At 42.4% G+C, this 142571-nt stretch overlaps 8 protein-coding genes and 1 long non-coding RNA gene across 20 annotated transcripts in view; 5 read left to right on the forward strand and 4 right to left on the reverse strand.

Annotated features, from left to right (window-relative positions):
- The first annotated feature begins 9448 nt into the window (after positions 1–9448).
- On the forward strand, positions 9449–12686 carry NDUFA3 (NADH:ubiquinone oxidoreductase subunit A3). Its single transcript, XM_075605492.1, has 4 exons — positions 9449–9534; positions 11171–11245; positions 11829–11906; positions 12425–12686. Exons 1-4 carry the CDS (start codon positions 9519–9521, stop codon positions 12514–12516), a joined length of 261 nt encoding a protein of 86 aa, XP_075461607.1. The 5' UTR covers positions 9449–9518; the 3' UTR covers positions 12517–12686.
- Positions 12687–13095: 409 nt separating this feature from the next.
- TFPT (TCF3 fusion partner) lies at positions 13096–22627 on the reverse strand. 3 transcript variants are annotated; one of them, XM_075605490.1, is made up of 7 exons: positions 22481–22627; positions 20625–20674; positions 18637–18930; positions 17391–17461; positions 16558–16627; positions 14393–14632; positions 13096–13562 (listed from the first exon to the last, which is right to left on the reverse strand). In XM_075605490.1, the coding sequence occupies exons 3-7, from the start codon at positions 18919–18921 to the stop codon at positions 13428–13430; spliced, it is 801 nt and encodes a 266-aa protein (XP_075461605.1). In that variant the 5' UTR covers positions 18922–18930; positions 20625–20674; positions 22481–22627; the 3' UTR covers positions 13096–13427. The 3 variants fall into 3 exon arrangements, with proteins under 3 accessions (XP_075461605.1, XP_075461606.1, XP_075461604.1); XM_075605491.1 differs by having other exon boundaries at positions 18682–18930; positions 20625–20693; positions 22481–22618; XM_075605489.1 differs by having other exon boundaries at positions 20625–20693; positions 22481–22618.
- A 65-nt stretch (positions 22628–22692) lies between these two features.
- Positions 22693–33685, forward strand: PRPF31 (pre-mRNA processing factor 31). 2 transcript variants are annotated; one of them, XM_075605487.1, is made up of 14 exons: positions 22693–22850; positions 24369–24542; positions 25214–25274; positions 25670–25753; positions 26111–26208; positions 26582–26688; positions 26861–27030; positions 28396–28553; positions 28646–28750; positions 28851–28978; positions 29195–29267; positions 29702–29830; positions 32233–32331; positions 32990–33685. In XM_075605487.1, exons 2-14 carry the CDS (start codon positions 24378–24380, stop codon positions 33113–33115), a joined length of 1503 nt encoding a protein of 500 aa, XP_075461602.1. In that variant the 5' UTR covers positions 22693–22850; positions 24369–24377; the 3' UTR covers positions 33116–33685. The 2 variants fall into 2 exon arrangements, with proteins under 2 accessions (XP_075461602.1, XP_075461603.1); XM_075605488.1 differs by having other exon boundaries at positions 28646–28735.
- Positions 33686–35772: 2087 nt separating this feature from the next.
- On the forward strand, positions 35773–69166 carry CNOT3 (CCR4-NOT transcription complex subunit 3). 7 transcript variants are annotated; one of them, XM_075605493.1, is made up of 21 exons: positions 35773–36086; positions 36903–37001; positions 40385–40447; positions 41100–41176; positions 41818–41891; positions 43138–43205; positions 57304–57378; positions 57481–57570; positions 57855–57983; positions 58256–58351; positions 58837–59059; positions 59479–59612; positions 59868–59927; positions 61203–61536; positions 63064–63169; positions 64238–64418; positions 64562–64661; positions 64965–65169; positions 65609–65741; positions 66137–66262; positions 68339–69166. In XM_075605493.1, exons 2-21 carry the CDS (start codon positions 36948–36950, stop codon positions 68435–68437), a joined length of 2427 nt encoding a protein of 808 aa, XP_075461608.1. In that variant the 5' UTR covers positions 35773–36086; positions 36903–36947; the 3' UTR covers positions 68438–69166. The 7 variants fall into 7 exon arrangements, with proteins under 7 accessions (XP_075461608.1, XP_075461613.1, XP_075461614.1 ...); XM_075605498.1 differs by lacking the exon at positions 36903–37001 and adding an exon at positions 40929–40959; XM_075605499.1 differs by lacking the exon at positions 36903–37001 and adding an exon at positions 40929–40959 and having other exon boundaries at positions 40389–40447.
- A 1574-nt stretch (positions 69167–70740) lies between these two features.
- Positions 70741–75570, reverse strand: LENG1 (leukocyte receptor cluster member 1). The gene is given in 5 exon segments (XM_075605502.1): positions 70741–71627; positions 71629–71806; positions 73194–73465; positions 74074–74259; positions 75199–75570. Coding segments are annotated over 5 exon segments (795 nt in total). The 5' UTR covers positions 75331–75570; the 3' UTR covers positions 70741–71600.
- Positions 75571–78483: 2913 nt separating this feature from the next.
- On the reverse strand, positions 78484–106637 carry TMC4 (transmembrane channel like 4). The gene is made up of 16 exons (XM_075605501.1): positions 106339–106637; positions 102253–102472; positions 101766–101914; positions 100945–101106; positions 99060–99151; positions 95672–95817; positions 93226–93373; positions 92336–92509; positions 90870–91027; positions 90117–90243; positions 89433–89530; positions 88837–89020; positions 87433–87563; positions 83222–83377; positions 83024–83102; positions 78484–80828 (listed from the first exon to the last, which is right to left on the reverse strand). Exons 1-16 carry the CDS (start codon positions 106391–106393, stop codon positions 80766–80768), a joined length of 2142 nt encoding a protein of 713 aa, XP_075461616.1. The 5' UTR covers positions 106394–106637; the 3' UTR covers positions 78484–80765.
- LOC142497550 (uncharacterized) lies at positions 88433–93713 on the forward strand. Its single transcript, XR_012802270.1, has 3 exons — positions 88433–88532; positions 90181–90350; positions 92504–93713. It is a non-coding gene; the product is annotated as an uncharacterized LOC142497550 (long non-coding RNA).
- Positions 106638–112526: 5889 nt separating the features above from the next.
- MBOAT7 (membrane bound acylglycerophosphatidylinositol O-acyltransferase MBOAT7) lies at positions 112527–127821 on the reverse strand. 2 transcript variants are annotated; one of them, XM_075605504.1, is made up of 8 exons: positions 127690–127821; positions 125771–125876; positions 123097–123226; positions 119208–119334; positions 117777–117933; positions 116537–116897; positions 115710–115892; positions 112527–115557 (listed from the first exon to the last, which is right to left on the reverse strand). In XM_075605504.1, exons 2-8 carry the CDS (start codon positions 125844–125846, stop codon positions 115173–115175), a joined length of 1419 nt encoding a protein of 472 aa, XP_075461619.1. In that variant the 5' UTR covers positions 125847–125876; positions 127690–127821; the 3' UTR covers positions 112527–115172. The 2 variants fall into 2 exon arrangements, with proteins under 2 accessions (XP_075461619.1, XP_075461620.1); XM_075605505.1 differs by having other exon boundaries at positions 127672–127809.
- A 10038-nt stretch (positions 127822–137859) lies between these two features.
- Positions 137860–142571, forward strand: part of RPS9 (ribosomal protein S9) — a 5302-nt gene continuing 590 nt past the window's right edge. Inside the window, exons 1-4 of one of the 2 annotated variants that reach the window (XM_075605506.1) lie at positions 137860–137884; positions 139315–139425; positions 139534–139656; positions 141451–141637. In XM_075605506.1, the coding sequence (XP_075461621.1) occupies positions 139329–139425; positions 139534–139656; positions 141451–141637 (407 nt within the window). In that variant the 5' untranslated portion in view covers positions 137860–137884; positions 139315–139328. Of the gene's footprint in view, positions 137885–137966; positions 137992–139314; positions 139426–139533; positions 139657–141450; positions 141638–142571 lie in introns of those variants that run through there. The other variant, XM_075605507.1, reaches the window with a different exon arrangement.

Consider the following 142571-nt stretch of genomic DNA (forward strand, 5'->3'; position numbering starts at 1 on the left):
ATATATATGTTGTGATTATTTTGGGGGTTCAATATGAGCTTGTAGGTGTCCTGTATTTTTTACAATTCTTGTTCAGCTGGTCTTAGCTGATTGGAGGGTGGCAACCTCCTACCTAATTGAAGCTCACCCCCTCCCACATTTAAATGGTTAAAAGCTCACTCCATAGCATCTCCCACTCTCAGGGGAACTTGCTTGCTTGCAGTATGATTGTGACAAATCTAATACAGAGTGCTTTTCCGGGTAATGTACAGGTTAATAAAAGCTTCAATCAGACTTAGAACTATGCAACTAATTTTGACAGATTTATTATAAATCATTCTTCCTGGTAATGCACAGGTTATTAAGAATTTATATTAGTGTTAAGGACCCTTGAGATGTGGTCTGCCGTGTAGTGGCTCAGGGGCTTACAACACTTTGGCCAAAATGTTAAACTAAAAGACCATTTTATTTAATAGATATCTATACATATATATTTAGGCACTGTACCGTGTATAAGTTTCACTGGATGTGCACTGAGCTCTGTCTGTGTTTCATGTTCTGTCTCTGGTTTTAAATATATATTGCCATGCTCAGTAGCACTCCTCTGTGACACTTATATGCTTATATATATGTTGTGGTTATTTTGGGGGTTCAATATGAACTTGTAGGTGTCCTGTATGTTTTACAATTCTTGTTCAGCTGGTCTTAGCTGATTGGAGGGTGGCAACCTCCTACCTAATTGAAGCTGACCCCCTCCCACATTTAAATGGTTAAAAGCTCACTCCATAGCATCTCCCACTCTCAGGGGAACTTGCTTGCTTGCAGTATGATTGTGACAAATCTAATACACAGTGTTTTTCCTGGTAATGTACGGGTTAATAAAAGCTTCAATCAGACTTAGAACTATGCAACTAATTTTGATAGATTTATTATAAATCATTCTTCCTGGTAATGCACAGGTTATTAAGAATTTATATTAGTGTTATGGACCCTTGAGATGTGGTCTGCCGTGTAGTGGCTCAGGGGCTTACAACACTTTGGCCAAAATGTTAAACTAAAAGACCATTTTATTTAATAGATATCTATACATATATATTTAGGCACTGTACCGTGTATAAGTTTCACTGGATGTGCACTGAGCTCTGTCTGTGTTTCATGTTCTGTCTCTGGTTTTATATATATATTGCCATGCTCAGTAGCACTCCTCTGTGACACTTATATGCTTATATATATGTTGTGGTTATTTTGGGGGTTCAATATGAACTTGTAGGTGTCCTGTATGTTTTACAATTCTTGTTCAGCTGGTCTTAGCTGATTGGAGGGTGGCAACCTCCTACTGTACCTAATTGAAGCTGACCCCCTCCCACATTTAAATGGTTAAAAGCTCACTCCATAGCATCTCCCACTCTCAGGGGAACTTGCTTGCTTGCAGTATGATTGTGACAAATCTAATACACAGTGTTTTTCCTGGTAATGTACGGGTTAATAAAAGCTTCAATCAGACTTAGAACTATGCAACTAATTTTGATAGATTTATTATAAATCATTCTTCCTGGTAATGCACAGGTTATTAAGAATTTATATTAGTGTTATGGACCCTTGAGATGTGGTCTGCCGTGTAGTGGCTCAGGGGCTTACAACACTTTGGCCAAAATGTTAAACTAAAAGACCATTTTATTTAATAGATATCTATACATATATATTTAGGCACTGTACCGTGTATAAGTTTCACTGGATGTGCACTGAGCTCTGTCTGTGTTTCATGTTCTGTCTCTGGTTTTAAATATATATTGCCATGCTCAGTAGCACTCCTCTGTGACACTTATATGCTTATATATATGTTGTGGTTATTTTGGGGGTTCAATATGAACTTGTAGGTGTCCTGTATGTTTTACAATTCTTGTTCAGCTGGTCTTAGCTGATTGGAGGGTGGCAACCTCCTACCTAATTGAAGCTGACCCCCTCCCACATTTAAATGGTTAAAAGCTCACTCCATAGCATCTCCTACTCTCAGGGGAACTTGCTTGCTTGCAGTATGATTGTGACAAATCTAATACACAGTGCTTTTCCTGGTAATGTACGGGTTAATAAAAGCTTCAATCAGACTTAGAACTATGCAACTAATTTTGATAGATTTATTATAAATCATTCTTCCTGGTAATGCACAGGTTATTAAGAATTTATATTAGTGTTAGGGACCCTTGAGATGTGGTCTGCCGTGTAGTGGCTCAGGGGCTTACAACACTTTGGCCAAAATGTTAAACTAAAAGACCATTTTATTTAATAGATATCTATACATATATATTTAGGCACTGTACCGTGTATAAGTTTCACTGGATGTGCACTGAGCTCTGTCTGTGTTTCATGTTCTGTCTCTGGTTTTAAATATATATTGCCATGCTCAGTAGCACTCCTCTGTGACACTTATATGCTTATATATATGTTGTGGTTATTTTGGGGGTTCAATATGAACTTGTAGGTGTCCTGTATGTTTTACAATTCTTGTTCAGCTGGTCTTAGCTGATTGGAGGGTGGCAACCTCCTACCTAATTGAAGCTGACCCCCTCCCACATTTAAATGGTTAAAAGCTCACTCCATAGCATCTCCCACTCTCAGGGGAACTTGCTTGCTTGCAGTATGATTGTGACAAATCTAATACACAGTGCTTTTCCTGGTAATGTACGGGTTAATAAAAGCTTCAATCAGACTTAGAACTATGCAACTAATTTTGATAGATTTATTATAAATCATTCTTCCTGGTAATGCACAGGTTATTAAGAATTTATATTAGTGTTAGGGACCCTTGAGATGTGGTCTGCCGTGTAGTGGCTCAGGGGCTTACAACACTTTGGCCAAAATGTTAAACTAAAAGACCATTTTATTTAATAGATATCTATACATATATATTTAGGCACTGTACCGTGTATAAGTTTCACTGGATGTGCACTGAGCTCTGTCTGTGTTTCATGTTCTGTCTCTGGTTTTATATATATATTGCCATGCTCAGTAGCACTCCTCTGTGACACTTATATGCTTATATATATGTTGTGGTTATTTTGGGGGTTCAATATGAACTTGTAGGTGTCCTGTATGTTTTACAATTCTTGTTCAGCTGGTCTTAGCTGATTGGAGGGTGGCAACCTCCTACCTAATTGAAGCTGACCCCCTCCCACATTTAAATGGTTAAAAGCTCACTCCATAGCATCTCCCACTCTCAGGGGAACTTTCTTGCTTGCAGTATGATTGTGACAAATCTAATACACAGTGCTTTTCCTGGTAATGTACGGGTTAATAAAAGCTTCAATCAGACTTAGAACTATGCAACTAATTTTGATAGATTTATTATAAATCATTCTTCCTGGTAATGCACAGGTTATTAAGAATTTATATTAGTGTTAGGGACCCTTGAGATGTGGTCTGCCGTGTAGTGGCTCAGGGGCTTACAACACTTTGGCCAAAATGTTAAACTAAAAGACCATTTTATTTAATAGATATCTATACATATATATTTAGGCACTGTACCGTGTATAAGTTTCACTGGATGTGCACTGAGCTCTGTCTGTGTTTCATGTTCTGTCTCTGGTTTTATATATATATTGCCATGCTCAGTAGCACTCCTCTGTGACACTTATATGCTTATATATATGTTGTGGTTATTTTGGGGGTTCAATATGAGCTTATAGGTGTCCTGTATGTTTTACAATTCTTGTTCAGCTGGTCTTAGCTGATTGGAGGGTGGCAACCTCCTACCTAATTGAAGCTCACCCCCTCCCACATTTAAATGGTTAAAAGCTCACTCCATAGTATCTCCCACTCTCAGGGGAACTTGCTTGCTTGCAGTATGATTGTGACAAATCTAATACACAGTGCTTTTCCTGGTAATGTACAGGTTAATAAAAGCTTCAATCAGACTTAGAACTATGCAACTAATTTTGACAGATTTATTATAATTCATTCTTCCTGGTAATGCACAGGTTATTAAGAATTTATATTAGTGTTAAGGACCCTTGAGATGTGGTCTGCCGTGTAGTGGCTCAGGGGCTTACAACACTTTGGCCAAAATGTTAAACTAAAAGACCATTTTATTTAATAGATATCTATACATATATATTTAGGCACTGTACCGTGTATAAGTTTCACTGGATGTGCACTGTCTGTGTTTCATGTTCTGTCTCTGGTTTTAAGTGTTCCAAACCAGTCATCTATCTGGGAAGCCCACAAGGCTGTCCTAAGAGGCAAACTAATTGGAATAGCGGCAAACAGAAAAAAGGCGAGTCACGCTAAAATAGACAAGTTGAACGCAATAATTACAAAGATAGAGCAATCTCACAAAAACAACCCTTCCAAAAAACTTTTGAGGGAGCTGACGATCCGCAGAAGGGAACTTAATACTTGCATGTCTGAGGCGGCAGAAAGAACGATGACGTGGACAAAACAAAGATATTTTGAGAAGGCTAACAAGCCTGACTCTATGCTGGCATATCGCCATAGACATAAACAACCCCAGTCAAATATCCACAAAATTCGAACCAACTTGGGGAACCTAACGTCTAACCCGGTTAAAATTGCAAAAGAGTTCCACTCTTTCTATAGTAAGCTATACCATGGTAAAAAAGCTACTAAATCCCAGAACAATGGAAAGGAACTGGAAAAATATCTATCCGAGTCATGGCTACCCACTATTCCTGAGCACAAGCAAGATAACCTAAACAAATTACTTACGCCAGAAGAGATAGCAAAGGTGATTAGCTCCCTGAAGCCAAACAAATCCCCAGGCCCAGATGGGTTTTCAAATTTATATTTTAAAAAATGTGCCTGTCTTCTTATTCCCCATCTACAAAAGCTATTTAACTCCATACTAGACGGTGCAGATTTCCCGAATACGATGTTACAAGCTCATATATGCCTCATTCCTAAGGCTAAGGCCCCGCTCCCTCCGTCAGCGCTCCCGCACTGCAGACAGGCGGGGCGCTGACAGACACAGACCGCGATATGCAGTCTGTAGGGAGCGGGAGCCGGAGCGGGAGGTAGGCGGGAGTGGGAGGCTTGAGCGGGAGGGGGGGGCGTGGCTTGAGCGGAGGGACCCGCTACTCTCCCCCCCCCTCCCTCCACCCCTCTCCCTCCCTCCACCCCCCTCCCTCCCTCCACCCCCCTCCCTCCCTCTACGGCTCGGGCTGGAGCTGCTGATTGAAGGTACAGTAAATAAAGCAACACACACACAGGCACTCATACACACACACACACGCAGGCACTCATACACACACACGCAGGCACTCATACATACACACACACACGCAGGCACTCATACACACACACGCAGGCACTCATACACACACACACACACGCAGGCACTCATACACACACACGCAGGCACTCATACATACACACACACACACACAGGTACACACATACACAAACACAGACAGGCACACACATACACAAACACAGATAGGCACTCAGACACACATACACACACACAGACAGGCACTCACGCACACACATACACAAACAGACAGGCACTCACGCACACACATAAACACACACAGAAAGGCACTCACGCACACACATACACACACAGACAGGCACTCACGCACACACATATACACACACAGACAGTCACTCACGCTGCTTTCACTCCACACTCCTCCCTGCTCCCCAAAGCCTCTCCTCCTCCCGAAGCCTGCCCTCCTCATTGGCTCACAGCCACACCACGTGACGCGTCGAAGCTAGGGATCACAATTCTCTTGTATCCACTAGCGGCTGACGCGTCACAGCGTGTAGTGAGCTGTGCAGCCAGGGGGGACCGGGACCGGCTCGGGAGGATTCCCCTGCTGGTGGGGAACGCCCGTGCAGCCGCCCGTGCCGCCGGGCGCAGCGGGTCCCAGCCCTAAGGCAGGGAAAGACCCCGCGTGCTTCGCCAGCTACAGGCCAATATTACTGATAAATGTAGATTTGAAGATCTAATCAAAAATTCTTGCCAACCACCTCAATAAAGTATTGCCCGGTCTGGTCCACCTGGACCAAGTAGGTTTTGTCCCGGGAGACAGGCGGCTGACAATACAAGGAGAACGATCGACCTGATGGCTCACGCCAAACAAACAAATATTCAATTTCTGGTACTATCTTTAGACGCGGAGAAGGCATTTGATCGTCTGGACTGGAAATATATGGGAGGCACTTTAAAAAAAAAAATTGGTTTCAGGGACCAGTTTCTCCGATCCATTATGGCTCTTTATACGTCTCCTTCGGCCAGGGTATTATGCTCAGGAATAGCTTCAGAGGTATTTTCAATCAAAGGAGGCACTAGACAAGGATGCCCACTATCCCTCTGCTGTTCGCCCTCGAACCGATGGCTAACCATATCAGAAACAATCCTAAAATAGAGGGTATCAAAGCTTAGGGCAAACAATACAAAATAGTTCTGTTCGCGGATGACGCACTTATGACACTGGCCAAGCCACTTATATCGCTCCCGTGTCTGTTCCAAGAACTTGGGATCTTTAGTAGACTCTCAGGTTTTAAAATTCATGGCTATAAATCCGAGGCACTAAACATAAATCTGCCTAAAACAGTCAAATTCATCTCAGTAAACTTTGATTTTAAATGATGCAGTAAAGCTCTGAAGTTTCTAGGTATTTTCCTAACAAATGATTATTTATTTCTGTATAACGCTAATTTTCAAGGCCACCTCAAGTCTCTCAAAAATGACCTGGCTCGATGGTCCAAACATAATATTTCCTGGATTGGTAGAATTAACTCAAATAAGATGAATCTTCTCCCTAGAATTTTATATCTGTTCCTCACTCTCCCCATCCCGGTCCCACCACAAGAACTTCAAGATTTACAATACCATATAAAGTCCTTTATTTAGAATATTAAGGGCCCTAGAGTGGCCAGGACCATTCTCAGCCAGTCCAGACTGAAAGGAGGGCTAGCTTTACCATGCCTACTGTCAGGGTCTCCTAGACATCCTACTCCTAGCCATAGTTCCTTTCCTTGTCCAACGGGTGTGCTGCTGCTTTCTGTCTGCTCTGGGGTTTGTCTGTCTGTCACCTCTTGTTGCTCCTGTTCTCTGTCCTTATTGTATTGTATTGTATGTCTTTATTTATATAGCGCCATTAATGTACATAGCGCTTCACAGTAGTAATACATGTGGTAATCGAATAAATAACAGATAATATAAATAACAGATCATGGGAATAAGTGCTTTAGACATAAACATAACATTAAGGAAGAGGAGTCCCTGCCCCGAGGAGCTTACAATCTAATTGGTAGGTAGGGAGAACGTACAGAGACAGTAGGAGGGAGTTCTGGTAAGTGCGTCTGCAGGGGACCAAGCTTTATGTATCATGTGTTCAGAATATTCACTGTGCTATTCGTATGCTTCTTTAATCAAGTGTGTCTGAGGGGAAGGGCATTCCAGAGGTGTGGGGCAATCAGTGAAAAAGGTTTAAGGCGGGAGAGGGCTTTAGATACAAAGGGGGTAGAAAGAAGACATCCTTGAGCAGAACGCAAGAGTCGGGATGGTGCATAGCGAGAAATTAGGGCTGAGATGTAAGGAGGGGCAGAAGAGTGTAAAGCTTTAAAAGTGAGGGGAAGAATGGAGCGTGATATGCGGGATTTGATTGGAAGCCAGGAGAGGGATTTCAGGAGGGGAGATGCTGAGACAGATCTAGGAAAGAGTAGAGTGATTCTGGCAGCAGCATTTAGGATAGATTATAGTCCCTGCTTCCTGTTTGGCCTTTGCCTTTGTTTGTGTCAGACTCCTATGCCCATGCTTCTGTCTTTGATCCTGATCTGTTCCTGTACCAGGCCTGTTCTGTATTTAAGTTCTGTTCACAGTAAAGGCCCTTGCTGGTAATCTGGCTTGTCCCTGTTTGTTCCCTAGTCTCAGTCCTTGCTCCCTGTTCCCAGACCTGTCCCTGTTCCCCTGCCCGGTTCCTGCTCCCTTGTCCTGCTCCTGCCTTCCTGTTGCCGAACCTCTGCGTGTTGCCCATGACGATCCTGCTTGCTGCCTGCCACAGACCCCTGCTTGCCCACGCGATCCTGCTTGCTGCCTGCCACCGACCCTTGCTTGCCCACGACGATCCGACTTGCTGCTTGCTACCGACCTCACCCCGTGACCCCAGCAATCTTTGCCTGCTCCCGCTGTTCCGGCCACCGAGGTCCTACCCGCTACAGAAGTCTCCCTCGTGACACCTACTCTCCTTCTATAAAGCAGCTCAATTTAGCCAGATACTAGCCTGGCACTCAGATATAGGAGGTAAGAGATGGGTGGAACTGGAGGTGGATCTGCTGCCCCCCTTGGAATTAAGATCAATTCTGTGGTCCCCTAATATTTCCCAAAAAAAAGCAAGTTGCTGTTTACCCTCGATACACAATCTGAGTTTGTGGAACAGAAAGGGTTGGGGTGGGGGGGGTTGGGGGCTGGGGGGGTGCGGGATTTACAGAGCCCCCGCGTGCTTCCCGAAGGCACTTAAATTAAGTGCCGGGGGAGCTGCGATCGGTGTTTGCCGTTCGCTTATGTGCATGCGTGATTGGCACTTGTCAACCGTGCATGAGCGATTGGCGTTTGCCGGGCGCTCATGTGTGATCAGAGCTTGTCGATTGCCCATGCACATGAGCAGCTGGAAAGTGCCGAACACGCATGAGCAGCTGGCAGGTGCCGATTGCACGTGCGCAGTTGCCGACTGCGCATGCGTGGCCAACGGGATAGAAAACCGGTACAGCACCCCAAAAAGATGATGCCTAAAAAACGTCTTGTCACCATATGGACATAGAAAGCAGATGCTATATGAGCACAAGTGCAGGAATTGCTGAACTGGACATTATACAGCTCAGCTTCTGCCCCTCTAAACTTTCCATCTCAACAAATACACCTATTTATTATGTAAGGTAAGTGAGAGTGGCGCTCACAGGGTTACAAATGCTGATCTCAAGAAAAAATTTAAAAGCAAGAATCAAAAAGTGCCGTTTGTCAGTGGGTGCTACGGAAGTACTACTAAGTAACTGCCTAGGTCCCTAAATGAACATAAAAGAATAGGTGGGGAAAAAAATGCAGCAGCACTCCTGAGTATATAACAGAATTAATGTGTTACACACATAATACATGTAATAAATGCTAAGTTTCAATAACTCTCTCGGGGTCTTCCTCAGTAAATTAAATGTATGTATTACTAATATAATAAATGCAACGTTTTGACCCCTCTCGCAGGGTCACAATGTTGCATGTATTATGTCAGTAATACATTCATTTAGTAATTGACTATATTTGGAGTGCTGCTGCATTTTTTTCTTTCCCTACACCTCTTTATTATGGCATGATCTGGAAACGTATTGTAGGTGGTAGTTGTTTAATGTGTATAATTAGGAGGGGGGGAAACATTATCTCACTGCACTCACTATTTGTATTATGAGTACTTTCACCCCACCCATCACTGCCCCGCCCCCTGCTCCCTGCACTGCTCTATGCCAGGACTACAACTCCCGGCATTCACAGCGACGCGGCTTTCCGCTTCCGGGAGGAGTCCGGCTGCAAGATGTCTGCCTTTATCAGTAAGCGAGAGTCAAGGAGACTGTGGTGTCGCCCTCGTTGTGTAGGGTGTCTGTCTGCGCGACTGCATTCCCCCTCTGTGTGCCTGGGAAGCGATATGTGCCGCAGTGTCTGGGTCATGCAGAGAGAGCCTGGATCTGTCCCTCTGTAGGGTGGCCTCTGTTTTTGGGGGTCAATGCTGTGATATGTGTATCCTCCTCCATACAGAGCTACAGTGACAGATCTAAGTGTGGTATCTCTGTATGTTCAGCTGACATGCTTTTAACGGGGAGACCGTAGGAAATCCTATATTTTCCGGCTAGACGACTGGTTTTCTTAACATAAATGTGTAGGGGGCGATGGATATTTATTTCTCTTTCTCTGAAATGCAGCATAATTGGAAGCAGTTAAACTGGGCATGGGGGGTTGTTTAGAGCAGAATTGCAATTGTCGCTTACAAAAGTGAAATCTATAATACAACAAACGATTAAAAGATTGGAATCCATAATTGGTTTAATACATTTTTCACAACCTGTAAAATAATGGATGTTAATAAAAAATCCAGACTACCTGCCCCAACTGCTGCACTCTTTCCATTTTTTCTAATTGTGTACGGCACAGTTGCTGAGAGACGTCCTATTATATCAAGCAAAATCCAACATACACAGACGTTTGGCAGATGCTTAGGCTTATAACCTCCCTAACAGGAAATAAATTTTATATATATATATATATATATAATTTATGTGTATGTATGTTCCTTACCGAGTAGATCCAGGATCACAAGGCAAGAAGGAGACAGCACACTCAAAGGTACAAAAAACAGCGTGTATTCAGTAGAAAAACCGGCACATAAACCCGACGTTTCGGTCCTTGACACAGGACCTTTCTCAAGGGAGTGGTGTGTCAAGGACCGAAACGTCGGGTTTATGTGCCGGTTTTTCTACTGAATACACGCTGTTTTTTGTACCTTTGAGTGTGCTGTCTCCTTCTTGCCTCGTGATCTTGGGATCCTGGATCTACTCGGTAAGGAACCTATCTATACATTACCTGTATGGAACAAACACCTTTTTACCACATGTGTGTGCCATGTGTTTATTTTTATTATATATATATATATATAATTTTTTTAGAGGTATCTGTACCGTGCTAGCTGAGCTTAATAATCAAAAATTAATAGATGATACCCATATATGTTCCAGCACTCACTGACTCTAGAAGAAATATAATATAACCAGGGAATAAGCCAAACTGAAAATAATTTGATATAAACATAAGATAACAGTAACTTGGAGAGCTGTCTCACACTGGGTAGTAGAGCTCTAGGAGGGTATATGTGGTATAGGGAAATAACTCTGGGTAAGGGAGTGAGAGAGACAAAAGGACAAGGTGTGGGGGAAACAAATAAAATGGGGGGAGGGTAAATTAGTGGGGCCCCCTATATATATCGGAAATAGCCGTGTTAGTCCATTTGCGATAGTGCAGAATAAAGTATTACACACACACCTTCTTAGCACTACTTATTAAATATGGGCCAGATGTGTTATCTACATTTTTGTATAGGCTGCAATGCTTAATTAAAATGTTTGCAAACCTGCATTCAACCTTATCAGTTTTAGGAGCGTTCAAAATGTATAATTTCTTTGATGTTTGTTGCAGAAATTGGTGCATTCCTGAAAGAATCCTGGGCTAAACAACCAGTCATCACTGTTTCTATATCAATTGGAATTATGGGTAAGCTCTTCGCTGTTTTGCCATAGCTGCGTGTTCTGAATTCACTAGGTGTACGGGAGGTATTGTCCATTCCAATTAACAAACATGGGTGCCCTTTGTTTTTGGAAAGACACTTGTATGGTTTTTAGGTGTGTGACCGTTTTCAGTCACTAGTTTATTGAAGGTTTGTTGTAGATTGAGATACTTTTATAAAAGGAGTTAAAGAAAATTATTTGTAGGTGAAATTACAGTGTACAGCTCTTTCGAGGTCTTACAGGTCTCTTCTTCATTTCTACTGTCAGCTGTCGCTACTTATGAAGAGATTTTTGAATGAGCAAGACAATGACTAATACTATATGGTATGATCCACCTATTAAAGCTGTTGAAGCATGGAATATTGACATTGAGGGAGAAACAATCAGCATTTCTCACTTGTTGCTGCTTGACATTGCTGTTCAATGTTTTTGCCTGTGTAGTTTTCCCCGATTACTATCTGCAACACGTTTACTCAAGCTGTTACCTCCGCCGGAGAATAGGTGAAATCCTAACTTGTAATACTATTCTCATGTGCACAGTATAAGGTAATTTTGTGTTTGTTTCTCAGCTGTTATCCTTCCGTTTGTCAGTCCATACACAAAATATTCGGGAATGTGGAATAGAGCTATACCGTACAATTATCCAGGTAAGATTACATATTATATTCATCTTATCTACCTGTATAGCCTATCTGAGAATGATATTGGTAAAAATGCACACTTTCACATTGGAGAAAGCTGTGGGTGCTAATAATAATTGCCTATTTAATATCAATACCTACAATATTGGGGAAATACAGTGAAACAAAAATCCAATACCTACAATATTGGGGAAATAGTGAAACAAAAATATATAGAAACCAGTTACCTGCCTAAGTTTTCTCCCCCTAACTCAAGCATATAGAGTTAATTGACTCTGATTCTATAAGAATGAACATTTTAAACCACAATAATACATTAAAATGTAGTATTTATTGAACATGTAAATGTAGTTGTTGATTTAACTTGAGAATGAAGAAAAAGCTTGGGATAACAAGCCATGACTGGTTAGCATTATTCCAGTGAATATTGTGCTTCCGGTATATAAACCTCAGGGCTGCACGGATTGCAGATCCCAGCTTAACTCCTAATGCTGAAAGGCCACTTTAACGGAAATTTTTATTAGTTCCAGTTCGAGATGATGGAAATATGCCAGACGTCCCCAGTCACCCCGCTGATAACGTTGGGCCCAACTTGGATTGGATGAAGAAGCTGTAATTATATGGACCACATGACCACTGCTGCATATTTCAAAGAGATACTAACGTGTTCCTTCCTGCTGCTCTATTCACACCTGTATAATGTTCCATATACTGTACATATATGTACTGTCAACCTGGTTATGACCATTATATTGTACAAAGGCAATAAATTATGTTAAATGATGACTTCCAATGTATTCATTATCCAAAAGTGCCCATTATGAAATATTGTTCTTAAGAGAAGCTAATGCAGGGGTGGCCAACTGCAGTCATCAAGGGCCACCAACAGGTCAGGTTTTCAGGCTATTCCTGCTTCAGCACAAGTGTCTGTCATTGACGGTGCTGAAGCAGGGATAGCCTGAAAACTTGACCTGTTGGTGGCCCTTGAGGACTAAAGTTGGCCACTCCTGAGCTAAGGCATATCCAGCCTCCCCTTATAAGTCTTGCAATATACCGTCAATATTTATTCACGTGTATTTGTTTTTTTGTATAGCCATTTGGGAAAATGCACACTCCTGAGAAAATGCACCATCAGTAAGAAGTGGTTTGAATTATTTGACACATTTAGTAAAAACATTATACACTTAGTGAAATGTTTACTTTACTTAAATACTTTAATATTGCAGACCATGGGATATACAACTAGATTTATTAGATGCCAAGGTGTTGGCAAAACTGTGTCGTGTCCTCAGCTGCAAAAATCCTTCCACACAGTCTGAGGTTTAAGGTGAAAATAGTCTCTTTTGCAAACTAAACTGCTAAAAATATATTCACATCTTTTAGAAGAAATGTTAAGATGTAATTTCATCAGCAGATGCTTCTTAATAGTCTAATGTTAACATCCAGCACATTTCTGGTAGATTATTGTTGCCTGTCCTCTTCAAATTATTCTCCCTTTTGAAGACACAATGATGAACAAGAGGATCATTAATCAAAATCTGAGCAGTGTCCAGGGCTAGAGAACTTTGGGTAATGAAGCATCTTATCTCGTGGGCTTAGGGGCTGCCAGCTGAGAGGCAGCTCCTCATCTCCCTCACACAGATAATCCTCTTCAATCTTGACCTAGCAGGAGGAAAAATGATTAGATTTACTGGGAAAGGTACACAAGCTGTGCAACTGGTAAGTGTGTGTGTGTGTGTGTGTGTGTGTGTGTGTGTGGTGTCATGCATTCATTTTAATAATGTAAGGATGCACAAGTCAACAGGACTTAAATGATACCACTATGCCAGTGATTCCCGACAGGGGGGATGCGGGAGTTCGTTTTGTCCTCAAGGGGTTTGCCAAATAAAATATGTAATGGGAATCCCAAGCAGTATAGTGGGTTCCTCAGCCCGTGTGGGGACTGTGCACTTGGCAAGACCCTAACCTGCACTTTAGCATGGGAGGTAAAGCTGTCAACTACAGCTGGAGCTTCCAAAGTCACTCCCCAGAATGCTTTGCATCCACAGCAACATGGCACTGTGAGGCGTGACTTTGGAAGCTCTGGCAGTAATTGACAGCTGTATCACCCATGCTGCCTTCACACACGGAGGTGCAGTTTGGGGCCATATACTGCCTGGGTTCAGTTCAAAGAGTTGTGTTAGCAATAATCGATTTTTTCATTGGGGGTACTTGGAACAAATATTTTATAGCAGGCAGTGCAGTGTACAAAAGGTTGAGAACCCCTGTGCTATGCTGTACCAGTGATGAGCAATTCTGTATAACATGATCTGACTTTCCCACCCTGGAGCAGCAAGGATTAACCCAGGGATACAGGACTAAAGTTGGACATTGAAGCAATGCCTAATAAAACTTGTGCCTGGTGTTCAGAAGAATAAATCGTAAAATAAACTTTCTTGGCAGTAGAACGGAGTGTAATGTGGGGGCACAGGTTATCAGTGCTGGCAGTATACCTGAGCCAGAAGTGGTCCTGCTGGAAGGATAGGTGGGGTCATCTTTTTTCCTACATGATCTTTCTCCTCCCTGTGCTTTTTTCTCTTCTTGGCTGGGGGGCCTTCTGCCAGAGGACTGTCTGGGCTGGTAGTTTCCGGTCCAAGAGGTGGTCCTGATAAGCACCTCTGAGCATCATTATCTGGGGGCTCATTTTCAGTGTTCCCAAGGGTTGATGTGTTGGGTGGATGGGTTCCTTCATCCTGCAAAACAATTCATTTCACCTCATGTGTACGTGACTTGAGGCTTAAACACCACTATAACTTGGGAAAACGGAAAGTAGCTGCTTACGATAAGGACTCTACATCAGGAGACTTATGGAATAGCACCACTTAGTAAACATAAGACAATTAATCTCCAATAAAAATGCAACTTTGTATTATATTTAGCCTGCGCCACTCTAGTTTTCTTTGCCTATGGTTTGAACATTTTGCATGTTCCATTTTAAATGATTTGCATTTTTTTTTTTGTTCTATGCTACCTCTTCCACATGTACCTTCACTGTGACGGGTAATGTCCATGAGTACTGATACTTCTACATCTGTCGGTCTGCAACACACCTCGTTTGTGAAGCGTATTGACATTAACTTGTGGAAATGATCTCTTATATAAACCTATATTTCTCGCTTGTGGGTTGTGTAGAAAACAATCCGGCATTTCACTGCAGAATGTAAATAAATAGGTTTCTTGTCAAGTTCAGCAGCGCTCCAATTGTTATTAAAAAAAATTGAAAATACTAAGTGTGGAGGTAGAGCGGCAATGGCAGATATTTATGTAGATAAACTTTAGCTACTGTATCTATAATATTGCATTATGTTGTAAAGCAACCTGTGTGTTTTGAAAAAGTGCAGTAGCCTATCTTTCATTGTAGTGTAGGTCCTGCTCTGTGCCAAGTTGTTTCATGGTTATGCTTGAATTTACTTCAATAACTAATCCAAATCACTGAAAGCCACAAATTATGGGAAAAAGACAAAGTAGGATCTTTGGGAGATAACAAAAAGCTGTTGGTAGACAGAACGGGAAACTGGTCTAACATACAGTAACCGGAATGGTATGATGGGCTGGGCCCAAATCGCCATCGGTGCTCTGCCGCCAGGACAAATTGCCGCCGGTCACCACCCTGCCATTTTTAAATGTGCTCAGAGGGTCACCCCATCTTTTTGGCCCCAGCCGCAGATCTCCCCATCGCCACCAGTATGTCACCGCAGCCGCAGATCTCATCTCCCCAGCCACTCCGCTGGCATTTGTGAGTGTGCCTGTGCCAGGGATATCCGTTTGACTGAGCCACTGATTGAGTCACATGTGCTGAAGCAGGGATATCCTGAACGCCTGACCTGTTGGTAGCTCAGCCCAGCCAGGACACATTTTAAAATTTCCCACTGGAATTTCCAAGTCCGAGGACATTTAAAAATGTCGGATGGCGGCAATGTGACCGGCGGCGAGTTGTCCTGGTGGCGATTTGGTCGTGGCTAAGTGCCTGGCCAAACGTCCTATTCCATAATGTTGCTGGCAGGCCATTTGGTATAGATTATTTTACTGAAAGTTTGCATAGAGCAGGTGGCACTGCCGCTAACAAACCACTTGATTTAGGCCAGGGGCGGCCAACTCGAGTCCTCAAGAGCTACCAACAGGTCAGGCTTTCAAGATATCCCTGCTTCAGCACAGGTAACTCAGTCGAAGACAGATATCCCTGTGTTGAATCAGGAATATTCTGAAAACCTGACCTGTTGGTAGCTCTTGAGGACTAGTGGGCCACCCCTGATTTAGGTAATATAATGAGCCACTGAATCTGGACGAATGACTTTGGATTTAACCTAAAAGCAGCAGCCCACGCTAATTGATTTTTTTTTTTTAACACTTTAATAAGTATCTTAGTACCTGGTGAAACACATCTTATTTTTTAAATTTGATTTAGGGGAGATGGGGTGTGTGTGTGTGGACGGACACACACACACACACACACACACTATAACATATTTACTGTGCACGATTCCACCTTTTAAAAAAAAAAGTGCACAGCGAATTACAAAACACTCAGGGAGTTATTGTTCGGAAGGGCTGGATTTGGTTGCTGTAATTGTACTGTGGGACCTTCACATGACAGCCAATACTACTGGGCTATTCGTACCTCAAGCAAAATGGTCAGGTGGCTCTTCCTGTAATCATCTCCATAGCCATCCAAGACTTTCATTAGGCACCTAAGGAAAAAATAACATGCATCTAATGCTAATTCCTGCAGTTGGAAAAGCAGAAATAAAAACATCACTGAATAATAATACATAACAATACAGCACTGACAGTGTACATAGTGGAGCACATAAAATGTTGTGCAGGCAGAAATACTCCCAAAAGAAAAAAAAGAAGAGTGCCTATCCTGAAGAGCTTACAATCTAATTATTGGTGCCGGAGGCACAGGAAGATGGCGTCTTGGCCAAGATCCCATGGAGACCTAGCACTGGGGTTGGAACCGGGTTCAAAGGCAGTAACTTCCCCAGTGAGATGCCACTCCAGCCCGAAAGGCTGATTCATGAATGAGAATTGTTATGACCACTTAGTGTAACTGGAAGAATCCACAGCACCACTGGGTGTTTAAAGAAAATGTATATTTAAATAGGAGTGCAAAAAAACATTAAAAAATTTTTTTTTAAAGTGAGATCGTTGACAGCAGAGGACAGACACAAAACATGCTGCAAAGGTTAATATGCTATTAACCCTTTTGCCGCCAGTTGGGACTTCAATGCAAAACTGCAGATCATTTATCCAAAGCTGAAGAGTGGATTAAGAAGTGGATACCAGCTCGAGATGACACCGCAGCAGGAATGTCCGAAAGTGTCAGAGATAAACTTTTGTTAATATAATAGGATTCCTTTTTGGGAGTTAAAAATGGCGATTGTTTCCCCAGTGTTGTAAACATGCCCTATTTGTTCTGAGGTTCATCGTATCAGGAGATTGGGGCCGTACCTTCTTTCTTGCTTCAGCCTTCGCGTTATCTTTTGAACTTGGTGGAGTCTGTTGAGGACCCGCTCGTTCACCTGGGAATACAATTGAATATTACAGTAAGTTCAGCGAACACATTTTTAGAGCGTATTTAATTGTGAAACATTCCAGCAGCATCGCAACTGAAAGTGTCAACAGGAAGAATTGTAGGCGATTGGGATCAATACCTGGCCTGAATATATTTCCCAGGACATACTTGAAAACGAGCGATAACTCTCAATGTATTACTTCCTGGTAACACATTTTATAAATAAATAAATAAATAAATACCAGAGGTGCAAGCAACGTAATGCAAAGCCAATCTATCTGAATGCGATTGGGGAAATAATTCTATATTTCTGCTCATTTGCAGAGTGCTGATTACACTAGCAGTTACTGTGACATTAACTCCTTGGTTCCCAGGGTGTACTGTCACACTTACAATTTGTTACAGGCCATTGTAGCAGCGAAATGCTGAAAAGGTGCAGTAATTCCTCAAAACAGAAAACAAGATTTAAAAGGTGCAGCAATCACCTCCAGGACACTCTACCAGTTGAGTTATCAGTGGTACTGCTGCTTTAAGCCGCTTCCCTCCCAGAAACATGTTGCTCAGGACACTAGTTCTATTAAATATGCAGTTACTTTTTCCAAAAACCCTTCTGAAAAATCATATAAAGCACATTGATGCAATTCTGAGGGAAAACAATTGCACCAGATGTATGAAAGATAAATCCCGTTGCTTTCAGTAGGTTTTTATTCAGTGGTGTGTTTTTTTGGCGCCAGAATCTCACCCCATTTGCGTTGATCCATAAAATCCTATTCATTGGTCACGAAAATCTAAACAGATATTTCTTCAGCTCTACGACATTATCCCTTTCGCCGACAGAAAGGCCAACAACGCCGCTGACCCCTCTGCGAACGAGAGGTCAAACTGAGGAAAATGTGCACAGTAGACCGTAAAACATTTAGAATAAAGCAACAAGATGTTTATATTTTTCTAGTGTCACAAACGGAACGCATAAGCCCAAAACATCTGTATTTATTAAATATGGAAAATCTGCACTCGTGTAAATTTGATGCATAAGGTATTTATTCAGGAATCAACATTTTTCGGTCCAAATCAGACCTCCATCATCTTGATAAATGATGATTCCCAAAGAAAGTGTGCTTTAAATTCACGTAAGGTTCCATTTTCCATATTGAATATATACTGCTGGATCATGTCGAGCACCTGTGGGGAAGAGTGAACGTATAGTGCGTGCCCCAGCTCTGTAACCTGTTCAATTTCTTTGCAGCGCCGACTCAGCGCAAGAAACTTCCTCCTGTGCAGCTCTCTCTGCCGCTGCAGCGCTTCCTCCTCTTCCTCGTCTTGTAGGTTGTCTCCGCTCAGACCTCCGTCCACAAACTCGACCTCTGTTTCTAGCTCGCTCTCCAAGATGTTTCCCCCGAAGAGTGGGGGGAGAGCAAGCTCGGAACCGGGAGGAACGGAGAACTCTTCAAAGCTCACTGCAGCCATGGCAAAAATCTACGGCACAAACACATTTCAGGTTTGTGGTAAGATCAACACTCTTCAAAGAGGCAACATTGTATTTTCTTTTTAATACAACCAACTTATTATTGCAACCGGCTTCCTTAGAAAGATTACATTTTCCTAAAACAGTGATTTCCAGCCTTTTTTTTGTTAAAAAAACCCTCTCTAGTAGCGCGTCTGAGATCAGATGCATTGTAAGGAACCCCAACCCTCTCTAATAGCGAGTCTGAGATCAGATGCATTGTAAGGAACCCAAACCCTCTCTAGTAGCGCGTCTGAGATCAGATGCATTGTAAGGAACCCCAACCCTCTCTAATAGCGCGTCTGAGATCAGATGCATTGTAAATTCTTCTGTATTTGGTACAATTTTCAAATTACCTGAAAATTGCAGGGAACCCTTTAGGGGATGCACGCGGAACTCGGGATTGAAAAAAACACTGCCCTAAAGTAACATTTTCAATACATTGCCCCTCTGCCAGCAAAACAGTTAAACATTAAAGTTTCCCTTCTTCTATTAGTAGAGAACACCCAATCCCTCCTCCCAATGTTCCAGATCTCTTTGTACACAATGAACCGAGCAACTCTGAAACCAGCCACAAGAAAGTCCCATTACATAAATTGAATATACAAACACAATTGATTATACACAGAATTTATGAGAGGGCGACATTGGTTTTAAGAGACTGAAGCAATTTCAATCTATGTGAAAAGGAGTGTAATCCTGTCACTTGTAAAAGGTATATAATGCTAGTTCATCCCAAATTTCCCTTGTAATCAAGCACATTTATCCCCAAAATTATCTTTTTTCCTCTCTTCTCCCACGCATAAAGAGCTACGTCAGTGTGACTTCGCTAGCATGTCCTGATAATTTATAGGTACTGTGTATGTGTATATATGTATTCACACACTCAACATACACACAAGATTGAACCTGCATTATAGTATGAATTGTATGTTTCCTGTATTGTATTGCAGTTGTATTCTTGGTTCACTGTGGAATGATTTAGTGTTATAGGAAACCAATTATTTCTATACACTTTGCCATTGCCGCCGGCGCCTATAGCCCCGCCGGTGCCTCTAGCCCATCCCTTGAGGTGCCTTTGCCATTAAAGTCATATATAATGACACAAAAGAATAATGATAGAAACCTTTTGACTCTGGAGACTCCAGTGCTGAATAGGAGATTGCAGTGAATTCGTAGCAGGTTTAGAGTACATACTAATAGTTTGGAGCTCTAATGAAATGGATTTGTTCAGATTCGTCATTTAATAGATTAACCACTTGAATGCCAGGTCCCAGCAGAACCCTCTGACACTCAAGGTCTTATAGTGCAGTAGCAAATCAGACACAGTAATGAGTAATCATCTCATTTATTTCATGATATATGGATATATGATACAAGAACATCCCAAGTCTCCCTTGTAATCAAAGTGACTGACATTTACTAAAAATAATACATATGTTGCCCTCCTCTCTCCCAGTATCACACACACCACAAGACATTAAGAGATATTTCTCTCATTATCAAATAACAGACGCTTTAAATGTCTTAGGTTGTGTGCGATACTCTACATTTACCGTAGGCTTTGTAACCTTTCATTGGACAAATGAGATGTGGCAGTGTGTGCAGAGCTATCACAGGTCTCAATGTATTTCATTAAAAGGCGCTAGAAACACAAGTTACTCACTCAAATATTTTCCGCTACCAGGTGTTGAATTGCTGCATCCTGGAGGGGTCCTGCACCAGGAATGGAAACCTTAGTAAACAACATTTGACAAATACTTTACTACGAAAAATTAACAGCTTTTCTTAATGATAATTAAATCGTTTTTAGAAGTGTGGGACCCATGGCTCAAAAATATAGGAGGGCCTAACTACGATAGAAATAAACACACTCTATAGTGACTTTGACCTGGTACAGTATCATTCTAGGAGAGCATCATTCGGTTTTCCCTATCTCCAGAAGGTAAACATGTGAAGTGCAACTTGGAATGGAGACGTGATGGTCTTCTAGAACTATGAATATGCTAATCAGTCCCTTGACAGACAGGGATTGTGATGTAATAAGCTATTCTATGTGTCTCATTGTTAAAGGAGCAATCCATGCAGGTTTTTTTATTTTTTATTAAATCAGTTCTGTAGTATTAGATAATACTTACGTTTTTTTTTTATTAGTCAACTTTTTAAGTTCAACTCCAAATGCCATTTGTAATGAGTTTTAATATAATGCGCATCCTTTGATTTCTATAGCGGGTTTTGACACTCTTCCCCAGCAGTGCAAGATCTTTGTAACACATTCCTGTTTGTGATAATGAATTGATCAGCAGCTTAGATAATTAATTTTCCATAAAGGTAATCAAAGCCTGCATGTATTAAAACAAAAAATGTAAGTGCCGCTTGGATTGCTTCCTTAAAATGTACATTCTGTGTTCTACTCCCTCCCCTTTCCTTTTTATTTCCTGCACCCAAAGTTGCCCTTTCGATTATGAAAATGATAATAAAACGTAAGTTTAAAAAAGGTGTCACACGTTACCACAGATCTACACTCCTCCGAGGCCAACCTTACAGCACTCAGCCTGTGATGAGAAGCCTTCCTCAGACAGGCAGTGAGCCGGAGTATTCCTTATCACTGGAGGTATAAGTCATCTGCAGTCCTCTCAGCACCTTACTGTACCTTCCTTTACCATTACCTGCAGTCCTCCCAGCACCTTACTGTACCTTCCCTTACCATTACCTGCAGTCCTCTCAGCACCTTACTGTACCTTCCTTTACCATTACCTGCAGTCCTCCCAGCACCTTACTGTACCTTCCCTTACCATTACCTGCAGTCCTCCCAGCACCTTACTGTACCTTCCCTTACCATTACCTGCAGTCCTCCCAGCACCTTAATGTACCTTCCCCTACCATTACCTGCAGTCCTCCCAGCACCTTACTGTACCTTACCATTACCTGCAGTCCTCCCAGCACCTTACTGTACCTTACCATTACCTGCAGTCCTCCCAGCACCTTACTGTACCTTCCCTTACCATTACCTGCAGTCCTCCCAGCACCTTACTGTACCTTCCCTTACCATTACCTGCAGTCCTCCCAGCACCTTACTGTACCTTCCCTTACCATTACCTGCAGTCCTCCCAGCACCTTACTGTACCTTACCATTACCTGCAACCCTCCCAGGGCCTTACTGTACCTTCCCTTACCATTACCTGCAGTCCTCCCAGCACCTTACTGTACCTTACCATTACCTGCAGTCCTCCCAGCACCTTACTGTACCTTACCATTACCTGCAGTCCTCCCAGCACCTTACTGTACCTTCCCTTACCATTACCTGCAGTCCTCCCAGCACCTTACTGTACCTTCCCTTACCATTACCTGCAGTCCTCCCAGCACCTTACTGTACCTTCCCTTACCATTACCTGCAGTCCTCCCAGCACCTTACTGTACCTTACCATTACCTGCAACCCTCCCAGGGCCTTACTGTACCTTCCCTTACCATTACCTGCAGTCCTCCCAGTACCTTACTGCTGTATCTTACATTACCATTACCTGCAGTCACACCATAACCAAAGGCTGCTTGGGGCCAATACATCGGATGTGCGGCTGCAAAACAATTTACCCGTGAGACTAATAAAGTTTATTGAACGTTTAAAAAAAAAAACAAAAAAAAACGTGATCAATCTCTGCACCCTGCCACCAGCAGCTCACAACTTCCGGGTTCAGCGCATCCCTTTTGTGATTGACACGGGCTAGGACCAATGGGATAAAAGTAGGCTGGGGAAACATGAGGATGTGATGTGGTCGCGGTGTTGTTGTTTGGGAAGTGACATCATCTCTGTGCGCTGCTGCTCGATCTGGCGCAGTGTGAGGAGGGTGCTGTTGTTTCTTGGTTTCGGTCCCTGTATCTGCTCTGTTTAATGTGAGGTTTTAATTCTCCGCACTGCGGGATGGGATGGGGGGTGTTAGTGTCAGAGCAGAAAGGGGGGGGGGTGTTAGTGTCAGAGCAGAAAGGGGGGGGTGTTAGTGTCAGGGCAGAAAGGGGGGGGGGTGTTAGTGTCAGAGCAGAAAGGGGGGGGTGTTAGTGTCAGAGCAGAAAGGGGGGGGGGGGGGTGTCAGAGTAGAAAGGCGGAGGGAGAGGGGCTCTGTCTTATAGTAATGTGTGCAGAGTTAAACCTCGGGCAGTGTAACATGAAGGGGCCTGTGAGGTCCCCACCGCTCTGTGTGCGGTAATGTGATCTACGAGGAATTGGGTTATAATACTTTCACAGGGCAACCAATCACAAATCTAAACTTGTTCTACAGCAAACTACGTCTATACCTGTGTGCTATGTCAGTGAGGGCTACATATGATCACCACGTATCAAGGACTTGGTTAGTGCAGGGGTGCCTAACTCCAGGCCTCAAGCCTCCCAACAGGCCAGGTTTTCAGGATATGCCTGCTTCTGCACAGCTGGTTCAATCAGCGGCTCAATCAGCGGCTCAGTTGAAGACAGAGCCACCTGTGCTGAGCAGGGACATCCTGAAAACCTGGCCTGTAAAGGGGGGGGGGGGGTATTGAGGATTGGAGTTGAGCACCCTTGGGTTAGTGTGTCCCTGATCATTTATATGTAGTTTTATTGATTCTCTGATCTCATGCATTATAGTATGAATTGTATGTTCCCGGTATTGCAGTTGTGTTGGACCACTATGGGATGATTTAGTGTGATAGGTAACCAATTCTTTCTGTCCATGAATGCTATTTCAGATGGTATTTATAACCCACCCCATGATGTGGGAATAGGAGATTAATGTAATCTATTAACCCCTTGAGAGGGAGTGGCTCAGTGAGTAAAACACACTGAGTGACACTGAGAGTTTGTAGCAGGGGAGCCTGGTTCAATTCCCGGTGTCGGCTCATTGTGACCTTGGGCAAGTCACTTTATCTCCCTGTGCCTCAGGCACCAAAACATAGATTGTAAGCTCCACGGGGCGGGGACCTGTGCCTGCAAAATGTCTCTGTAAAGCGCTATACAAAACATGCTTTTATTATTATTATTGAGTCCAGGACTCTGGCATTCAAGTGCTTATAGTACAATGGCATATCAGAGACATTCTACCATTTTACACCCATATATTCTGCATATCAAAGTATTGGTGATAAAATGGCTTTGCATTTTAATTTGTAATGAAAAAATTTAAATAATAATGTGGATGAGCCCCCTCCATGTCCTCCTATTCAGAAGTGCTTAAGGAATGTAGGTGAATCTGTTCCCTTAGTTGGTATAATGTTTAAATTAGTAAATGTAAACCTTGCCTTCATGGGTGAATATCTGTTCCTAATAATTCACTGTGTTGTACTTTCTTGGCTTATGATATTGCTACAGTAACAAAATGAAGATGCTAATGTCTGTTATCTCCACAAGTTTGTCATGGTTCTATAATCCACCCTCTTATTCAGCCTTGAAAAATGTCTTTGGCGGATGAGTTGCTGGCTGACCTGGAGGAGGCAGCGGAAGAGAACTTCATAGATGAAGATGATTTGGAGACCATTGAAGAAGTGCAGGAGGAGATGCAAGTGGATCTGAATGCAGAATCTGTGAAAAGTATTGCTAAGCTTTGGGACAGTAAAATTGTGAGTCTAGGTTATGGGTCCGTTATACTAGTAATCACTAGACAGATGCCGCCTCGAGCTGTAAATATGCCGTATTCAGAAAACGTAATAGAGATTAAGTTGAACCTTCTTATCATTATTTATTTTTCTCCCCTCAATCTCTTATTTTATCCCTGCCAAGTTTTGGCTCTGCCACCTTTCTCCTGCTAAGAATCAATTGTGTTTTTAATCGCTTATGTTTGGGGCTATTAATATAGGCATTTTGGAATGCTAAACGTTAACCTTCCTGCCATGAAAATGAACATTGTGCACTGTATAATTGTGTTGAATATCTGTACACTGCCCGTGTTCCACCGTTTCTTTAAAATAAAATGTATTTATACCATTTGTTTTGTTCACCCATCCAACCAGCAATAACAAAAGGGGAAAGGTCTTCATTTCACTTCTGTGTTTCTATTAATGTTGTGAAGAGAATTAGAAGGCACCTGTAAGGTTTTTGGGGTCTCAATCCTGTAATGGTGAGTTGAGGCACGTGATGCATGTGCAGTCATAGTCTGCTGCTTTTATATTACATTTACGTACGTGCTGCAAACCTTTTTAGTACTGATCAGCCTGTGCTTTAGCCTCCTTTTTGGAATACTAGATCTCTCCAGAAAGTCAATGACTTATCAGTTTGTTTTGTGTCTTTTAAGTTTGCAGAAATCCTGGAGAAGATTGAAGAATATGTCAAAAAGCAGCCAAAGGCATCTGAAGGTATATAACTTCTTATTGTGTTTTTTTTTTTAAAGGATAGGGAGGAAATCATGAGCCATCATCTAATGGTGTCTGAAGCCGCAATAGAGAGAATCATGGTGCCTGCGCTGTATACGGACATTTTGCAGATGGGCTAAGAAGGGAAAATAAATTGAAAGGGGAGTTACACGTTTTGAGTATTGTCTGTTCCATGTAACATACTAAAGAACAGGAAGGGAAAAACATACCCTTTAAATAAAATGGAAGCTTGAGTGTATTTTAGAGGTAGAATGTAGGTCATGAATAAGTTGCAGTGTCGTCAAATCTTACTTGTGAGAGGGATGCGAATGGGTTGTGCATTTTCCTTACTAACATTACTTTCATTTTTTTTTTGTTTTCTCCTAAACAATCCCCAGTGATGGGCCCTGTGGAAGCTGCCCCAGAGTACAAGGTTATTGTTGATGCAAACAATTTGACTGTGGAGATTGAAAATGAGCTAAGTACGTACCTTACTTTGTTGATACCGTAACCATACCATTGGCAACATATAAGCTTGTTGTATATGAACCTGGAGTGTCCTTTTTTTTTATTTATTTTTTATTAAATTGATATTCCATAGGGCTGGAGAAGCCCAGCATCTGCCAAGTGATTTGTTAAATATAACTCTCCAATCGTTTTTGTTTAAATAATGAACTAGGGCACTGCTTCTCAAACTTCTCCTCTAGCTAAACAAGATATTAGTAATGACCACTGGTGAATGCACCGTCTTCACATAGGAATAGAATGTTGGTCGCAAAAGTAATTCTGACTCGGTCTGAGATGCACTGAAATTAGAAACTCTATCTTCATTCCTTCAGATATCATTCACAAGTTTATCCGGGATAAATACTCAAAGAGATTTCCAGAGTTGGAGTCCCTCGTTCCAAATGCATTGGATTATATTCGAACAGTGAAGGTAGGTGATTATTATGCATCGGAGTATTGTTCTTGGTCAGTACATGTACATTCACGGACAGATACATTAAGGACAAGTCCCATCAATGACCATATTCTATTTGCTAATGTAAAATATTAAGATCTTTATGAAATGACAAGCTATGCAACCATAAGACTGAGCCTTTTATATAATTCACTTGCCTGAAATGTTGTTTATCTCAAGATCATTTTACAGTCTTGGAGCGGTTCCCCCGCCATATTGATTGATTTCCTTCAGCTGCTGAAGACACCTGTATTATTTTGCGCCCTTTGACCAGAACCTCTTGTGATGCTGTGCAGTTCTCTGCAGATGTAATAAGAGTAACATTGATACCGTCTTTTCTGTGTTCTAGGAGCTGGGAAATAGCCTAGATAAATGCAAAAACAACGAGAACCTTCAGCAAATCCTGACTAATGCAACTATAATGGTTGTGAGTGTGACTGCTTCCACCACCCAGGGGTAGGTCCGCATATCTGAAATATACTTTGTTCCAGTGCTTTTACTTATTCTTTCCACTCAGATCCTGTCCTGTTCACCCTGCCCCCCATCTGATATCTGATCTCAGCAGCATGTAATCTCACCAATAAGATCTTTTTTATTATTGGCCTCCATCTTTTCTTTGCCTGGGCAGACAGCAACTGACTGATGATGAGTTGGCGCGTATTGAGGAAGCCTGTGATATGGCACTAGAGCTGAATCAGTCCAAGCACAGAATCTACGAGTACGTGGAGTCCCGCATGTCCTTCATTGCTCCCAACCTCTCCATCATTGTGGGGGCCTCTACAGCGGCCAAGATCATGGGTAAGGGATAATCGTTTTATACTCTAGTCTGTTTTTTAAAGTCCACTCTGGCCTGGGCACCCAAAATGTGGACCCTGTGTTGCAGCGCTCACTGACCTGTCAGTCAACGCTGCGGCTGGCAACAGTACGCCTGATCCTGCGTTCCTAGCACGGCATCAAAGCAGGATGAAGTGTGCTGCGATCGGCCATGGCAGTGAGTGACTGTCACTGCTGCACCGCTTCGGATGGGGTGATGGGAAGGATGTATCGGAGAGTGGGCTGGGGGAAGGAGCAAGGTGGAGGGCTCCAGGACTCTGCTTTCAATTAAGCCAGCTAGAACCTGCCACTTAACAACTCTGGCTCCTAAAAATTCTAGGATAGACACTCGATCCTTCAAGAGTAGGGTCTAAACAAAGCAATAGCAAATATAGTTATATAGTAGATGAGCTTGAAGAGACATATGTCCATTAACTTCAACCTATGCTAAATTTAGACTACCGATACTTATCCTATGTTTTGTATTTACAGTATTTTGATCCAGAGGAAAGCCACCAAAAACCCCAGTGAAACAGTATTTATGAATGTATAAAATCTTTTTAATACGCCGCACAACAAAGTTAAACATATCTCTCACAAGATGCTGACTGCTCTCGCACTAGCTAGGATGTATATAGCACTTTCTCCCTACTATTCGAATCCGTGGTTTATAGCAGACATGGAACAAAATTAGTTCCTCAATGCTCCACGGGTTTGGAGCAAGGTAGTTGTATGGTACGAACATCCTGATCTCTCTGCCACTCACATCTTAATTAGATGTCACACGTGTGTGTGTGTGTGTGTGTGTGTGTGTATAAAGGATACTGTGGGTCCCATGTATTCACCTGACGAAGGGAGGTTTCTCTTCCCCTGAAATGTAGTGCTTGTTTTTGTTTTCTGCATGATCTAAAACCGTGCGGTTTGTGCAGATTTGGACACCATTACCATCGTGCTGCTACTCCATTGCCTGAACCAATAGTTAGCCTGAACCAATAACAAATAGTTTGCCTGAACCAATAGTTAAATAGGAACTAGAAGTTTTGCATTATGAGACACTACTTCTGAATCCTACTGTTTTCAGTCCACCAGGCTTTTTGTGGTATCTGCTGTTAAACTATTTTAATAGATGAAGGAAAACTTTATTCCGACTCTTCCATGTTCTCTACGTAACATAAGTAGATACAGATATAGATTTTTATTTTTCAAACTCTAAAAACATAAGTAATTTTTCTTCACATTTCTTTCCTAGAATATTTTGTTTTTGCCTAACGTGCTGTTAGTAGTGTTTCCATAGTGGATGCTAACCATTTTCAGTGATGTAACAGCTGGCTGACTTTGTTTTCCTAACAGGGGTTGCCGGCGGCCTCACAAACCTCTCAAAGATGCCGGCTTGTAATGTCATGCTCTTGGGAGCTCAGAGAAAAACATTATCTGGTTTCTCCAGCACCTCCGTGCTGCCTCACACAGGCTACATCTATTACAGCGACATAGTCCAAACCTTGCCATCAGTAAGTCTGAGGATCGCTTTGCTTGATACATTTTTATTTTTAAACCTTCTGTTGATACCGATCAGTCCCGAAACTGCTTTGTTCCCCTCTAGGACTTGCATCGAAAGGCAGCACGACTGGTCTCTGCAAAATGCACTTTGGCCGCGCGCGTGGATAGTTTTCACGAGAGTGTGGAAGGAAAGGTCCGTCTTGCAGCAGTAATGGTTTTATACTTTCCTTCTCAATATACATGTATATAAACTGGTGTTCGCTTTTAAAGGCCACTGCTATGATTTCTGCTTTTGTTTCACCCCACAGGTTGGTTATGACCTGAAAGAGGAGATTGAAAGAAAGTTTGACAAGTGGCAGGAACCCCCTCCAGTCAAACAAGTGAAGCCACTTCCTGCTCCGCTTGATGGGCAGAGGAAGAAACGTGGAGGACGCAGGTGAGGGCACAAACTAGTTACTGCCACAATGTACTTGGGACTATTTGCGCAAACTGGTGGTTACTTATTACCTTTTGGATCTGCGCATGTTTGTCCTTATTTGTACAACGCTGTTTGTGTAATGATCAAATCTCTGTACCCCCATTGTACTGCGCTGCAGAATATGTTGGCGCCTTACAAATAAGCGATAATGGTGTCCTGCTTTGCCTTCTGCAGGTACCGAAAAATGAAGGAGCGCCTTGGGCTAACAGAGATCCGCAAGCAGGCCAACCGGATGAGCTTCGGCGAGGTTTGTTTTCAGAACATTTTGCGTGGGATATCCAAGCTTGATCCACCGTTAACGCTATTCAAGTCCCTTTCATTATCTGCCAGGGACGAGTTCCAATACCAGTATCCGATCTTGGTAAACCCTAGTGTTGACGTCCAAATGAGCTAGAGGTTGAGGAAGAGATACATTGGATTATAACAGCCGCTCCCGCCGATTACCATCACATGCTGGTGCCGATTCTGGTTACTTAAAAGCAACTTCCTACATGAGATGCTTGTTGTCTCAATGTCGTCACAAATATCTTACTCCGAGGACGGAGAGACATGTGACCCAAGGAAGTAGTTGCTGTAAGCCATAGACTAGGAGCGCCATGTGACCGAGAAGTGGTCAATGGAAGCTACGGAGAAGAAAACTGAAGCTTCTGTGTTTCTAGAATATTTTCTCTTTCCCTTCAGATTGAAGAAGATGCGTATCAGGAAGATTTGGGCTTCAGCTTGGGGCATCTCGGGAAGTCTGGAAGTGGCCGAATCCGGCAAGCTCAAGTCAATGAAGCTACCAAGGCCCGGATCTCCAAAACGTTACAGGTAAAACAGTTCGGGCACCCTGTAGAAAAGCATAAACTAAATAGGAAAAAAAGCATCTCCAGTCCAAAAGCCATCCGTTTACTCAACCAATTCTCTGCTATTTATTGGGGGTGTATGTTGCAGTTCTGTTTCTGGCCTCACAAGTGTGTGTGTGTGTTGCATAAAAGACAAGGTGACGGTGCCAGAGGATAGGGAGGGCTTAACGATATGGGGATGAGAATAGGAGCAAAAGATCTTGTGAGGGAATGTGCTCGAAACGGAAAGTTGTAGAGGGAGAAGTGCAGCTTGGAAACGTTCAATTTTGTAACCGGGGAGGTTCGGGTATAAGCAGAGTCAAGGAAGGGACACAAGTGATCTTTGGATAGCATCCACATTGCTGTTTTTAAGGTGGTCAGGAAAGGCTGAGGGGGGGGGGGGGGGGGAAGTGAAATGGGAGGTGATACAGAGAAGACAATGTAAACTGGATTTGTGAGTAATTAGTAGGAAGAAATGTATGGTCTATTAAACCAGCATGAGTACGATTGTGTCTTCCAGAGGCATTCCAAGAATAGTGCAAAGAAAGCGTGTTCGTTAATTTAGCTAAGGCCATTGGTTAAAGGGACAGGTGTGACAGATGAAAAGGGGCAGATTGGTCAAGGGAGGAGTGTAAAGTTGTAATATTTGAGAAAATCATCCGGTTGAGGAAGAAGTGAAGCAGTTAGAATTCATGGCAGAGGTCTGTAAAACTAAGGTCCTTGGGGTAACTAGGAGAAGTGAGAGTGGATGCTCAAAGTGGAAGAGGTGAGCTAGATAAATCAGAAGGGGAACAGTTTTTTGGAAAAACCATGTATGGAATGAGTCCAACAGCCTCAGGGATTACCATTATTTATTGAGTCTAAAATGAGGTTAGAATAAGGAGGAATGTCCAGGAGACTGAGGGATGGTCAATGTGACACTTGAGGTTCCATACTAAAAGATTGGGGAAAGCAATAATTTCATGCCTGAAAAAGAAGGTATAGGTAGGCGGTTGGTAGATGACAGCCACATTCGGAGAAGGCAAAGAAAAGCTGGACAGCATGAACCTCAAAGAAAGAGCATTAAACTGATGGGGACAGAGGAGCTGATAGCGGCAATAAGAACTGAGGAGATCTACCCAACCACCCCCGGGCATTGTGGTGAGACCACCGTGGCAGACCGCCTCCACGGCAGTCATGTTGTGAGAGCCAGGTTTCAGTTACAGTAAAGAGAGATGAAAAGTGCAAGAGCAGAATGGGTAGTACAGAGCAAGAGCACTGTTAGTCTGACATTTCAGAGGGCACAGGGGGAAGGCAGGGAATGGATATTAAGCAGGGTTATCGCCCTTAATAATGCATTGTCGATGTCGTCTGCGCTTATAGTGCACGCGGCGCGACCAAGCGACCTCACTACCAAAAATCTGGTAGTCACTGTTTGTTTTTTTGTTTGGTTTTTGGCGACCGTCTCTTTGTGGCCAATCGGAGAGCTTCTCTGTCCCTCTGCCTTCCCCTTTTATGACATCACTGGCCTTGTAGCCAGTGACGTCGCCTAAACTTGAATTACAACTATCGTAATGGCGGGGAGTGTGGGAGTGTGGGAGTGTGGGAGTGTGGGAGTGTGGGAGTGTGGGAGTGTGGGAGTGTGGGAGTGTGGGAGTGTTCATTCGAGGAAAGCGATCACCAGGTGCAAGAAGAAATAGTGAGAGGAGGTAGGAAGAATATTTGCGAATGTCTTTTATTGAGGGGTATGGAGATAGTGATGCAATGTATGGGCAAATGTTTAGGGGAGAAGAGTTATGGGGAAGGTGAAAATAACTTGCAAAGCAACTGCAAACAAAAAGTAATGGGGAGGGCGTAGTGGAACACAGGAAATATGGTTAAAAGTAGGTTAAAGTATTTAATGGACAAAAAAATAGGTGCGAACATTTTTCCTCAAACTTGGACAGTGCTTTTTTTTTTTTTTTTTTTTTTTTTAAACAAATACTTTCTGCATATGCAGTAACACAGTTGTATGTGTCTGAACTATAACTTTAAGACAAGGGGGGAGGAATTGTTGAAGCTCTGATGGGTGTCATAGCTTCATCGGCATTAACTGCCATAACTCCAATACCGTTTGATCTTTGTGATCTCTATTATATTGGTAAAATAAAATGTAGACCAATATTCTAGAATGTTTACCACCAGCGCAGTGTAACGTCTTGCATAGCTTTTAACAAGGGAAATGGAGAGCTGTGAATAACTATTCAGCTTCTTTATCATGCCTAGTTTTTAAATCCTTGTTCAGTAATATCCAAAGTTCTTTTTTTAATTTTTAGAGATCTGTCAGGTGACCATACGATTAGTGTGTCACCATACTAGTACAAAAAAGCTTGTGTTCATCTCCAATTGTTTTGCCACTTATTCCTACAGCGCACACTGCAAAAACAAAGTGTGGTGTATGGAGGGAAATCCACTGTTCGAGATCGCACTTCTGGTACTGCATCCAGCGTTGCCTTCACTCCTCTTCAGGTGAGATTTAGACGTTCAGCAGCCCAATAGATGTACATTTGGATGAGGCCTTTAGTCAAATATGTTGTAATGGTCATTGAGGGACTGACGTTGACTGTCTATTTGCTACTCTGTATTAGACGAGCAGTGTAGTTTCGTTTCCATTTTACTGCTGTTTTCAAGATCAACTAGGGATGGAAGAAAATGTTTAACTGGCACGTCACCGCACTAAAAATAGCAGCCAGATTCTGCAAATCAGAACTGTTTTAATTTGGATTTCTTTTATTGAGATTACCATAATTTGACACTATATATTGTAAATGAAGTACTACAGGCTTTCAAATGTTCTATACAGTATCAATACCCTGTAGAACGTAAATAAATAGAAGGTTAAATGAAGGGCTGGGAGCGCTGACAACGCTGTAGCATGTAAAGGTGCTCAAAGAATCCTGCTGTTTGTAGGAGATTACCATGTGTCAGACAGGGAAGAGGAAAGGGTTGAGACATTTTGGTTTTTCAATTAGCAATAAAATATCAATCATGATATCTAATATTATTATCGCCTAACAGTGTGCATATAGGCCACAGAAGTTCTTACAAATTGGGCAGAACAATCTGATTTGTCGCTTTAGGATGCGTGCGCACACACTAAAAAGATCATTGTAATGTTTGTTCATAGGGTCTGGAGATTGTTAATCCACATGCTGCAGAAAAGAAAGTGGGTGAAGCGAACCAGAAATATTTTTCCAGCATGGCAGAATTTCTCAAAGTGAAGAGTGAGAAAAGCGGGACCATGACTCAGTGATGCAAAGTTTCATCTCGTCCAACTATTGACTATACGGCCTGGTTCCCATTCAGCAAGATGGTACAATTAAATATGCATATTAGAGATACCGCTGGAAAATTTGAAAACGGACACACTGTAAACCAGAGAGTGATGTGGAAACCAAGGAAAGATTTGGTCATGAAAGTGGCGTAAAAAAAATAAATAATGGACTCCAAGATGAACACAATTTTCTCCGCTGCTGTGTAGTTCTGACCCTCTTGCATGTCTGTGGGGGGAGATATGACTACTGTGACCATGTGAATTTAAGCCCTAAGGAACTGCCAAACGCCTTGGTTTTTGTAAACGCCTACCAGAGAGTAAGCATGTGGTTAGGAATCTTTAAACCAGGACCACATCAGTAGTTCTTTACGTCTTGGCATCCAGTGGGACGACTCAATATTATCTTTTATATATGAGACAGTGTGAATGCACTTTAGTTTTTAGTGGGTTGAGACTGTTCTCATTTTGGGCACTGATGTATATGTATATTTTAGATTTGTTTGTACAAACAAACATGGAACATGCTGATTAAAAGTGTTTTTTGTGAAATATGCAGCAGTGTATTAATTGCAATTAAATGTAGCACTTGCTACACAATTAATGTAATAACATATCAGTTATCAGCTTGGTATAAATATACCATCATGAAAAATAGTTTATCCCATTTTTCTTTGTCACAAATGATGTACTTACTGCAGACTAGAAATACAGGACATTTATGCAAACATCTCATTTATTTTCAAGGGATCAGACTGCACCTTTTTCACATTAAAACACAACTATTACTTTCCCATAATGTAATTCAGAAATAATAACATTGCCACTGAGAATGGATGGAATATTTGCTTGCAAAAAGCATCGGAGTGATCAGGCATAGATCTTTCTTACAAACAAAATCAAACTAAAAACTGAAAGTTCAATGACCAGTCCCAAATAGCAGGCAACATGTTTTAGCAACTCCTACGAATGTAGTTGACCATTAGGTGCAATAAATATATACATTACATCAAGTGTTGAAAAAAAATAAATGAAGACCTTTTTTCTATTTTCTTTGAGACTTTTTAATTCAGACTTTAAATCATGGTTGGGGGTGTGTGTGGAGGGTTCTTTTTATTTTTTTTCTTCTTCCCCCTTCTCTCCCTTGACTGACTAATGGCAGTACAATTTATTTAGACCAAGGATAAATAGGCTGGATTAGAGGTATGTATGTAATTTATTTTAAGTAAACTAAGATGACAGCATATGTTTGGTTAATCCCATAACATCACTCTAGGATTGACTGAGAAGACCTGCTAATCACAGGTATAAAAAGTGTCTCACAATGTAACCCAAACACATCAGTGCCAGAGATGTCAAAATCCGAGGCCCAACAATCAACAGTTAGAGGTTCTGCGCCCCCCCCCCCCCCCACCTCCCCCCAAAAAATAGCAATTACTGGAAACAAAGTACTGTCACTTTATCCGAGACCCTGTTAAAGTGTAAGGCCGCGCTTATAGCGATGGTGACGTCAGGCTGCGTTTGCTGGAAAAATCAAATTGAGAACTTTCAGCGATTGCGACCAAGCCGTCACACCGCGCCGCGCTTACTATAAGCGCACGTGACGGCGGCAATGCATTTGTTTTGACGCAACGTCGCTGTCACTATAAGGGTGATCACTTACTCATGGTTTGTCTGTCCCTGTGTTTTCACTTGGAATCTGGCTCTGGTTCGTCTCTTTCCCAAACGACCCCTCGAACCTGACAATCTTTACATGCCAATCTTCAGCTAAAGCTCAGTGCCCGAGCGGTGACAGGGCAGCAGTGCCTGCTAATTGCTGCAATTAATAGCGTCACATTTCTTAAAGCAAAGTCTGCTGTGCCTGTGAGAGACTGCTAATAACACCCCGTGAGACAGCCAGTAGCTGCATATTTGTTTTTATCTATTGCTCAAGTGCAATAGTGCTGACCCTTCACTGCCACAATTATCTACAGCACTGAAAAGGTTAACAGAAGGCGGGATTGTGCTACTCATGTCACCTGTCCACCAATCAGTTGCCCCGAGAGCTGTATAGTGGCAGGTATCCCGCCAATGAACATGACATCCCAATGTCTGCCTTTCCTTGCACGGAATGTTTTGTATCAGTAGGTAAACCCCGGTGTGCCCAATAGCAGCGCGACGTGTGTGATTGACTTTCATCTTCGGCCTATCCGTGCTCATGTCCCGCCCTTCCTATGATGCTGTCTACTCTCAACAGGCGCCTTTTCACCTCGGTATCCCCGGTGATGGCTGTATCCCCGCCCCGCCAATCACATTGCGCTTCCTTCTCGTGTACACTGCGATTGACGTGTGCGTTATCAAATCCCCTGCGCTTTCCGCTCCCCTCTTTCGTGGATTGACGGCAGCTTTACCCAATAGCTAGGTAAATTGACCTTTGCAAGTCCCGCCTATCTCACGCTCTCTTTAACCATTACTTTGATTGGCACTTTGTTGTCCAACGGCGCACGCCTTCAACCGCGAGCATTCATCCAATAGAAAATTACAAGAAGGGGAGCTTTAGTGACTGACTTCGGTGCTGACCAATCCGCGCGCGGTGTCAGATTGATTGACGTTTTAGCCGGCCAGTAGCGGCGCGGAGCACGTGTGGAGGGGGCGTGCCTCGGTGCCTCCGCGGAGGAGACTGAAAGACAGGGAAAGAGAGCAAGAGAGAGAGAGAGAGAGAGAGGGGGAGGCCGAGCCCGCCGCCATTTTGGATCCCACCGAGCTGTGGACGGAGAGCGAAAGAGGCAATAAACAAGCCCCCCCCAAAAGCCTATGCAACGAAACAACCCGTTACCTCGCCCCTCCTCTGGAGACGAGCGCTCAGAATATCCCTGGTCAAAAAAACAAACAATAACGTTGGAAAAATAAATACCAAACAACCCTCAAACCGGAAGCGGCTTCCCCCCCACCTTTCTCCATCGTTCTGGGGGCGGTGAGAGCTTCTTCTTTGCCTCTTTCTCTCTGAGCCGGACCATGTCTGCCTGCTGTGATGAAGGGGAGGGGGTGGCTGTGGAGGCTGGCGGGTGTTGCACAGCTATGCAAGCCCCCCCGGCATATGGAGAGGGTGCTATGGGTGCTGAGAGGGGTCTCCAAGTGGGGATGGGAGGGTGTGATGAGGGGTGGTGGGGAGAGAGTCAGTCTGAGCATGGTTAAAATGCAGGGAGAAGTCATAGTATGCATCAATATCATGCAGTGGCAGTGAGGGGTGTGTATGGAAATTCTCTTCATCTTCTACATAGGAATGTTTTGTTTTTTTACTACATTGTATTCCCCCCCCCCCCCCCCCTGTGTTTTAGTAAGTGCTAAAATTCACGTTAAGTGTAGATTTTTACTTCTTTTTCACTTGTTCTGTTCTCAGGTGTAGGAGAAATGGTCCTCCAAGGCTTATAGGTTTCATATGTTCATAATGGCAAGTGTAGTGATGCTGGCTCCAGATGTAATATCCCATGGTGAGAATTGGCATTATAGAGAGTGTCTTGAAAGTCCCATGTGCGGAGATGGGATGGAGCAGGCCTTTTTGTGTTTACCTCGCTGTAACGGCAAAAAATGTAAACCTAAGGTAAATCGAAAGGGAAGCACTATATACCATAATTACCTGTATTTGTGGTAGTCAAAGCAATTGTCTCCATTGGTGGATTTCGCATATGTGCTATTTGTACATGGGCTGGTGCACATTTAAGATAAGCGTAGTAGCGATGCTGTCATTTGTTGAGGTTTGTGTTCTATGTTGTGCTCTTTTTTTCCATAGTTGGTCGATTTTCATGTCTGGCTGGCGCTGACCATCACTTGAAAGATGTGTTGTTTTCTACCACACACGTTCCTATGTGTCTATCGCATATACATTGAGGTAAACTGAGGATGCAGACATCTCTGTTGCTTATTGCTATTCTTGCACGAGAAAGGTATGCAGGTGCAGCTGATGTGTTGTATAGTTAACAGGTGACGTTTTTTTTGATGAGGTTCAGCAGGCGCTCGTATTGTGTTGCCAATATAATGGTTACGTTACAAACATTCAGGTGTGCCAGTTTAAGTAATAAAATATGGTTGCCTACAAAATATGATATAGTTGTTAGCCTGGTAATCTTTCATAAGGATAGATGAGGTCAGAGTACAGTATAAGTAGGTGGGTATCGAAGGTAATCCTTTTGGAATGGTGCGTGGATTAGGATGTTCCCTGCAGAAAGACCTGTCACAACATTGCCTTTTCATTTCCATATGTTGAAGGTGCTATAAGCAATGATGATATTTATGGTTTTAGGTGGTTTTGTCTCCAATTTTTAAATCTGAGTGTACCAGCAAAATATTTGACGGCAGTTTGTTACAAGTCTCTTTGAATATAAATTGAAGTTGGGTAAACATTGTCAGTTTAGTTTTAGTTTTCACTAGATGTTTGCCAAATACGCTCTCTCCTTATTGATATGATTTGGGGAAGAAATATACTTGTTAGAATATTACTACTTTAATCTGATGGGTAAAGGTTCTTCTAGAATAAAGGGCAGCACCGTCTGCATCTTCTATGCTATCAGTAGTATGATTGTCTTTACAGTTCAAGTACAGTTTGAGATGGTGAGATACTGTCTTGCTGTTTCTTTTATTTGTAAACATGTTTCCAGAAGGTAGCAGCATCTTGTGAAAGGGATTTCTTGCATTGATGCAACCACCAGAAAGTGTAACCCTTGGGAACAACATGTAAATGCCTACCCTTTTTATTTATAAGATCTGAATTGATGTTATGGTACTTAAACATAAATTCCTTATTGCACCGCAAACCAAAATGTATGTGACAGATTTTAACCCTGGTCACAGTCCAAATCAGATTTGCATTGTGACACCAATCCATGAGCCCATTGTGTATCTCGATTACCACAAAGGTTTAGGCAGCAGTTATATTTATTCTGATGGTATGCATTATTTGGACATTTTTTTGTTGTTGTTGAAATGTACAGTAACAGATCTTGGTTATAATCAGTAATTAATTGGAAAGGATAATAGGGCCATAGGTGGTGTGGATCCTCTCACAAATTGTCACGCACCAAGATGTGCATTTTCTCTGTTTAATAATATTGCACCTCTGATTTGGTTATTGTGGTATTGATGCATGTTTTAAGCATGTATGCGCCTTTGTCAGCCTTGCTAAATGATGTCTTCAGAAAGTTGACGTGTTGAGCTGGAATTGCAGTCCTATCATTAATGAAGTGTCTAGTGGGCACTTTGTCTGCTGGACTTTGCCTTGTGATTAGTGTTGTTGGGAAGCTGGCAGACCTTCCTTTTTTTTTCTCTCTCTCTCTCTTTAGACTGAGAATCATTTTGACCAACTGTTCCAATGTTTGGGGAGCAGGCCAGAATTTGGCTGGAATGTTTGTGCTATGCAATGGTACCTACAGTTTTTTACTGTAGATGCAGAAATGGCACAGGATTCAGCGGAAAAGACAAAATGTAGTTTTGGCACAAAGTGTCCAAGTACTGCTTTTGAGACCAAAATCTAATTTGGGAATCTTTTATTTTAACAATTCTCTTGCATTTCACTTTGCAGGTAATTTGTTGATATTTTGGTTAATGTCCCTCTTTTAAACTAAATGTAATTATATTGAAGTTAATTATGCTATTTAGCAAAATACAAGCTCTTCCTAAATTAACCTGTATATATGTTTGTGTGATATAACAAGACTCTTTTGTATGAGAAATGGTGGGGGAATTGATACATGCTAAGAAATTTATTTCCGGGATCACTGTATCTATTTTACAAGTCTTAAATAGGACCTGACAGATTCTCGTGTAGGCAAGTGAGGGACTAAGCACTTTTGTGTGTGTGTGTGTGTGTTGATTTTTTTTTTTTTTAACAGTAATGTTCCCTTCTCCGCAACCAGCCATTCCTCCCACCCCCCCAAACAAAAATAGTTTTCAAAGCTTACCTGAATCTGTGCACTGGAGCTGACATATTCTTCCCCGATGTTATGTTGGGTGACTCCGTTTCGCGAGATATGTCGTTTTTTCTGTGCCGGTCTTTGACACACAACAAACTTGGCTGCCAGGTCACCAGTAGAAAGCTTCAATGCTCTCCTCCCTCCAGACAAAAGGAGTAGTAATATCTCATGATCTAGTGGGTTCCACAGATTGCTGCTTTAATCTACCTCTATTATAGTGCTTAATATTCAGATATACTTATAACTGTACTACATGAAAAACAGTTGGACCGCAGGCAGAGTAATGAAGTGGTTATCCTATAAGTTACGCAAAATGTTTAAACCAGACGTTTGTGATTACATATTTTTTTTTTTTTTTTAGAAAAGTGGATTAAGTTACTTTAAGTAACTTTTAAAGTAATGTAAGTTGGTTTCCTCCACCTCTTGGTAAGACTTCGGTGTTTTTATGGCCAAAACTGTACTCTTCTGGCCTGTCACCTACTGTAGGTTAATCATGCGTTCTTCTCACGGTCATAGTTTTGTATTAATATTTGAAAACGCTTCAGTTGTTCACCTGCACAGTATCCTTTCCTCCACGTTGTTTTCTAGAGATTTATGCGATTACATATATTGTAGGTTTCAAGGTAGCTGTTCAACGAGGACATTGAGAGCTCTGCTGTGTAGTGTGTTCACAGAGCCACATGTCCTGCTCAGTCTTTTAGCCTTTAATCAGAGACCCAAGTTTTATACATCTTTATTATTCTTTTGTGAGCAATTGGCAGTGAATTAATTAAGACAGTTAAGACTGGCTAATAATAGAACTGCTTGCTCAGTAATTTTTGCATATGAAAAAACTTATTTAAAATATTTTTCCACGTTCCCTCTCCCAGCAACAGTAGTTGTTTAAATGGTGGTTTTGATTAGGTGACATTTTACATGGTGCAAAATCTGTTTTTGATGTGTAGTTTGCTAAAAGCTGCACATGTGCTATACCAGATTTGTTTTGATGGGGGGAAAGGGTTTGGATGTAAACACTCCAAAATATTTAATGTGATATCCAAATAGGCCCTACTAATGTGACTGCAGTTGTTCCTTTTAGTTCTCCTGTTGGGGGCCTGAATAGTGGTGGTTCAAATTCAATGTTCAGTAATAAACATTGCAGTAATGGGGTCTGTTGCATTAATCGATTAGAGAACATTCATGTTAAAATGTTGGCTTTTTCATTTCATTTTTCCCTGTCAAATAGAAATATTAAGTGCTGCTTTTGCATAACCCCTATTAGCGGTTTCTAATAATTATAGGGTTTCTCTGTTCTATTTTTGCTCAGGTAGACTGTGTACCAATGCACTTGGGAGAACTACTTTTCATGAACCTTGAGACACGACAAAAGGTGAGCAAGGTGTAACATTTCCATTTCTGCATATATTTAGTGATATGTTTTGTTTTAATGATATTCAGAAACAAATCTATTTCCGTTCTTTCATTTTTTCCAGAATAGAAAGTGTGCAGGCCTTTTACCTGCTAGAAGAGTTTGCAACTTTTTGCAGAGCAATGCGCTTTAATCCTCCTAATATTCAGAACAAATAGTTTAACTGTCAGGGGTTTTCTTTATCTTCTTGTCTGGTTGAACCAATATCTCAAGGCAATTATTTTTCTATGACGCTGAATGCAAAAAAAGCAGCAGCTATTTAAGACCTTTCGTTCTTTAGTTTGTAGTTGCCACTTTTTGCAGTTGGAGAACTAAAAATAGTATGTTTAAATACTATGTTATTTTGGCTTCAGATCACCACAATGCTGTTTCCAATAAGGGGCCAGTAACACATTGCAGAGAACACAGAATTGAGCTGATGGCTATTTTCTCTTGCTTGCAGCTTCAAGTCTAAGACCCTGTGTGCCAAGTAGGTAGGTATATCTACACTTTGTTTTTGCTTTTTGCAGCAGGTCTTTAGATTCGTCAGGCTCCCTCGTCGGTCACAAGCAAGGTCCAGTTCTTGTGGAATGTGAAGCCAAGTGGGATTATTCTCTCCCTTTTTTTTTGTTAGGCTATCATCTGGCGTTCCTCCGGTCTTAGACGTTCCATTCACTGGGTTGACTTGGCTTCTGTGAAGCGGGAGGAAAGGTAAAGGCTGAGCAGCCAAAAGAAATACAGGTTCAGTTACTAAAGCAGATTTCCGTTATTCCTCTTCAGGTGCATGACCTTATGTTTGCAGATTCCAAACCTATGCGGTATAGAGCATAGCATAACCCATCTCCTTTTAACCCTTTGTGTGCTGCTGGGGTCGTGGGGCCAAAGTACCACAGCCCCTCCAACACTTCGTCACGTGACTGCGGCCCACTTCGGGAGGAAACGGAAGAGGAGGGATCCTCCATTTTTCTCACTGGTAAGATCGCGTCCTGCGCTCGTCGGGAACGCAGGACACGAGCTAACCCGGGGGGGAAAAAAGAAACCCTTTGAGCATGACATAGTCACTGCGTCATGAGGTCCCGTAGTGACTGTCCTGGGGCACTCAAAGGGTTAAAACTGGGTAGGCGTGGCTGCTTAAGATAAAATAACAGTATGCAAATGAATCTGGACATTGCAAGTATTTAATCTCAAATTAATACATATGGACATGGGATTTATTTTCTTGTTTTGTGGCACAGTTCACACAAGTGCAATAAAACTATAGAATTAAAATTCTATCTTCAGTATACAGAGCAGTATCTGATCTTTGGTAAGGTTACAGCACTTGATAATAGGATATGTTTTCTGTTTTTCAGTATCCTGCCTTTTTTAAAGTATGAAGAGATCCCATCTCTAGAAGGAAACATGGCGGATAAAAGAAAACTACAGGGTAGGGACTCTAGGCTTTAGAGCTGCAATAACAAATTTTTATTTGTAATAGGATCTCAAAGTACCCTGTACCTTTTCAGTCATGGAAGGATCGTTTACAGGAAAGTGAACCCTCTGGTGTATTTCAGCACTGCATTGCTCCCTCTAGAGCAAGGATGGCCAACTCCAGTCCTCAAGGGCCACCAATAGGTCAGGTTTTTTACGGATATCCCTGCTTCAGCACAGGTGGCTGAGTCTTTGACTGTGCCACCTGTGCTGAAGCCGGAATATCCTTAAAAACCTGACCTATTGGTGGCCCTTGAGGACTGGAGCTGGCCCCTCCTCCTCTAGTTCATAGGAGTCTTAACTTCATATATGCTACAGTTCTCCTTTACCAGCAGCAATAAATAGCTGGAGCCTTAAAGGTGTAATCCCAAATAGCAGGACAATAATAAACCCTTTTGCAAACAATCAAATTGTCTCCCTTAAACTAACCCGACCATAGTAAAGGCAAATCTTGGGCTGCATTTGTTTCTTTGAAAAATAAGAGTAGAGAGCCAAACACCGCTATTTCCAGCTCCAGTGACCCCCTGGTTCCCGAGAAACTTAACAGTGAAGTTACTCGGTTTTTATCTCCCTCCAGGGGGAAAGAAATGGCTGCCAAATAACAGGCCAATTGGAAGAAGCAACATCATCTGTTGTGGCTTCCAATTGGTCGGCCATTTAAATCCCCTTTATAAACCAGGATGTCATACCGGTAACTTCACCAGTAAGTATGTTGCGAAAATAGCGCAATTTAGCTCTGTAGGACCACCTGATTCCAATCTTGCGTAAAAATAAATAACTGAGGGTTAGTTAGGGTGGATTGCTCCTTTAATGGCAAATTGCAAGTCTCTTGGCCTCTGAATGGGGGGAATGTTTGTCAATCAAGTGTTTCCTTTACCCTTATCCCACCCTGTCCTTAGAGAGGTAATCAGCATAAGGAGAGACGGGTCTCTGGCTGTGCAAACTCTTGTTGCCATTAGACAAAAGAGTATCCAAAGGAACGAAAACTTCTCCCAAGTCTTGGCTTGCTGTGTTTAAACTTTTAAAAAAAAAAAAAACCCCCACCTGATTTAACAACATATAGGTATTAGACTTTGGTAAAAAAATTTTTTTTAAATGTCACGGCTATTAGTACATTTTGGTCCAAGCAGGTATTGCACCGTAACATTTAAGCACTGAACTTGCTTTATCTTTAACCCATTTCATACCTGTTTCTCCCCCAGGTGAGATTGATCGGTGTTTGAAAAAAGTTTCAGAAGGTGTGGAACAGTTTGAAGACATTTGGCAGAAGGTAAACAAGTTAAATGTTTGCCTATAATATATATGGGGCACAGTATGTTAGACTAAAGTGGGTTTTGAAAACTTCTGTCCACATGTAATGGATCCTTTGTCAACATAAAAACTTTTTTTTTTTTTTTTTTTGGTTTGGGAAAACGATATAATTTTTGATAAAGTGCTAATATATTCTGCAGTGGGGAAGCGGTAGTTGCATTAAGTATAGTGTGCACTCTCAGGAGCAGGGCCTCATTACCTTCTGTATCTGTTTACACTTGTCTGTCATTACTTGTATGTCAATCAGTATATGTAATTGATGTCACTCACTTTACAAATAAACGCTGATAATAAGTAGAATGACTTGCAAATGAGAACAAACGCAAATCGCTGAGTGCCCTGCTCATGCAAGCTTACGATCACACTGTTTTGCTCTAGGAAAAGATTGCCAGAATATTTGCAACAAAACAGTGTGCTAGGTGAAGGGTAACATTTGATAGCAGAAATAATATTGGTAGAGCAAATTAGATTTGTCGTAAGATGTTATCAACATGACACCTTTTTTATATTTACATACGCACTGTCCTCGATTTATCTGCCGGAATCTGTCCCGCGGATCCAATGTTAACCCGCGGTGGTGAGCGTCGGATAATGCTTTTTAGCGAGGACCAACTATGTGTGTGTGTGTGTATCTATATATACCCTACTACTCTGCATTTTCTCATCTATTTTACATCAGTTAGTAGGAAAACAAATTATTTGTTTATCAGGTTATTTTATTAAATGTAACACATTGATGTAAAAAAAAGCAGCAAATATTTAAGACAATGCACTTTTCTTAAATAATAGCTGCTTTTTTTGCATTCAGTTTCTGTCATAGGAAAATAAATGCTTTGAGATATTTGCTAGTTGTCACTATTCTCAAGTGTCAGGAGGATTAGGGGACATAAATCTGCAATAAGTGGCAAAAGTCTTCCAGCAGTGAAGTGACCTGCGCACGTTTTTATACCAGCCCAAACCATGTCAATCTGTCATTGAAAATCAAAATCACATTTTATAAGTGGGTAAAAAAAGTGATAAACCCTCCATTATACAGTAAATACAAATATTACTTGTTAGCACATTCACATCTGACCGTTTTGCAATGTGATGCTGGAATAGATTTCAACAACACATTGATTGTGGTTTGACACCTATCCCAGCTTCATATTGCAAAGCCAGTATAACCAGCCTCACACTGAGACCCAAAAGGTTGAAACAGCTGTCTGTGAGTAGGATAACTGGCTATGCACTTTTTTAACCCAGACTGTGCTGAAAAGCTGTGTAATACAGCAGGCATAAGCTTGTAGGGGTTCATGTTAAAAAGGTCACGAAGAAAAAGGTGACACATTGTGTGCTCATTTCCATGTAATTTCCCAGAATTCCTTGCTGCAGTGGAAGCACTGGATGCTGGGAGATAATGGTGATGAGCAGGGTTGCAGACCTGTCTGAGATGTGAATGTCCTCACAAGTGATATTTACTGTTCAAAATCAAATGTTAAACTCTTCAGTGCAGTGGTTCATAGTATAGCATACTACTTAACACTGTTGGGTGCTAATATTAATACATTTGAGAATTGAAATGTATAACTATAGATGGTTAACTTGCAATTGCAGCTTATCAGTAGTGCAAATTATTTTAAGTAATACAGTGATCACTTGCTAAAATGTTACATTGTTTGAGACATTAATAAACATTGAGTGAAGGAGTATCTCAGTGGTAATATTCATCTTTTAGTATCCCAGTGCCGGCTCACGTTTAGCTCTTGGGCATCTTGCATTATTTTCTGGTCTACTCTCATGGCAGTAGACGCCTATAGGTTCATTCCATCCTCCAGCTGAAGATAGGACTGAATTTGTTTGTAAGACTGCATTTCTTTTTAAAGCTCCACCTCCGGTTGCTAGTCAGTCTTTCTGTCCTACTGAACTTGAAGATAGGTTGTGTTATTTTGTTACGGCTGGACTTGCTGGACTTGCCTGACTCCCAGTGCAGTGAATCCAGGGGGGGGTTCTTGTCGTGTCTCCCCTCTGAACTCTCTCTCTTCTTTTTTTTTTTTCCCACTCCCTTGGGGGAATGCATATCAGTAGGGGACATTTAGTGACCTGGGTTGATGGCTCTGCTTTCACACATTCGAGGCCATTGTTAGACAAGTTTTGTCCAGGTTGTTAAACAGCCCAGCGCCCCTTTTACCGACTGGTCACGTCACTGGAGGAGGTAGCATTCCCGCTTAATCGCTCACTCGCACTCCCGTTTAGCTGTGCAGACATGGCTGCCGTCACAAGGGCTTTTTTGAAGACCTACTTCCGCAAAGCAGGTTGTGACGCGCATGCGCAGACATGGGTTCTTGTTACGCAACACGTGCGTTCCGACTGTGTGTTGTCAAACTCAGAACTTCCCAGAAAACTGCAAATTTAAACTGTATGCTGTTTCCAAGCTTCTTTGGTTGCTGATATTTGCAGAACACCGGTATTCGTTTGGGCTGTTTCTTCTGCAAGCATTGCTGCTTCCATAATTGAGCAAACTGCTAGTGAATGGTCATTTGGTAAGTCCAGATAGTTTTAGTTTGTGTGTTTGGAAAAGAGGGCTTCCTGGGGACATATTGGGTTTTATTTAGTTCTGCAGACTTGCAACCAGTGGAGGGTACATTCATTTTTTTCACCCGACTTCCAGGATTGGCAGACATGTAATCGCTTTGTGCCAAATTCTGCGTAGCACAGGGTATGTCATTAGGACAGTGTAAAGATTAAAAGCTGCCATGCTGGGTCCCCAGCAGAAGAAAAAAAGTATCTAAGAAACTCTGTCTCCGCCAGCACTTAAGACTACAAAACTGAAGAATGTTTTATTAGTAGCCCTTGCAGCATGATCAAATGACGGTTTCTAAGTTGGATAAAATCTACTGTCGCGCTGTGTGTACACCGCCATATCGGAAACAATGGAAAGGCCTTAAAGGATAAATGTCCCAAAGAAGCCTAGATTAAAAGACAGATACCTCTTCCAATGATTCAGATTGACACACTTGAGGGTACAGAGAATCTACTTTGTCTCCAGAAGAAGAGCATAAAGAGGACAAATCTGTATAATGTTGAACTGGTGGAACCACTTATAAAGGCTGAGATGTTCTAGAATATATTTGTGCTGCTCAAAAGAAGGCAGAAACTATATTTTTTATTTTTTTTTAGTTTATAAAGTCATAAACAGAAATGCTATTGGCAGAATGGACACAACCAGATAATGTTTTCTCCCCAAGGTACTTTTAGAAGATGTGCTCTTGTTCTGAGCAAGTTAGATTTGAGATGTACCGCAAAGGGTGGATGACACAATTTCCAGAATTGAAAGAAAGTCTACTATGCCAGTTGGGAAAGAGATTTAGAATGTTTTCTAAGGAAACTATAGGTAGCAGCAGGTACAACATGAATGCCTGTTGCCGTGGCTTGCGTTTTAAGAGCACTCAGAATCTGGGTGACGAATATTAAAGAGACATTAGAAAGGAGTGAAAAGAACAGCAATTATTAATGCCTTGGCAGAAATCAAACTTGCAGCAAGATCTATGGCTCTAGCAGCACCCACTAGAAGGGTACTATGGCTGAGCCCTCAATTGGCAGAACATTAAAAAAATACCCTGGGGACATTACCATTTGAAGGCAACCTTTTTATTTGGAAAGCATCTGGAGGTCATCATTTTCTAAATAGTTAGGAGGCAGAAGGGTCTACACCAAAAAAACAAGCCGATTTTATAGTTCTACACTGCAGTCTGACAGAGTATGTTTTAGAGATGCTAGGGCATATAGACCTGGGAGACGTGCACAAGGCAATCTTTTGTGCCCCATAGAGTAAGTGGAGCATGTTTCGGGGTCAACTAATCCACATGATCTAAGGCGGGTTCAGCTGCTTCTAGTAGGAAGATGATTGATTTCAGAGCAGCATGGGTCCACTGAGTCCAACTGTAGGGTATTGAAGTTAATTTCCGGTGGGTTTTTTATGGAGTTCAGTGAAGTACCATGAAGAAACATATTTTTAACGTTGATAGCCAAGAAGGGTTTCAAAGAAAGTCTAAAAGGTTGCATAAAGTAATTATTGAAGGACAAAACTATATACTCTTAAGTTTGAGAGGACAATAGAACTTAGAGCTATACTACAACTCAAAAAAAAACACCAAGTTTCTAAAAAGGAAATTCATCAGTATAAGAGGGAGATTGGATATCTTCAATCGATCTAAAAGATGCTTATTTTTATATACAGCTAAACCCCCTTATAACGCTGTGCTTGGGGTCCAAATAATCACATCGTGCTATAATAGGATCGCGTTAGAAATAATGTACAATTGTATGCATTGTACAATAAAAGTATTTAAGATACTAGTAATCGTGTTTTAAAGTATTCATAAATACGAAAATTGGGTACCATGCTTGCATCGCGTTACAACGGGTTTGAGCTGTACCAATAGCTCAACAGCGTGGAAACTCAGATTTGCAATGTCAATAGGTCATTACCAATTCACAGCCATCACTTTGGGGTTTTTAAATTCAACCATACAATAGAAGCACTGTTACCTACATAAACAAGCAGGGCAGTACAAAAATAAATAAATGTTGTCAGGAAGCAAAACCTACTCTGCAGTGATCAGAGGAAAGTTTGCCCAGGACTGTGTATCTTCTGGGTAAGGACAATCGGGTAGCAGACTGCATACATTTAACCTCTTTTACTCCAGGAGAGGGTATGATTCACTTGAATATTCTTTGACTTATTCCACAAAGATGGTGAATGCCTCTAATAGATCTGAGGGTAACAGAAAAAAAAAAAGTTGGTGTTCTTAAAGTGTGCTTCATTCCCATGCGTACAAGAGACACCTTTCCCATTTTGGTGGGATTTCACTTTGGCCTACATTTTTTTCACCCATTCCATTATTCCCAAATGTTCTTGAAAAGATTAGGAGAGATGGCAGAAGTCGTAATATTCCTACCTTACTTCTGAGTAGAGCCTGTTTTTCACATCTGATGGAAATGACAAAAGACAAGCCTTGCCATCTGCCAGTGGAGCCTGGAAGACGTTTACAGTATGCTGCAAACAATCAGACCGATTTGCAGTCCCCATCAGTAGCACAACGGAGTTATCTTCAAGTAGGTTTTGATCAAGGATTAAGTCTTAGTTCTTTTACAATGTAAGTGTTCTGTTTCGGAAACTCTTTACTACACGAGCCTTTGCACAAATTATTAGTAAGGGGCCAAACACTAAAAACAATGTGTTTTTTTTTTTTTTTTTTAGTTTAACTTCAGACAAGTTGGCGAGCTTGCACTCATTATCATGCAAATACCCTTTTCCATGTTATACATAACGATAAAGTGGTACATAGATCAAAGATGCATCATTAATGGCAACATGGATTGTGTCTACAATAAAGAGACTTTGTAGCCGACACTGAGCCACTACTGGAGTGGCTTTCGACAATTTGCACCAGGGTAGTAATAACCTCATTGGAAGCACGAGCCCAAGCTTCGGCAGAAGTGTTATGAAAGGTGGCAGTGTTTAGGTGCATGCCTCAGCTGATGCAAGTTTCGGATGTAAAGTTTTCAAAACTGTAGGTGATGTTTGTTTTTGTTTTTTGTTTTTTTCCCCATAGATTCTTTGTTATTAATAAACTTATTTTTTTTGGCAAAATCTTGTCTCGCCCTTTCTTTTTTTGGCAACTGTTTTTTGTTGTATGCCTTTTGTGTCTACTGCCACGAGTACCAGGAAAAGAGAAAATTGTTTAGCAACCTAAAATCTTTTTTTTTTTTTTTTTTTTTTTATATGTATTCCCCCCCCGCCCCCCTCTTGTCTTCTCATGGCAATATGCACCAATTCCCTCCTATATTATTGGATAAGTATTCAAGGGTTGGCACATGTAAAATGTATGTGTATGCATGATGGATACATATCTATGTCCACACCCATCTTCAGACCCTTGTCATTCCACTGCTGAATGAAGGCCTCCCCAATGATCTCTTTCAGGTACTGCGGTTGCAAGCCTCTTCTCTACGTTGCTCCTACAAATTTTCTGATTTAATCCTCCCATCTTACTTTTGGTAATCGTTCTGGTCTATTAATCTTCCTTTGAATTCAGTCGAGTACCATCGTTGTCCAACCATGGCCATTTCTTCTTACGATGTGTCTTGCCCACTGCCATTTTAATTTCTTACCCTTGTGATGATGTCACAGACTTTAGTTTGGTTTTGAACCCATTCATTTTCTTTCCTATCTCTTCAGGTAATACCTAGCATACATCTCTCTATAGTACTTTGAATTGTCTGAAGCTTTTGAATTATCTTCGCATTTAGGGTTCCAAGTTTCACATCCATATGTGTGAGCATGGGCAGAATACACTGGTCAAAAACTTTCCTCCTTCAGACACCGTGGTAGGTTCCCTTAAAAGATTCTTGTTTCTTCCAAATGTGCTCCATCTCGTTTTCATTCTTCTCTTGATTTTCATTCAGACGGTTCTCATCAATTGTTACTTGCTGGCCAAGGTAGACATAGTCTTCAACTTCTAATTTTATTCATTTTGATCTTTGCAGTTGATGCATTTGTTGAACATCACTTTGTTCTTGCTGAGATTCTTACAGTATGGAGGCCCACTTGCTTTGGCGAGTTCTGATTTGTTGCTAGAGCTCTTCTGGACTTATATCAAAAATAACCATGTAATTGCAAATTGTAGGTGACTCAAGTATTCACTGTTGATTGATACAACTTTCTAAAGGGTTTTGAGATAGATATATCAGTGCGAGGAAACGTGTGTTAGGACGTTGCTTTATCCTGCTGCTCAGGAATCCCACCGGTTTATGCCCGCATTGTTCGGCGCAGGGACTGTGGAACCCTCCGTGGAGATCAGCTGTTTGAGGGACTTTTAAGATCTGGACTACCTGCGCTTTCAAATACTTGCTGATCAGCCTGTTCTGAAGTTGCGGGACATAAGACTGCAACTCACACATATGTTAATGGAATACTCTTTACCTTACCTGCCACCCCCCTATATGAGGAAGACTTTCTGGTTGCAATGCTGTGGTAATAGGACAATATTTTTCCTCTTCTTACCAATACAAACCGATATTTAAAGATCAGTGAAAGAGCTTATTCACACAGTTCTCTTAGCTTTCAGTTCCAGAGTGGTAATGTTAAAAACTTAAATGTTTTTAAGATTTTACACATTGTACGTGTTTTTAAAATTTTTACCTTGATGCTTAACTTTGTAAAAAATGTAATCAATCTATGCCAGCGGTGCGCAAACTGTGGGGCGCGACACTGCCGACGGGGGGCGCGGGGTTTACAGAGGCCCCGCGCGCTTCCCGAAGGCACTTAAATTAAGTGCCGGGGGAGCTGCAGGGCCTCTGTAAACCTAACTTACCGTGGCTCCGGCGGCTTCCTCCCTGTGTTGCCATGGCAACGCGGCGTCAAAATGATGCTGCGAGGTCATGTGACGTCATTACGCCGGAGCGCGGGTAAGTTGGAGTTGGGAGGGGGGCGTGGGAGTGAGGGGACAGCCGGCAGGGGGGCGCAGGGAAAAAAGTTTGCGCCCCCCTGATCTATGCTATGGAGCATGCATGCACTTCCATATTAAAAAACAAACGCATCACTCCATTGTGTAGGGAAAAAAAGCATAATATTTAATGAATGAAGCACAGATTAAATGCACTTACGATAAGTAAAATCTTTAAGGCATGTACAGTAGAGAAAATTGTTTGTCGGCCAGTAAACGGTCCCGTGACTCTCGACCGACGAAGACGGCTCATGCTGTATTTTCACCACGTAGAAGAATTGGAGCAACTTACTGTTTTGGACTTTTTCCCTTGACATGCAGAAAATCCTAAGTGCCAGTCTATTACTGACTACAATCTTGCATTGAGTGGAGAACTGAGGGTCTTCACTTCCTCAAGCGTTTTGAGCATACATTGTTCTGTTTACTGGATGACAACCCACGGAGAATTTTCATAATTACATAATTTAACGTTTTTACTTTTCGGAACTGCATTTAATCTGCGCAATCATTATTTTTTATTTTTTTTTAAAATGTATTTATTTATGTACACATGTATGTACACACGTATATGTATATAAATAAAATACGATTTTAACTTGTGGATCTGGTATATCCCTAAAAGAAGCTGCCCAATATCTCCTTTCACTGATTATCCCATCTGTATCTCAAGAGACTCTCCTTCACTTCCACTTTGTTGGCTTTCGTTTCATTCATTGGACCACTCCCAGAAATCTCTCAAATTCCCTTTTCGGCTGGTATCATTTGTTTTATATTGTCACATACACTGTTGGCATTCACTTTCTAATCTTATGCATTTTTACTCTACAATTCTTCAGTTAGAGATTTATTTTTTCCACATTTGGGAGTTATGCTCTGTATATAGTGCACAATTGATTAGTTATATTACTATTGAATTTGAGTGTGACACACTTCACTTCTTAGATAAGTTAGCACTGATAAGAATTGTGTATATCTATATCTCTCAAAATGGCAGGCACGCAAAAATGCGATTCTCCACGTTTCTGCTCCAAACGGAGCCTTGTTTAAGAGCAAGCACACAGTGAGACCTTTATGTACATGCTAATATCACACAGATGAGGGGGGCAACTGAAAAAATGGGCATGCAAAATATGCTAATGAGTGACGACATAGGTACGACATCTGACAGTGTATATACCCTGCTGTATTGCTCAAACCGTTAAACCAAACCTATGGAAGATACAGATTATAATCAACACAAAGATGCACTACTAAAGTTGAAATAATAATGCAAACAATGTAAGGGAATAAAGTGTGAACGAGAAAAATGGTTGGTTGCTTCGCAAGATGGGATGTATCCAAAGCTAATCTAGCAAATGGGTTCTACTATCCCTGTTAACATGTAATGAAAGGTGAGGTACACATAAGTATGGTGTAAAAGTCCCTGAAATGCATCCTTAGCCGTTGTAAACTCGGCAATGATCCAGTGCCGAGCTGTGCTGCACGTATCTGGAAACATGATGTGCCGGTCGGCTATGTGGGTTCAGCGGAGACTACCGAAAAGCAGTGACACATAACGCACCTTGCAAAGACTCCAAATATTAGAGAATACCTGCAGTTCATGAAGTCCGTAAGAAGTGCAGAGCGTTCCACGTCAATAAATCTATGGTATGAACTGCAGACACGCAGCATATAGCACAAAAAGACACCACCACACTGTCACAAACATTTATTGTCCAATGGCCAACTATAGTGTATATCAAACGGAGCCGAAGAGTGTTGCATGCTACATAGCTTGCACTATGAGACACTATACAGTAGGTGTATAATCCATATCCCAGTAGCACTTGCTAGACGTAGGGCACTCAGTGGTGCCAGAAAAGTATGCTGTAGAGTGGTTACTAGCGTAGTACCTACCCACTCACTAGTATGTAACCATAGCCCCATATCAGGGTGCCAAGACTCAATGCGTACGCTAAAAGTGGGATTGTGTCACATAGGAGTTAAACATACACAGGTAAATATCCACATAGGCATAAACTCAACGTCCCCAGTAATGTAGTACACATTTTATATATTGTAAAAAGAGAAATCATCGAGCACTCAATATGTTTGTGAAATTTATGGTACACAAAACAATGATAAAAGTAAATAATAAAATGTATATATTTAAAAAAATATATAATTTCATTGTATACCCACTGATGGACCTACATAAGTAAGAAAAAAACACATTTAGAACATAATCCAGGTCCCAAAATGGCTACAATGCAATAACCAGTTTGGGTTCCAAAAATTAGAATTCAATCACAAATATAGTATGCTTGATGTGATGGAGTACTCCATTCGAAAGAATGTGTGCATTACAAGAGCTCTCGAGGATTTTTTTGGGATGTGTGATTTTGTAAATATCAGATATCATTCTCTGATTGAGTTATTGTATATATCAGGACTCTTCAACTGGTGGCCTTGATTTGGTCCTTGGAATCTGCTACTTTCTTACTTTGTACTAATCGCTTTGACAATGCTGGGCAGATTTTTTTACACAAACACTTGTAAATTAAGGTAATGTGTAGATATAGATATATGTATGTATGTATGTGTGTGTATATATATATATATATATATATATATATACGACTATTAAGCTCATGTAATGTGAGCATGAGATAAAAAGTGGCACTGTGTGCTCATTTGCATGTCATTTCCCAGAATCCCTTGCTGCAGTGGAAGTGCTGTTTGCTGGGTGATAATGGTGAAAGACAGGGTTGCAGACCTGTCTAAGACATGCAGATGAATATACAGGAATATTTACAGTTGCTTTTTATATATATATATATATATATATATACATACATACATACAGGCCGAACCCCCACACCCTGCCGAGTGATGCGCATCCACCACCTCCCCCTTTGGCACACACACTGACTGACACACACACACACACACACACACACACTCTTGCAAAAACGTTAAATACAATAAGCTTGTGGCCCTTCTATTCCTCCTTTTTTAATGTTTTCTGATCTGGCCCTTTGGTTGAACTAGTTGAAAAGCCCTGGTATATATTGGGTTTTCTGACTCGTGATGCAACTAAAATGCAAACTGGTTCCACACGAGGTTAGTGTACAAAATAAAGCAAATTGAACTCTGTAAAAATATTTGTACCTCGATTTGAAAACTGGTTGAAGGATAGAGCTTTGTTGTAAATCGAACTTTTTCAGGTTGGGCCCAAGTTGTGAGTGGAGTACCTCTAAGGATCGGTACTGGGACCCCTGCTTTTTAACTTGTTTGTTAATGACCATGAGGTTGCCAAAGAGCACAAAGTCTCCATCTTTGCTGATGATACAAAATTGTGTAAACTTGGGCAGGTAAATGGCAGATTAGGTGTAATACATATAAATATAAGGTTATTGCATTTGGGAAACAAGAATAACCAGGCAATTTACAAATTAAATGGAGAATTAAATTAGGAGAATTCTTGATGGAGAAGGATTTAGGAGTGCTTGTAGGCAGCAGGCTTAGAAATAGTGCCAAAAGTCATGCAGTAGCTGCAAAGGCAACAAGATCACCTTCCATTAAACGGGCAATGGATGGAAGGGAAGCAAACATAATTGTCACTCTATAAAGCATTAGTAAGAGCACACCTTGAATATGGAGTACAGTTGTGGGCACCACTCCGTTAAAAAAGACATTATGGAACTTGGAAAAGAGTAGAAGAGCCACCAAATTACTAAAGGGGATGGATAATCTGATTGATGAGGAAAGGCTAGCTAAATTAGATTATTTTACATTAGAAAAGAGGTGTACAAAGGACTACTACCCTAATTAACTGGGACGCAGGCCGCCCAGAAGAAGATATACCCCCCTCCCCCCCCTCCTCCTTTCTCTCCCCTCCCCCCCCCCCCCCCACCTGTTCTCCCCCTTCTTCTCTCTACTTCGGTACTATACTAAGCTTCCCCCTCTTGGGAAGTGCTCCTTATGGGCAAGTTCTTGCCTCTCTTCCACAAAACTTGAAAATGGTGTAATGTGTTGGAATGTAAATGTTGACAATTGCATATATGTAACTGTATATCTACCCAATAAAAAAGTTTGGGAAAAAAAAAGAAAAGAGGTGTCTAAGAGGGGATATGATAACTACTGTATGTACAAATATATTTTGGGACAATACACAGAGCTTTCAAAAGAACTATTCATCCCACGGGCATCTACTATGTAACTTGCTCACTTGTGTCCCACCTTGACTACTGCAACCTTCTGTTCCAACTCCAATCCATCCAAAATGCTGCTGTCAGACTCTTCTACCTCACTCACCATTTCACCTACGCGGCTCCACTATACAAATTCCCATCGCTGGCTAACCATATCCTCTAGAATCAAATGTAAAGTTCTGAACGACATCATCTCAGCCCTCATCCCAAAATATTTCCCTAAATGCCCCTAGGTTTTTTTTTTTTTCCATGACATCCACTTTTCTTCCTGCCTTATTACCACCACCTCACTCCTGTCTACATGACCTTCCATGCTGCCCCCTCTCTCTGGAATTCCCTACCACGGACTATCGGTCTCGCCCCCAGCTTTGACATTTACAAACTAACCTTCTCAAGGACGGTCTAGGAAATTTGGTCTCCACCACTGGTGCTTCGCCGCGACTCACCCAGCCGCTAAGGTAAGTGCCTTACCCTAAACCCTTGCCCTAAAAAGCCCTACCCGGTTAGCTCAACCCCCTTAAATGAACCTCCTACCCTATCAGGTAAAGCCCTTAAATTAACCCCCTTCCCTTACTGCTAAAACCTCTAAAGTTAACCCCTACCCTCGTCGGTAATAAAACTTACCTTAGAAGCGGCAGGTATTCCAGCGGCGGAGGGTCTGTCTGCAGCGAAGCAACGGCGACCATTTGGTCGCGGTGAAACGGCCACGACAAAATGGCCCATTCCGCTCTAGAAAGCCTATCTGGCATACCTCTTAACAGCCAACTCTTCCTCCACCCACTCCTACCCTATTTGGGCCAGCTGTGCTGCTAGACCAATCTCTATACTATCCCACACATCCTAACGCCCACACCCGCAAAGTTTAATGGGATCAGCTGTGTGGCTGGACCATACTCTAACCTGATGTATACTCCATCCCACTATAAGCAGACACTTTACCTTTTTTGTTTCGGCATTGTCCCTCATTCCCTCCAGATTGTAAACTCTCATGAGCAGGGCCCTCATTACCTTTCATATCTGTTCATGTTTGTCCTTGTTTCATATGTAACTCTGTTTTCCATTTACATCTCTCTAATTCCATTGTACTATGCTTTGGCATATGTTGACGCTTGACAAACAAACAATATGCTGTGTGTAAATGGCAAGAATACTTATCCACCAGGAGACACTGACGAGGATTTTCGGGGGCCTACCTTGCTTGCACTTGATTTTTCACTGTCATTTATGCAAATCCTATTTTCACTTCAGTGCAATCATGATATTTTCTTGCTGATCCCACATACAGCCTGTTTGGTTCCTGGCTAGCGGTTCGGACCCCAGCTTCTGCTCCCAACCTCAGCCATGGGCGTTTAGTGATGTTTGGTTGTACACTCCTCAATTTCACGTTGTTAGCTCAGCACATCACTGGTTATCATTATTCAGGATTCTTGCATTTCATAACCGCAAAGGAACCTTTTCATACGTATTAAACCTCCAATATGTACGTTTTCTTATGCTCTAGATCTCGACATCTGAGGCCTAATAGGGCCTATTCATAGATATGTAATGCAAACAAAAGTATTTAAACAGTGTACACTGCCACTCTGAGACTGGGCTGTAAAATTTGAATGCGTGTTTCGCAAACCAAAGGCACGGGCCTCCTTCCAGGATAGTTTAAAGGTTTTACATCCTGTTGTTTGTAACAAGCAAAATAAAAGTAGATTCATTCCAAACTCACTCAAACAGTTTCCTTAAACATTGTAATCTGATCACTGTATTGCTTAACAACCTAAAAAACATTTGGGTCTTCAATGCCATTGTCTCTCTACATTCCATTGTGACTTGTGGCACAACTAGAACGTGGAGAGAGAACTGCAAATGGCCATTTATTCATTTCCGATTGTGACTGAGGTTTAAAGGTGCCCTTGTTAAACGGAGAACAATAGAGAAGATGAGACTTAGGGGGAGATCCCTTAGATCAGGGAATGATCTTTGAAGTTATATGTATTAAAGTTTATTGTTGTGTATTTAAAGTGGAACGCACCATATTTTATATTCTAACATGGGTGAGAAACAAGGAGTCTGGAGCTGAACCGCATTAATTATGGCTCCTGGTTCCCGGGATACTTCCTAGTTCTTTAAATTCCCCTGCATCATGAGGACCAATAAGAATAGTTTTAAAATTCCATTTTGTTTTCCCTGGATGAGTGTAACTGGCAACGCGTTCCCTGGTATGTATCTCTGGAACCAAATGAGCTAAAATGAATGTGGGGCAACTCTAAAAAGACCCCCTGCTTTCCATCCATGTTAAAAAGAGCCGGGATGGGGGAAAAATAAACTATTTAAGTAAGCGGAACTGCTTTTTTTGACTCTGATGCCTCTTTCATCTGTACAGCTTCACAATGCAGCAAATGCCAACCAGAAAGAAAAATACGAAGCAGACTTAAAGAAGGAGATTAAGAAACTGCAGGTCGGTTTTTCTAAACCTTTATAGTTCTTATTTATTAATATGTATGTTGGGAGGTGTGGATAACCCTCATCCTTCTAACACACTCTTGCTCTCTTTGTACAGAGATTGCGGGACCAAATAAAGACGTGGGTGGCATCAAATGAGATCAAAGACAAAAGGCAGCTTATTGATAACCGGAAGCTGATAGAAACAGTAAGACGGCGCTCACGATGCTCTCCCCACCATTTATTTTCTATTTTCAAAAGTCTTGACATTTGCAAGGCTTCTTTTGATCAGATTCTTCCCTCCCCCGTACCTCCTTAAATCTCTTAAGAGAGACACTTTTTTTTTTGTTTTGTTTTTTATTATTGTGGGTGGGGTGAAATTATTCAGAATAGGAGGCAGTGCCTGTATTCCACTGTACACACTTATCTAGTCTTGTAGATTTATACATGTTTGAAAGGCACCTTTCAAGTAAGACATCTCCTTGCTTACAGCAAATGGAAAGGTTCAAAGTGGTAGAGCGTGAGACAAAGACAAAAGCGTACTCCAAGGAAGGGCTTGGTCTCGCCCAGAAGGTGGACCCAGCTCAGAAAGAGAAAGAAGAGGTTGGCCAATGGCTAACGGTAAGATCTACTGTTCACACTTTAGTGTGGCAGAATAAAGGAGTGTTAGAAAGCTTTATAAGGAGCTCCCCCAGCTTATTGTTTTCTTAACTTTCACCAAGTATGATGAGCATTTAATAGTTCATTAAGACGAAGACTACTTTCTGAAATGTAATTGTTTGTAAATGGATGTTTTTTATTGTTTTTTTGTTTTAGTACTTTAAAAGGTGTACAGCTGGGGTGTCATTTGTTTGTGCATGGAGGTCAAAAGTGGTATTTTATCTATTCTGCAGAACACAATTGACTCTCTGAACATGGGAGTGGATATGTTTGAAAGTGAGGTGGAGTCTTTGTCGGTACAAACAAGGAAAAAGAAAGGAGACAAAGATGTAAGTTTAATCTGGTTTTATTGTGGCATCCATGGGTCGATTTTACAAAACTTGTACCCTTCTAGTGTATTTTTTTAGATTAATGCTTGTTCCATTTGTATAGACTTAAACCTAAAAATGATTAAAAAAAATGGATCTGAAACTGAGACATAGAAATGGATTCCCTTATACTGCAAAAAGGGTCTCCTTCGTTAACTATGTCTATTACCTTGAAGGGTATGCACAATTAATGTTTGAGCATAATTTAATCGTCTGTATGCTGGTTTGTAGCTAAATATATGGACTTTTAAAAGTAGTTACAATCAAGTTAATCTATATATATATGGTTTCATTTAGTATTGTACTGACATTCACATGCATATGTCCTTCATAACGGGGTTGAGTCATGAGTTTTTCTTTGGGGAGTGACCTTTTAGAGTCCAGAGGAAAGGGGGATTTACCTCTGTGCATTTTCTTTCTTGTGTCACCTGCTGTGCCACTGACAGCAGAAGCAGGACAGGATCGAGGGGCTGAAACGGCACATAGAGAAGCATAGGTACCACATCCGAATGCTGGAGACCATTCTACGTATGTTAGATAACGACTCCATCAATGTGGATTCAATACGCAAGATTAAAGACGATGTAGAGTATTATGTGGACTCCTCCCAGGATCCGGACTTTGAGGAGAATGAGTTCCTGTATGATGACATTGATTTAGAAGACATTCGTAAGTATCTCCAGATGATTGACAACTCGGTGCTTTAGCCAGCCAGTTGCAGGAACATGCAAATTGACATGGTAACGATCACCTTCTTTAAATGGTAGCATGTAGAAGAGTTCATAACGACCGTTAACTGATTCAATCATTAGTTTTGGCATAGTTGAAGTTAAGAACTGGACACATTCTTAATCACTTGTAAAATTTGTGTAAACATTTAACATAAGCCAGCATTTTCTTTTCTTTTTTTAATGCAACAAATTTACAAAGGTCTAAAGTCCTACTTTAGCAGCGCGCGCGCGCGTGTGTGTACCGTATCTTACTAATTTAGCAATGTAAATCCTTACATTTTGTTCCAGGGCTTTAAATTTAATCTTGAGCAAAAATCTCCCATGTATTCTTATCCATATTGTTCTTATCTCTTCCAGCACAGACGCTGGCAGCTACATCCCCACCAATCCACAGTCACATGGAGGATGAGATTTTTAACCAATCGAGCAGCACTCCCACCTCCACTACGTCAAGCTCACCTATTCCACCCAGTCCTGCCAACTGTACGACGGTAAGTAATTCTGCTAAGAAAGTGATACGCCTTAATTGGAAGCGGTGTTGGTGCGGTATTCCCGCTTATATTTCTGTGGGCTCAAGGAAGAGTTCTAAGGGTATGGGCTGTTGATCATTGTAACTGAAAAGCAATTGGGAGACTCATTCATTTTCCCAGTAAACAGATTTCCGCTAAAGTTTCAATGCAATAAAAAAAAACTGTGTGTTGCTTTTGGCCATAATCTCCGTTTTATTTTAATTTTGTTTTTTTTAGGAAAATTCTGAAGATGACAAGAAAATTCGAGGTAGATCTACAGACAGTGATGTTAGTCAGGTGAGCTTTATTAATTGGCTGTGTCTAGAAATGCATCTGCTCATCTATACAATGCACCACTATTTATGGACAAAAATGTATGTGAAGTAGTTATCTTCCTCGTTCCCTATATTGGTTTTGGAAAAATAAAACCTTTTTTGCAGTATTCATCTGTGATTTATCTTTACACTTCTAGTGCAGAAAATATAACTTGATCTGTTGTAATGCAATTAATATATAATTTAAGAATTGTTTGGTTGTTTAATAACTCTTTTGAGTATACATGGTTCAACAGTTAAAGTAAAATCAACCATCAACGTATATGAGAGAGGGTGAAAGTATTGCAATTATCGTGCACAGAACAGAAGTCTATATGGACTCTCGCAGCGCCACCTGTCTAAATTCTTTCAAAACTAAAGCTGTCTCACATTTTAATCTGGTCTGTAATTGTTACATACGCCTATAATATATTATCTTTAACTGGGCATGCAATGTCTTGTATATAATGTATAACCTTGCTCACTTAATGTAACTATGTATTGTAACCATGTAGCTGCTGCCATCATAACTCTGTGCTCAGGACATACTTGAAAACGAGAGGTAACTCTCAATGTATTACTCCCTGGTAAAACATTTTATAAATAGTAGGGCATGTAGAGAAACGGAAGAGGACTCCTCTTGCGCTTCCTTAATTGGTGACATTGCGATGTGCTGGAGGGGCAGTAGTGATGCGACCCCTCCAGCACTCTAAGGCAGGGGTGCGCAAACTTTACCCCGTGCGCACCCCTGCCTGCTCTCCTCGGCGCCTCCCTCCCCCCCGCCTGAAAATCTAGCGCACCACTGCTCTAAGGCTGCGGCCATGGTAAACACTGGAGAGAGCACCAGTGTTCTCTGCTTCTCCCCGCCACCTGCAGCAGGAGAGATGTGTGTCCTGCATGCAGAGGAGACGGCGTGGCCGTGACATCACGGAGCTGGTTCGCCTCATTGGGCGAACCGCTCATGTGACCCGGTCGCCGCACATGAAAACAGATTTTTCTGTTTTCTCCTGAATCGCGAGCGCCTGTGCGCGTTGGCGCACTCTATAGACAGCTTCATAGAGGCACATCTATGTGATCACGTCGCTCGCGCACTCAATGCGCGCCGTCGCGATCACCATAGCCGCAGCCTAAGGGTTAAGTGATAATGTACGTTACAATTTTGGTTAGAATTAGACTTGCTTCTCCTCACATCACTGAATACATTACTGTCATAATGCTATCATTATAACCGATGCAACACTTTGTTTTCCTATAATAGTCGCCAGCAAAGAACGGTTCTAAAAGTGTCCATAACAACCATCACCCGCAGTCCCCCGCAGTGACTCCAAGTTACCAAATAGGAAGCAGTTCCAGCACATCGTCTTCTTTAGGGAATGGACCGGGCACAAACAGCAACGGCTCGGTATCGAACAGCAGTAGCACGAGCAGCAACAGCAGCGGCAACAACAAGAATAACCCTGCCACGGGGCACACGTCTGGCACACCCACCCCCTACGCACAGGCAGTGGCTCCCCCACCATCTAACACAAACACTTCGCAGCCTAGGCCACCAAGTGCCCAGCAAAACACAAGCAAGCAAAATGGAGCCACAAGTAAGTCTTAAATGTGAATGTCAGAATGCTGTCTGAGCAACGTGATCTTGACCGGGCCATGCACTTTAGAGAGAGACTGACAGTATAGCAGCACTAGAGCAGCCCAGACATTTGTGTTGGCTTAGTGCTCTACATTCTTCCTAACTCAATACAAATGAATGGGGATTAAGCCCCGCCCAATTGGGGGTAGGACTTAACTTTCAGCGAATCAGGTTCTATCCGCCCCTATAAGGCTCCCTGTTCTAGTGAGAGAGTTATTTTTGTCCTGTCGGCCAAGGGGGTAGGTTCTCTACTGACGGTGCTTGTTATTTCTCTGGTACATCTTGGCACAGGGCTAATTTTGGCGAACATATTGCTGGGAAGAGAAGATTTGCCTGAAGTTCCCTAATGCCACGATATGTTTGGCCAGTGGGAAGTAATCATATGTGTGCTTACCTGTGGTACTAACCAGGGTGCTAAAAAATTATTTTTATGGTGCTGCAAGTATAGCATTACCTGTGGGCCACTTCCGGGATCACAAATATGTTATCCCATAGTGACGCAAGTGGAGGTTTTTTTTGTTTGTTTTTTTTCTCACACCCCCCCGAAAGCACTCTCTGGAGAAGTTACACATATGCAGAAATTAAGAGACTGCATCAGCTAATTATCTTTATCTGATCATTAACTCCATTCCTCAATGTCAAATTTATTTCCAGTTTTATTGTGGTGCTATCTGCAGCAAGACAAATGGTTAAATGTAAAGCCTATGTTTGTTCATTTATAATACAGATGTTTAGTGTAACTTATTACTTTGACTTTTTAAATTTAATAAGTCTCCTTTCTATAAAGATTCTGGTCATTTTTCATTGGTCCAAAATGTTCTTCTACAAATATATATATATATAATTATTATTTTATTTTATATATATATATATTTCCATCTTTATCAGATACCTAATACTGTAACATTTTTCACCAGTTTGGTATGATCTTTGTCTAGGTCCTAACAAGTACTGTATTTGTGCTCTGTAGAGTTCGAATTTGGGGCTTAAATTTGAAGAGACACAGAATATAATGTATTGCAAACATTTGATAGTAGAGAGAGTTTTTGGTACTCTTCCATAATATTTTTACAAGTGAGTTGAATGTAGAGTTTCAATAAAAAGCGGTAGGTGTGGAAAGGGGAGCAAAGCTTAACAGCGCAAATGCTGAAACAATTGAGATCAATTTATCTCCAGGGTTCTTTAAACTTTGCCACTTGAATACACTATGTAGATAAAATAGTGCTTCCCCAAAAAGATTGCTATCTTTTATATCTGAGGAAAAGTTTGAGGCGATGGATTGTAGATATAAAGTTGGGAATGGGGTCTGAGGGCATTTCCTAACTTCTCTGCTTTTTATTGGCCTCTCCCGCTTGTAACAAGGTGAAAGTGCTTAACGAGCAGCACAGCTTTTAGTCGCCTTGTCTGGTTAGGATTCCAGCATGTACTAGTTTCCTCGTTAAGGGGGAAAGTATAATCTTGAATTAAGTTTATTCTGTTCTCACAGGTTACAGCTCTGTAGTAGCAGACAGCTCCACAGACTCTGTCTTAAGTAACAGCACTCAGTCACAATCAAGTCAGTCTGTGATTCACAGCCCACCAACGAGCACTGCGTGAGTACAGCTATTTTCTTCTCCTCTCATCCCAGAGTTTTCAAATGACCAAAAACCGCTTGAATGAAGAAAAAAAATCCTCTTCTCAATGAAAATAAACAAAATGCTGGGGTTGCAGGTCTTCTGTCCTGTCCTCTTTCCACCATTGTTACACATTTCTGAGGTCTGAGATTGCCGGGAGGGATAGCGGAGTGCTTGGAAACAAGGTCATTGCTAATGTTAACTCCATAAATAACCTAAAGAGTGATCCTGCAGCCCTTTCATTTTTATTGTAAGCCTTTAGGGGCAGGCTTTGGGCAAAGGACAAGTTCGTTACACTCTATAATGATCGTTTACTATCAGAAAACATAATCTGGGGCGGGTGTCCTTTTTGTAGCTATGATTTGGTCTCCACTAATAAAGGCACCACCACGTCTTGTGCAAAACATTCATTTATTTGATGTTTTCTTTTAAAGCTCTCTATTAAATTGTGTAAACTGGATACAATCCATGTAAACTGCACTTCAGAAATCCTATTTCACCTCATTGCTTTCATCTGAGCGAAAGTATATTTAAGTATTACACAATTTCAGACTAAAGATGTTCAAGAATATAGATCTACAATCTTAACCCTTTGGGTGTCAGAGGGGCCACGGCCCCTCCAGCAAACCGATCATGTGACCTCGGCGTCCTTTAACCCAGAAACTGAAGAGGTGCCCTCTAGGGGCATGGTGTAGCTACTACGTCATGGGATCTTGCTCTCCAGGTGTCCCGTAATGTAATGGCTGTGTTCTTGGGGCACCCAAAGGGTTAATATACTACTAGATAATGTAAATTTATGCAAGAAGAAAGTCAAAACTGGTTTGCTTCATAGGAAGAAATGTTCCCTGAGAGAGGTGCAGAAAGGATAGAAAAGGCACGTCCTGTACATGTAAATGGTCTGTTCCTATGTAGTTAACAGAGGCAGCAATGCATCTTTCTAAAGGCAGATCTGGTTTGAAAAACATATTACGTACGTGGTGTTTTGTTTTTGTTTTTTCTAGCCTTTTATCCTTTAATAGTTGTTTTTTGTTCCTCGGTCTCCTTTAGGAAAGAGACCAGTAGTGCCTCCCAGCCAGCCAGCAGCAACAGCACCAGCACTGGACCCAGTTTATTGTTGCCCATAAATGTAAATCCGCCTAGTTCACCGACGCCGAGCTTTAGTGAACCGAAACCAAGCCAGCCACTACTTAACGGGCCCCCCCAGTTCAACTCTACACCCGAGATCAAGGTAAAATACTTTTTTATTATGTAAACATTTTTGTTTCATATGTACTTGAGGTGGAGTAAGCAGTGTTGACTTATGCACTTAATATATTTAAAAGTTGTTACATGAATCCTACCTTCTAATCTTACACGTTTTGTGTTCTTTAGGCACCTGAGCCACTAAGCACGCTAAAATCCATGGCCGAACGAGCAGCTATTGGGTCCAGCTTAGAAGAGCCAATTCCTACTATTCACATGGCTGAACGGGGTAAGGATTGCAGCCTTCTTGTGTGTAGCACTAGTACGTAATCAAATACAAATCATTTTAGGGCAAGTCTACTTCCTTCATCATTCTAAGATTGATAACATGACAGTATGAGCATCAGATGTCCGTTTGACAGCTATTTCTATTTATACGGTTCCTCCGTTGCCTGTAAATCGGCATTAGCAGAAATAGACTCAAACATGGGCTGAATTGATATTGGTAGAAGTTAGTTTTATTAGTTACAAGTATCTGTTCTTCTCTCAAATAAGCCCACTTTTTTTTTTTATTATATATTTTTCCTTGCAGAAATTATAATCACTACTACGACAACAACAACGCAGCCCCCTGCCAGTCAGCCCCCAACGCAACTCTCTGAAGTGAACATCCCGCTATCGCTGGGTGTGTGCCCTTTGGGTCCTGTCCCCCTCACCAAGGATCAGCTTTATCAGCAAGCAATGGAAGAGGCAGCGTGGCATCATATGCCCCATCCCTCTGATTCCGAGAGGATACGGTACGCTACTTCTTCCTGTGACCCAATACACCCCCTGAGTATCAGAGGGGCCTGCAATGTGTTGCACGCACCTCCTGGCATGGAAGGGGTTAAGCTCTTGGAACAGGGGATGTTTGCGTAAAGACCAATCAATGGGGGGAAACTTTTACTTGAGGGTCATCAGTTACAGCTTCGATGCCTATGGTTTTAATGTTGGTTACTACTGTGTGCTCATTTGCATGTCATTTCCCAGAATCGCTAGCTGCAGTCTATGCTAAAAGATAATGGTGAACAGCAGGGTTGCAGACGTGAATGCGCTCACAATTGATATTTGTATTTGCTGTACATAGCTTTGAAATTTTAAAACAAAATAATTTAAATTAATTTTAGCATGTATTGAATGCACTTTTAAAATAAATTGTCAGATGCTTGGTTAAGATCTGTGTAAATCCTTCAATAGGCAATACCTCCCGCGGAATCCATGTCCCACCCCCCCATATCACCACCAGATGCCCCCACCTCACTCGGACACAGTCGAGTTCTATCAGCGGCTTTCCACAGAGACTCTGTTCTTTATCTTCTACTATCTGGAGGTATGATTGCAACATGGGCTCAAGTGTGAGCTAGGAGCATTTCTTCTTGCCATCTCCTCGCATGATCACACACGGTTCTATATCGGGAACTATTTCTTGAAATGTATTATTTTTACAAGTTTGTAGTTTTGATCATGAGTATTTGAATCAAAAACATCATCTTAACTGTACTTTTTTTTTTATTTAAAAATGTTACAGATCATTATACATTTTAATGGTATATTGTCCATCACAAAGCTTTCAGCAGGAGCTGTTTTTGGTTGGAGAATCACTACCTTGTCTAACGTATTTATCCCAATAAGTCTAGTCCAATCAAAAAAGAGCTTTGTGACCTCTTGAACTTGTTTGTACAATTATGTTGTAGTGTTAACTTGTTATCCTATTTCATTTCAAAGGGTACGAAAGCACAGTATTTAGCAGCCAAGGCGCTGAAGAAACAGTCTTGGAGGTTTCACACCAAATACATGATGTGGTTTCAGAGACATGAAGAGCCCAAGACCATAACAGATGAGTTTGAGCAGGTTTGTCTAATTTCCCTTATCCCTTTCAGTGTGGTGTTTAGAGGGTAACCTTTAAAAAGTTTAGTTCTACATAAACTTGACTGTCATTTGTGTTGGGTTAAAATCTAGGTGATTGTCTCTTTGAATTCCTAAAAGAAATTTTTCTCAATCCATTTTTTTTTTTTTTTTTAAGTTGTTGCAGAAAGGTTTGTAAACATGAGGGAATTAAACCCCCAAGCCTCACTTGACCTCCTCCTGCCTTGTATTGCTTACAGCAGGGGGGCGCAAACTTTTTTCCCTGCGCCCCCCTGCCGGCTGTCCCCTCACTCCCGCGCCCCCCCCAACTTACCCTCGCTCCGGCGTAATGACGTCACGACGTCTCATGACCTCGCAGCGTCATTTTGACGCCGCGTTGCCATGGCGACGCCGGGAGGAAGCCGCCGGAGCCACGGGTAAGTATGGTTTACAGAGGCCCTGCAGCTCCCCCGGCACTTAATTTAAGTGCCTTCGGGAAGCAGTCGTGCCTTAATTTAAGTGCCTTCGTCGTGCCTTAATTTAAGTGCCTTCGTCGGCAGTCTCGCGCCCCCCCTGGGGGTCGCGCCCCACAGTTTCAGCACCGCTGGCTTACAGCATCCTCATCCTGTTCCTCTCTATGCATCATTTTGATTACATTAAAACTGAGGGTAGAAGAAATTAGGCAAAGGATAAAGTGGCAAACATCATTTTTTTTTTTTTAACTAATCGATTTTAGTGTAGTTAACCCATGAAAGGAGCAATCCAAGACGAGAGAATATTGATGCAGAGGGTCTCCAGAGCTGAGCCCTGTTAATTTCAGCTCCGGAAAACACATTTTTTATGGGTCCATTTCCGTACAGTCTGGGATGATTGTGTGGAGAAAACAGAGCTGTAATAGCATAGCTGCCCCAGTAAGCTCTTTTGGGAATCCCTGAGCCCCCACAAAATATATATATGTATATGTGTCAAAATGGACACATGATAGGAGCATGATATTTTGGGAACTGGACACGTAAGAAAATAAATCACCTATCCAAATGATGAGAAGCCATGCTAGGGCTATATCCTGAGGTTGAAAATGTTAGTGCTTCATGCTGTAAAAAGTTTGCCCTGTTGATTTGTAAGCAGTTTGTTTCCCCTGTAGTGCAGAGTTCTGATTTGTATTGGTCTGAGCATTGCATTGTGGAGATGCCATAAATTCATTTCGAGTTCAGCATCACTGAATTATCATTGAAAAGCTTGTACCTTTTCTAATTTCCTTAAAATCGTAATCTATGTAGTAACATTTCCTTATGTGGAATATATCAAATAAAATTTCCAAGAGGGCTTCCCTTTGCTGCCAAAATGTGCACCTGTAAATCTAGCTGTGTGTTAATTGCAATGAAATTCCATTAAATAAATATTTTTTACATTGGAGCAAATTTGTTTATGCAGGCTGTCATTGTACATTGCATAACTTGTTATAGACTAGGAAGCTCCACTGAAAAAAACAGATCTCCATTTATTAGTAGTCTTCTTGTTCTTAAATGACCAGTCCCTTTCACATCTGTTCATTAGGTAAAGGTTATAGTTGGGGGTGTGCTTTAAATCAACTTTTTCATCTGAACACAAGTGAACCTTGCATGGGTTCCAACATATAGCACTTTACAAAGAACTTCTAACATTGAATATTGGCAACAGGGTAAAACTTCATCAATGGCTAATTCTTATTCCATTGACATACTAACTCACCCTGGTATTGGTGCACCAAGAAACTGGAATTGCAGTAGTGCCAGCAGGTGAAATTTTTGTCCACAATGGCATTTCAAATAGAACACTACTTTATCCCACAAACTATCTGCATTCTGTCCCACCTTTCTGACCACCTGAAGTTGTTTGCCCCAATTATATTTTTGTGTTAACTTGTTATCCTGTCTAATTTTAAAGGGTACTAAAGCACAGTATATTTAGCAGCCAAAGTGCTTAAAAAACATGAAGTTTCACACCAAATTCATGTGTTTTGAGACCTGAACCCAAGAGAATAACAGATGTTGGAGCAGGTTTGTCTAATTTCCTTGATCCTTTCTTTTCTTCTGCCCACAGGGGACATACATTTACTTTGACTATGAGAAATGGGGCCAGAGGAAGAAAGAAGGATTCACATTTGAATACCGTTATCTGGAGGATCGTGACTTACAATGACCTCTCTCCTACACACACAGCCTTCCAATTTCACGAGGAGGAACAGCAACCGGGGAAAAAGAGGGGAGGGGCGGCGGATAAGTCTTCTCTGTCCCATTCCCAAGGGGAGTTGGGAGGAGGGAAAATTCGGACACTTCAATGCATGCAGTTACAAACAAATTATATAAAAATTAAATAGGATTGAGGTAAAAAAAAAAGTGGAGAGGGGATGGGAAAAGAAACAGGAGTCAAACCACGTGGGACTCCAAAAAACCCAACTCACTCTGCAAGATTTAAAGGAAGAGAAGCGAGTCATTTTTTTTTAATGTATTTGGTTAAAAGTAAAAAAAAAAATGAACATAAGTCTTTGAAGAGGAACGAAAAGCTATTCTTCCACTCCTGGATGTTTCTGCAGGCGGGAAGTTCGTCTCTTCACCCAGATGGGGTTTCTACTGGCTGCCATTTTTTCCCCTCTTCAAACTTGTTTTTTGTTTTCTATCATTTTTGTCCTTTTTGGCAGATACTGGATCTTTTTGTTTTGATAACAAGTGCATCAAGGTATAAAAGTGTTTTATTTTTTATTATTATTTTTTTTTTTCCCTTCCCCCTCCCCTCTTCCTCGATACATGTATCTGTACCGATGGAATTAATGGTATGGAAAGCTGGTTTAAAATATTTTTCGTAACCTATTTTCATTTTGGAAAATATTTATGAATAAATAGTTTTATATGATGTCTTCTCATGCAAGAATATTAATGTGGCTCATGTTATTTCCAGGCTGCTTGTTTTACAGGTTGCACTTTAATGGCATTTATCATGTCCCTCTTTATTTATTTATAAAATATTTTACCAGGAAGTAATACATTGAGTTACCTCTCGTTTTAAAGTATGTCCTGGGCACAGAGTTAAGACAAGGATGAAACTGAACTGAGGACAGTGGCATGTTTAAAGTAGCTTATTTAAATTGGACATGTATAAAAAAAAAAATTACTTCCATGATAAAAATCTTTGTTGGGGTTTTTAGAATCCTTTAAATGTAGTGATATTAATGATCATCAAACCTACAGGTAAATTGCTTATTTTGTAATTATGCCACTATTTGTCATACAAGTAGCTGATATCCATGAATGCAACAGGCCGGAGGATAATTTCTTTTTTTCACAATACAAATATGTACAATTGTTACTTAAAGACTACCCAAGAAGGCCAGTTGCAGTAAAATAGTTTAAAGATAATAGGCCCTGCTGTGTGAATACCCTTTGAATCATTTGCAACCCCTGGTGGTGGCCCGCTTGTCACAAGGGCCATTATCTGAATAGCTGTGGTGACGTTTTCTAGACACTTCGACCTAAAATCAATGTGATCCTGTTGCATTTAGCCCCAGGTGTGCTGGAAATCTGATTATACTACCGGTCTGATGTGTGTACTAGTCTTGTAATCACGTACTTCTGGAACAGTTTGTAGCATTCTTTCAATCCCTTTTTAAATCTACAAAACAACCTCCTTGAGAAAAACACCTGCAATTGAATCACTCTTAAAAATATGCTGTATTTAAATTGTTTGAAAATCTTCCATTGAAATGATTTGAATCCTGTATTTATAGCAGCCAATCCCCTAGATCAATTTTTCCCCTTGATTTTGACCTGGGGATCCTGTGGATATTCTCCTGGACAAATATCTGAGTTTTTCATACCTACTTGGAAGTTTTGTCAGCAATATCTGATATTTTTACAGTAATTAGGCTATGTATCAAAACACATTTGGGGCCATAATAAATACACCATTTAGCCCCCCAAAAAACAAACAAATTGTTTGTTTTGTTACAGTTGGAGCAATGTTATTGCATCACTTGCCTTTATAGAAATCATCCTTTAGTCCACTAAAGCAAGAGCCAAATAATGTCACTATAAGCCTATTAAAGCTGCATTTAATTCAAAATCCTGTTTTTAAAAAAAAAAAAAGTGTAGTTTTTATAATACTTGTTGGTTTATTATTTTATTAATTATGCTTCCTTGGGCTGCTATAGCCACCATTTACAGTAGGAAGCTACACAACTTCCTCTTTTGAAACAGGATCTTCACTGATCTATAACTGGAGATCTGCTCAATCAGCAGTTCAGATAATTGCATTGCTGTAAATATAAAGAAACTGCGGCATGTATTAAACAAAAAAAATGGGCAAGAGGAAATGCTGCTTTAAAATCATTCTGACTAAATGCAATTTGTACAGTAGCAAAACAAAAACACCAGTGGAATTTGTTTTTCACATCTGGTGCAGTTTTTTGCCTGAGCATTACACCAGTTGCCTTGATGTATTGACACAAGTCAACAAAATAAATGTATCATTTTATTTAATTGTACACTTAATTACAAAGAAGGCAAATATGTTATAGCTTTGTGACGATGCCCTTTTGTCTTGGCTGCTTTAAGTTCATCACACAACCTTTTAGAAATCTTTATTAACCAATTTGCAGGCATGGGGTCAATGAAATAAGCAATCCTCCTGCAACAACCCCTCTCTGGATCTTTGTTGCCGGCAAAGGAGCTGGATATAATTTAAACAGAGTTATACACCTAAACAATGATTAAACTTGAGGGGCGGAAAATAATCTACTTTAAATGTTTAGACATTGGTTACACTGCATATGTAGGTTAATTAGTTGGGGGAAAGAAGCCTGGCAGGGGAAGGTGGTTACCAGTTTTCTGCACTTGTTGCTTGCATTTTCTGGCATGTGAATGCCCTTATTTAAGTTTTAGATTCTCTGCTGCATCTTCCACTCAGAGGAGAAATGTGAAATATCTGATACTATCTCCACCCACAAATGTAAGTTTTGCAAGCCAGAACACAACCAATAGGTCAGACTGGCTATTATGTATCACTGAGTAACACAAACAAATGAAGTCCTGCTATGTCTGTTCCTCACACGGCCTGTAATATAAATGAACTAAAGCTGGGTTAGTTATGCTACAAAATCATGCCAAATGGGTTTTGAGGTTGTGTAAAGCTGTTTGTGATCTGTTTAAAGTGCATTTGAAGGTGAGTAAGTTTACAAAGTTGTTTCCCTAACTTAACTTCCCCCTTTGAACAGGGTCCTGAAAAGCCCACCATTGCAGAACCCCTGCAGTAGCAAAGCTGTTAACCCAACTATTTCTAGCTGGTAGCTTGCATTTCTTGTCAATCCATATCACCGATGCTCTTCCCGCACTTTTGGGCTTTTTAGCTAGCTGTGGGTTGAACTGCGAATTGTACCGGCGTTTTCTATCATCCATCTCTTGTTCTGGGGCAGGCTGCTCCTTTTTACCAGATAGCAGGGCTGCTGCACGAGCCCTCTCAGCTGCCTCGCGCTTAAGACGCTCCTGTCTCAGCTGTTCGATGGACGCCTTACGGGGTCTACACAGGAAAGTGAAAACATTCATTTAGAATTCTACATAATCTGGAAGTGATTTAACATTTGCAAAGGCAAATGTAATGTACCTTTAACATTCCAACTGCTACAGTAATAGTTGTGTTGGCAGCAAGTTGTCTGATTAAACACTGAAACATTTAAAAAAATATATTTTTTTTTACCTGTTCCCGATTTTGGGGGGCCCTTGGCACTCAAGATATTTGCTTGTGTATCCACTGCACAAGAAAACTTGGCCAATGGATGGAATATTGGGGGGCTTTGTCTTGGTGACTTCCCAGCTAGATTAGGTTGTCAGAAAGACACAAAAAGTTACCAATATCTTACAGGCTGGGGCACACTGCTTAGCTCTGGGTTGCCGCTCTGAAATATCATGCAACCGTAACAAATCCTATATCAATTGATTTGTCATCTACAACAGCGGTGCGCAAACTGTGGGGCGCGACCCCCAGGGGGGGGCGCGACACTGCCGACGGGGGGCGCGGGGTTTACAGAGGCCCCGCGCGCTTCCCGAAGGCACTTAAATTAAGTGCCGGGGGAGCTGCAGGGCCTCTGTAAACCTAACTTACCGTGGCTCCGGCGGCTTCCTCCCTGCGGCGCCATGGCAACGCAGCGTCAAAATGACGCTGCGAGGTCATGTGACGTCACGTTGCTATGGCAACGTGACATCATTACGTCGGAGCGCGGGTAAGTTGGGGTTGGGGGGGGGGCGCGGGAGCGAGGGGACAGCCGTCGGGGGCGCAGGGAAAAAAGTTTGCGCCCCCCTGATCTACAAGATTGTAAGTACATGTTTAAGTCAGGGCTAAATTACCATTGAAGTATACTCAGCAGAATGTAAGTTTTCTCCTGAATTACCAACATTTTCCATTCATCCTAAATTGCAAAATTCAACTGGCCTTATACTGTGCATTTGTTTCAGTGTGCATATGTTGTCAATTTTAATATGATTTATGTTATTCTACAATTGACATGGTTGCCACAGCTTACTGCCAGAAAGACAATTTTCTGTAACGAAGTCAGGGATGCTCAAATTCAGACACAGGGCTGCCAACAGGTTTTCAATAGGGGTTCCTAGGCATCCCTGCAATTTTCAGGTCATTTGAAAATTATACTAAATACGGAAGTGTTTACAATGCATTTTATCTCAGACACATTATTAGCCTGGCTTATGGTATGTATTGCCCAGAAAACCTGATTTGGCTGTAGCTGGAGGATTGAGGTTTTTTTTTTTTAAATATCCTACGGAGCGCTAATGCAGGTTCGGCCAATGAAATTTCCAGCCTCCTAGAATAAACACTGCTCCAGATATCCAGTCTCGGTGCAGTTTTGTTTCCTCAGTAGGCGCACGCTGGTCCTCAGTCCTCCTGCACTTACCCACTTTCCCCCTCCCTGATCTCTTTAACTCTTTCTTTTTTGCGTTCCTTGCTTTCTTTGTATTTTTTCTTTTCCCCAGTCTTTTTCTGGAGGTAGATCTCCATCTCATTTATAGGATCCAGCTTTCCCTTCAACTTCTCATCCTTCGTGGTCTCATCTATCTCCTTCCTACTGCGGTGTGGGGTGTCCTGGTACCAGGGGCGGCTAGTCTGGGCATCTGATGCACTTTGTCCTAAGTATGTGAGAATCCCCAAAGCCTTCTCCTGCCGCTCCTGTGTAAATTAACATTAAAGAAGTGAATGGGCGATCTGAAAATCCACAGTGCCACATACAGTGGACAACATATGAAATCGAAAATACAGAAGACCTTCTTCTACAATACATGTTATTTGCCTTGAGATTTACAGCATACTCGCAAAACAAATGATATGCAAACATTATCATACTAGTGTTCATTAGCATAGGGTTATAATGCTACGCTATGTCTCTGCCAGACACTGCAATAGGGTTTTTGGAGGAGAGGGAAATGTAGCCAGGCTAAGTCGTACATAACCCTGTTATTAATCCCATCCACACACCTGACATGTTCCCTGTTTCAGTGTCTGGATGGGAGTGCCGCCAGGTTAGGTATGATTTAACAGAACATCATTTTATGTTGCACATTAACAGTACTTTGTGAGTAGGGGATTCTTATAGCATAGGCTGAGTATATACATTTTCCCTTCAAAAGATTACAACAATGGGTGATTGCACCGGGATGTATTTATTTTGCAGCCATGATGGCCAGCTAGCCCCTGTGGCAGGGAAATGTCATTAACACAAATTACTTAAAAAGGCATGCATATTGTCCTTAGTGTGTAAACAGTAATAGCAGTGTTACCTTCTCCTTGCGCTTCTCCTCTTCATACTCCTTGTTGCCCTTGGTAGAGCCTTTACCCTCCTGCAAGTCTTGAAAGAAGTTGACATGGACAGAATTGCTGCCCACCTCCACCACTGCTGACTCATGGTCCCTGGCGGGATCGGGCAACAAGGCGCGAGCCTTTTTACGCAGGAAGTCGGTACGTGCCTGGGACAAAGACATCTTGTAAGTACAGTTGTATATAAGGCTACGCTTCTAGTGCCGGCGACATCAGGCTACGGTCGCTGGAAAAATCAAATTGAGATGACTTCCAGCAATCATGACCAAGCCGTCGCGTCTCGCTTACTATAAACGCACGTGACGGCGGCAATGCATTTGTTTTGACGTGGCGTCACTGTCACCGGCACTTCTAGCTTCTGTAAAGAGCGACAGATGGCAAGCTTCACTCACTAAGGCTGCGGTCCCAGTAACTACTACAGCGCACGCCTCGGCGTGCACTGTGCAATCAAGCCCCGCCCCCCGTCAGGCCAGGTCTCAGTTCCTACCTTGTCGCGCACCTTTCCCCAGCGGTGCGCGACAGGTTTTCAGGCAGGCAGGGGAATTTGAGATTGGCATTTGCGACGGAGGGTGAACCAGCCGCGGGTCGTCATGGCCACGCCCCTGCCAACCCACCGCCACGCCCCCTCCCGTCGCAAAACTTTCCTCAGACCGCCGATCGCGGTGTAGCGCTGTGCACGCGTGCCACAGTGAAGACTGGGGACTCGCCCTCACTCGTGGCACTGTGCTCAGCAAGAGTTTGCACAATCAGAGCCTGCCATGCCTAATTCTCCTGCTCGTTTTTGGCTTTCGGGTAAGGACAGGGTAAATAACACACTTCATTTAGCATAGATCCCCACTAGATTGAATGTATCATTTACAACGAGCTGTAACTTTGACATTAGCACCGTTATATTTGTTGAGAGAAGTCAATTAGACGGTTATATTTTGACAAAATGTTACAAATCGGGCCGGTTCTGTGAGATTGCTCTTTTTAATATAACATTAAATCTATCTTCTAATAGGCCCCCAGCAGGGAGGTTTCGGTATGTGTTAATATGTTCCTATTCCTCCCGCCCCATTCCCGGAACAATGCAGGACACTCCTCACCTCCTGCTCCGCGAGCTCAACCCGCTTTGTCCGCGCGCGCTCCTCCTCCGCCGCCTGGGCCTCGTCCTTCCGCACGCGCGCGACGTTGTCCTTGTTGCGCACGTGCCAGCTCTTTTTGGGCAAGATGTTCATCTCTGCGCCGCGATTGGTTCACCAAACAGGCCCCGCCTCTACTGCGCTGATTGGTTTAACGGCTGCTTTCTTTCATGTTGTCCCTGCGCTACGATGGTCGCGGCTCCGATATACTGGGATTATATGTGTGGAGGAGAGGAGAGGTGTTCGTTCTCTTATCTCCGGGGAAAGAACCCCGCGTCACTCCGTGTGCGATCTCTTCATTCACCTGCGGCGTTTTGTTCTGTTGGCGGCTTCACTGATTGGTTGCTGGCGCTGTCCGATAAAGCTGAAACGTTCCGCCTCCTTGTGTCGGCTGTTTTGATTGGCTGTAGAATTGGGCAATGTCACTGATTGGCGGAAAACTCAGCGTCCGAATAGAAAGGAAGTCGATGCACGCAGACATTTTTGAAACTGGAACGGTGGCGAACAGACGAACCTAGGAATACAGATTCTTCATCAGCAATACAACGTTCAAATCTCTTCAGCGGGGTCCGGGCTCGTTTAGCAGCAGCGGGGAGACCATGTCACGAAACTTTTTTTTTAAATGGGCGAAAAAAAGCGACCTCGCCAGAAACAAAGATGGCGGCGATTGCGTCCTGTCTCGCACTGGGGTTTGCTATTTTATAGATGAGTGTTTCTAGAATGAGGGGTATTTATTACCAGGTTTGGGGGGTGCAAGGTATAACCCCGAGATTATGCTTTTAAATTGAGCTACTATTTATTGCAAAGCTAATCATCCGTGTAATATATTCCACCATATCAGACCCCCCACCATGATGTGGCCGGGGAAAATAGCACTTGGGTGTCGGTGCAGGATAGAGAAACTTCATGTAATGTAAAGGAGCGTTTGCCATTCATTATATGCAAAAATCGTATCGTATGTCTTTATATAGCGCCAAAAGTGTACTCTGCGCTTCACAAAGAATACAGTACAGGGAATTATAATAATACAGTAAGTGCAGTAAAATCAGACAATATTAAAAGAAATCCCTGCCCTGAAGAGCTTACAATCTAAGATGTTTGATGGGAGACTTACAGAGACAGCAGGTGAAGGAATAAGTGCTGTGTATGGCAGTGCTTGGCCACAATGGGTGGCTGGAGTGGCCGAGTGTGGGATAGTAACCATGAGTGCAGGCTGTTGGGATGCTTAACTTGTGGGGTGAGTTTTAAAGTTAGTGAGTATTAGATGAGAAGGTTAACACCATTTACAGGGGAAGAGATGGTATGGATGAGTTCAGGTGTGTATGTCTGTGTTCAGGCCTAGGGGAGATCCCCAGCAGCAGGAAGGAGTAGATAGAGGGTGTGAATAGAGGATTTGTGTGGGTGTTTTTTATTGAGGGGTAAAGAAGTTGTTGGGAGAGAGGTGTATAAATAATGGTGCCGTGGGGAAGTTGGAGAGAACAGAGATGTTAACAAAGGAGTGAGGAAACAGTAAACCGTAAACAGAAAAAAACAATAGGGAGGGCATTGTGAGGTGCAGGAGGAGAGACAGGCCAGGTATTGGAGGATAGGAAGAGTACAAAGAATTAGAGCATTTAGAAAATAAAGTTCTCACAGCTGCAGAGTTGTTGTTGTTGTTGTGCAGAGTCAAGATCTTCCTCAAATTATCTCCACACTTTCAATGTTACACGTTAAGATGTTACACACAGCCAAAAGAGCCTTTGATTAAAGTTCCTATTACTAATAAGGGTTTTATTTTTATTACATTGTATGTATGTATATAGATACCACACAGCAACAAAAAAAAACCAAGATTAGCAGATCAGTTTTCAATCTCCCAGATGATTTAATAAACTTCAACCACTGGCTAAAATAGATACGCCTGAATTTATTAGGTACCTGGAATGAAAAGCGGATACACTACCTGGTAAATAGGTACAATTGGAGGATATGTCATACTGGCCAACTCTCCCTAAGTATGTAAGACAATCCTTTCATTATTTGCAAAAAAAAATGTTAATTTTTTTTTATTACCTAACAAAAACAAGGGTGTGATGAGCACGCGCATTTTAAATGAAACTTCGAGTATAATTACAATTTCAGTGACAGAACACAGTCTTTCATTCAATCAAAAACATCAAAATACAATTTCAGTGACAAAACAAAGAAGTTTCACTGATTGCCACTGAATTGAGCCACCTTTGCTGAAGCAGGGATATCCTGAAGACCTGTTGGTGGCCCTTGAAGCCTGGAGTGTGCCTCCCCTGATATAGTCTTTTTTCAATTGTGGGGTAATAACATGCCAGAATAAAATATATGCTGAGCAATGAAGTGCAGCAGATAATGACATTTTAGGCTGCGATTATACAGAAGAACTGCATTGCGCGTGCACATCTGTGATGTCACATTTGCGATGTCGCAGAGCGACGTGCACAAGCACAGTATTCTGCGTGCGCGACTGCAGGGGAGACATGGCTGACATCTGTTCTTTGATTGGACGGCTGCGTCACGTGGTGCGGCTGTCGCAACCTGAAAACAAATTTGGAAAACCCTTCAACTGTCTTGCGCATTGCAGTAGCAAGCGGCGCAACAGTCGCCGTAGGTATAAGTACTTTGCGGGGATGTAGACTCTGTTTTGGTGCTGCGCAGCATCGCCCCGGGTGACGCCGCATCTGTTTTTTGGTATAATCACAGCCTAAGACACAAACCCAGCTTGATCTGAGCCATATGCTTTCCCCCTAATTACACACAAGGGGTTTCTTGTTGCTTATCAAATGAGTTTGGACCTTGTTGCCTCAGGGGGTTGCATATGTGAAATTCTGAAGTGTGTGTCCTTCCATGCTTCTGCGCAAAAGCCGGCGGTGTTATCCGCCTCTGCGCATACGCAGGAGGAGATGGCTGCCTGTGCACATGTGCGGGGGGTATTGGCTGCCTCTGTGCATGTGCTGTAGGGGCCAGCCGCCTCTGCATATGGCGATGGCCAGACGCCTCTGCACTTGCGCTGGAGGTGCCGGACACCTCTGCACATGCGTGCTGCGACGGTCCATGCGCAGGGAAGAAACTTGGAGAGGAAGGTGCTTCTGCGCATGCGCGGGGAGGAAGACGTCACTTCAGTTACAGACTTCCGTCACCATGAAGCAGATATGTCCAAGCAAAATTTTTGCAGGTGCCACTGAAGAAGTTTCATTTCAAACTCCTTCAATCTAATTCAAGTAAATGAAGTCATGTTAATTAATTAATTGATTTATTTGTTTATTTAAAAGAACTGTGCAAATTTATCAGCAAAAGCATAGATTCTTCAGACACAAAGTGCATTCATGAGTGCATAAATAGAAAATTACCTGAGAGCGTTCTGTTTACAAATTAGGATTAAATTAAGCAACGATTCCATCAGAACCTCACCCCCACTTTTTTTTTTTTTTTTTTAAATAAGATTGAAACGGGGATGGGGTATTTTTTGATCTGTAAACATGATTAACCCAGATTTAGGAGAAGTTTTATTTCCTCTGGCTACGGCCCTGTCTGATATCATTATATTCAACATGTGCTTATCCCCTCTCTCCTCACCTTATGGGCCTCATGCAGAGAGCATCGAATTTTCAAATTGGCGAATTTCATAAAAAGTAGCTTTTTTGGAGAGTTTTATTCTCCATATGCAGAAATGTTCGAATTCTGCTATGTTTAACATGGATGCGTGTGGCGAGTTTAAATGGGAAAGATGCGCGCTTCAGAAATGTGTAAACAAAAAATCGCGCATTTTTTGTCCCCTTTACTATAGGCGGCGAGCGCTATCTTCTTGCCAACTTTTCCTGGCGCGGCAAAAATGAGAAAATCGCGCCATTTTCTTGGCGCGAACAGCCGCTACATGCCGTTCGTACCTCTCTGCATTCGGAGAATTTTAAAACTGACGAGATGAAGGTTCTCGCCAGCCGCGCGGCGAGATTTTGAAATAGGAAAAAAAAAATGGCGCGTTTTCTGTAACTCGCCATTTTCTGCAGTTTTCTGCGCGAAATTCTACAAAAAATGGCGAGATTTGAAATAACGATGCTCTCTGCATGAGGCCCTATGTCTATTGCCTCTCTAAGGACAAGGTGGGAAAAGGGTAAAGAAAACATTTGATTGACAAACACTCCCTCATTCAGAGGCCCCCAGAGAATTGCAATAAATACATGGTGGCAGACCTGTTTGAGACGTGCAAATGGTATTTTTAATTACGGTAGAGGGTTTTGTCACTTTTTTTACCCAGCACAGCGTTTTTTAATGTCTGGTATTGAAGGACAAATTCTGCCTTAATTAACCCCCAATGTTTCGTTTTACAATATTGGAATCGGCTGAACCGTGCTATTTTCAGCTCCGGGGACACACACCCTGATTCCCGAGATACTTTTCCAGAGAAGTTACCAGTATTACTTCCTGTTTTTTAAAATAGGGGTTTAAATGGCAGTCAAATAGGACTGATGAGGTGGCATCCTATTGGCCTGAGATTTGGCAGCCATTATGTTTCTCCTGGAAGTAGATTTAAACCCAGTTAGTAGCAGAGGAATTGCTGCTACAATTATTACATGATAAATATCTTATACATGTTATGAGCTGGCAAATAGTCATAAAATGATGTACCTTAAATAATATTCTTGATGGCATTTGTTAAACATAATACATTCTTACAGATATGTAGAAGTTTCTTCATAAAAGTAGCTTTACAGCATATTGAAGGGCCTTAAAGAGAATACAGGCAGCCCTCGGTTATCCAACGGAATCCGTTCTGGGAGTAGCTTTGGATAGTGAACCCCTTGCAAAGTAAGTCCCATGTTAATCAGTGGCGGTGAGCGTTAGATAACGCATTCTGGCGTCGAAAAATGGCCCATCGGGTTGCATTGTAAAGCGTTGGATATGCCATTCGTTGTAAAGTGAAACGTTGGATAGCGAGGACTACCTGTACTTAATGTTACAGAAGACAAATTAATAAGGAACAAGTGTAACCAGACTAATTACATTGACTTGTGAAGCCTGTTTCCTTGTCTCCAATATACTTGCACTCATGCTTCTTGCTATCAGAACTTGTATTTCTTCCTGTACGTGCCCAGAAATCACAGCAATGTTATTCCTTTGCAGACACTCATAATCCATTTTGTCTTAAAAACAAATAAAAAATATCACTTGTGAGCTCATTCACGTCTCAGATTGATCTGCAACCCTGCTTTTCACCATTATCTCTTGGCATACAATGCTTCCACTGCTGTCAGGAATTTTGGGTAATGACATGCAAATAAGCTCAGGGTCACCTTTTGCTTTAAAATCTAAATAACTGTTTCATTCTCTCCTCCTCCAGTGCTTCGTAAATCCAGCTGAGTTTCCTGGTTTGTCGGTCTTGGTTACTAAAAAGGTCATGTTCAAATCTCAAAAATAAAAGTGAATCCAATTTGCGGTTAAGAAGAACAAAAACAATGGTGATAAAATGTCCTTTTAGTCTGACAGAAAAAGAACGCTGTCTTTGTTGAATCAGCCTGCCTGAGTTAGTTGTTCGCTTTGCTTAGTCTGGTGATCTGTTTGACTAAGAAATGCTTGTCTGTCCCTTCCTAAAACAACAAGGAAATAACATGGGGTTATACACAGGGAAATATTCTCATGTAAGCATGGAATGTAGAGCGCAGTAGTGTTATTTACAACCTGCACTGCATTGATCAGCAGCAATGGGCAAAGTAAGATAGAAAATGCCCCTTTCCTAAACTAGGGAATATTTGTAGTTTGTGTCTGTTAAACGGTTAAAAAAAAAAAATCAAGTATGTCGCCTGATTACAAACATGGCTGCATAGTCACCAATAGAAAGCTGCAAAGTAATTTCCAGATTATTTTGCTGCCTAAGGCCACGCTTATAGTGCTGGCGACGCGACCGATGATGTCACCCATCACCGTCGCTACCAGCAAAAGTTATAATTTGATTTTCAGCGACGTCACGAAAGGGGCCGGGCCGCGGTCTCCTGTTTAGAGACAGTCACGTGTGGCGACTGTCTCTAAAAAAATCAAATAGACCCGGCTTCAAAATTTGGGTCGCGACGTCGCTCCGTCGCGCTTACTATAAGCGCTTGCGACGGAGTCAATGTATATGATTCAGAGCGGCGTCGCCGTCGCAAGGCACTATAAGCGCAGCCTTGGTGCCGCAGACCGTGCATCCACACGCTGAGCGAACAGGCTCCCTTAAGTGCACGCGAAAGCGGGAGGGGGCGCGCGTTGCGCAAGACATCAGTTGAAACTGCTTTCTTGGTGCGACAGGCCGGACACGTAAGCGTTTCACCCAATGAGGGCGAACCAGCTCCGTGACGTCACTGACACGCCCACGGATGGCATGCGTACCATGGCCAGGGAAAGCACCCCGCTTTCCCTCAGCCTCCGCACGGCTGAATTTACCATGTCCGCAGCCTAAGGGCTGTTCTTTAGAGGGTGCGCTTGCTGCGCCGTGCGTGCGCGCGGCAGTTATAGTTGGCTGAGGTTAGTCAGTCTTTCTATAATGGTGCCGCACGGCAGTGAGCGTGGAACCGGCCGACGGGGGAAGATGAAGAAAATAAAGATTCTGCGCCGCTACCGCCGCTGAAATGTGTATGTATGTATAATGTTAATAAATAATTTATTAACTTATTTATTTCAGACGTATTTATAACACGCACCCACATACATACACACAGTACCTCCCTCGCTCACAGCATACACACAAAAAGTGTGCGGCACGTGCACACGCGTTCGGACAGGCACGCACGGCCGCACACACTATATTACAAGCCTAAGAGATCCCTGTCTCTGGTGGTCATTTTGGGTCTGCCAGTTTGCTTGGTGGACCCTGGCCTCGCCGCTCAGGACCACAGATGAGCTCTCGGGGTTAGGTGAGATTTAAAAAAAAAAAAAAAATTGTCGTTTAAAGAGGCAATACAAGCGGCACTTAAAACAACACATATTTTATATATGCATCCTTTGATAACCTCTTTTGAAAACGAATTACTTAAGCTGCCGATAAATTAGTTCTCATGTGATCAATCAGCAAGGATCCTGCTTCCCCGTGTTCACTAAATGGCTGCCTTCAGTTTCAATCAATCCTTCCGTTAGTGTAACTCAGCAGCTACAATGTATTCTTCTATTACTAAGGTAACATTATCTATTGTTACAGTTTGCAGCTCAAACTGCTGGGAATATTGGCAACAAATTATCACAAACAGGAAAGTGGTACAAATATCTTATCTAAACCTGCTATAGAAATCAAAGGATGGTCAGTATATTAAAATTCACTAAAAATGGCATTACGAGTTGAATAATAATCAAAATAAAAATGTAGCAAGTATTATCTAATACTGCAGAACGGATTTATTAAAAAAAAGTAGGATATTGCATGGATAGCCTCTTTAAGTGTCATGTGCATTACCCCTTATTTTATCTGCGTTGTTCCATAGATATATATATTCTGGCTATAACAGAGAGAGTTCCATCAAACAGTACTAATGACATCCTGCACTCATTGACTAAGTGTTATTTAGGCTGAGTCCCCTGTGCTGCTGACCGCACGGTGCTTGGCAAGGTTGCTTCCGACTATTTAAATGTTGATGTCCCCGCTCACACGGAGCGCTCGCGCATGGGCACGGACGCTCACCCACGCTTGGCGCTTATGTAAACAAAAATAACTATTTGAACCGTGCTCAGCTTGCCTGCAACAACACCCTCCCCCCCCCCCCCCCCCCCCCCGCGGTCAGCGGCACAGGGGACTCGGCCTTAGAGGTGTTCCACTTACCATTTGCAGCTGTTTCTTCAGCTCCTTCACTAGTTTCCCATATGAGTTCCCCAGTGCGATGAGAAAGACCATTATAACACTTGTTGTGGTAACATGAGCGGGACAGGAAACATACATTGGAAGGAGAGAAAGACAATCGGTGAGGGTCACTGGAGAAAGGCTTTAATATTTCCCGTACAGGGAGTGTGATCATCTTACCATGTGAAGCAAAAGAAAGGAACAGCGAACGCCTGTGAGCCGATGAACAGGAAGAAATCCTGGGCGACTGTAGGGAGGGTCTGGATTGTTGTTGGGATGGTACTCCAGATAGATGCTTGTCCTCGGAACGGGCCACACGCTTTTGATGGAGTAATGCTGTTTGAACGAGAAAACGTAGTGTTCAGAAAACCAGCATAGTCTTATTAGCAAAATCCAATTTATCTGAGGAAATGTAATTTTATCTGCAAAAATTCCCCAAGTGGTTGCTTTTGAATTCATTAAACACTGTGGAGGGGCTATGTATTAAGCACATTTTGGAGCAAAGAGAGTGTGGTTAGATGCATTGCACGGGGTTTCAGGAGCACATTTGCATCAAATGGAAGAAGCAGTTTGTTACATCGGCTGCTGATTTGTTAGCAGCCAGAAAGTAACTTCATCTCTAAAGTGGCAGATTTTTCTTTACGCAGATTGAAGGGACAAAAAGTGCCGCACAATGTAACACCTCATTTTATATGCGCGTCATGTAACGCCTCCTTTGGCACTCTAATTGAAAGCTGGTGCATATGGGGGGGGGGGGGGAGGGGAAGAGGAGAGCCAAGTGCGTGATACATTAATGCATAGAGACACAAGGTGAAGATGACACAGTGGGCATATATAGATTTGTTCCACAACTCTGAAGTCATACTGCAAAATGCTGTTTTTGGCGTAAAAAAACTGTTTTTCCCACTTGGTACTATATACAGTAGCGCCAGATTTGGGGGTGTTATAAAATAGGCATAAAATATTGTTTTTACTCCTAAAAGGCAAGAAGTTGCATCATGAATTTGGAAGAACAGGAGTGACCGCTGCAAATGACGTTTCGTAGTCAAAAAGCAGGTGGAGTTATGTTAAATGGCACCTTCTTAAAATTACCCAAAGTGCTACATTTATACCATGTTATGATTCTGGCACGGGAGTAAAAATTCCACATTTTCAACCCTGTTGCGGGTTTATGAAAACACCTTCACGCACAAAACCCATAAAAATGAGCCAATGATTACATTAAATGCAATAACAGAACATTTGGAAACGTCATCGTTTTGACATTTTTTTAAATTGATATATTGCAGGTCGTTATTCTTTAACTCAGCGCTGCGCAAAGTTTTTAGCTGCGGCCTCCTTCCTGGGAGCCGCAGCGTTCGCGCCCCTCTCCCCCGAAAGCGCGGCTTCAAATGACGTTGAGGGTCACATCACGTGACCCTACCTCATCATTTGACGTGCGTGCCCATGGCGACGCGTGACGTCATTTGACGCCACGTTGCCATGGCGACCCGTCCCAGAAGACCCGACTGCCAGTAGGTAAGTGAGGTTACAGAGGCCTCACGCCTCCCCCTGTAACAGCCCGCGCCCCCCCTAAAAATTCTCCTGCCCCCCCTGGGGGGCACGCCCCCCCCTGTTTGTGCACCGCTGCCTTAACTGAACATGGTACTGAAATAAATTGTGTTACACACTTGTACGTTATACCGGTAAGATAATTATTACAAATATCTAATAAAGTCCGCCTGCAAAATCTGGGCAATAAACAGCACCAGATTAATTTAAAAAAAAAATGAAAACAGGAATCGCAGAGTTCTAAATCCCATACAATTCTTTTGTTCTGTTTTTGACACCATTTTGCAGCTGAGAGATTTTGAAGTGAAAGTTCTTTCGATGCAGTGCTATCCAAAAAATCTCATAGGGGAAAAAACTGAAAATTCTCACGAGCAAAATAACGGAACAGACTTACTGCGCATGTGCAGAAGCATCACTAGTATTTCGCGCATGTGCACATCCATTCACGCTACTCGGCGCATGCACAGATAAATCTGTTGTATTCTGGTCATTAGGGCCAAGGTCCCGGTCCTCGCAGCCGGAACGTGCGGTCCTGCACGAGCACCGCGGCTTCTGACTGCCTTCCCGGTAGCCCAGTGCCTCTGACCAGTTCCCTGGGAGCTCCTGGCCGGAGTGGGAGTTGGAATAAGGGCCAAGTCCCGGCACTAGGCCTCCACATACATTCACCTTGCCACAGAAAAGTTCATCCTCCACTGTCACGTTTGCTGTTAGGAGAGGGCCAGTTGCGCAATGCTCTGCATGGTATATGTTATTGTATACGTTTGCAACGCATTGCTGGCATCGAAGGGGTTAAACTGCAATACAATCTTTCATCTCCTAGAGATAATCCAGCACCGCAAAGACCCCACACCTTGGCCCTGTTCTCTCCGCAGTGTGCTGGGACCTGAGGCAGAGTGTGTGCGGAGTTCTGATATTACACATGGACACATGCTGCTCTCTACTCACTCAGTTTATCTGCCCTCACATCCTCAGCCTGAGTAATACCCCCCCCCCACCCACTGCCCACATCCTCAGCCTGAGTAATACCCCCCCACTGCCCACATCCTCAGCCTGAGTAATACCCCCCCCCACTGCCCACATCCTCAGCCTGAGTAATACCCCCCCACTGCCCACATCCTCAGCCTGGGTAATACCCCCCCACTGCCCACATCCTCAGCCTGGGTAACACCCTCCCACTGCCCCCACCTCCTTCTCAGCCTCGGTAATAATACCCCCTCCCACTGCCCCCAAGTCCTCAGCCTGGGACACCCATGCAGTGCTATTAAGCAAGGAATCTGAGCTGTTGCAGTGTTCTGGTATATACACACACACACACATACATACATATATACACACAAAAAAAAACAGAAGTGCACAACATGCAAAGTGTGTACACATGACATACATATAAAAAAATATTATATTGCAACTTTAATGATTTTTTAAAATAAGGGGTCAAACTTCATTGTATTTTATCAATCAAATTGTACTTTGATGTTTATGATTTTTATGGAATGAAACAATTTTCAGAGTGACAAAACACACAGAAGTTTCACTTCTAACGCGTGTGCTTGGCTCACACCACATTTTTTTTTTTAGTAAATAAACGCTTGTGTTTGAATTGCCAGGGATACGTTTTTAGGAAAGAAGTATTTTCAGTTTATTTTGTCACTCACTTTTGTATCAATCAATTTGTAAGAGCTGCACCCCAGAAGTAAATTGCCCTTGCGAAGTGCAAAATAACACCAAGACAACAAATGACTGCTATCTTTGTGCTCATCTGTGGTGGAAAATTTACAATCCAGTGCATAGGGCAGGAAGTACATATTCAAACTGCAATAACGTTAAAATGTTCTTCAAATTACGGATTCGTATAACCTCCAAATCTGGCCCAGTGTGGATCAATTTTGCTCCAGAATTGCCTCGATACACAGCACCCACTCCCTCCTATTCTACAACACGTTGTAATCATTACATTTTTTCTTGGTAAAGAGGTCATATTCATATTTGAATTTCAGACATATGGAGTTCCTTTACTTTTTTAAAGGATTAGATGGTAACATGTCCTTTAGGTCTGACACAAACCTGATTACATACTCTGTAATAGCAATGATCAAGAAAACTTACAAACACGTTCACATGTCCGAGACCGGTGCACAAACCGGTTTTATCACACAGCATACAATGCTCCCACTACAGCAAATGATTCTAGGTAGTAACAAGCAAATGAGCATTCACTGTATTCTTCTTTTGCTTATTCACTTAAACATGGGTCCTTATTTCTTTAATTGATACTCTAGTATCACTTAGTCTTGGTCTTTCGGTACTTTCCTGTTTTCCGGAGCCATATTCAAAAACCATATTCCAAAACGACGAATCTACTGTACACAATAATAACTTCACTGTACTTCACAAATCTACTGTAATTTTGACAAATGGGAATGAACATCTTCAGTTTACCTCGTACCGAACAAGAAGCAGTGGCGTTCTTACAAGAGAAAGGTGTACTGACAGCTGGTCTAGTGTGTAAAAATGATCGAGGACGTATTTGAGTCACTGTTGAAAGCACTGAAACTTTTTTGGCCTCCGGAATCTCAATTATAATTGTTATAAATAAATAAGTTGTTTTTAATAATAAAAAAGTTCTTTTGAATATGGCTCCGGATAACAGGAAAGTACCGGTCTTTCATTTAAATAACTGCTGCAAACATTTCCCAGATTATTGCTTTCAGGTTTTTTTTTTTATATCAATCTGTAAGTTTATCTGCAAAAAGTTGCCAAGGCAAACGTCAAAATCCCTCTCCTAACACTGCCATAAAATACTCAGCGATGTCCTCTTAGCACCTGCAAAACATACTTACACAAATATACTGTACAGGATTGGCACCCAGGAAAGGGCGAGGCCCAGAAGCAGCACCAAGAGAAAGAAGAAGTTAGCACTCGAAGCACGAAATGTTCGGTCAGCCAGGCGGCAATTGGTCGTAAGTGTCAACTGGAAGCAGGAAATAAAATATAATTTATTAAAAGTGCAGTGCCAACGTACAGTCTTCTCAGGGTTGCACTAATTTCTTATAGTGTGAGCAGGGCTGCCGACAGGGGGAGACCTGGGATGGCTGCAGGGGGCCGGGGTCGGCTGGCTGGCCCTGGAAGTTAGGCCCGGTCAGAGGTCAGGTCGAACATCTGCGTCAGGCCGCCAGGCTCCTGGTTGCCGACGGACCCAGCTCCTACCGGGCCTGCCTCTCCCCTCTTTTGCCGGTGCACGCCCTGACTACTGGCCAGGCCAGCTTCCGGTGCGCACTGGCAAGAAAGCAGGGGCTGTGGCGAGCCAGGGCCCGACGGCCCCAGACCACTAGCAAGGTAGGGGGGGGGGGGGTGGTGTGTGTGTTCATTATTGTGGGAGGGGACAATTGAGGGAGCAGGGTTGAATGAGAGGGAGGTAATTAAGTGATAGCACAGAGAGACGGGGTGGGGGGGAGGCAGGAGAAATACATGGGGAGAGGGGAGAATAGAGGAGGTGGTGGCTCAAGAAGGTGTGAAAAGGGGGGGGGTGGGCCTCACAAGGCTGCCGACACGTGGGAGGGGCCCCGGTTAAAACTCTAGTCCCGGGACCCAGTAAATCAGCGGCCCTGAGCATGAGCTTTATTGGGTTTGAGATATATTGACCCAGCAGCACTATGCCATGAGATATCTTCTGGTACTGTATGATACATTACTGCCCATTCAAATAAATGGTCTGGAGGATGTCTTCACGTGTTGGAAGGTGTCTTGTGGAATAGCACAGCATTTAGTTAGACATTTTTGGATGTATATGTATCTATGTTTGCACCTTGCAAACAGCAACTCTCTGTATTTTGCCCGTAGGACCACGGGAAGAATGTAACTTCTTTACTGTTGGATTGCAGGTTATTGCTCTTTCAGCATTGAGGACATAAATGACAGAGGGGCCTGGTAAATTACAATGGTAAATTCTAGTTTGTCGGTTTGTAAACAATGGGGTGTCCCATCTGTCCTGGATAAACATTGAATCATACACCCTGGTGTTGGGGGATGATTCAGCACATAGAATCAGCCCCTTAATATTTCATGTATATTAAATGTCACCAGTTCTTATTCTTTGTTGGCAATACTTTAACATATCTCTGTTCCTCCTGATCAGTCTGTGTGCACCTATTAAGTTTTGATTGTGCAAGCCAATTTTATCCAAGTGCAAAAAGCATTTAATTATATGACTTTTCAAAACAAGTGTCTGTATTGTCCATCCTCACCCTCTTCATGTAGAATATAATGAAATATTTAACAGTGTTGAGAAGGGGAAGCATTGGGGAGAAGAATGTTCCAATCCAGCAGACTGTCTGTCCATAGATAATGTCCAGCACGTACTGGGGGACCAAAAATTCTTGCTGGCCCCACAAATGAATAAGCTTGCATGAACAGTGGTCAATCATCATTCTGCAACAAGGAATAGAACACATGGCATTTCATTCTCATTATAGTGCCATAGAGTCAATATAATGTGAACCTGTCTTCTTGTCAGGGATGTCCAAAGCTACATTTTTTTTGAATGGGCTTCATAACTTATTTAATAGACACATTTAGTGTGAGAGTCGCATATAGACCACAAGTGGCCCAGCTGCTACTGCTGCCAATCCCTGAGAACACAATCTAAAAAGCTGTGAAAGTCCAGATTTGTGGACAGGACTCATGTTCAAATCGTAATATATTATTTTTAGATAGTGCTAACTGTATACAGCTTAAACAGAAGAACAGAACTGCAATTACGAATTAGTGGTTGGCAGAAAAAGCAGGATTTGGTTTACAAGGTAAATAAGAAATAGTCGCAATCTAGATAAAGCATTCTTACTTTCGAGGGAAATCCACCAACAGAATAACCACCAGCACTGTCAGAAAATCAAAAATCATCAGCTTGTACATCTCCTGTCCCACTCGTGTCTCCCAGCACTGAAAGAGACCGGATCAGTCCACAACAGAGCTAGAGATTGCACAGGTGCTAAATTATAAACGCCCTTTTATTTAAAAATGACATCATATGAAGACTCAATAAAAGCAATTTCATCATTGTTACCCGTTATCTGTGTTTCTGTCTTAAAATATGACAACTACACGTTGTCAGCCCCTGAGGAGGCGTATTCGGTAGACAATGTGAGCTGCTGCACATGGTAAGATAACTAACTTCAGTCTTCTCACTGCACATGGTACAGTTACCCACACTTAGTGACAGCGGGTCTGAAGGACAGTATGTGGTGTAAGGACGACTTGTTCAATGCCTTATTTTAAATATGAAACCCTAACAATGTTTAAATATATTTTCGTGGTCATCTGTAAACGTGATGAGCTTGGGAGGCATTTTACTTTCTCTGTTCCCCTCTGTGTGATGTCTGTGTGCAGTGAGCAGGCCCTTCCTGTCCTTGCCCTGATCTCCCTTTGTATGGGTCTCTGGTGATGGTGCACGGATAGTTACAGCAATGAGAGAGAGAAAATAGTATCTCGATCTTTGTGAGATTAAAGTTACTAGTTGTTGCCTTACTTGGTACACATCAGAATTGTATCCGCAGTGTTTGCATTTGTTTTCGTCTGGATTTCCGTCACAGGTAATTTGATTCCAGAGAGAATAGAGCAGCATTCCCAGACTGGCAAAACGGAGGAACACACACCTGCGAGAAGAACGGCATCACGGAAAACTCATCAGGACCACTCCCGGGAGTCGTGCATACAGTGGGTCCGGGTAACATTACCAGCTACTAACAAGGTCTGGCATATGGTAAGGCAGCCATTTGTAATGGTCAAGCCAGGGGACATAATCCAGCAGAATTTGAAAGTATCCTTTCAAAATCAGACACCCGTGCTTGCTTTAGTACATGGGTGGCCAACTCCAGTCCTCAAGGGCCACCAACAGGTCAGGTTTTCAGAATATCCCTGCTTTAGCACAGGTGGCTCAGTCAGAATGACAGAACCACCTGGGCTGAAGCAGGGATATCCTGAAAACCTGACCTGTTGGTGGTCCTTGAGGACTGGAGTTGGCCACCCCTTCATTAGTATAAACAGAAGAACTATCCAAAGATATCTACTGTAATATGGGAATGTCATAGGAAACAAAGAAAAATAGCTATATTACAAAATATTAGAAGACAGAGGCTCTCTTGTCATCCTCTGATGTATCTTGATCATTAGCATCATCCCCGAGTGTTTAAATACTAGTAATCAGGTCTTCTGCTGGTCTCTATGCTCACAACATATACCCATACGGAATCATTTAGGCTCTATAAAGATGTCTGTAGACCTGATTAGAGTGAGCCTGATTTCCCAGCTCAGGGTGTACTTCTCCCACTTGATGAGGATGCTGAAGATTGCGGGAAGAATAAAGTTGGCGGCTGTGATGACGATGGAAGGGAGATATCCTACCAGCAGCTCCAGGAAAAAATTACCTTTCACCGTGTTCTGTAATAGCAACAAACAATGTTAACACTCTTTAGGGGTAACATGAGACGGGGTGGTCTATATGTGGTCCTCCAGCACCTCCCTGCTTAGCCCAACCATCACCAAGGTAGGTTGCTCTCTGTGTTTTGTGTCCTCCCCTTGGCAAACACCTGACGACTGCAAGATCCTCTTTTTTTTTCCCTTTAGTGTTTCTGGGTGATGGATGTTCATAAAAGAATGTGGACATTAGAGATCAGATTTTGTTTAGCGTTAAACGGTATCCGCAGTTTTCCAGGAACTTATCTTTTTTTTGTTTGTTAATGCAGCCCATAGAAATCAATGAGATGAAGCTTGAGTGATAAATACTTATTTTAGAATTTCTAATGATGACTGAATAGAGAGGGAAAAAAAAAAAAAAAAGAACAGGAAGTTGTATATTTTTCGGAGTAGATCTATATTATGTGGGAGGGGGGAGGCGGTTTACCTGCTATGTGGGACTGTCGCTTTAAACACACCTTGGAACCTTTGCAAAGAAGGCAAGCACTCAGCCATGTGAGGCCTTTGTGGTCATTTTTAACATTTTTGTTAGCAAAGGAAAATAAAAACGTGTGTGAATTTGCAAGTTTTCCCCTGGTCCCCAATACCTGCTTCACCAGAATCACGTGTAGAGTTCTTGTGCAGAGGATTGGGCTAAAGGGGTGTGCTACACGAGTAGATTAGAGACCGGGACAAAATCATCTGACAGCAGGGAAAGATAAACCAAGGAAATAACGGTTTCAGGCACATCGCCTGTGTGTCAGAGGGAACTTTGCTAGGATGTGCAGATCTCCTGATATGTGCCTTCTATGTTTGTGACAACAGATGTGAAACTGGGGGAAGACGTGCTGCAGCTGTTCTCTTTTCCTCTGGCGTAGGGATATTGGTCAAATGACCACGTCCATTTGATCCGCCAGAATAGCCACCCTACCGTATTTACTGGGACTCGCCGTTTTACGTAGACTGTTATCAAAATATGAATGAATTTCAGAAGTTGTGTGATCCAGACGATAGTGGCAAAGTAAAGTAAAGCTGCATTGCTGCTTTAATCCTTTTGAGGCCCAACAATGCATTGTCTTGCAGTGAAAGTGTTTCCCCCGTGCATATGACCTGTCCCTTTAGTGCAGGAGTGGCCATCTTCAATGATATCCCTGCTTCAGCACAGGTGGCTCAATCAGTGGCTCAGATTGAGCCACCTGTGCTGAAGCAGGGGTATCCCTAATACCAGGCCTGTTGGTGTCCCTTGAGGACAGCAGTCGGCCTGGCCACCCCTGCTTTTAGTTATTCTCTCACCTCTGTCAGCAGCTCCTGGGAGACGAGAGTGGAGAGATAGATGCAGTAGAAGGCTCCTCCGATGAGGCACAGTATAAACAAGTTGAGGAATATCCGAAGTATGTAAATGCCTGCGCGCTGTGACATGGTGCGCTCGGCGTGCTTACGCGCCATCTTCTCCTCTTCCAGATCAACCTGGAGCCGCAAGGAAGAAACTATCATAGTGAGAAGAACTGACCGCAAACAAAGACTGTCTGTACCACTTGAGAATCCTATTCAATAGGCTGGGAGGCTATCTACTGTGTGCTGGAGAGGATGCTAGCCCCATCCATTACAACAGAGCTGAACATTTCTTGAAAGAGATATCTTTATGGTATATTCCCCCTTTTTCCTTTATATTGTAAAGTGATTTTTCCGGCCACCATAGAGAATTTAGCTGCAGATCACTTTTCTGGACAAATAAACTCATATGCTAATGACTAGCAACCAGGACTCGTACAGCAAAGTTAAGAAACCCCACAAGTTATTTGCTTCGGTAAGAGAGGGGCCAGTAAGAACACGCAGAGAAATGCGTTGCTGACGCCTCTGGCAGTGGAGGTGTTAATGAGCCTTTGAGAGCTGGATTAAGGATACATGTATCGTTGGCTGAGGCACCGATTGAGCCACCTGTGCTGAAGCAGGGATATCCTTAAAATCTGACCTGTTGGTGGCTCTTGAGGACTGGTGTTGTCCGCTCCTGCTTTAGACCATAATTGATCTTCTTACTTGTATGTGTCCCCCACATATACATGTACTTTGAATTCTGCCCCCACAGTCACCTTTGCTCACACGCTTGATACGGAGAAGAGGGTATTGCTGTGGGGTGAGGGCCAACCATTCAGATGTTTATGCATCTACTATGATGCACTAACCTTGAGTTCATACCGGATGCCCTTCTGTTTCAGTTGTATGATATTCTGGTCACTCATACAGAAATCCCAGCCAGCAAACACCTTATTGCTGTAGTTGCTTAGTGAGGCGTCTTCATTCAGCAGGCTTTGCTTGAACCCTCGCACAGACCTAAAACAAAGATTTAGAGTAAATCTGAATTTGCAAAGAAGGATTTGCATAGAACAAATAATTTGCGGTTTTCAGTAGAGTTGGATTCTATTCTGTGTGTTAGAAATCCATTTAATATATTAAAAAGTATGAATGAGAACTTATATCAAGACAATTGAATGAGAATATGTTGGAAGGTTTAGAATTCAAATGTAAGCCAAAAGAGATGAATGGCCGTTAAGTTTCAATGCATAACAGATGTTTAGAGGTTGGCTTGGGATAGCATTTCAGGCCTACAGCAGTCTGAAGTGGCTAAAGTTCTTTGTTACAGGAAAACCACGAGGAGAAAGGGGGCAGAGTTAGTGATCAATAAATACAGTTTTATTCTCTAAGGCTACAACCCCAGTGGTCACGGCTGCACGCGCGCCGGAGCGTCTGGCGGCGCGCGTTCCCGTTTCAGCCGCGACCTGTGGTCTGCGGTTGAAGAGCAGGAGATCCGACGGGGTGGGGCGCGGCCATGACGTCATGCGGCTGGTTCGCCCTCATTGGCTGGACCTCGCCGTGACGTGGCCAATGCTCGGCCGCCGTGCCAAAAGACAAAAATCTGTGGCCACGGTGGTCGCACACACCGACTAGGGCCTGCCCCATAGAGGGCTGAGCTTTGTGTGCGGCGAACACGTCATCTCGTGTGCTGCCGTGGCCACTGGGGACCTAGCCTAATACTTTTTCTGTAAGGTGGGAACATCAGCAGCATATGAGAGACAAAAGGTTTTTGAAGAAGAAGAAGAAGAAGAAGAAGAATGCTATAAGAATAAACTATAATGTTGTCTACTGAACACCAATCTTCTGAAGTATTTGAATCTTTCTGAACAAGGAATAAGGGGAAATTATTCTAACACTTTGCTCTCAGCAATGCAATGAAACCAGTCCAACCCCAACTTACATTGAACTTAAACTCATTCTCTGTACGTTTTTAATGTTACAGTTTTCATGGAGGGGCACTACCAATAAGTGGTGATTTGCTTATCCACATAACATACAATGGGGCCTATTCTCGTAGCTCTGATGTTGTCTGACAAACCGCGCAGTTTGGCATATTCAGAAGTAAGGGAATGAAATGTGGGGAAAAAAACTATTCTTTATTGTACATCACTTTTTCTAAACCACTTCTATAAAAAGTGACAAACCACATGGTTTAACAGTATGGATTGTACTTGCTTTAGAAGCGAAATTACCTGAACTGGTGCTAACTATGGGATTTTCTCATCCAACCCCATATTTCAGGCTCTGGATGTAACTCACAATAACAACCTCACCACCCTTTAGAAGCGATTTACATAACAGAACCACAAGAATTGCAGTTTTTGTTTAAAAAAAAAAAATGTGCGTTGGAGACTTTTTTGACGAATTGATTGGATTGGCAAAGCCAGAGTGAAACCGCTTCTAAAAAAAAGTCTTTAATACCCGGATTGGACATGCTGAAGGCCTTACAGAAAAGCAGCGCATGCCAATCCGGCTGTAAAGTGCACTTTGGAAGCAGTTTGTCACACTTTGGGAGCTATGAGAATAGGCACCTGTCTCGATCTTTCCTCCTCACCCACCCAAGCCATTTTTGCTTATGTAATATTTGTGAGAGCGCACGTTCTTTGTACTAAGTTACACTAAAACACAGCTCGAAAGGAAAACAAGTCTTTTCATTTCTGGGATTCACTACTTTTCTTCTACACCCAAATGCAAAGATGCACTCATTAAAAATCTGTTTTTGTAGCACTCCATCCTGCATAAGGCTGCGCTTATAGTGACAGCGACGCAACGTCGCGTCAAAACAAATGCATTGCCGCCGTTGCGTGCGCTTATAGTAAGCATGGCGCGACGGCTTGGTCGCGATCACTGGAAGTCATCTCAATTTGATTTTTCCAGCAACCGCAGCCTGGCACCGTCGCGTCGCCGACACTATAAGCGTAGTCTTACTCTTCAGAAATTCTGTATTTCTGGGAATTTTTTATGTCAAGCATTTGAGGGGTTTTTTTTTTGTTTTTTTTTCAAAGGCTTAGAACTGAACTCTAATTACTGCATTTTACAATCACTTCAGCTACAATTTTATGTTCATGTGCGATGTTGTTGGGGGTCAAGTCTTTGGGCATCATTCTGCAAAACTACCAAGCATATCTGAAATTCTAAAACTACTGATAAAAAGTGAAGCTGTTATGTGCCTGGAGCTATTGCCATTCCAATATAAATATATTATATCATAGTTTCCTCTCAATCATAACATGTAATGCAGTTCGGCTGTCATTGTTTCATCTTGCTGGCTCTCACCTGATCACAGTCCACACCAGAATGAGAAGAAAGTAAAGCAGCGTGGTAGTGAGATATGCCAGGGGTATGTTATAGGAAAATGCAGTCAGATTAACCGCTGTGTTCTTGTAGAACCCGTAAAACATATAAGTGAGCTCCATAAAACCCTACAGAGGAAGAAAACAAAAAGAGTGTGTGCAGGAGACAGTAAGGACAGAAAACACGAGGACATCTACAGACCCCCATGAGAAGCAGGATAACACACAGTTAATGATACATTAACGTCTACGCAGTATTATCTCACATCAGTTACTCAGAAAGTTTAATAAAAGTAAGTATTATGTAGCATGCTACATTACATACTGTATGAGTATATTGTACTTATCTTCTATGTTGGACAAGGTCTTTATGTATAACATTAATGAATAGTAGTTTCTTACACTTTGAAGTTGGGATTACAGCATGAGGCTAAAATGAGGTGGAAATATTGGCACATACTGTAGTAGTTACTCCTTGAGTCCTTAAATTCCTCATTAAAACAAGTCATAACAAGTTATAACTCTGTGCCCAGGACATACTTGAAAACGAGAGGTATCTCTCAATGTATTACTTCCTGGTAAAACATTTTTTATAAATACATTTGTAATCATTAATATATATTTTATTTGGTACATCTTATAACATGATAAGGACACTGCACTGAAGCAACTGACAGTCCATGTGCTGCACACAGGTATATAAAAGCCACAATTATAACTCCATTCTTCCTCAGACCATCTAGAGGCCAGGTGTTAGGGCTATCCCTGCTTCAGCACAGGTGGCTGTATTGTCCGTAGTGATTACAGCATTACTATTAACGTATGCCAAATCTTCACTGCAGAAGTGCAAAATATGGAAAAAGAAATAGAAAAAATACTATATATATATATATATATATTAGAAAAAAGAAACATACAGCGCAATCACACAGGGATATCTAACCAATTATTACCACATATAGATATAGTAGGGGGTATTTAACCCTTACAATCTACCTGTCCCTGTCTCTGTCTGCTGCCAATTAGGTCTACAGCTCCACAAGCTTGTAAAGGAAAGGTACCAGAAGAATGACCTAGGCGCACGGGGAGACAAAAGAGAGAAAAAAACATAGGGTAGTATGTCTTAGAAGTTTAACCAATAAATGGTAAGATATGCACTCACAGCGTGTTGAATTAATTCAGGCGTTTTATCCACCCTGGGATCTGGAACTCTGTCAGTATATGAGGAACGTCTTTGAATCTGTGTCCTTGGATCCTACGACACTTCTTTTCAGCCAAGTCTCCTCCTCATGGGTGGTGATGTATATATAGGGAGAGGCAAAGGACACACAGGATAGTGTAACACAGTTTTAATCATAAAAAAATAAATGAATCACAATAAGTAAAAAACCCACACTTTGTGAGCTCTTTAAAAACAATTGAGAATTTCAGAGTCTCTCACACTCATATGATATAGCGATTCCCAGCTGGGCTTATAGCAGTCACTGATGACATATAGGTATTCCTATACACCTGAGGTGTTATCCTGGTGTATGGTATTGTGTAGAAATACTGTTCAATAGCTGTGATACTCTCAGTACTAATAAGACCTAGTGCAGTTCTCTTATGGTGAGCCCTATTCAGGTTTCTCACCGCACTTTCAGTACTCCTAGTACTCACGGTACTTGCGAGACTTTACAGTCCTAGTATTTTGTTTCCACACACGGCGTGTGTCACTGCCACAGCTCTCCAGCATTCAGCAACCGGTTCCTCCGTCCTCTATGCTCCTCCGGTACCTCCGTCAGACGTGGTGACGTCACTGAGCTCTTGCGTGAGCACTGCACTCCCACGTGGGGCGTCGCTGATGCCGGGATCAATAGTATACCAAAAATAGTTTAAAAAATGTTTAAAACACGTTTAAAAAAACGTGTAGCTCGTAACACTACCATCCACTAATATGCCACTAAACACTGTATAGTCCACGCCCTTAGTAGTAGTAGTAGTTAAGAGCTACACGTTTTTTTAAACGTTTTTTAAACTATTTTTGGTATACTATTGATCCCGGCATCAGCGACGCCCCACGTGGGAGAGCAGTGCTCACGCGAAAGCTCAGTGACGTCACCACGTTTGACGGAGGTACCGGAGGAGCATAGAGGACGGAGGAACCGGTTGCTGAATGCTGGAGAGCTGGAGAGCTGTGGCAGTGACACGCGCCGTGTGTGGAAACAAAATACTAGGACTTTAAAGTCTCACAAGTACCGTGAGTACTAGGAGTACTGAAAGTGCGGTGAGAAACCTGAATAGGACTCACCATAAGAGAACTGCACTAGGTCTTATTAGTACTGAGAGTATCACAGCTATTGAACAGTATTTCTACACAATACCATACACCAGGATAACACCTCAGGTGTATAGGAATACCTATATGTCATCAGTGACTGCTATAAGCCCAGCTGGGAATCGCTATATCATATGAGTGTGAGAGACTCATAAATTCTCAATTGTTTTTAAAGAGCTCACAAAGTGTGAGTTTTTTTACTTATTGTGATTCATTTATTTTTTTATGATTAAAACTGTGTTACACTATCCTGTGTGTCCTTTGCCTCTCCCTATATATACATCACCACCCATGAGGAGGAGACTTGGCTGAAAAGAAGTGTCGTAGGATCCAAGGACACAGATTCAAAGACGTTCCTCATATACTGACAGAGTTCCAGATCCCAGGGTGGATAAAACGCCTGAATTAATTCAACACGCTGTGAGTGCATATCTTACCATTTATTGGTTAAACTTCTAAGACATACTACCCTATGTTTTTTTCTCTCTTTTGTCTCCCCGTGCGCCTAGGTCATTCTTCTGATATATATATATTTAATCTTTCAATATAAAAATAATAGTCTTCTGTGAAAAATGATAAAAAGATGTAAAACTATTACAGTATATTGCACAAACAAACAAAAACTGCTTTAGAGGCTCATCTGACAAATGAGTCTGCAGTTCCTGTCAGTGGAAAAAAAGAAGAAAGGAGCATAGTGCAAACCCTTCAAAGGTAAAAAGAGAACAGATTTTTGCATTTATTGCTCCCTCACTTAAAAAACCCCACAAAAATCTGCTTTTAAAACCATTAGTTCCTTGCCTGGGCCGCAGAGGCATCCTCCGCGTGTTTTTGGAGCTCATTCTGTATACGCAATGTGATTTCCGATACACAAACTTTCATTTACTGAGCCACTGATTGAGCCACCTGTGCTGAAGCAGGGATATCCTTAAACCCTGACCTATCGGTGGCCCTTGAGGACTGGAGTTGGCCGTCCTTGGTCCATACACTGGAGTGGAAGCTCCTCATTGGTAACCGTGTTACCCCATGTAGGGGATAAACCTATTGCAATGCTCACCGTGCCCATCAGGATGTCCATGATGAAGGTGTAATATCTTTCTAGACCTTGAGGATTTGGGTTATAGTTCAAACACGTGCGATTCCCTAGCACTACAGCAGAGGAATAAGAGGTTACATTGTCATCGTACACAACAGTAGTTACCAACCTTATTTTCTTCACAGTAACTGAACTTTCCCTACCAACTCTATATAAAGAACCAACATCTTTACTTGGTTACACTTCAACCTCAGGTGAATAAACCACAAAGGCACCTTACAGTCCATTTACCTGAATAGGGCCATAAGGGGACCATATTTACAAAGATGTGCTGGAAGGTGTCATGCATAGCACTGCTTAGTCAACAAAGGCTTCATGTTCGTCAGGTTCTACAAGGAAGGACCCCATCAGTCTCTACATTCTACTGTGTATAAATCCATGTATGTCGTCAGTGCCACATAAAAATAAGTTATTATAATTGAAGTCATTGAGCAATTCACTGAAAGCCCGCTGACACTATACAGTAGATGTTAATTTGATCTGGCATAGAGTTTCTGGCTCCGCTGTAGTAACCTTATGTTTATCATTTTTGACTTGTAATACCCGTAATAAAGTGCTGATGGGAAATTATGCTTACAGGAAAGGTTCCTTTCATTGTACAGTGTTGCCTAGCGCCTGGATACGTTATGTATATTTGTTTCTTATGCTTGGAGCCGTGCCTATAGATAACGTAGCTGTGTTGCACAACTATAATATCCTTATACATGAGGGGGACACACAGAAAAGTCTTATCCATGAACCAGCAAAGCCCTACACCCACTTACCAACACATACAGGAATCTGCTATGAACTCAGAGGTCGAAGCACTATAGTATGAGGGGGTATGGAGTACTAATACTTTTGCTGTACAAACTTAAAGTACCACTGCTTTTTTTTTATCTTAAGCTTACAGTTCCACTTTTTTTTTTAGAGAGAAAATAGGATTTATTTGAGAAATACATTCATGACCATTTTTAAAACAGCAATCTCCTCTAGATGCGTATATGATTTTAACTCCATTTAATAATATCTTTTAATCTCCTGGTCAACCACGTATAACTCCTGAATGGAGCATCAGATATACAGTATATATATATATATTAAAAAATAGCTTTCAAAATGGGCAAGAAGAGATCTTTTGGAGTGAGTAAAAAAAAATCAGACTGTTGCTTTAAAGAGAATTTTTTTTTTTTACTAATTTGATAATAAAATTACTAATCCTGGGGTGGCCAACCTTGAGTCCTCAAGAGCTATCAACATGTCAGGTTTTCACGATATCCATGCTTCAGCACAGGTATTTCAATCAGTGGCTCAGCCGAAGACTGACCCATCTGTGCTGAAGCAGGGATATCCTGAAAACCTGACCTGTTGGTAGCTCTTGAGGACTGGAGTTGGCTGCCGCTGTACTAATCTTTCTAATTGCACTCTCCCAATGTTAACACATTTAGACGTAATTTAAAAAAAAAAAAAAAAGTTTTTTTTTAAGCAATTCAGATCGAGCCAATGAATAAAGCGAAATGGCACCTTCAATACATTGGTGGCACTTGTGGCAAGGAAGGGGTTAAGGACAGTACCAGGTGACCTTAAACACGGAAGTGACGAAGGTTTAGTTAAAGTGACTTTCCTGACTGTGACCGCAGAAGCAAAGAATGAATGAGCAGGAGAGGGGAGTTTTAATCTCGCCGGTCTCTGAAGCTTATTTGTGCTAGTTAGTTCTTGCAAACTGAACGCGTCGGGACCTCTTCCCTGCAAACATACTCTACAGCCAGAGGACAACATATTCATGTCATGAAGTCAGAGCTGATCTGTTACATGTTTTTTCTTTTTACAGTAAATGTGCGCAGGGCCGGTCACTGCACGGACTTACCTTGCGAGTGGGATGTGCTTGCGCTCGGCTCCAGGTTTAAAGCTTCAAACAATATGTTGGGAATTACAATGAATCCACCGACCAGGAGGAAAGTCACAAGGTTCATCAGGACCAGGAATCGCAGGAAGCTGAAGTAGGACTGAATCCCTGTCCCAAAGTGTCCTGTACATGAGCAGGGTTATATAAGAAATCAGGTGGTTATTTGTGATCTTTACATAAGGGTTAATCTGAACCAACCATTGTGAGTTATTATTCATTGTCATCAATAGAACTGGATATTCACCACTTCGTGGGGTACTAATCAAGGGCAAGGGGGGGCTTTAACTCTTTTGAAAGCAAGGGGGACTACAATGCATTGAAGCACCGCAGCACGAGCCTCTCTTGCAGCTTTATTGTAGGGCTACTCTATAAAATATAAATGTTCTGAAAAATATTTATTACTGGCTCGTCTTGATTATTCCATTATTAATATCTAATTTTTTTCCCCCTATGGTTTTTGTCAATCGCGTTTCAGCAGGCTCACTGTGAAATAAATTAAAAAAGCAATTGCTGTGAAACCTTGCTGGTTACCATGGTGGAATTATTAGTAGTGGTTTGGGGCCTTGAATTGTTCAATGCATTAGGATATCTATTAACCAATACACCTATTAACCAATACACTCCATGCGTACTGCAGGTACCTGGAGCGCTAAACAAACCAGGCATTACAAACATGTGTTCTTGCTTATTTAATGGACTCCCTGTTATGTTATTGATTATTAAATACTGTATATGTACCCTGCCATGCTTTAGCGTAAACATTCCTCTGAGGCCTAACCTACCTCCGATTGTTTGTAACGTGCTTCTCCAGACCTCCACATATTGCAGAGTCTCGGACGCCTTGCTGCGGAACTGTCGGGCAGATCTCCGTTTCTCTTCCTTCCAGGACTCCCAGCTGGTTTTCATTATAATACACCTCTCCTGTTTTCTCCTGGACATGTGCACCAAAAGCGAGATTTGTTAGCTGGTTGGAAATGTACGATCGAGACCAACTTCACGCGTCCTTTAAGTGGGAGTGGAGCTTGGATAAGGGGTTAACGTAAGTGCCTCAGAAATGGGAGACTCTATGCCAGCTCCCTGTGACCGTAGCCAAGTCTTGATTCATCTTATGTATGAAAATTAGATTGTACGCTCAATGTGGTAATGATTTATTGGGCTTGTGTTGTATAACTACATTCTGTATCACATGTACATAACCGAGTTAACTAACTGTTTCTCATTTGCCTGTTCCTTTATTCAACTACATTAGAAAGTCTTACAGATATTTACCTGATTTCTCTCTTCCACCCTATGGGGAATGGCAGCTCTTTAAGAGGCCTATTGTCATCTTCTCCCAGCCTCTCTTCTGTCCAGTTTTGGAATGTTCTCCCGCCTCCAATAGGTTGAATGTCTGGTGTTCTTCCTTGAGCTTCATTGCCCCGGTAACGGACAGATTTACCATTTGGGAATTGGCTTGGGTCAGGTGGCTCAGCCGTTTGCCAGGTGACCTCTGCCAGTGAAATAAAAAGATTGTTACTGTTTGACCTCTTGACATCATATTTACCAATTCTTTAGTAAACAGAGAGGACTTTTCCAAATCCTGTATTGCTTGGCTCTGTTTTCAGTTCTCTACAGGCTGCCTCCCCTTAATGCATATTAAACACTTCATTGTCATTTATTTTTAATTTTGCAGAATGTGGATAGCTTTAAAGATATATTGATGTGTCAAAATGTCATTTGATTTTGTGTATCAAATTTTAAACATTGTTAACAAAATACACGGATTCCCAACAAGCTCTGAGAAACCCCAACCATTACCACATTATATATATATGCATATAAGCAGTGGTCGACAAATCACCAAAAAATCTACTCGCCGAACATAAAAAATCTACTCGCCACCTAGTACCACACGTGTGCTGCTTGGGCCAATAGGAGCTCGCCACAATGTTAAATCCACTCGCCCGGGGCGTGCAAATGTATAGGTTTGTCGAACACTGCATATAAGTGTCAAAAGGAGTGCTAGTGGCCGTGGCTAAATGTATACAACAAAAAACAAAAATGCCCAAAGCTACTTCCAATGTGACAAAAATACACAGTGCAATACCTATATATCTCTTGTAAAAAGGGTCATTTAGTTTAACCCTTTGGCCAATGCGTCTTAAGCCTGCTGCCACTTACAAGGCATGACCATAGCAGGACCTAACACTCACCTGGGTTAAAATTCTTATTTACCTGTAAAATTACAGGAAGAATGATCGCATTGGATCTGTCGTAACCCAGCAAAATGAAACTGACCTGCCCACTTGGAAAGTGGGGTGGGGCAAGCTTAAACCTGGGGGGGCACTACCCTCCCATAAGCAACTGAGACCAGCTGCATACAGTCAGATTTTACATTCCTCTAACTTGCAGACATCATTGGGATAAAAACAAGGGCAGGAAACCATAGGGGTGGCATGTATCACTGTTTCTATGCTGGAAAGCAGCCAGATTCTTGTTTTCTTTTATCCATCTGGTGCAATTTTGCTTAGCAATATGTGTTATCTGCCTCTTTGCCAGTGAAGTGGTTATGTGAGGCACAGAAGTGAATTGGTGTAGCTTCCTGTTATTGAACCCCTCATTGCCACTGCATTGTAGGAATCTTATAAAAACAGCATATATATATATATCAAAACACAGCATACAATACCTAAAAGGTAAAGAGACAAAAGCACTCAGCAGTTCAGTAATGAAAAAATGTATTAAAGTACACAAATACTTGCACAAAAAGTCCAACGTTTCGCACCCCCCTTGATAAAGATCTCTCTCCGGGATCGAAACATTGGACTTTTTGTGCAAGTATTTGTGTACTTTAATACATTTTTTCATTACTGAACTGCTGAGTGCCTTTGTCTCTTTACCTTTGAGGTATTGTATGCTGTGTATTTTCATGACCTTAGCACCAGCTATTACTATTCCACCACTGGAGTGCAGGATATCTATCCATCCATATATATCAAAACAAATATGATTATCCCCGTGTGCTGAATGTGTTCATTTAAATGCCTTCTTCCCTCCAAACTAGAATGACAAACAACTTGCCATCCTAATGGATTTTCCCATGTAAACAGTGAGTTTAAGCCTGGTCCTCGCTGGGTACTGCAGCGCCCGCTGTGGCGGACGCTGCAGGGACGAGAGCCCTCCCCTCAATTGCGCCGGGCGCGCTGCGAGGGGGGGCCGCAGCGCTGTGGCGAGAGTTGCTCCTGCTCTCAATAGAATTGAGAGCAGGACTCGCGACGGAGCGCTAAGCCACGCCCCCGCGATTCAGCCAATGAGGGCGAACCTGCCGGGTGATGTCATGGCCGCGCCCCGGTCACTCCCCCGCCAAGCCCCCCCCAGTCTCTCTTCCTGCAGATCACTGCAGACCGGGGAATCGGCTGCACGCGCCGCCAGTCTCGCGGGCGCGCGTGCAGCGGAGGTACTGGGGCCTCAGCCTTAGAAGAGAATACAAGCTGCTGAAGCAAAACGTGTTGACTCTGTCCTTGGTGACCAACAGTGAAAAGACGAAGAAGACTTTCCCACCAATAAAAGCTGCTGAAAGGGTCATTTACTTAGCAAAGTAACTTTTTAAAGTCATATTTATTCACAGCAATCACATTACCTGACGAATGCATCAAGAAAATAAAAACAAAACTGGAATATTAAAGATAGAAGGCTGTGAAAATAATATTTCCCTGGTGTCATTTGATACCAATTCCCACTCGTCCTTAGCAGCATTATCAACACAACCCCCATCCATAACAAGCTCAGTCCGATTATTGCCATCTCCCACAACAATATATTGGGATACACACACTCAATCATATATAAGGGCTGGTTACCGGTGAGATACTTTCATTGTATTCGAAGAATTGAGTTGCCAATAGGATAAGTTTAGGTGAATAGGAGCTTCAGTTTTTAGGCCTGTCTGTGCTCCCAACTGGAAAATGTATATATATTCAGCACAAATAAGCCTCGCGTGAACTACTGACGCATCATTTTTGTATTTGATAAATGTTTTCGTGGGGTGATGACCCGCTGATCTCTACACCATACGACATTCTAAAATTAGCTATTGAGACCACTTTAAAGCAGCACTCTGCGCTGCTGATTGCAATAGTTACATACTTCCACAGATCTTGTCTTGCCTTTTCAAACACTGTTTGTCTTTTTAAAATCTGATGCTTCCTTTAGGAGCTATAAGCGTTTGAAATGTTAAGTAGGTTAAAATGAAGCTCTCCCTAGAGACCAGTGCAGGCTGAAGAACCTAGGTATCTGCAGAAGCGACAGGATTCGTAAACAATAGAAAAACATTAAAAACAAAAGTGCAGGATACTGGCATTATATAATCAGTTAAACGCATATGGGCTCCTGGAGGGTATTGCTGTTTTCTCTGTTTTTTCTTTGAAGCAGCAATGTCTCTAAAAAAATACTCATTAAATAGTAAAAACAATACTGTAATTGTGTGTGTGTTGGAAACATCACTTTCCGGCTTTTGTTTTCTAAAACTGCACTTTTGCTGTGTTTTTACCTTTTTGTTTATTTCACTGGCATTGTTTTTCCGTTTAATAAAATGATATCTCCAGACTTGAGCTACAGGAATGAAAAATGGGCTCTGTCGCTATACAGTAAAGACGGAAATCACAGCCGTACCGAGCAACAGGTGAAAATGTGGGCGATTTCCAACACTCCTGACATGCACTGGGATAAGGGAAACCTTTTCAGAGCATAATAATAATAATAATAGCATGTTCTTGTATAGCGCTGCTAATTGTATGCAGCGCTTTACAGAGACATTTTGCAGTCACAGGTCCCTGCCCCGTGGAGCTTATAATCTGTTTTTTTTTTGTGTGCCTGAGACACAGTGAGATAAAGTGACTTGCCCAAGGTCACAAGGAGATAATGTGACTTGCCCAAGGTCACAAGGAGTCGACACCGGGAATTGAACCAGGTTACCCTGCTTCAAACTCTCAGTGCCAGTCAGTGTATTTACTCACTGAGCAGAAAAATGATTTTTTTTTCAGCTGAAAAGTCAGCCACTGATATATAGGGAGAGTGGATCAGTATCAGTACAATGTTCAAAACAACCACACACCTTTTGTCAGTGAGTAGAGGAGATTGGGGATGCAATAGGACTGGAGGCATTTACATTTGAGATTCACCTGTCGCTACTGTAATACAATACGTAGGGGGGGGTTGTTTCCCATGGGATTTTATTCTTTGATAAATCTGCTGTTTTTTGGGGGGTTTTTGCAGCCGGGGGACTTTGAGACGTCAGCCCCAAGGAGTCTGGAATTTGCACAGTGGCCTATCCCGTTCGCACCATCTCTTTGCATTGTTAATGAAAAAGTTCCATACCTGTTCCGAGTGGATGCATATCGGGATCACCTATGCCGTCTTCAACACGATGCATCCTAAGAGGGAGATTTCACCACTTAATGTCGAGGTTTAGTAACACTGCGTCAAACGATTTCAATGCCCAGCAAACTTCAAGGAAGTACCCAAGGAGGAAGCGAAATCCTGCCTAGGGAAACTTTATCAGACTTTGTTGGTATGAAGCTGGTTAATGATTTGCTGCTGGGGTTTACATGAATCGTGACACATAGAGAAGGAGAAGTGTTACTGTTCTATGATGAGTGAAACCCTGCACCGAACTAACACTCCCAGAGCAGAATCATAGAGTCACCGTAACAGAAATCCATGGAGACATGCAAACAAAGAAGCCAGACAAGAATCTGAAGTGGGTGTGGAGCTACAACGTTAGACACAAGAATATACAGAGGATGGGACACGAGACATAGTGGCGATAGATACTTAGAAAGTGGCGTAATACATTGTGTGTACAAGTTGTTTTAACGTTTATTTTTTTGCCCCCTTATGACATCATTGTGTAATACAGGCGGGCCCCACTAATATGGCGGGATCCGTTCTATGGCCCCGCCGCAAAGCGGAAATCTCCGGAAAGCGGAACCGGCGATTTTCGGCGACTGCGCATGCGCAGACTTGCAATCCCCCCTTCTGCGCATGCGCGACCTCCGTTCTGCACATGTGCGACCTCCGTTCTGCGCACGCGCAACCTCGTCAGCCCCCGTTCTGCGCAGCGCAGACATGGCGGCCCTCTTCTCGGTACCGCCGTATGAGCGGAAGCGGGGCGCCGAAATGCGGGGCCCTACTGTACACCTATAGTTTCCTATTTTATAGAAATATGATAAAAAATATATATTTTGTGGGAACTCTTTAAAAAGGTTTCCACTTTGATTTTCTATTACAAACTTCTTCATAAATCAGCGTTATTACATAGTCAGTGATATTTTTTATTTTGCTTTTGTTATGGGTTATATAGGAACTCATGTTCGCATCTAAATAGTGCAATAGGCCTGATTACTTTTTTTGGGAGGGGGGGGGGGGAGAGGGGAACTACAATGGTGATTTTTTTCCCCTCATTACAATGTCTAAATTAAAAATAAAAATACCACTTTTGAGTATATTCACATTTCTCAGACAGGTCCACAGACCTGCCTTTCCCCATAATTACTCAGTATACAATGCTGCCACTGCAGCCAGGGGTTCTGGGTAATAACATGCAAATGAGCACAGTGTCACTTTTTGCTTCTTGTCCATTTCAACATGGTTCCCTATACACTTATACCTACAGCATTACACAGCTTTTCAGAATAGCCTGGGTTTAAAGTGGTGAATAGCCAGTAAACCTACTCACAGACAGCTGTTTTGACCTTTTGGGTCTTATCATTGGGAGCTTGGTTACAAGCTTTGCAATTTGAAGCTGGGAGCGGCTACAACTAGACACAAAATAAGTTATAGACACAGGACACAGGATACAGAGCGAAGCGCAAATACTCCCAGGTATATGCAAAAGAAAAGGAGGCAAAATATACTGCAACACAGCCAGTGCTAAAAACAACCACGGAGGGAAAAAAATCCCACTTTCTCCCACTCACATGGTGTGAAGTTAATGCAGGCGCTATGAGGTTAAAAACCTCCCTTTTCCAAAGAGTGGCAGAATCACCAATGATGTAGGTCAGCGGTGCGCAAACTCCCCGCGCCTGCGCCCCCCTGCCTGCTCCTCCGTCGCGCCCCCTCCTCCCTCTAATCTTGCGTCAAATGACGCTGCGGGGTCATGTGACGTCACGTCACTTGACGTCACGTCTCCATGGCAACAGGCGTCATTTGACGCCGCGTTGTCATAGAGATGCGTGACTGGAGCCAGATGAGTAAGTTTACAGGGGCCTTGTGCTCTCAGCGCGGGACCTCTGCAAACGCCGCGACCCCCCAGAAAAGTCTCGCGCCCCCCCCAGTTTGCGCACCGCTGGGGTAGGTATATGGGTAATGTGAATGTAGGGGTAAATATGCTGTTAATCAAGGTTAATCCAGCCATTACACCTACCTGTCAATAATGCAGTGTATTATATTATGTGTTTTATATAATGTATTGTCTTTGCCTGGTTCCAGCACTTCAGGGACCAGGGGTTAATTGGTTTGCAGTTGGAAAGTTGCCAAGCTTGCCTGCAACCTTTCCATGTTACTGCTTTATGTTGCTTTTTGTAATGTTGCATTCCTACCCACCAGTCAAGGCCTGGGCAGTTGCAACCTGGCGGGTTAAGGGTATAAACATGTGGAAAGGGAGACCCCTAGTCAGATCAGCTTTAGGTTCAGTTCAGAGCCAGAAGAGTTGCAGACGGTTGCTGTGGTCAGAGAGAAGCTGCAGTGTCCACACCTGTGCTGGTGTCAGGCCTGGAGTCCTGAGGACATTGCAAGGAAGATAGGACAGGGGAAATCTCTGCAAGGAGGTCCCTGCAACTAGGCGTGGAGGGTTTCCCCAGTTGGGTATGTGTGTTGTTTATATGTCAGTTGTGGATACTTTTTCCAATAAACTAATGTTATAAACTCTTGTGTTTCTGTCTGGCGATATTGATCCCTGGTATAAATGCAGGTCGAGAGTCAAACAGCAAATCCTCTGCTTAAAGAAATGAGACAGAACAGATATGCATTTTACTCAAAGCACAAAAAGAAAACGACACAACACTCACAAAGGGTGCGATGTCTCAGCCTTGAGACCACCCTGGGTCCAAGATCAGCATGGTAGATTATGTTTAAAGGAATGAAAATAGTGCGCTACTAAAGATGGTCTAAGTGCAATGAAAATAAAAAACGAATACAAAAATTAAGGGATAACTATTATCCAAACATATACAAAATACAGTGAAATAAAACACAAGTATAATCAGCTGAGTCTAACAGCCTATAATAAAGTATAGTCCCCTTGAATAATCAGGTGGTGAAATCTTCTCTGAGATGAATGAAATGGTTCCGATTTTCAGATAAACCCAAAGCTCTCTGGTGGGTGCTGCTCTTCGGGGGGGGGGGGGGGGAGTTTCTGCACCTCCTGTAGTATATGACATGGGAGATGTACACCAGCCTCGCTCCTTCCTCCGCACCGGAGGGATGATGTCACTTCCGGAATTGTCGCCGTCAGCAGGAACCGTGGAAATAAGGTGTTGGTCTTTCAGCGTCTCAAATCGTCTGATGCTGCTCCATTTTGTCACTTGTCACTGGGGTTGGTAGTCACTATCTTCTAATTTAAAGTGGAGTTTGCGCACCAATCTTTCACCTTTGTTGACAAAATAGGCTATAGTAAAGAAACAGGGCCTAAGTAGAGAAAATAAATAGTAATAAAAAAATAGAATGAACTAGCACTCACCTTGTCTATTATAATTCAGTTTGAGGTTCTATGATCCTGCACCTATATTGCTGGATGCATACAGCTATACAAAAACTGAACTGGATCAACACTCAAAAATGAAGGACTTGTGTTTTGCTTTTGGTCTCACCAAGATTCTTCTTTAGTGTATAAAAAAAAAAGCAGCAATACAGAAAATTCAGGACACACAGGGAGAAGAAAAGTTAGCAGACACGCACTGTTGTGGGTGCACAATAGAGCAACGTTTCAAGGCTCCCTGGCCTTCGTCAGGCTTCCTCTTTCATTTTCTTTGATTTACTTTTGGGTGCTGAACCAATATGTTTTGTGTTGAGAAAATAAATAGAACCTGTGGTTAAATAAAAACACCAAATGTGACATATTATATAATAGTTGAGATTGTAAACTTTCCCTGCAGCCACTTAAAGTCCAATACACCCCCGCACAGGATTTTCATGTAGAAAACGACAACAATTGGACTCTGGCCGCGCACACTCCTATTTTTGGCGACAAAATAAGTTATGTTGAGTAAAATAAAAACTTCTGAGTACTTTTGCTTTAAAGTATGTGACTAGGATCCAAACAAGCAAAGTAAGGTAGTTTGTAAAGGAAGAGAACACTCCCACTGCACCATTATTTATACACCTCCCTCCCCCAATAACTGCTTTACCCCTCAATAACAACCCCCCCCCCCCCCCCCCACAATTCCTCTATTCACACTCTCTATCTACTCCTTCCTGCTGCTGGGGATCTCCCCTATGCCTGAACCCAGACATACACACCTCCCTGCCATCTTTTCCCCTGTAAATGGTGTTAACCTTCTGATTTAATAGACTAACCTTAAAACTCGCCCCACAAATTAAGCATCCCAATAGCCTGCACTCATGACTATTGTCCCACACCCACAGTCACTCCTACCACCCATTCTGGGCAAGCACTGCCACCTATAGCAATTATTCCCTCGCCTGCTGTTTCTGTAAGTCTCCCATCATACCACTTAGATTGTAAGCTCTTCGGGGCAGGGATTTCCTTTCCTATTGTCTGATTTTACTGCGCTTATTGTATTATTATAATTCCCCGTACTGTATTCTTTGTGAAGCGCTGAATACACTTTTGGCAATATATAAATAAAGACATACAGGCATACCCCGGTTTAAGGACACTCACTTTAAGTACACTCGCGAGTAAGGACATATCGCCCAATAGGCAAACGGCATCTCGCGCATGCGCCTTTCAGCACGTCCTGAACAGTAATACCAGCTCCCTACCTGTACCGAAGCTGTGCGAAAGCGGGGAGACTATAGAGCGTGTTACAAATGCGTTATTTACATCAGTTATGCACGTATATGACGATTGCAGTACAGTACATGCATCGATAAGTGGAAAAAAGGTATTGCTTCACTTTAAGTACATTTTCGCTTTACATACATGCTCCGTTCCCATTGCGTACGTTAATGCGGGGTATGCCTGTGCAATACATTTTTGGCCTGACATAGTGACACCACTTTTAAATATGCAGTCACCCTTAGCAGTATATAGGAGATGCAAAAGTTATATAGAGGGTGTCATGATGTTTGTGTGCAGTAAATGAACAGTTTATTCTGCTGCCCTCGGTTACTGTGGGTCAGTATCATAGATGCTACAGTTCCTCAGTTTAAGAGGTAATCAAACAATTATGGAAATGCATTTTCTTTGGTCAGCAACCAACTCTGTGTTTATATTAAATGCCACTGATTCTCAGTGTGATGAGTTGCATGTGCCCAAGTCTGCCATTGGGGTTGGATGCTTATCTGGGTTGGATAGCAAGCTATACAATCTCACGGATACCAGGCCCCGAGGGCCATCTACAGGACACTATATTCTTTATCATTGCAGATAACATTAATTCAAATCATTCGTGTTCTTCACAGCAATTAGTGATGCCATATAAAGTCCGTGCACTGCAAATGCATTTGGTTGTCATAATGAAACATTATATAATACCGAGGTGATAAGGAGCAGACAAATTGAGTTCACTCTCACAGTTTTAAAGACGCTCTTCTAAATACATTAACACAATTATTCTGGCGATTACAGGGAGAGAGTTATGGAGTCTTACAAACTATCTGATTAAATACGAAATTCAATCATTCCCTTTGCCCAGATATCGTCGTTAAAGTGTCTCTGGTCAAGGAAAAGAGACACACGGGTGACCGGACACACCCCTACAGGCCTGTCAAGTTATCTGGAGTCTCTCACAAGTAAAAGAATTGTGGGGTATTAGCATAGGATTTTGAACCACCCAAGACAGATCTATCTCGGAGGATCTCATATCTTCTACCTCATAACCCCATGAGGGACCTAGTACAAGACTTTTGCTGGTAATGTTTAGGATTTTTGTTTTCACTCGTCCTTATTTTATAACTGTTTGACCATATTTACTGTATGTTAACTTGTAATCCTTTTTTCTGTAACAAGCACTGTGGGCCTTTTGTTATATTAAATCTGAAATGTAATAAGTAATGTCTTTGAGCTCTAATTGAACCTATTACCTCTGAAGGGATTGCCCTCAGTTTCTGACACGTTTTACTAAATTTAGTTTTGGGTTTCATTTTTATATTTTTTTTACTGTTAGAAAGGGGGACCTAGGACTCATTAGGTTTAAGTCCTTAAATGACTCCTGGTGGTGGCAGAGTAATTGTGGCATAGTGTGACTGTTTTGGGGGTGAGTGCTAATTTATAGTGCACTGTGGGGATGAGTGGGCGGGGGAGGGGGGCACAAGTTAGCACCCATTTGTGGATACAGGACTAAGTGTTGCATTTATACATAAAGATTTGTCATGGACATAACTGATTTTTACAGCAAGTTTAGTATTCATACAATTGGACACAAAACAATATCATACATTCATTTGTAAGGACACTGTGTGAAATAAAATTGAATACGGAATGATAATGTATAGGAATGTTTAAGAACTTATAATATACTAAGGGGGTTATTGAGTAAAGATGATAGTTAAAACTTCACTAAGAAAATGGGGGGTGAAAATAATCTCTAAAACCTATGAGTGATGGTAGCACCTATTCTATACACCGTTTGGGTACAGGGTGCTATTGCGAACAAACAACGCCCTCAGCAATTAAAGGTTACTCCTTTGTCCTAATGGAGTACTGGGAGAACCATATAGAAAGACTGCACAGTGCAAGAGGTAAGACTGAGGCACTTGCAAGAAGTGTACAGTCATGTGATACGTAGAGTGTGACGTTATCTAGTGGAGACAAAATTGTTAAAATAGCAGTGGGCTGGACAAACTGAAAGAATGACCATTGTTGTACAAAGATGGTACTCGACTGGATTCCATGGGATATCAAAAGACCAAAACGACAACCAAAAGTTAGATGGGAGCATGAAATCAGAAAATGTGCTGGTGCAAGATGGGAAAAAAGAAGCTTGCAACCGCAGTACTTGTAAGTGCATATGGGGAGGTGTGTGTGTGCATATGTGTGTATAAAACAAATAATACAAATACTGTATATGGAATTCGCTTCAGTGGTATTAAAAGTGCAGATAGAAAAAGTCTGGTATACATTTAAAGCTTCTAGTCCAGGAAAATTTAAAATAACTCTTGGTTGGTTATCAAATGCAGCTTCTTGTTGGAGGGAACCTCTGTGTCTCCTCAAATGTGACAAACTTTATAACATAGTATAGAATTTAGAAAGTCAAGTTCTCACAGTTGCAGGGTTGATGATGAAGTGCAGTCCATTTCTTGTATTCTTCATGTCCAATTTAAACTCCAGTCATTACGTATGTGACACTTAAGATGTTACACAGCCAATGTGTAGTTTCATTACACAGGATGCAGTCTGATTGGCTGTCCCTGGGTGAGTGACAGGCCTATCACAGATAGGGAGGGATGTGCAGCCTCACTGGCTGTCCCTGGGTGAGTGACAGGCCGTGCAACCTATCACGGATGGATGTGCAGACATCCTTAGGCATATATATATATGTAAATTACCACCTACTGTGTTCCTTTCCCTCCCATTTAGCTCAGTCAGCAGCCAAACTCCTCCCTTCTTTCCCCAGCCTTCCAGGGTAGCTTAGTCGGCCCCTGCCCTCTTTCCAATATCCTTCCAGCTAATTGGAAGAGGAACGCAAGGTTTACCTCGATTCCACTTTGAGCTCGAGCCCATCGGATCTAGCTGATGCTTGGAACAACCCAGATTTTGGCCTGCTTTTGCTCCTTGAACGCGTTTAGCATATGGTAGTGAATAGGGTTTGTACACATGTAACTTGCTCCGTTGGCTACTGCGCTTCCTTATATTGTGGTTTCATATGCATTGTTGCATTTTCACATACCTATAGATATATTATTTTGAACTGCAAACTGAAATGTGCAAAACAATTTCCATTTAAAGCATAAACACTGCCCAATTTTTAGAAGACAAGTCAAAATACATTGTTTATTTGTTGTTTTTTCCTTGTTTTTTTTTTAATATAAAAAAAGGCATCCATATGCAATAATTTCATGATATCAGCGTTATCTAGTCCTGTATAGTAATTGCATTCACACATCTCTCCAGATAGAGCACTATTCATCCCTCTCTTCTGCCTGGACAACAGCTGATCACAGTTTTCTGTACGCGGTGTAGATATAAATGAGGAGCTCACAGGAAGAGAATAAAAGGAAGGCTACAAAGTCTAATTTAAGCTTCATTAATTTGAATGGGAAAACCACTTAACAGCATATTAAACAGGGGCCTAAGAGTGAGAAGACACTACACACAAACTTGTTATTGAGCTTCTACCTACATAATGACAGGCTAATGAACTTTGAATGTGAAACATAATTGCATACTACAGCCTACTTGGTGTCTATTATATCAATATGAAAACCAACGGTGATAAAGATTTCGTTATTCTATTGGTAGTTATGTGATCGTTGTTAACTGATCATAATTCTGCGCTTTGATTACAAAGCACTTTCTGGGGCCGTACCCGGGGTGGAATCCTAGCAGCAACCTTCTGGAACTCTGCTCTGCAGGACAGTCTCTAAAGGAGACTGGGAAGAAAGCAGTGAAGACCATAGCCAAATGACATGTGACTTAACAGAGGCACCAGGAGATAAAGTGATTGGTCCAAGATAACACACAGAAAGTGCATATGGTTGAGGCTGAAACTGAACTAAAAAGGCTTATGTATTCAAGCCCAGCACCTTAACCGTTATGCCATTTTTTCCCCCAGAGATATACAAACTTAATGAGACAAAAAGGAAAGAGGGCACGGAAAGGAAAGGTAACGCAATACTGTTGGACATGGACCGGCCCATTCCCAGTATACAAAGTAAAATACGTCTTTCATAGTCTGTTTTTCTGAAGCAGAGAACTTGGGGAGTGTTTTGTCCAAATCATATTATCCAGTTTAGCACAAACATAGGGAAGCTAAGGCTGGTAGAGGCATCTAGGCAAAGGTCATACTTGATCTGACTGCCTTTGACTCCTACAGCTGATTATCCTGTTTAATATCGACCCTCTCCTCCCTGCTGCTTCTGGAACTGCGTGAGGTCTTCATTGCAAGCATCCTGCCTGCGAGAAAGAGGACCACAGCCACCACATGGACAAAGAAGTAGATGGAGCGCCAGTAGCGTACGGTGTCTGAGAAGGTCAGCAGCACAAAACCCATGCACATGTAGTCATAGGCTCTCATTTTGAGGAACCAATGCACCCAGTCAAACACCAGCTTCCCTGAGTCAGAAAGGTGACGTCTCAGGCCAGTCTCCATTGCCCCCTCCGATGCCAGGCATAGCGGGATAGTCAGGAAACTCAGGTAGTAGCCAGGGTGAATTCCATGCCAGTAAGCACTGATCAGCATGGTCCAGGCATTCCTGCCAGGGGCACAAAAGAGAAATGTCAATTTACTGTAACTAGCACAAACCCAGTAAGGATGTTTGGACATTAAGATGCTCTGTAAACACACACACGCATCTAGTTATCCTTATGGCACTTTTTCAAAAAACATTGTGAGCATCAAGCTTACCCAAACACAAACGACTTGACTGGGGAATTTTTATAGATGTATTGTGCCAGCCACCACTGCACACTCATGTTCCAATAGCGCATTCCATCCTTCACTTTCACGCAGAAGTCTGTCCCATAGCAATCAATGTTCTTCACGGTCTCATAATCGTACTCCAGAGCCACTTTTGTACCATCAGCGCTTCTAAAAGATCAGCACAAAAAACGTTCAGAATGAGACCTCTGCAGAACTACAGATCACACAGAGAAAAGTGCAATTTGTGTGAATAAAATAAAAACAACTGAGAAAATGAGCTTCTGAGAAAAACATTGTGATAAATAAGGACCGCAAACATAGAATAGGAGAGTAAAACTGAAGAGAGCGAGACAAACATTTATAGATTTGGAAAGTTGATGTGCTTTGTACCGGCAGCTACCAAATCATTTAGATACTCTCTTGCACCCAGAAAATACAGCCTGGCAAATGAATTGAGCATTATAAAATGATGATTTGGTACACAAGCCTCTAGTTCTCTCCATCCATTCATAATAAAAAGGAAAACACATGATATTCTCATGATAGGAGGGATCCAACTTTTAAAGATGGTTTTGGGGTCCCACACACTATAACATGTTCAGTTTCACTGGCATTTTTCCTATAAATATGAACTGCTACTTTCCCTTGTAGATAACGATTCTCCAACTATGAAGATTAGCATAAATGTCTGACTCCTGTCAAATTATTTCTGTACTCCTGTATAACTCATTACAAAGAACACCTGAGCAAAGAAGAGAAGTATGTGTTTAAGAAGTAACATTAGGATTGCACTTTACAGCTGCCAACCCTACCTTTCTAAGGGAGCATATTCCACAGTTGGCCCTCCTCCAGAACGGGATTTGGCTGCAACGGGATAAGCCCCAAAAGCAGCTGCAATGCAGCCACACTCAGAAAATATCCAGGCTATGTAGAAGCGCATGCGGAAAACGAAGAAGACGGGGACCATGTAAAAGAGTCGATACAGGAAAGCACATTCATAGAACTCATCTGTTTTAACATATTCCAGTGGGAAGTAGAGTGAAATGGTGTAGAACAGGAGGCCAAAAATGGGAGCTGGCTTCAGCCGGGATACCAGCGGCTTCCAGCTCGGGATGGACAGAGAGTCCAATTGGTGTAGCCAGTCGTAGTATGTTTTATAGCGATAAAAGGGACCTAGAAAATCAGAGGAACATTCACGGTTATGACAAGGCACCCCAACATTTGCAGTAAGGCTACATTCTATGGCACAGCTATTCATACCTCAGTTGGGTTAAATTAAACTCCTCTGCTCTCTGCTGACTTGGCACCCAGAGCAAGGATAAACAAGATTAATTGGTATAAGAAATAAAATACGTAATCTGCAGAAATTCATATTTTGGGCATAAGTAGAAGGACAACAGATCGCTATTTAATATGGTGTGACGCCGTCTTCCAGTGCTTAGGAAGATGCACGCTTCAATCTTATGAATGGCGCCTCAATCTTCCTGAACAAAGAGAGTATTCACAGCAGGGACACAAGTTTGTCAAATTTTAGCTTGTATAATGTGGATATTCCCTAAGAATTCATCCTCCTGCATTGAGCCTGTGTGTCATGGAATGACGTGCAACCTACTCATGGACAGAGATGCAGATAGCAGCATTATTTATAGAGATGGGGGGGGGGGGGAAACAAGGAGTTTCTATGAAATGAGTTACAAATAATTAAAAGTAGTTATATCGTTTGTACATTTCGGAAACAGAAACTTCTGTGGGATGAAGGAGTAGCTTAATGGCAATAATATCTGTATTACAGAATGTGTATGTCATACGAATATGTATTCATGTGACAGGTTTTTCATTACCTTATATACCAGGACTGGCCAACTCCAGTCCTCAAGGGCCACCAACAGGTCAGCTTTTCCGGATATCCCGGCTTCTGCACAAGTCGTTGACCGAGTCACCTGTGCTGAATACCTGGGGATATTCTGAAAACCTGACCTGTTGCTGGGCCTTGTGGACAGGAGTTGGCCACTCCTGGTATATACCAAAACCAAAGAACGTCTCCCCATGTACCTGTCATCGAACCAATGTAGCAATAGCTGTAGAAGAAAATCTCCGCCAGGCTGGGGATGTTGGGAATCACACCAATCACCGAAGGCTTTGAAAATGAGGAAACTTCCTGTTTTTTAACCCGACAAAATTCTTGCACCTCGTTTGCCAGACTCACAAGCTGGAATATACAACAAAGACATGTGGGAGTCGGCTGGATGGAAGTAATCGGACACGAGGAGACAGGGATTTTTTTGGTCATATCAATTGTTTCAGGTCCAGTCAATGGTCTAAAAAGTGTGCTCTGCATAAATACATTTGCAAGTAAAAACACGTGAATTTGAATAGTTGTTTGCTGACTCCATTAAGTAAAGTTGTGGCTATCAGAGAATGAATGGTTAAGGCGACCTAAGGCTTTATGAATGACGTCAAGTCAATAGGACTTCAGAATGTTTTGTTAATTAGAATGTGCTAAGCAGAGTTCACATCTACAATACAGTGCAGCATTTAGGCAAAGCATGTATGTCAGTGTGGATCAAGTTACAGATGCCACTAGTGCCCTTAAGGTCCTAGTGTCCTCGTTACTGGCAGATTTCCTGCATGGATCTTAGTAGTGACTGATTGCTCAAATTACCTTGTTTGACAGAGCAGACTTTGGCTCCTTACCTGGATCTCATTCCAATAGTTTCAGGTTACTTTTTATTGTTTATTCCCTTTCATGGTCTGAATAAAAGTGAATCTTCTCAATTAAAAACACCAAAAATACATATCAAAAAGACACCTAATAAAAATAGCACTGGTGAGCACAGTCACGTCTCAGGCTGCGGTCCCGCTGCCTGCGCTGCACGCGCGTCGGCAAGGCAGGCGGCGCGTGCAGCCGAGTCTCCCGGTCTGCAGAGAGCTGCAGGGGGAAAGACAGGGGGGGCGTAACGTGGGCGCGGCCGTGACGTCACCCAGCAGGTTCGCCCTGCTTCTCACCATTATCTTCCAGCATACACTGCTTCCCCTGCAGCAAGGGATTCTGGGAAATAACATGCAAAGTAGCACACAGTGCAAAGACACCTAATAATAAACATGTTAAAAATGCTATTCATGTATTGTTTTGCCCTTCCATATTTATCCACTTATTATTTATATTTTTATTATGTATTATTTATTTAATAGAAATACATGGTATATATTCTAGATGATTATAAAGAAAATAATGCGTTATTTTATGTCTGCGTATTGATTTTAGTAACATTTACATTACTATGTTTTTTTTAAATGATCAATAGTTTTGCAGAGTAATTTGCTTTTCTATGTTTCACGAGAACATTTTCTAGGCCTGTAATGACGCGGAGTGATCGGACATCTCTAGTTGAAGTGAATCATGAAGGAGGGTCTCAGCTATGTGTCAGCAACTCATTCCAAAAAGGCAGCCACATACCTTTGCAGAAATGAACTAGAACTCACCTTCAGTGTTAACAGCAGCTGCACTGCATTAGTGAATGGGGTGGGTGCTGGAAGTCCAAAATAGGTCACTGTCCGGAAGAAGAACAGGTATGTGAAGGTCCAGCCCAGTGCCATGAAGTGGCAGGATCTAATGGTAAGTGGAGGAGAGACAGACGGGGAAACATATGATAATAATAATAATAGCATGTTCTTGTATAGCGCTGCTAGTTTTACGTACCGCTTTACAGAGATATTTTGCAGGCACAGGTCCCTGCCCCATGGAGTATACAATCTATGTTTTTTGGGTGCCTGAGGCACAAGGAGATAAAGTGACTTGCCCAATGACACAAGGAGCCGACACCGGGAATTGAACTCAGTGCCAGTCAGTGTCTTTTCACTGAGCCACTCCTCCCATATGATGAACACTTCAACTGTTGTGTAATCCTATCACCTCCTGTTGGCCCGTCATTCTGTTTCCCCTGGAGGGGGAGGCATAGCAGAACTGCTGCTTTAAACATTTATTTTACAGAGAAAATAACCTAGATCTAACAAAGAACCCGGGGGGATTGAAACAGCAGCATTATGAAGGTCGGTGCACTATGTAAACAGAAAAGGTGAAATCCCAAATAACTAGCGTCCCTCAACAAATATAGCCTGTTATTTTAAATGCCAGTTTTAAAAATGTGACTAGTGAAAAAATAAAATTGTCACAATTTTTAAATAGATAAAGCTAGCCTATGGCCAACTATTTACTTCTGGTAGTTAACGTTAAAATTACTTAGAAGTGTCGGAAAAGGCCTCTAAATCACCCAGATGTCACCCCATAAAGCAGAAAAAAACATGAAAAATCCTATGTTTTTTAAATAAATCAGTTCTGTAGTATTAGATCAGCGGGCACAAACTTTTTGAGCCGCAGCATTCGCGCCCCCCCTCTCCCGATGGCTCGATGTCAAATGACGTCGTGGGTCATGTGACGTCACTTAATCCCACCGTGGCAGTTCACACGCATTGCCATGGCGATGCGTGACGTCATTTGACCCCGCGTTGCCATGGCGATGCGTTGCCGAAGACCCAGCTGGCAGCAGGTGAGTTACAGAGGCCTCACGCCTCCCCCGGCATTTAATTTAAATGCCGTGGGGAAGAGCGCGGGGCCTCTGTAACTGCCCACGCCCCCCTACAAATTCTCCCGCCCCCCCTGGGGGGCGCGCCCCGCAGTATTAGCTAATACTATGTGCATTTTTTACTCTGAATGCCATTTTTAATGATTTTGTTTATGTACTGTTCATCCTTTGGTTGCTACAGCAACCATTTAGAAAATCACATCTACTTGCTCTTTTGAAAGAGGCTCTGACACACACCTTTTTTTTAAGCTCTTCCCTTTGGCAACAAAGTATCACAAACAGATATTTTTCTGTGTTCCAAACAGCAAACAGATTATTGCTCTGAAAGCTGCAACAATAATGTGTTAGACTTAGTAATATAATATTACATATCAGCTGCAGCATTTCACAGACTGCAGCACAAACTTAGAAGGCGGCCATTTCTTTAGGCACACAGTCAGGACTTTTACAGATTTAAAAACAGGAACACCAAATTATTTCCAGCTTAGGTAGGAATGTAGAATTATACATTGTCACATACATTTATCGGTGTTGATCAAAGAAAGATCAAAAAGATACCTCCTACTGTTAGCACTCTATGCCATATATCAATAAATGGACCTAATAGCCCGACAGTAAATTACTGCAAGTCAGGTCTAGTGACCCAGAATCACCAGAGAAACCAGAAAATAATAACATTTTATTAATTCTAAATTGAAGTTAAAAACGCATATACATTATTAAAAAATCCCCATAGTAGTGTGGCAGAAAGAGCAGTTCGTCCAGGTAAATATATCTAGATAGATAGTATCCAAAAAATACTCAATATAAACATCCAAAGTATTTATATCAATTGTTGCTCAGGCTAGCAAAAAGTCTGAAACAAGTATGGCTTGCAAATATCAATGAACTCTATCAAATATATGTCATCGTCAGAGACAGACATAAAATATGTCCAAATGATCACATGCCTCAGGGATATCACCCCAGAGACACTGATGTATCTTTTTACAGGTAGGAAATCAGCTGGTGGTCTCTTTAAGGGTGATCAAATTGGTAGTGAATACATCAAAATTCCACACAAGTTTAATATAGTGGACACAGGATTATAGTCCCGTGTCGTATGTGAAAACTTGGTTAATCACACAAAAAAATAAATATATGTCTCTGAAAAATATGTTAACCCTCGATGGGTATAATATCTATTGCAGGGCGACAAAGTTTGCTAGTACTTATACCAGTATGTTTCATACTGGTGTGTCAGTATCATACCGTGGTATCCCTTCAAAGAATAATCCCGCAGGTTCATTAGGGTAAACATATAACACACAGTACTATAGGATACTGCAAATACAAGCCTGTCTGCTGCCTGAGCGGTATGGATGTCGCCACTTCGAGTGACGTCCTACGTTCCTGGCGCACGTTTCACGGGTTCACCACGCTTCTTCAGGGGGAGGAAATGGTGGTGAACACGTGAAACGTGCGTCGGGAACGTAGGACGTCACATCTGTGACGTCACTCGAAGTGGCGACATCCATACCGCTCAGGCAGCAGACAGGCTTGTATTTGCAGCAGCTCCTTTCAGTTTGTATGACCCGCCGAGGTCTCTTTCTGTAATGGATAGATTGTCTCTGTGATTATACTATAATTCACTTTGAATAATATTAAGTATCCTATAGTACTGTGTGTTATATGTTTACCCTAATGAACCTGCGGGATTATTCTTTGAAGGGATACCACGGTATGATACTGACACACCAGTATGAAACATACTGGTATAAGTACTAGCAAACTTTGCCGCCCTGCAATAGATATTATACCCATCGAGGGTTAACATATTTTTCAGAGACATATATTATTTTTTTTTGTGATTAACCAAGTTTTCACATACGACACGGGACTATAATCCTGTGTCCACTATATTAAACTTGTGTGGAATTTTGATGTATTCACTACCAATTTGATCACCCTTAAAGAGATATACACCAGCTGATTTCCTACCTGTAAAAAGATACATCAGTGTCTCTGGAGTGATATCCCTGAGGCATGTGATCATTTGGACATATTTTATGTCTGTCTCTGACGATGACATATATTTGATAGAGTTCATTGATATTTGCAAGCCATACTTGTTTCAGACTTTTTGCTAGCCTGAGCAACAATTGATATAAATACTTTGGATGTTTATATTGAATATTTTTTGGATACTATCTATCTAGATATATTTACCTGGATGAACTGCTCTTTCTGCCACACTACTATGGGGATTTTTTAATAATGTATATGTGTTTTTAAGTTCAATTTAGAATTAATAAAATGTTATTATTTTCTGGTTTCTCCAGTGATTCTGGGTCACTAGACCTGACTTGCAGTAATTTACTGTCGGGCTATTAGGTCCATTTATTGATATATGGCATAGAGTGCTAACAGTAGGAGGTATCTTTTTGATCTTTCTTTGATCAACACCGATAAAACAATTGTATTATCCTCCAGAGCACCTGCCTGTTTTTCCCATTATTTTGGTGATTGCGGTTTCATTCATCTTATTCCTATCGTCACATACATATAAGAAAAGAAAAAAAAGGGGGGGGGGGGTGGAATTTCTGCTTGAAATATGTCATTGGCATTTTGCCGACGACGTATTGAAGGGGTGACATCTGGGTGACTGAGGCCTTTTCTGACACCTGTAAGTATTAATTACCAGGAAGGTTGGCTCTAGTTCATTATGGTGCTAGTAGGGTTTGCCTCGTTGATTGGGCTGCAAAGTGAATGGGTTGGAGCGCGCAGGATTCACTTTGAAGACTCTGTACCTGGGGGAAATCTTCAATATAAGCCATGTCCCTAAGATGGTCACAGCAGAATGTAGGATGTGAATGTGACAGGTGAGCAGTATGAGCAGCACTCCGACAGCCGCTGCCCCCCACTGCTTCACTTGTGGGCCTGAGAAGGGAAAAGGAAAGAAGGAATGAATGTCTGCTCTTCCTCCCATAAACATAGTGCATTGTGCTTGAGGTGAGAGAGATTGGGTGAAAACATTACTGCTTAACCTAAAATCACTACACCGAATACTCTAATAGAGGGGTCTCAAACTCAGACCTCAAGGGCCACCAACTGGACAGCTTTTATGGATATCCCTGCTTCAGCACAAGAGGCTCAATCTGGGCCACTACTTGAGCCACCTGTGCTGCAGTAGGGATATCCATAAAACCTGGCCTGTTGGTGTCCCTTGAGGTCTGAGTTTGAGATCCCTGCTCTAATAATCACATAAAACTGTGTTTGGAATACATAACTGAGAACCAAAAGCAGAAGTACCCCTTACACGGCTTCTTCTTGATGTTGGAACCAGGTTTGGAAGCATGGGAACCTCGGAGACGAAACATGGTTTCCCGAGATGCTTAGCGCTGACAGTAACGCGTTCCTGTCCCCTCCACAGGAAGCAAAATAAAGGTTTAAATATCCTGCATTAAACAGACCCGTTGTGCCTTTCTATTGGCCCACGTGATGCAGGGGATTTAATTACCAGGAAGTGCCGATGCTTTCTTCACCTGCAAGTATCTCAAGAACCTGGGGGTCCCCGGAGCTGAGATTGCCGCGGTTCAGCTCGGGGGGACAGGCGAGGTAACAGAGGCTTTAACAGCTTCATATAGCAAAATGAGTTCACAAAGGAAACAAACAAGCATGAAAGTGGCACGTTGTGTCTCTACTGAGGTGGCACTGCAATAATATTGCATTTTATATAGCGTCATGTATGTAGCTTTGAACATAGAACTGAAGAAGCACTATTCCAATGTCATGAACTGACAAACTTTCCTTACCGGCGAAATACAAGCAGGTAAAGCGATTTTCCCGAGAACGCAAGGGGATGGCGTAGTATATCAGATCGGATTTTACCAGTACCACTTCCAAATAAAAATCGTGGAGGAAGAAATAAGAATATACTCAAAATGCAACATATTTATATTATAAAGAACATTACTTGAAAGTAGAATGTGGTATTTCCAAACAAAAACTGATAAACATTTTGAGTGTAGACACCGAGCAATTATTCTAGTTGAAATAGTGTATGCAATAGGAGTTGTGTCTGTTGGAGAAAGTGTATTACCTAACCAAATATTCTTGCAACACAACCCACAATCATTACATTCAGTGTGAAACAGCAGGCTTGTTGCTTATTCACATTAAAGTGGATAAGAAGCCAAAAGTCACGCACTAGGAGTGCTCATTTGCATGCCATTACCCAGAATCCCTGGCTGCGGTGAAGTACTGTATGCTGTGTGATTATAGGGTAAGGTAGGATTGGGCACCTGTCTGAGACAAATGAATGTGCTCATAAGTGTTATTTACTGTATCATTATATTAAGTGTGTAGACTTACATTAGTCTCCAAATTGATCATACATTCTCAAATTATTTTAGAAATAAAGTTTTTGGAATATGAAACAAGAATGAATCAGATTTATGGCAAACACGTTCAGATTTATAATAGCTGTACATATTCAGGTGAGTGTGGGCGATTATAGGCTCTATTGCTCTTCCCAACAAGATGGTAGAAATCCAGCCATGGTTTCTATTTTGAGCCTTTTTTGATGATTTCTATGTTGGGTTAAGATCTATTTTCTTTTGCCTCAGTCAGTGTGTTTCTATCCTTCATCAACCGCAACTGGTCCATTAATCACGAGATATCGATACCCAGTTCTATAGTGAGTATTACCTAATTAACTCTTCAAGCAAGAGATAAAAGCAGCAATGAACCATACCTGGTTATTTTAGCTAGAGACTGAGTAAGTAGCTCTGTTGAAGACTGATACCATCTGCATTATTCCCAAGCTCTTTTTATTATACAGGCGTCCTGCATTAGATTGTGGTAGCTGTATTGGTCCAGCTGTAATAGTGCTAACACGTGTGTATTTCAATAGTTGGTGATCTTTGTGTGTAAAAAACAGTTATCCATCTTCCCAGTAACATCACACTCCAACCACTGCTTCTACGACAAACTCTTTTCTAAAAAGTCTAAATGAATAAATCAGTTCTGTTGATATGTGATATGTGTTATGGTCTCTGAGAGTAAGCAGCAAGGAAGTCAGTACTCAGACATGTATTCCTAAATCTAATAAATGATTACTCTGCAGAGCTTACACTGTCATAATATATAGATGATCATATAAAACATGGAAATGTAATGACTGCCTTAGTCCAATCAAGCATATGGGGGGAATTCTATCAACATGCCTCTTTGTGATACCTTTTTAACAAACTGACAAGTTTCCATTGCCAAACTTTCAGCACTATTTGTTAGTGTTAAAAGGGTTTCACAAACAAAATACAGTGCTTGGTCTATTTAATTCCATACAAAGGACCATATGGAAAGCTCTGCAACCCTATAATATTCCTAATAGATAGGGAACTCTATATATTCTTATAGCAACCCTAGGTCATTACATTTCAAATCCTGACACTTCACCAGAGCTCATGCTGCCACACTCACTTCCATTCTTGAAGAGAAATCCAACAGGTACTGAAGTCAGCAGGACGCCGAGATAGGTCAGCTCATCAGAGGACATGCTCACTCCACTGGCAAAATGAGAGAGATGCTGTACATAGGGTATCAGGAAAAAGAAGACATGTTAGAACCAAAAGCATATAGCACATGTTGAATTCTTGACTATATTACCAAGAGTGGTAGATAAATTAAAGGGAAAAGGCTCCTGCATAATTTACAGCAGAAGTTAATAACGGTAAAATAACCTCCGTACTATGATATTGCTCACTACCATATCTAATCTCCGCTGGGGGAGGGGTTTCAACCACAAAATATGTTATTAAAGAATAAGACAACACGGAAATATCGGACGTGGAAGTCACTGAAACCATAAAGGGTAATTTCCACCATTTTAGTCCTAATAACAATTGGCCTTGTTAATAAAATGATGTACATTGAAATTACTGTATATGGCATGTGATGTTTCTTTGCATAAAAATAGTGGGTCTATATTCTGTTTTAAGATTATTTATTTAAATCTCACTGCTGCTCAAGTGGTTCAAAAACAACTTTTTATTGACAGATAGATTTATTAACCCCTTCACTTCCAAAAGGTGCCAGCAACACCGTCTGACCAGACAACCTTTGCAGAATAGGGGTTCAGCATTTACAATTTTTTTTAAAGTAATGGTGCATTTATATATTTATTTTGTAAATGCTGCTAATTTTGCATCAGATTTGCTGGAGAGGGAGACTTTGATGAAGAACGCACAATATGAAATGTTACCCTCTTCTCACTTCTGATGAACAACAGCCGAATCCCCCTATTTCTTGCTGGACCTGTCTGAGACATGTGAATGTGGCTCCTAAGTGGTATTTTTATTTGCTCCAACTGTAAATAATACAGATTATTTGTTTCCCTGTAATAAAAAGGATCTGTGTAGCAGTCTGCCTGCTGCCAAACGTAACTACAACACCCCCCAAAAATGTGATAGGAAACACTGGGAATGTTTCCTGAGAAATCTGGAGCGATTGTCCTAGTTTTGCAGCCATAAAACATTGATACCAAATCATTAATGTCTTTGACACAAACTAGGGAGAAACCCCCGCTACAGCTTAGTATATTCTATAGTGATGGGAATGTTAGGGTGCTTATGGGGCAAGAAGGCTATAACAACTGTGAAGGAGAAAGAACCCCAATATTGTAGCACTCTCTTACTAATCTTGGATGATAAATGTAAAATGTAAAATATTGTATTTGAGACAACTGATCAAATAAAGGGCTTTAAAAACAAACAATGCAGGGGCGCATTGGAAAACAACTAGGAGTATAATAACCCCAGGTAAGGAATAATTCCTGGATACAGTGTTATGTAATAAAGCACTGTGCCTTTGTGTATGATACAATAAACCAACTACCAAGGAATTGTAAGGTACAAGTATCATACACCAAGGCACAGTGCTTTATTACATAACACTGTATACAGGAATTATTCCTCACCTGGGGTTATTATATTCCGAGTGGTTTTCCAATGTGCCTCTGCATTGTTTGTTTTTAAAGCCCTTTATTTTATCAGTTGTCTCAAATAAAATGTTTTAAATTCTACATTTATCGTTCAAGATTAGTGAGAGAGTGCTACAATATTGGGGTTCTCTCTCCTTTACAGTTGATTCATGTTAATTGAAATGGTGGCTTTGTGTCAAGCTGCAGACAGACCGGACACATAATGAGCAATAACAAATGTACAATGCAATAAGTACGCCTGCCCCCAATCTCAACGTTTCATTTGCGACAAGTGTTACTAGTGTGTCCTGCACGGCTACATGCAACAAAGTGCTGAGTGTATACAAGGGCGTCCTAATGGCTATATATGCTAATGTTGAGGCAGCTTCCCACCACTGCTTACCTGATGATTGCTACTTACAGAGCAAACCAGCTGCAGGCTGTAATTGCCTAATGAGGATCATTCATCAGAGGCTCGGTGCTAACCAGGAAATGGGAAGTGTCCCTCCCCTGTGTAGTGCTGGGCTGCTTCCAATCGCTTCCTCGTGATGTCATTAACCCCACCCCGTGTGCCAAGCTGTGATTGGATGATCCTGCACCTCTGATTGGTCAGAGGCCGGTCGCTCATATTAAAGGTATTGAAGCCTCTTTCTGCCCTGGCAGCGGTGTGTGATTGTTAACTCTTTCATTGCTATCACACTGCTGGTGAAACTTGCACTTATCGAATAGATGAGGAGATATTAAACCCTAAGGCCCCGTTCAGACAGGCTGCTACTGTACGCAACGTGCGCACGCACATTCGCCACTCTTTCACTGTGTTCTATGGGAGTTTTCAAACTGGAAACAACACCTGGTGGCGAATTACAGCATTGACGCGGCTGCACTTGAAGGAGACAACTGAAGTTGTGATTTCAAGCGGCAGCCGCGTCACGTGTACTTCGCCAGCCAATCACAAACACACACACTTTGTTTTTTTTATTAAAATCCCGCCTCCAATCGCGTCATTCTGTCTGCTGGGGATGAGCACACATCGCCCAGCAGAGAGAGGCTGCGGTCCAAGTCACTGCCACAGCGCACGGCGTGCGCTGTGCGTGTAAGCACCACCCCTCAATGGGGAAGGGCCCAGTACGCACCTCCACGCTGAAGGTGCAGCCACGCCGTACTAAAGTTTTTTTAAACTCAATGAAATTGAGTTTAAAACTTGCGACGGAGGCGTGGCCACACCCCCACCGGCGGTTCACCCAATGAGGGCGAACCAGCCGCGTGACGTAATGGGCACGCCCCCAACCGTTGCAAGCTCCCTCTCTCCCCTCAGACCGCAGATCGCGGTTAGCGCTGTGCACGCGCTGCACCCCCGCCGGGCGCGCGTGTCACAGACATGACTGGGACTGCAGCCAGAGGCTCGCAAAAGCGGACGCGCAGTAGTGTAGCAGCCTGTCTGAGCTTTAAGTATATCAGCTTTACCGGGACTCAAGATGTCAATTTAGATACGCCTTGTGTTTAAGTACGTTAGTAATCATTTACTTTATATAGTGTTGAATTCCTGCACTGAAGAGTGTGCAATCAATTGTTAAAATACGTATTTATTTAGTCATTTATTTAGATGAATTTATAAAATGCCAGCAGTGTAAGTGCAACAATTTGTATGGGAAAATGACCTAAAACTCCAAACTAAACAGGTTGGGTCAGTGTATTTCCCAAACTTCTCCTTAGGACCCCACAGCCAGGCCAGATTTTAGGAATAATCAATGTAGTTCCAATTGGTCCTGTAGAAATGTAGAATCCTTGTATGCTGTGGTACCTATAAGTGGATCAACATTAGAATTCTCCCTACATGTAATTATAGGTTTCAAAAAATCTCTGTACAGTATAATTTAATCTAGGGAGAACTCTGATTTGTATTGTCCAACAAGTATCACAACGTACAACAAAGCAGGAAAAATCAATACATTCCTCAGCGCACTCATCTTATATCTAACAATGTGATTAGATGGTCCTTCCTAAAACATGTCCCTGCGGAACGGGTTGGAAATTACTGCTTTAAATAAACCATTTTGAATATGATGTGAAAGATTGTATACAGAGTAACCAGCACTCTAGGAGTATAATCCAAATAAAATATGACTGTGTTGCACCGGAACCTGGAGGGAACCTATGCCTTCCTAAGAAACAATATATAGCACAAAGATAGGGGACCCAGCACTCAAAAGAAATAATGAAAAGAACCGAAATGTCAAGAAAAGATTTTACTGGAATTTAGTCGCATATAAAGTACAATGTACTGCTACTCAAAATAGTAGAAATGGCAAAAGTGACTGTACAAATATAATTCAAATATGCATAATGTGAGGGGAAAAAGTGTTTGTGCTGAGCACACGCATTTTAAGTGAAACTTCTTTGTCTTTTGTCACTGTTTTGTCACAGAAATTGTATTTGTAATAGGGATGTTTTTAATTAAAAATCAAAACAATTTCAATGCAACGAAGTTTGACTTAGAACACGTGTTTTAGCTATTTGCACTTCTATATTTATAATAATTGTGAATTCCTTGTGTATGTGTCAGTCAGTGCGTGTGTGTCAGTCAGTGTGTGTGTGTGTGTGGTGTGTTATTCTCAGGGTCCTGCCCCCCCCCCCCCTTTCTCCTGACTCTCTTTACCCCCTCCCCCTAGCAGAGCTGCAGACACAGCTGTGGGTGCTGGTGCCTTCTGCCGGAGCAGCCCCCCTTCCCCCCCGCGGCGGAGGTGCGGAGACACGGGGAGTGGGGCACCTGACTGAGTGCCCCGGAACAGCCCCCACTCTCTCCCCCGGCAGAGCTGTGTCCTGCTCGGCTCGGCGGAGGTACGGGAACACGGGGTGTTCGGCAGCTGACTGGGGGGGGGGGGGGTGCTCAGCGGCTCACTGGGGGGGAAGGTGTGATCGGCGGCTCACTGGGTGGGGGGGGGGTAGGGTGTGCTTTGCGGCTCACTGTGTCGGGGGGCAGGGTGTGCTTGGTGACACACTGGGTGGGGGGAGGGTGTGCTCGGCGGCTCTTTGGGTGGGGGGGGGATGGGTGTGCTCGGTGGCACACTGTGTGCTCGGCACTCACTGGGAGGGAGAGTGTGCTTGGCAGGGGTGTACAGGGTGTACAGTCACCAAGCTGGCGAAGGTGAGCTCCATATCCCAGCCGCTGTCTGAGTCCCGAAGAAGACCCCACTCTCTCCCCATCGACGGATCTGCGGCCAGATTTTGTGTGAGTCGTTATGTGTGTGTGTGTCTGTCCGTCTGTCCAGCACTTCCTCTCCAGGTGGAAGCTGGCAAGTGACGGCCTCTTCTGCCAGGAGTGATGTCACTTCCGTCACGACTGACTTCTGTCTCCAATCAACTGCATTCACGCCGCTAAGGAAGTTTCACTTCAAAAACAACCGCCAAATACATATATAAAAAAACACCCCCAAATGCATATAAAAAATCCACCCCCCAAATACATATAAAAAACCTCACCCTAAATACATACTGTATATAAAAAAAAAAAACCCTCAACCCCCAAATACATATATAAAAAACACCCCCCAAATACATATGTAAGGGGGTCACCCCCGGTTCCCCTGATCTTACTTTGCCCACTGCCTTACCCCTGTGGCAGTGGGGAAAGGGGACGGCGACTTCTCCCGGTGGGCACCGCCATCTTGGTTGCGGCGCGAGGTTCGCGCAATGCGCAGAGGTTGGCCAGCGTAGCGGTGGCCATCGCCAGTGTGCCGGAGCTCTGGGAGGTTGCACAGGCGCAGTTAAGTGTAGCGGCGGCCATTACAGCGTCGCACATGCACAGTAAAGATCGTGCACGCGGTCCCCATAGAAAAGAGCTGTACCAAAAACTACAATTCCCAGCAGCCTCTGGGGACTGCACTTTCACCCTTGTCACAGGCAGCATTGAAGCCAATAGAGCTGGCAGATTCTCATGCTGCAGAGTTGCAACAATGTTGTGTGCAGACAGGGTTTTGTCAGTTGGAGCTGGGAGCAGAAGGGGAAGGAAGGGTGTAGGGAGTGAGTGAAGCTCCTGCACCAAGTAAGGTCCCCCATATCCAAGGTAGGCCCCAACTCCCCACCAGGTTAGTGGGTAATTGATAAGGGACGGCCCCAGTTAGGGACTCTGCCCTTAGTGTGTGAGTGCTGTCTTGTCAGAGTCACGGCTGTCAGTGCTGTGAGGTCTGACAGGCAGGCACAGTGTTGTGCAGCACGTTTGCTGTACGTACCAAGTAGGTGGCAGTGCGTTACTGCAAGTACTAGGTAGTTAGAGTTAGGACTGGGAAGAGCTAGGGGGACGGGATAGGCCAGTTAACCCCTTAGGTCCCAGGTAGGTCCTCACTCCCCAGTTTGTGGTGCTACAGGGACAGGCCCTAGGTTAGGGACTTGTCACGTTAGTGCCAGTGATAGATAGGGACACAGCGGACGCTGCGCTTCCTGAAAGGAGACTTGGGTTCAAGTCTGCGCCCCAGAGACAAAGACTATCTTCAGGGTGGGATCGCACCTGGCGGACCCCAAACAAGGATTCACCGGACCGGATCAGACGGGATCCCAGAGCGACAGATCCTTTGTGAAGTCACTTGCAGGCCCGAGTGCAGGAGCACTCGGCAGGTACTCTATAAGTGCACCAACAGATCATAACATTCTCTTAACACATAGTGGCAGCGCTGACCACGGGACAAAGGGGTTGGGCTGTGGGCACGGTGTGGGGATGTTATAATGTTGTGATGTTATGAGTATGATGCAATAGTTATCCTTTGTTCATTCAGTAAACCTGTTATCCATAATACTGGTGTATGTGGTTTCTGGGTGGGTTCCTATGTTAGGGTCATTCTACATTCCCATAGAATCTTACATAGGTGGAGGCGCTGAAACCAAGAACCGTTCCAGAGGATTCACCCCAGGCTCTCACTAGCGGAGGCTCAGGCCTCCTATGAGCCTGACAGGTATACGCACCACACCTGGTAACACCGTATGTTCTCCGCACCCACACCATATCTGCGATTGGGGGGGGGGGAATACCCGTTACACATATACTGTATATATATCAAAAATAAAAAGACGATACCGTTCTGTGGCAAACGAAATGCTTTTATTTGTGCGAGCTTTCGACATACACAGATCTATTCTTCCGGCGAGGTTACAATGAATGAAGCCAAAAAAAGGGTTTTAACTTTAAAACAGTGCATACTGGAATGTGATCTGTGATTGAAGTTTCCCCCTGTGCAGTATGTGTTTTATGACTTGAGGTGTTAAATGGACCCTGAATGTTGTTGATGTAAGAGTGTGTGTGTGTATGTCTGTATGTAATATAAATTGGTAAAGAGCACACAGTGTATACAGCACTTTACAAAAGGTGTGTGTGGAGTGAGACTGTATATCAATGGTGTGGGAATGTAAGAGGCTGTGGCATAACTAAAAGTGCATGTGGATACTATGTGGTCCCTATTGGTATATAGGGATGGAATTACATGGAGTGTACAGTATGTATGTGTAAGAGACAGCTGTGCGTGCATATATATATAGCGCAGTATGTATGGACATGGCCTTTGACACTCATGGGAAGAGAGTTCTCTCATGTCAGTAATGACTAATAAAACTTCGGTCTTGGTTTAGGCCATCGTGAATTGTCCCGAACAGTTGCATAAATTTGTATTCATGCAACCGTCTCTCTTTCAGTGTTCTAAGATTACCTTTGAGTATGGCCACCTTCAGATCGTTCATCTTGTGGCCAGATTCAGAGAAATGTTCGCCAACAGGACTGTCTCTTGTTCCGCGGATAATGCTGTGGTGATGCAGATTAATTCTCTTGTTTAGCCCCTGTCCCGTCTCACCTTTGTAGTAGCAGCCCCCTGGGCATTTCATGCACATTGCTGGAGGAACAGGTGAACCTTCCTCTGATTTTGTACTCCAGATTCCTGTGTGGTATTTGTATTGTGCCCGCTGTGTGGAGCATTGCGCAGGTTTTTCATCTTGCGTCCTGGCATGGTCTTGTCCCGCATTCAGTTGTACTGTTGAGTACTTTACTCCTCACATCATTTTTTTGAGATTATGGGGTTGTCTGTATGATAATAAGGGTGTTTCAGGGAAGACCTGTTGCAGTCTTGTATCTTCCTGGAGAATGGGTTGTAGTTCCCTGGCGATCCTACGTAGGGCTTCTAGGTGTGGGTTATATGTGACCACCTAAGGTACCCAGTCGCTTGTCTCTTTCTGTCTGTATTCAAGAAGATCACTTCTTGGTATTCTGGTGGCCTTGTGGATTTGCTGGTCTACAATTCTGAGGTTATATCAACAGTTTATGAAATCCGATCTCAAGGCTGTAATCCGCTGGCCTCTGTCTGCTGTGTCGGAGCATATCCTGTTGTATCGTATGGCTTGACTGTAGATGGTTGCATGTTTATTGTGTGTTGGGTGGAAATTGTTGTCCCTCAAATAGCTGGCTCTGTCTGTAGGTTTGCGGTATACAGAAGTCTGTAGTTGGTTGTTCTTTATAGTAATGGTGGTGTCAAGGAAGTATACTGCGTCTGGGGATTGGGTGAGTTTGAGGTTGATGGTCGGGGGGAACGTATCGAAGTTCTCATGGAACTGTAGGAGGTCCTGTTCACCAGAGGTCCAAATCAGGAGGATGTCAGTGCCAGGGGCCCAGCTTCCAGACCTCTAGTTCCCACCGGGGCCAGCTCTCCCAGACTGTGGGCTTCTCCCACTGACTGTCCCACACCGAGCTTCTGACTCCGGAGCACGCTGACCCTATCTCTCATGCCGGTGTGCGTTGAAAGCTGGGCCCAGCTTGCTTCACCGTGTGTCGACGTCCGAGAGGCCTGGTGCGTGCCGGTGTCAGAAGCTCTGCGTGAGACAGTCTGTGAGTAGATTGGGCCCAGCGGCAACGGGAGGTCGAGCCCAACTGTTTTGTCCGTCTGCCATGCCCACCGCAGCCACCGGCCTGGAACACCTGTCCCGACTCTCCCCCCGTCGACGGCCCTGATTGCTGTCACTTGTCATCAATACTCTACAAAACACTTATCTCCTTAGATCCACCTCCAGAAACCTGCTTATGGTTCCAAGGACTAGGACTAGAGTGGACAAGGAACACGCCGGAACGCTGTTCTCGCACTTATTTTAGCAGCCGGAGTAGTGTTCCGTCAGTTCTGCGGGATCCTTTCTGACTTCTCCCAAGGCTCCACGTTTGGAGCAGGGTCCGTCCTTGCCCTGACGGAGATGGCTGCCCTGATGGTCCACCAGAAGTCAAGCCCATCTTCTGCAATTGGCCACCTGTGTGGGCCCCCTCCACTGCAGGGTAAGGTCCCACATGCCACGCTCCTCAGGTAGGGCCCAGAGGAGGAGTGAGAGAGAAGGGGTTAGAGTGATAGAGAAGAGAGAGAGAGGGAATGACAGAGAGGAGGTGGGAGTGAGAGAGAGTAAGGGGGAGTGAGAGAGAAGATGGGGAGAGAGAGGCGGGGAGTGGGAAAGAAAAGTGGGCTTTGTGAGAGAGCAGTGGGGGGATGAGAGAGAGAAGGGGCAGTGAGAGAAGAGGGGGGGAAGTGAGAGAGAAGAGGGGAGAGAGATAGAAGAGGAGGGGGAGTGAGAGAATCAGTGGGGAAGAGAGGGGAGTAGGAGAAGAGCGTATAGGGGAGAAGCAGAAGAGGAGGGTGGCATGTAGGAGAAAAGCATGACAAGGAAGGGAGAAGCAGGGTGAGAATGAAAATAAAAACCTTTAAAAAAAACCTATATATTTTTAATTACTGTGTTTAAGATGTTGTGGGGCAAAAAAATACATTTTTTTTAAGGACTGTCGCACTGTTCTGAGGTTCAATAAAGCATCGAGTAGCTCTTCCTTCTCTTACCGAACACTCCACTTTTATCGGAGTCTCTGAAATTTGACTCCTGTCTAAGTTCTTTCAAGACTTCATCTGTTTCCTACTATAAACATGTTTGTAACTATAACGTGTAATGTTGGTAACATTATTTTGACCCATGACATACCTGAAAATGAGAGGTAACTCTCAATGTATTTTTTCCTGGTAAAATATTTTATAAATAAATAAAACTATATAGATAAAAATATACATACATACATACAAAGCAAAGATCTGCCAAGCTAAGTTAGGGGTCCTACCTCCATGTTTGCTACCTTGCCAGAAATTTACTAGCAGAAGCAATATTTTTAGATGTTGGACTGCTGCCAAACATTACAACTGCGTCAGCCCAATTTACAAGGTTATAAGACACATTGGGTGGGCGCTACATTGAGAATCTGTGCTAGAACCCTATGATCACTGCACTGCATGCATCTTCTGCCTTGTTGCTGAATTTATGGAAATAACACACTGAAAGATAGAGCGTGTAAGGATATTGTGAACATATGAGGGGCTATGTATCAGTGTCCAAGCTGAAAAGGGGAGTGAGGGGAGGCAAAAAACTACACCAGATTTATTAAAGTAAAAAGTCCCATAGGAAGCAATTAGACTTTTTGCTTCGATAAACTGGATAAGCAACTGTGTCAACTAATTTTGACCATGTACTGTATGTATGTATAGTGCCATTAATGTACATAGTGCTTCACAGCAGTAATACATGTGACAATCATATAAATAACCCATAATGGGAAGTAGTGCTCCAGACATAAAAGTAACATTTAGGAAAAGGAGTCCTGCTCCGAAGAGCTTACAATCTAATTGAACAAAATACTTATTTCCCTGTGCCTCGGAAACCACAATCCCAGAGTACGCAGGGACTTGTAAATCAAAACTCGGTGTGCAGAGCTGTGTACACTGTCAGCACTATGTAATATATTAGCATGTATGTCACAACTAAACCACCCAATCAGAGACCCAACAATGTATAGGTTAACGTTCTCTTTAACATCAATAGGTTTATTTGCACCTATTGTTTAAAAAAAAAAAAAAAGAAGCAAGGTGTACATTCATAAGCAATGTAAACATAATAATGATCCATTATAGTATCATATAATTGATTATTTTTTTTGCAGTGAAAAAGATCCCTTGGACCCCTGGGATATCAGTGAGACGACGCTGTGTTATTTACTTGTAATTCGGGTGGGCAGCCTCTTTGTACATGGATGCACCTTTTGCTCCTTTATTTGTTTGGTGTTGAGGTTTTCTGACTTTTCATTGGCTTTTTGCACCATAACCAGGGTTGCCACCTTCTACTGAAAGCTAACCCGGAGAAAATGTAAAACAAAAAAATTCCTTACTTGGTGTGGCGGCGTTTCTTGACATCCTGCTGCAACTCCCCCTCCAATTGCAGGGAACATGGCTGCCGCCGCGTAGCATCATGACGTCACATTGTCATGGCAACGCGGCGGCAGCCATGTTCACTGCAATTGGAGGGGGAGTTGCAGCAGGATGGTGGGAAACGCCGCTGTTAACACATCTGTGAGTGGTTTCTCTGGCTTCACATACAATCCCATGCTGTGTTTAAAAGCTGTGTTAACAGCGAGCATTAGCTTATAAGGGTTCCATGTAAAATTGGTTTCCAGGCATAAGGTGACACATTGTGTGCTCATTTGCATGTCATTTCCCAGAATCCCTTGCCACAGTGGAAGCACTGTATGCTAGGTGATAATGGTGAAAGGCAGGGTTGCAGACCTTTCTAAGATATGTGAATGTGCTCACAAGTAATATATTCAGTGTTCGACAAACCTATACATTTGCTCGCCCCGGGCGAGTGGATTTAACCCCCGGGCGAGTAAATATTGGCCCAAGCAGCACACGTTTGGTACTAGGTGGCGAGTAGATTTTTTTGTGTGGCGAGTAGATTTTTTGGTGATTTGTCAACCACTGAATATATTTATATGCCAACAGTGGAGATTTCTTGTCACCTTTTGCTTGGGGGATTAAATGGCCTTATCTGCAACATGTGATGCTGAAGGGCAGGTTAGTAGGGGCTTAAGTAGAATTGTGTAAGGCCAAGTTCAGGGTGGCTGCTTGCATCCTTGCGCGCCTCTCCCGCAGCCCGGCGATCTGTGCCCAGGCTGCAGGAGTTGGGTCGTGGCATTTGGGGGCATGGCAGGGGGGTGTCACAGAGCTGGTTCGCTGAACCAGCTCACGTGATGCGACTGCCGCCCCAAATATCATTTCGGGTTGTAGCGGCAAAGTCTAGCAGCATCAACGCCACCGGTGGAGTTTTCAGTTTGAACACTCCCACCGAACAACCCGAACGTGGGACGGACGTGCGCGCGCTGTCGCATAGCAGCCACCGTGAACTTGGCCTAAGGTCCTAATAACACATTCAGTGTCAGATGTTACTCATAGCCAGGGATTGCCCTTTATTATCAGTTATTCTGGGTATTAAAAAATGATATATAACATGATATATAATTTATCTGGAGACCACAAGTGGCCAGATCTCACACTAACACCTATACGCTATACCGCCTCACATGGAGCTGCCTGCACCATCAGGAGAGGACGCACGGAGAGCACGTATCACGCGTCATCAATAGGCGCCCACTCCAAACGCATGACGCCGGAGCACGCCACAGGCGTTCCTAACGCGATGACGACGTCGGAAATTGCGTAATTGTGGGCGTGCCCTCACGCGGGCTATATAAACCATGACGCAGGAGCAGTGAGTTCCTTTTCCCTCGTGGCGGCCCGGTAGGTTTACGTGCTAATTGTGGTGGCGGCGGCGGCGGCGGCGGCGGCGGCGGCGGCTGTGGCTGTGGGTTAATAAACGTGCGCCGGGAAACCAGAATAAAACACAGGTAGCGCTGTAATAAGCGAAAAGCGTTAGGGATACTTACCGTGCGCGGCATGGGTCCGAGTCCTAGAGTAAGCCGCGCCCTGCCCGGGTTCTCAGTGAGGCCTGCAACGCATGTATTTAGTTGTCACGTAGTTGTTGCGGCCCGCGACTCACGACCGCGCGTGAGCTACAGTCTGCAGTTACTAGCAACGGAACGCGAGGCCCCACTCACTGTAACGTGGGCACGCGTTGGTATAATGTTCAGTTGTTTGAGGCTCCAGTGTTTCCGCTGCGGCATGTGAAATTACCAACTCATAATACTAAGGGTTTTTCATCGGTTCGCTAGCGCTTCATACATTCAAGATATAAAATACTGTACGTGTTTTGTAAATGACCCATTGGTGCACCAGTGGGACCCTATCTATGGCAATAGGGAAGGTGTATGCCTGTCTTGTTAAAGCACACTTAGGATTAGCGTATTGCAACTGTAATATTTCAGGTCTCATCTGTCTGATATGCCTAATAACTCGAACTCATCAATTATCCCATAGGAAAAATCCTTAACGTTTTGTGGAAATTCCACTTGCCCAGTCTTAATGTGAAAATGCGATACCTTAAATCAGACAAGAATGTGTTTTGTGGGGTACTGGGGGGCTTGTATTTGGGTGCATGTATGTTATATATTGGGAAGTAGAAATAGGGTTTTAATGGAGCAATCCCTCTGCTCATACATTTACATTTATTTACATTCTCCGTTTCTTTGCTGCTGTATTTAGCAAAATGGCTGCTACATTCCCCCATTAATGCACCTTGGGGCTACAGAGTAAAAAAAAATCTGATGCCAGGGAAATGGGTAAAATGCAAAAATTGTATTTTGAGGTGCTACTTTTACTTTACCTTTGGTTTCTCATTATGTAACATGAACCTCCATGAGCTGCATGCCAGGGTCCCTCTGACACACAGGTTGTTATGCTATAAAAGTTTTTTTTTTTTCCTGGGGAGAAGACCGTTGAGCCCTTTCGCTTATATTCATGTCAATGGAGTCTACCTGCAACCATGTGACCAGTGCCCCAACAATGACATGTTTACACTCTGCCACGTGGTTGACATTGGACAGATCTTTCATTGCAATTATAAACTTTTCAGATTGCACTTTTGTTCATATGGCAAATTGGGCTTACGTGCCAATCATTTAACAAATGTCTCATGCACTTATGAAGTTCATATGTATTTTTTGTGTGGCTTATTAATGCTTGTGAGCCGTTGAGTAATTGACCAACATTACTTTGATTTTTGTTGTACTGTTGCTTATCTTAATTGGAATTATGTTTTTCCCTGTACGCAGGCAAATAGCTCGAAATGCCCGTTGCCAGAAGTTGGGTGTGTCGAAAGACCTATGTCACTCCGCGACGTCCATTTGAGAAGTCTCGGTTGGACCAGGAGTTAAAGCTTATTGGTGAGTTGCAATTATTGAACGTTACATTTGTTCCTTTATTTAAGAAAGCTTCTTTAGTTTGATCATTTAAACTTGTGCTTACATAATGAACTGTTTTCTCTCTATTAGGTGAATATGGTCTGCGTAACAAGCGTGAAGTGTGGAGAGTGAAATTCACTCTTGCCAAAATCCGCAAGGCTGCCCGAGAGCTACTTACCCTGGATGAGAAGGATCCCAAACGTCTGTTTGAAGGTATTTAAAACCGCAATCTATACTGCTTATTTCGGGTATAATCTGACAACTGCTGGATTAATTGTGGGGGTACCTAGTACTAGTCCAAGGATAGATGGCAGACAGGCCTGTCTAAGATCAGTGACATTTCTAATACAGTACATAATACCGATAAACATTTGTATTTAAAAGCAATCAGGTGTGTACATTGTCAAATATTTAACTTTAAACATTCCTTTGGTAAAATTTGTTTCTGAACACCTTTGTTACTTGACTAGACTGTTGGGGTGCTTAGATGCAGCAAAATTGCATGCTTTGTTCTATTTATTTTAAAGTAATTCAGTTGTTTTGCGGTTTCCCAGAATCCCTGGGTGCAGTGTATGCTAGAAGATAATAGGGGGAGTAGATTGCAGACCTGTCTGAGAGGTCAATGTGCTCACAAGTGATATTTTTATTTTAAGCTGTTGGTCAAACTACAACATTCTCCATTTATCTCTCGTTGGGCATCTACTAGTCTCTTGCACTCTACAGGTTGTCTCTTCTTTGCACCTTTTACAACTATAGCCCCCTCCCATCTTAAGCCCTTTTCACTAATCTCTCCCTGCTGATGGCCAGGACATACTTGAAAACAAGAGGTAACTCTTGATGTATTACTTCCTGGTAAAACATTTTATTAATAAATATGGAACGATCTTTGACTCGTACGTCAAGTGCTTTAACTTTCCACATTCAAAGTCCAGCTGAAAAGCCACCTCTTAACTGCAGCCAAGTCTGGGTCTGCTTCATTTAACAGTTCATGCATCTAAACTATAGTGACTGATCTTAATTTAATGGGCGGTTAACGTTTAAGATGTGCAAAAACTGTTCCCTTATTCCTATTGTACATTATTGGCATACAATTGTAATGTCATAAAGCGATGTGCACGTGATTGGAGCTATATAAATACAATTATATTTAGTCTTTTTGGTTTCAGTGATCAGAGCAAATAACTAATTTGCTTTTAGAAATTTTTGTAGTCGCAAAGCTTATTGTGGAATCAAAAGCTGCAGCTCTAAATGCATATTGGAGTGTATTGTGCAACTAGCAGAGAGAAGGATATTCAGCGCTCGTGCTGCAGATGTGAAGATAGGAAAATCCCTTTGCTGCACGTGCATGGAGCGTCTCCCCAAATGCTCCACCTTCAAAGGTGATCCCCCCCTAAAAAGGGGGGAGGACACCCTGAGAAACAGAAAAGAAAAAAGAAATAAACAAAGAAAATAGCAACAGCCCAAGGTAATTTAAGTTAAAACCGCCATAGAGGACTATAATACCGCTGACAGGGGGAAACGAACACTCACACTGGGGCAGAAGTGGGGGTCCACGGATGACCGCACAGGATCTGGACCGCGGCACCGCAGAAGGTGAAAAAACACCACTTGTGCCTCAGGCAGACTCCGTCTCAGCCTCTCAGCAAACACGCGCAGGATTACCTTGAGCTGTTGCTATTTTCTTTGTTTATTTCTTTTAACATTGAATGTATATTTTTACTGTGTGTGTTTTACTGTTTAGGGTATTCTATTTTTAGAGTCCATATGTATGGTTTATATATCTGGGCAGTTTAACCCATTTAGCTGAGGAGGGGTTGGATCCTCTCAGCTGTTTATGTGTATTTTATAATAAATAACATTAATCTAATCCCTGGTGCGCATCTGTGCATGTTTTCTTTTCTGTTGTGCAACTAATCTAGATAAATGCCTGTTGGGTGATTCTTCTTAATTGACATTGAAATCAAGATATTTGCAGTAAATGATTAACATGGTTTGTTCCGTGCACAGGTAATGCCCTGCTTAGGCGATTGGTGCGTATTGGCGTGCTGGATGAGGGGAAGATGAAGCTTGATTACATCCTGGGCTTGAAAATTGAAGATTTCTTGGAACGACGTCTGCAGACCCAGGTCTTCAAGCTGGGTCTGGCAAAGTCCATCCACCATGCCCGTGTGCTGATCAGACAGAGGCACATCCGGTAAGTGTAGCTTTATATTAAGCACAGAGTACTCTCGCATGGTTTTTAGTCCAAGCCAGCTGCAGCTATCAAGTATTGCGAAACAAATGTTTCTCTAGTCAGTTTCTATGCTAGTCATTTATGAATTACATGTTGCTGTATAAATATTTTCAGAAAGTAATAAGTTTACAAGATGCAGAAACTTTGTCCTTGTCTGCCTCAGGTTGTTGTCCTGCTGCATCCTCTAATATACATTTTGGAGCAAACTGACGCTTTGGTGAAGCTATTCTCTCTCTTTTTTTTAAAAAATTTTTTTTTGAGCAGTTGCATTTTGCATATTTTTTGCACACTTTTTACAAGAAATGTTTGCTTTAAACGTCCTGGATTCTGTCCTCCCATTGTTCCCTTGTATGTAGTTTTCCTAAAGCTTTACTTTGGTGTCTTACTTAGCACATGGGACAGAGCACCTGAAAGCAGTTCTGGGCACATGGAGACCTGACTGAGTAAGGTCACTTCGGCCAATGCCGTACACCTTGTGAACCACCGGAGCTCATCTGGAACTCTGACCTAGACACCACTGAATCCGTTTTGCGGATATTGAGTTAATTCAGCAAGGTCACTTTGGCTCTGTCCATACACCTTGTGAATTGGTTTGGCGTTCCCCTACAGAAAACCATGCACCCTGCCAGGCATGTATGGGAGTTAATAGTTTCATATAGCACCGGTAAACCAGCACTGTATGTTAATCAGTGGGAGCATCAAAAATAGTAAATATAAGAACTGGTCACTTAATGCTGGCTCTTGATTTGGTTTGTGTTGCTCCGACACAGGTACAGCTTGTTTTCTGTGTCCCTGAAACTTTCCATTCTGGAATGGGTTACGTTTTATAAAATCACAGCAATCTGTCTAAAATCTATTGTCAACTGATTTTGATGTGTCCCACTTATCAGTAATA

This window comes from Ascaphus truei, chromosome 6 (genome assembly GCF_040206685.1).
Source record: "Ascaphus truei isolate aAscTru1 chromosome 6, aAscTru1.hap1, whole genome shotgun sequence".
Taxonomy (NCBI): domain Eukaryota; kingdom Metazoa; phylum Chordata; class Amphibia; order Anura; family Ascaphidae; genus Ascaphus; species Ascaphus truei.

Coding starts and splice junctions, on each gene's coding strand:
- NDUFA3 (XM_075605492.1), top strand. Junction 11,246..11,828: donor TATATCAATTGGAATTATGG/GTAAGCTCTTCG, acceptor TTTGTTTCTCAG/CTGTTATCCTTCCGTTTGTC. Junction 11,907..12,424: donor TATACCGTACAATTATCCAG/GTAAGATTACAT, acceptor AATTTTTATTAG/TTCCAGTTCGAGATGATGGA.
- TFPT (XM_075605490.1), bottom strand. CDS start 18,921: ATGGCTGCAGTGAGCTTTGAAGAGTTCTCCGTTCCTCCCGGTTCCGAG. Junction 17,462..18,636: donor ACGTTCACTCTTCCCCACAG/GTGCTCGACATG, acceptor TTGTATTCCCAG/GTGAACGAGCGGGTCCTCAA. Junction 14,633..16,557: donor ACCTGACCATTTTGCTTGAG/GTACGAATAGCC, acceptor ATTGTTTTGCAG/GATGAAGGAACCCATCCACC.
- PRPF31 (XM_075605487.1), top strand. CDS start 24,378: ATGTCTTTGGCGGATGAGTTGCTGGCTGACCTGGAGGAGGCAGCGGAA. Junction 25,754..26,110: donor GGAGATTGAAAATGAGCTAA/GTACGTACCTTA, acceptor TCATTCCTTCAG/ATATCATTCACAAGTTTATC. Junction 29,268..29,701: donor ACCGGATGAGCTTCGGCGAG/GTTTGTTTTCAG, acceptor CTTTCCCTTCAG/ATTGAAGAAGATGCGTATCA.
- CNOT3 (XM_075605493.1), top strand. CDS start 36,948: ATGTGTTGTTTTCTACCACACACGTTCCTATGTGTCTATCGCATATAC. Junction 59,928..61,202: donor CAGACAGTGATGTTAGTCAG/GTGAGCTTTATT, acceptor TTCCTATAATAG/TCGCCAGCAAAGAACGGTTC. Junction 64,662..64,964: donor TATTCACATGGCTGAACGGG/GTAAGGATTGCA, acceptor TTTTCCTTGCAG/AAATTATAATCACTACTACG.
- TMC4 (XM_075605501.1), bottom strand. CDS start 106,393: ATGCATCGTGTTGAAGACGGCATAGGTGATCCCGATATGCATCCACTC. Junction 101,107..101,765: donor CACGTTACAAACAATCGGAG/GTAGGTTAGGCC, acceptor GCTCATGTACAG/GACACTTTGGGACAGGGATT. Junction 83,103..83,221: donor CCTTTCTTTTGCTTCACATG/GTAAGATGATCA, acceptor TACCACAACAAG/TGTTATAATGGTCTTTCTCA.
- MBOAT7 (XM_075605504.1), bottom strand. CDS start 125,846: ATGTCCTCTGATGAGCTGACCTATCTCGGCGTCCTGCTGACTTCAGTA. Junction 116,898..117,776: donor CTACATTGGTTCGATGACAG/GTACATGGGGAG, acceptor CTGATTTTCTAG/GTCCCTTTTATCGCTATAAA. Junction 115,893..116,536: donor GAATATGCTCCCTTAGAAAG/GTAGGGTTGGCA, acceptor CTGATCTTTTAG/AAGCGCTGATGGTACAAAAG.